General features: G+C 41.5%; 3 protein-coding genes and 1 non-coding gene across 5 annotated transcripts; 1 reads left to right on the plus strand and 3 right to left on the minus strand.

Moving 5' to 3' along the window:
- The first annotated feature begins 1,737 nt into the window (after positions 1-1,737).
- On the plus strand, positions 1,738-1,811 carry TRNAG-ACC. Its single transcript has one exon. It is a non-coding gene; the product is annotated as a tRNA-Gly (tRNA).
- A 19,690-nt stretch (positions 1,812-21,501) lies between these two features.
- On the minus strand, positions 21,502-46,704 carry GABRR2 (gamma-aminobutyric acid type A receptor subunit rho2). The gene is made up of 9 exons (XM_006178571.3): positions 46,577-46,704; positions 36,271-36,377; positions 31,492-31,559; positions 29,657-29,880; positions 28,618-28,700; positions 28,284-28,424; positions 27,035-27,187; positions 25,902-26,098; positions 21,502-22,124 (listed from the first exon to the last, which is right to left on the minus strand). Exons 1-9 carry the CDS (start codon positions 46,687-46,689, stop codon positions 21,813-21,815), a joined length of 1,398 nt encoding a protein of 465 aa, XP_006178633.2. The 5' UTR covers positions 46,690-46,704; the 3' UTR covers positions 21,502-21,812.
- A 4,106-nt stretch (positions 46,705-50,810) lies between these two features.
- Positions 50,811-72,737, minus strand: UBE2J1 (ubiquitin conjugating enzyme E2 J1). Its single transcript, XM_032484581.1, has 8 exons — positions 72,144-72,737; positions 67,238-67,311; positions 65,663-65,794; positions 63,363-63,447; positions 62,970-63,075; positions 60,725-60,854; positions 59,012-59,131; positions 50,811-53,659 (listed from the first exon to the last, which is right to left on the minus strand). Exons 1-8 carry the CDS (start codon positions 72,172-72,174, stop codon positions 53,381-53,383), a joined length of 957 nt encoding a protein of 318 aa, XP_032340472.1. The 5' UTR covers positions 72,175-72,737; the 3' UTR covers positions 50,811-53,380.
- A 12,085-nt stretch (positions 72,738-84,822) lies between these two features.
- Positions 84,823-120,578, minus strand: RRAGD (Ras related GTP binding D). Of its 2 annotated transcripts, XM_032484583.1 has the most exons (8): positions 120,070-120,197; positions 114,848-114,884; positions 105,427-105,722; positions 98,669-98,868; positions 97,749-97,863; positions 96,673-96,815; positions 93,085-93,233; positions 84,823-87,747 (listed from the first exon to the last, which is right to left on the minus strand). In XM_032484583.1, the coding sequence occupies exons 2-8, from the start codon at positions 114,849-114,851 to the stop codon at positions 87,596-87,598; spliced, it is 1,059 nt and encodes a 352-aa protein (XP_032340474.1). In that variant the 5' UTR covers positions 114,852-114,884; positions 120,070-120,197; the 3' UTR covers positions 84,823-87,595. The 2 variants fall into 2 exon arrangements, with proteins under 2 accessions (XP_032340474.1, XP_032340473.1); XM_032484582.1 differs by lacking the exon at positions 114,848-114,884 and having other exon boundaries at positions 120,070-120,578.
- Positions 120,579-120,832: the final 254 nt, after the last annotated feature.

The raw sequence follows: 120,832 nt of genomic DNA on the forward strand, positions 1-120,832 counted from the left end.
ACCACCGACCTACTTTTTTGCCAAAGAGCTCCTGCTCCCTCCTGCCTATAACAGTATTTTATTTTGTACAGCTCCTCGGAGCTGCTTTCCATCTGCTAGATTGAATGCTGCCTGATTCATGAATTATTGAATAAAGTCAATAAGATCTTCAAAATTTACTCTGTTGAATTTTGTGTTTTAACACGGTAGTTTTTCTTTTCCTTTGATGCTTGCTCAAAGACTCTGCTATAATCTTTAGGCCAGTGTTTGTGTCTTTCACAAAGAAGGACGGTCTCAGAGCCTCGTAGAAGAGGACAGGATGGGGTACTCCAAACTAATGACTCTTCAAAACTTGGTTGACATGGCTTGGACAACTTTCAGAGCATAGTGGTAGTCAGGATTTCTAGGATTCTTCAAAGTTGAAAAGTAGTTTCACAAAATTGCTAACCCAAGATCCAACAGAACAAGAATTAATTACACAGGCTGAAATAAATTGATGCAGGAAATTTTATTGAAGTTACTTGGAATATTGTTGATTTGTTTTAATGTTCTGTTTCCTGGATACATAAGGAAACCCTTTCTCTTTCTTCTTATGCTACCTGTAATTCGTAATAATTTTGTACTTTCTGCTGTTGTAAACTAAAATGAGACATTTAAAAATGACATGCTTCTCACTGACATAATTCCCCTCTTCCAAATTCAGAAACTCTTGCCCAGGCTCCTCACTTCCCATGGCAATATAATTGCATGCATGGGTTCATTAAGAATCTGATCTTTTTTGCCAGGATACATTTGGAAGAATCGGTTATGCAGTCAAGGTCATACCTGGAATGTCATCGTGAAGAATGATGCTCAGTTAACTAGGTGTGACAAGCCACTTTAAAGAACAAAAGTTGACTGTATTTATGAAGCCAATACCTATAAAGTCTTCCAAGGAAAACTGGCCTGGGACCAGTTTATAGGGTCCAGCCTCACAGGTAACAGGAAAAGTCACTTCCAGGCAGGCATTTGGGGTACTTTCTGAAACCTCAGGAAGAGAAGAATTTATCCAAATATATAGGTACTGCAGGTAAAATTTGATGGAGTTTCTTCGGCTTGGTTTCTTAGAGTTGGGATAGTAAAGGAAGGGGAAATTTTTCCTCCACCCTTCTTGGTTCTTCTGGCTGGTTAAGAATTAAATTTGCATGAGACAGATTAACAGGAGAGAATCAAAGTTTAGTAACATGTATACATGGGAGAGACCTGGAAAACTTGGTAATTCACCAAAATGGCTGAAGCCCTCTCCTTAAATACCATCTTCAACTAAAGATGAGAGCGGATGTTGGGGGGAGTGGCTTGGGACCTCAAAGGAGAGGAAGGCAATTCACATGGAGATGGAAAAGCAAAAGTTTGGTAAACAGAGGTTTGCTGGGTCAGGCAGAAACAATGGGACACAGAGAGGAATTGTAACAGACTTTACTAGGTTCCACCCTGTCTACACACCTAGTTCATACTAATAGTTATCTACAATGATAACTCCCTTCCTAGAACTGGTCCTCTAACTACATTCTTTTAGGCAGTTAGGGGAAAAGTTAAAGGTTCTTCCTGAGTCTTTTGGGCTTTCATTGTTTTCAGCTCAAAATCATCTGCATGCCAAAGAGACACATTTTGGGGTGGCAAATTTTGCTCCCCTATAATAGCAAATACAAATTGCTTTTAAAAGTCCAATCTAAGATTCCTTATAACTTCCAGACCAAAGTTAATTTGGAATCATTCAGGGGGAGGTTATAGCTCAGTGGCAGAGTGTGTGCCTACCATGCACAAGGTCCTGGGTTCAAACCCCAGTACTCCCATTATAAATAAATAAATAACCTAATTACCCCCCCCAAAATAAAACAATTAAATAAAATAAATAAAGTGTCTCTTTTAAAAAATTTTTGGAATCATTCAATACTCTATGATTCTAGGTTTAGCAAAGCAAGCTGAAGGAGGTCTCTGGCAAATTAACACTCTTGATGCACCTAGCAAGGTAATTAGCTAAATCTGATGAGAACAGCCTTTTCGATGATCAGGAATAATCTTCCTTTGAAATTATGTATGATCACAGGGAAAGGAAGACTGTCAGGAGAAAACTGTTAAATTTTGAAATGGGCAAAAGAGATTACCGGGTGTCCTTTCAAAAAAAGGCTCAGCCTTGTCAAGTGGACCCTCCAGGGCTTTTCTGATCCTCTAGGAATGCGGCTTTGATTGTTTTTGACTAGACTGTTTTAACAACTGTGGTAGATGTTCACATGTAGGAAACTTATAGTAATGCATATCTTTCCCTTCCATAGCTATGCAGTTATTCACTGTGTCCACTAGAAAATATATATCTCTGTAAATCAAGTCCTCATTTGAACCAGTTGTAACATCTTACTGGTCCCCTCACTAATTAATGAGTTAAATAAAATCTTTGACATGTTCATTTTATTGTTACATGAGAGTCATGTTTAGATCCTCTTCTATAAATTAGCCTAAAGCACTTTAAATAAATAGATGTGGAAAATAATTCAACATACAGAAGCAAAGGCAGAGTATGTGATGTCTTCATAGGTCAATATAAGCAAAGCATGATTAGATACTTAACTGGTAGTGACTTGTTGATTTGAAGAACCAAAGTAGCAAAAAGGAAAGATTCTGGGGCTGAGTACATAAAAAAATCTCCAGGCCAAGAAGGCATTGAGGGGGCCATTAAATGGCTTTTTGATGCTCAGATTAGAAAATGCCTTTCTTTCTGATTTGGAGGACCCCTAACTACCTCCAGGGACCAGAAGCCTAGACATGACCAATGAGAACAAATCCAGATGGCCTCAGACATGCATTTCGTACCTTTCCTCAGAGCTTAGGGGAGAGCTGGCTCAGCAGGTCTGAGTTAGATCAATAGCAGGACAGGCTGATACCAGGTAGTGAGCCTTCCCAGCAAGGCCACTTGTTCCTCCACCAGGAGGCTCCCATGGAAGAGCCAGAGGGCAGGGGCCTGATCTTGGAAACCTTTATGCATTTGGCCCAGGTCAGCCACACTCAGCTCGACTCAGGGGGATCATAAGGGCTCAGAAAGCCGTGTGCACTGGGCTACTTCCCTGCTTGTAAGCGCTCTTAATAAATGTTTTCTTCCCATTAACACCACATGACTCCTCTGCAGAGTATCTGCGCCCTCTCTGCAGCACATGGACATGGGAAGGAGTTGTCAAGTGGATGCGTGGCCTGAGAGAACCAGCATGGGCCAACTCCTGGTTTCAGGAAGGCAGAGGAGTTAGGAGACAGGATAAAGGCTTACTGGGGATCCAGGCTGACCTACCCAAGTATAGCACTTCCAGACCAATTTTTAAAACCACTGTTTTTACCAAACCCTCTTTTTCCTTTACTCAGTATAACTACATCCTGTCTTTCTTGCTTCCCTTTTTATTCACCAATCATCGTGTCCTTCCCTACATCAACATAAAGACGCCAGGGTACTAATTCCTTCTGTGGAGAAAGGACCAGGCAGAAGTTGGGGGCTAGCTTGCTTTCTCATTGCCTCTTCTAGGCTCTGCAGGTGTCCCCTTGCCTCCAGACTTCAGAACCAGCCAACACTCCATGCCCAAGGCACTCACTGACTGAGAGGGTCCACTTCAGATACCACACTCCCGACTGCTCCCAGACAGTGTTCCCAGCCCCTCATCAATCGTTTTCAAGTTATCTCCTCTAGACTCTTCTCTAGCTAAATGTACACCAATTTTTGCTCTGGCTCTGAGTTCAGGGCCTAAATGTGGTCTCCCAGCATCAGACTGGAACTTGCCAGGTAGGGAATTAGAAATAAGTGAAAGAACAAAGTAAAGGAATCTGTTGAAACGTTAATCAGAAGACTTCCTGGCGCAACTGCTTATTTACTGATGGTGTTGCCGGGTCTACAAATGAAGCTACTGCTGTAATCAAGACATTCAAATATCAGCAAATGAGATAGAATATTGTTTCTTTCTCTTGTGTCAGTTCAGAGGTGCACAGTCCTGGCGGATGGGGAGTCTGTTCCACATGATGTTTCTTCCGTCTCGTTGTACTTTCTCAGTGTGTGGTCCTCAGATGCGTGGTTAAAGTTGGGTTGCCACTATACTGTGGCCCAGGCACTCAGCAGAGGTAAAGAGAAGAAATGAAAGATGAGCAATTTCCTTTTAAGGCAGTGACACAGGAGCTGTACTCATCACTTCTATTCACATTTCATTGACAAGAACATGGCCATGTTAACTCCTAACTGTGAGGTGTCTGCGAAATGCAGTCTCTTGTTGAGTCACCTTATGCCTGGCTAAAACTCCATCACTGTGGGGGAAAAAAAGAATAAATTTGGAGGAACAATCAGCAGTCAGTGAAACTCTCCAATTTTGCTTTCCATCTTAGGAATCAGGTAGCAGTGACTTGAGTCACAACTTCTATTCCTATAAGCTCCTTTTGCTGGGATTTACTGGACCCCTTTCCTTTTTGGCCCACTTTTTATGTAGAGCTAAACATTCCAGGTCAGTCAGAGCACCCAGACTAAAGAGGGAGAGAACAAAATGTCAGTTAGACCATTAATACCAGGCATGTCGAGAAGGCTGTGGTATTTGTGGTAAGCATCCACAGAAACCACCCCCGTCCTGCATCGCTATTTTAATTCAGGTCAGAGTCCTTGATCCCTAGGTCTTTTAAAGCCCATCTGCGATGTGCGCTCTTTTGTCATTTCCCTGTTACCCCTTCCCTTTGAACCACCAATCTCACTAAAAGCACTTAGATTATTTAGTTCAAGTGATTTAATATGGCAATGACAATAGGCTATCTGGAGACTGCCCACCATCTACATTGAAATTGTCATGATTGATGGGAAATATGAATTAACAACAAAGCTTCCTGGAGTTAACTTTTTTACAACGTTAAGTCTTATCTTTTGCACACACTCAGTCAAGTGTTCCACAACTGCTCCAAAGTAGACCATCAAACTCTGACCATTCAAGAGCAGAACCTTAATTTTATCCATTGGCTTTTCATCACAAGCATCATCACAAACTTGGTGCCTAACACTTGGTAGAAATCAGTAAATATTTTCTGCATGAACAGAGGTCTATGTCTAGGTTCTTTTTTTTTGCATGGGGATGTCCAATTGTTCCAGCTCCACTTGTTGAAAAGAATATCTTTTCTCCATTGAATTGCTTTTGCTTCCCTGTCAAAGAATAGTTGACTGGGGAGCAGGCAGAGTCCACTGCCTGCTGCTGGCTTGTAATGCGGAGACAACTAAATTAAAGCGATTTTATAACAAAAAAAAAAAAAAAAAACAGTTGATGATATCTGTGTGGATCTATTTCTGGCCTCTCTGATACCATACTGCCTTGTTTACTATCACTTTATAGTAATAATCTTCTTCAACATTGTGTTGGCTATTCTGGGGTTTTTGTCTTTCCATATAAACTTTAAAATCAGTTTGTTGATCTCCATGTAATAACTTGCTAGGATTTTGATTAGATCTTGTATCTATAGATCATGTTGGAAAGAACTGACTTTTTAAAAAAATTTTTATTAGAGCAGTTTTATTTTTTTTTTAGAGCAATTTTATGTTTATGGCAGAATTGAGCAGAAAATGCAAAGATCCCATATCTCCCTCTCCACCCACACATATATACTCCCCTACCCTCAACATCCCTCATCAGTGTGGCATATTTGGTACAATTGATGAACCAACATGGACACATTATTATCAACCAAAGTCCATAGCTTAACATTAGGGTTCACTCTTGATGTTGTACATTCTATGGGCTTTGACAAATGCATAATGAAATGTGGTCACCACTACAGTGTCATACAGAATAATTTCATCACCCTAAAAATCTCTTGTGCTCCATCTATTCATCCCTCCCTCCCTCCTTCTCCCCAGACCCCTGGAAATCACGATATTTTTATTGTTTCTGTAGTGGTGCCTTTTCCAGAATGTCATTAGGTTGGAATCACACAGTTTGTAGCCTTTTCAGACTGGCTTCTTTCATTTAGTAATATGTCTTTAAAGTTTCTTCCATGTCTTTCATGGCTTGATAGATCTTTTCTTTCATCACTGCACGTATTTTTTTAATTTATATATATGTATTGTTCATTGTTTCTAAGAATGTTAATAGCTTTAGCTTTTTTAAATTACATAGTTATCAAAGGAATAAAGCCAACCACAAAATAAAAATTAATTCAAAAAGACACACACCCCACATTAACAGCAACATTATTTATAATTGCCAAGACATGGAAGCATCCTAAGTGTACATCAATAGTTGAATAGATAATGAAGATGCAGCATGCATATATGTAATGGAATACAACTCACCCGTAAGAAAGGATATTTTGCCATTTGTGGCCCTTCATTCACTTCTTTTTCATTTCAAAAACCAGAATTTTATAACCGTCATAAACATTTCCATTACATCAAAAACAACAAAATACCTAGTAATAAACTTAACCAAGGAAGTTACCTATACTCTAAAGCCAAAATGATACCAAGAAATGGAAAGATTTCTTGTGCTCTTGGATTGAAAGAATCACACTATCAAAATGGCCACACTACCCAAAGCAATCCACAGATCCAAGGCAAACTGAAGGGAGTTCATTAATCCATATAAGTACTGAGTCTGCAAAAAATAGAGGCTTGACCCAAGTAGGCTTAATAAACAGGAATGTATTATCTCACAAAACAAGACACCCAGGTGACAGGGTTGCTGGATTTAGTGATATCACCAAAAACACGGGTTCTTTCCTTCCCTCCTTCTTTCATGTGTCTTCTTTTTCTTCTGGCCATCTTCCTCATGGTTGCAACATGGCTGCCAATAGTAATAAGCTTCCTCATTCGTATCCAGTGGGAGAGAAAGAGGAAAAACCTATTCCCAGATCATGGGAGATAAGCCCTACCCTTCAGTCTGACTGGACCAGGATAGGTCCTAAGTCCACTCCTGGACCAGTTACCTTTACCAGGTTAAAACATGCTCTGATTGGCTTAGACTAACCAGGATCCTCTTCTGGACTGGGAATGGGGGAGATGCTTGAACAAAACCAAGGTTCTGATTCAGGAAAAAGGACAACAGGGTGAATGTGGCTCAGCCACCAACGGTACCTTTTACTCACTGTAAGTGTGAAGCATCCAGAGACTGAATGCATAATGTGTCTTTGCTGCTGTTTCCAAATGCCCTAGTGGCTCCTGTGATCAATAAAAATGCAAACCCATTTTGGAGGTGTTGAGGAAGTGCAACTGAATGCACAATGGCCTTTAGCCATGTCTTATTCTCCACACAGAAATATTACAATTATGATGGCATTCACCTAATTAGAAAGGAAAGAAGGAAGTCTCTCTGTGTTGTTAATCTTTGAATTACACTGCAGCTCCTGTGGGACAGTCAGTGCAACCCTGTCTCCCTCTACTGGAATCACAGTAAAATTGTTTAAGGCAACTTTTTATTCATTTCCAAGTCTGTTTTTAACCGAAACGCACAGGCTTCTAGGTTCAAGTATAATTTTGCAAAGGGTCACCTTGTTGATGGACTCTGATATGCTTGTCACAGCTCCAGGGAGTCATTGTGGAGAAAAGAGAAAATATCGCGAGATCAATCTAGGCTAAAGCCACAGTAACCCTGGGGAACCTCCCAGGGGATCTGCTGGGATGGAAGAGGTAGGGGGTGGATGTGAGGTCCCCTCAGCAGCTTATGTGGGTTAAGGGCTGAATGTAAAACACAAGGGCTTCTTTTGTTGTCCCCAAAGCAATCCAACTACTGAATAATTATAGTTTGCAACTGAATGGTCCTTTGGCATTTACAAAACATTTTTACCATCCATGATGCATTTGGCCCCAAGAATGAGCTCAGGAAGCAGGCATAAAGGTTACTGCCTCCACTACATCAGTGAGGAAACTGAGGCCCCCAAGACATAATTTTTCCCAGGACACGTAATTAATAATTGGGAAAATGTGTGCTTTCAATCCCATGGCCTGTGCTTTTCCATTGACTCTATATACTCCTTTCCCTTCCTGGCTAGTCTGTAAATTGATTTTATTATCTTGCTTAACATCCTGCCCAAGGCATTTGATGACAACTCAGTTCTTTTAGTTAGTTAATTCCAGATTATTCCCAGCTAATTAGAGGGACTGATTCATTTGAATGAAAAAGGCTTTTTTTTTTGGTGATGGTAAGAATGAATTCTTTCAACAAGATGCCACATTTGGAACTGTTCAACTCTCGAAGAAGAGAAAGAATGTAATTTAATTTTACAACAAAATAATAGTCTTAAACTGAGTAAATGGACAGCAGAAAAAGAAAGACATAGTTGTGCAATTTATTGTATGATTATTGTAAGGGCAGAAGAATTTTCCCTTTTCCCTTTTAGGTTGTTTGGCTGCTCTAATAATTAAATTGACATAGGACAGATTGACAGGAGAAAAAAATTTTAATTTTGAACATACAGGAGTCCCATAAAAAAATGAGGCCCAGGGTTAAGTGGGGCAATTGAGGCTTATGTGCGTGCCATCCTGGGCCAAGGAAAGGGCCAGGGGCCTGGGTCTACAAAGGGAAAGAGGGTAACTCACAGGAAGATAGGAACAGGTGTTTGGTAATTAGATGTTTGCCCTGCCATGCAGATAGGTCATTCAGATAAAACGTTATCTCTAGTAATAGCTCTCTTTCTGGGCCAGGCCCCTTGTCTAAATTCTTTCAGGCAGGAGAGGCAAAAGCTTTCCCTGAGTCAGCTGGGTCTCGATTGCCTTCAGCCCAAAACAATCCACATGCCAAAGTGACCTGTTTCTGGGTGGCCTGTTCTTGCTCCCCTTCACTGTTTAACTTTTTTCAGCATGTCACTGTCTTGGCTCACAGATTAACTTTTGTGGCATATAATTTCTTAATATAAGTTAACATAAATTCCATTTTTTCTTTGAAGCATTGGAAAATTTTTTTAAATAAATAGCAAGCCCCAGACTGTATTCATTTGTCTCTGTATTTTCAAATGACTTGGTTCCCTGCTTTAAGGAGAGAGAAACCACCGGAGATCTTCAAGAATCAGTGACGGAAGGATTTTTTGTAGATTTGTGTCCACCTTCTGCCCTCTGAGGGTTAGGGTTGGAATTTCTCTGGGGACTTCTGCAATTGCCCTGAATCCTGCCCCATGCCCTGCCGTCCCACCGGGAGAACCCCCAGGACAGCTCGGCTGTGAACACCACAGGTGTGTGGAGGATTGAAGCCCGTGAACACTGGTGGCCTGCGTGTACAGAATCGTGATTACTCCAGCTAGGAGAGGTGTTGGGGTTTCCCAGGTAAACCCACTTCATTTACCAACAGAACTCAGGTCCAGGTGGGTCATTTGGTTTTGGTTGCTTTTTCCAAGTGACTATCCATACAGTCATAGGAGGCCCTTGTTTTTATTGGCTCCATTTATGTACAACTGGTAATTTCCTGTTTTAGTCAGTGCTGGAGATGGAGCTGGCCAATCTCTGGTGCTGTGGTCTTTGGAGCCACAAGTCCTGCTTCTAATGGTTCTGTAGAAAATGCTAAAGAGAGCAGGGCAGGTGGTTTTCTCAGGAAGTTTTTCTTGAGTTGAATATTCAAATCATTTCAGGAGTTGCTGCGTTAAGTTTCACTTAACTTTAGCATTTCCACAGCTCACGCTCTGAAACCTCAGTGTTAGGGACATGTAATTTTTAGACATGATTCTTTTACTTAGAAACTATGTTTTCCTTTCAGGTCAATTTATAGGCATTAATTGGTGGTCCCTAGTAATTTTTAAATGGAAAAGAAAAAGAAATGCTGGGCTATCCATCCCCACCTGTCCCCACCCAGTCATGCAAGCTGCCTCTCCAACTCAGTTATCCACAGCCTCTAAGACAGGAGGGGGAGCCTGCAGTGCAGAGAAGTCTGTAGGAAGAAAGGCCAAACTGCCCAGGCACTGAGGACAGAGACGTTAAGTACATGACCAAGTGGCCTTGGGTATGGGAGGCTCTCTTCTTAGCATTCGATGCCATGGGCCATTTCCCACCTCAGTTGGACACCACCCTGGGTGCCCTGGGGAAGACAGCCGGATGTAGGAGTTCAAGGGATCTGTTCCAGCAGGTTGGGGTTTTGATTGTCTTTGCAAATACCAAGTTTACACTGACTCAGCCCTCTCACTGCAAACCTCTGGGAAGACCAAAATGAGAAATCATTAAGATTTTAGGCAAACTTTCAGCTTCCTTCAGTTACAGCTAGTAGATAACATGCCAAGAATTTGAATATAGCAACCCTCCCAGGAGGAAATAAAGGCTGTGGGTGAAGACAGTTACTGCAAAGTGGGCTGCTAGGAGGAGATAGAATGACATCTTCTTAGAAAGGCGCAGCAGGGGACGGGTATAGCTCACTGGTGGAGCGTGTGCTTAACATTCACAAGATCCTGGGTTCAATTCCCTGTGCCTCCATTAAAAAAAAAAAAAGGCAGGTGGCATAATAGTAACAGCTCAGACTTGCGCCTGTCCTACCTGGGTTCAAATCCCTGTGATGCCATTTAGTACTTACTTCTTGGGGAGTCAAAGAGTTCATAAACAAAAAGTGCATGACATGTGAAATGTTCTGCAGCAGTGTCTCAAGGGAAAACTGTGTGAATTTGTCATAGATACCACCACCCCCCTGCACTCTGAGCTTTAAGCTAAGTCTCTTATTTGCTTCTCACAATAACCCTGGGAAGTAGGCTAGCTAGGAATTTCGTGCCTCCATTTTACACATAAGGAAACTAACAGCCCGAGAATATTCTCTACTGGAAAATGGAATGATTAATAGCCCATCAGGAGTGGCTAAATGCATTTTCAAACCAAGCCGTTTTCTACATTTGATTGCAACTGGTAGATAACAATTTTTTAAAAAAAACTGCATGAATTGTTAACTTTTGCTTCATTCTACCAACTTCTACAAATTCTTCCCTCAGCCCTGAGTCCACCCAAAGCATTCGCATGTATGTTTGCTGCCTCTGAGCTTTAGTCCAGTACGTTTCTTTTTTCTTCATTGAAGTATAGTTGATTTACAACGTTTCAGGTATACAGCAAAGTGATTCAGATATATATATATATGTATATACTTTTTCAGATTCTTTTCCATTATCAGTTATTACAAGATATTGAGTATAGCTCCCTGTGCTATACAGGGGGTCTTTGTTGTTTATCTATTTTATATATAGTAGTTTATTCATCCCAAATTAATTTATCCCTCTCCCTCTTTCCCCTTTGGTAACCATAAGTTTGTTTTCTACATCTGTGAGTCTGTTTTGCTTTGTAAATAAGTTTACTTGTATCATTTTTTTTAGATTCCACATATAAGTAATATCATCTGGTATTTGCCTTTCTCTGTCTGACTTGCTTCACTTAGTATGATCATCTCTAGGTCCATCCATGTTGCTGCAAAATCCAGTACTTTTCTTGACAAGCATGTTTCCGTGCTCAGTTAGGCGCGCACACACACACACCTGCCAGTTTATTTATGAGTTCTGAAGTTATTATGTATTTATTTAACTTATAATAATTATCACAAGAAGCTTTATTTCTCCAAACTAGAAACAATCCAAAGGTCTATCACAGGAGAATGGATAAAGAAATCATGGTTTATTCATACAATGGGATACTTTCCAGCAGCAAATAAAAATTAACTACAGACATGGAACTCCATAAATTCATCTCAAAAATGTTACGTTGAGTGAAAAAAAAAGCCAGAGACAGGAGGGTATATACCTTATAATTCTACTTATATGAAGTTTTAGAAATGACAAAACAAATCTAATGGTGACAGAACTCAGAATGTTGGTTGCAAGGTCACAGGGAAGAGAACATAAGGATTGGCTGGAAATGGGTCACGAGGGGACTTTATGAGCTGTCACAAATGTTCTATCTTCTGATAAGAAGGTGGGTTCATGGGCGTATACGTTAAACACATTGAACTGTACACTTAAGGTCTGTGCATTTTACTGCATGTAAATCATAACTCAATAAAAGCTGTCAGCTGTAGGCAATTATACAGTTACATAATAATTGTTTATTGAGAGGGAGCTTTTCTAGAAATATAGCTATGACTAGACATGCCAACTATTTAGATTTCCATATTCATGTGGACTACTGACTAACAATCATTTGACAAGATCAGAATAATATGATAGGAAACAAAAGATGTCTTTGTTCTTGGACACTACGACTTTAAGATAAGCAGTAACTTGAATCAAATTGTCCAGATTACTAACCTATTTAGTAACACAATGTTTTTAAATGTAGTCTTTTTTATTCAGAAAGAAAATCCAGCTATTCAACTCACTCTGATACTGTCTTTATTTTCAATACACAGATATCTTATTTGCTTACCGACTCAGTTTCTTAAAGATATTCAAACTTAGAAGCTGTGGTGCCAGCTGCTGCCAGTTTCCTCCTAGCAGGAGAGAAGAGGTGCTTTCTGAGGGAAAAGGAAAAGTGGAGGGGAAGGGAGAAGTGGGTAAAGGCTGGAGGCCAGAAGGGGAGGGCAACCGGAGGACCAGGACCTGGGGCTGGAATCTTCCTCCAAGCAGTTTGGGAAAATCTGATGTCAGAGTTTCACGGGTGGTGGCGCCTGCCTGTCCCTCCCACCTCCGGCCTCCATTCCACCCGTGCCAGGAGGCCAGGTGCCTTCTGGATTGATCTGAGGAATGTTGACAGGAGAAAATGGTAACTTCCTTTAGGCCCTTTGTGTCTTGGACCCCACAGCTTTCTTGCAGGAAACCATGAAAAGTAAAGAGGCTTTGGACAACCACTCAAAACCTATGGGACACAGCAAAGGCAGTGCCAAGAGGGAAGTTTATAGCGATACAGGCCTTCCTCAAAAAAGAAGAACAATCTCAAATAAACAATTTAACCCACCACCTGAATGAATTAGAAAAAGAAGAACAAAAAGCCCCAAAAAGCAGCAGAAGGAAGGAAATAATAAAGATCAGAGAGGAATTAAATACAATAGAGATTAACAAGACCATAGAAAAAAATCAACCAAACCAAAAGCTGGTTTTTTGAAAAAGTAAATAAAATCGACAAACCTCTGGCCAAACTCACAAAGAAGAAAAAAGAGAGAGCACAAATTAGCAAAATAAGAAAGGAAAATGGAGAAATTACAACAAACAAAATAGAAATACAGAATATCATACGAGAATATTATGAAAAACTATATGGAACCAAACTGGATAACCTAGAGGAGATGGACAAGTTTCTGGAAACATACTGTCCACCAAAACTGAATCAAGAAGAATCTGAACACTTGAACAATCCAATCACTAGAAAGGAAATAGAAATAGCAATTAAAAACCTCCCTACAAATAAAAGTCCAGGACCGGACGGCTTCACCGGGGAATTCTACCAAACATACAAAGAAGAACTCATACCAGTCCTTCTCAAACTCTTCCAGTCGATTGAAAAGGAGGGATTACTCCCAAACTCATTCTATGAAGCCACCATCACCCTGATACCAAAACCAGGCAAAGACACTACAAAAAAAGAGAATTATAGGCCAATATCACTGATGAACATAGACACCAAAATCCTCACCAAAATTTTAGCAAATAGAGTCCAACAACACATAAAAAAGATTATACATCATGACCAAGTGGGGTTCATCCCAGGGACACTAGGCTGGTTCAACATACGCAAATCAATCAGTATAATACATCACATCAACAAGAGAAAGGACAAAAACCACATGATCATCTCAATCGATGCAGAAAAAGCATTTGATAAAATTCAACACCCATTTATGACAAAAACTCTCGCCAAAGTGGGTATAGAGGGAACATATCTCAACATAATAAAAGCTATATATGACAAACCTACAGCCAGCATAGTACTCAACGGTGAAAAACTCAAAAGCTTCCCACTAAAATCTGGGACAAGACAAGGATGCCCACTATCACCACTCCTATTCAACATAGTCCTGGAAGTCCTAGCCACAGCAGTCAGGCAAGAGAAAGAAATAAAAGGGATCCGAATTGGAAAAGAAGAGGTAAAAGTGTCATTATATGCTGATGACATGTTACTATATATAGAAAACCCGAAAAGGTCCACACAAAAGCTACTAGAGCTGATTGAAGAATTCAGCAAGGTAGCAGGTTACAAAATTAATGTTCAAAAATCAGTTGCATTTCTTTACACTAACGATAAATCAACAGAAGAAGAAAGTAAAGAAACAATCCCCTTTAAAATAGCACCCAAAGTAATAAAATATCTGGGAATAAATCTAACCAAGGAGGTGAAAGAATTATACACAGAAAACTATAAACCATTGATGAAAGAAACTAAAGAAGACTTTAAAAAATGGAAAGATATTCCATGCTCTTGGATTGGAAGAATCAATATTGTTAAAATGGTCACACTGCCCAAGGCAATCTACAGATTTAATGCAATCCCTATCCAATTACCCAGGACATATTTCACAGAACTAGAAAAAATCATAATAAAATTCATATGGAACCATCAAAGACCTAGAATTGCCAAAGCATTACTGAAGAGAAAGGAAGAGGCTGGAGGAATAACCTCCCAGTCTTCAGACAATACTATAGAGCTACAGTCATCAAGACAGCATGGTATTGGTACCAAAACAGACATATAGACCAATGGAACAGAATAGAGAGCTCAGAAATGAACCCACAAACTTTTGGTCAACTCATCTTTGACAAAGGAGGCAAGAATATACATTGGAATAAAGACAGTCTCTTCAGCAAATGGTGTTGGGAAAACTGGACAGCAGCACGTAAAACAATGAAGCTAGAACACTCCCTTACACCATATACAAAAATCAACTCAAAATGGATTAAAGACTTAAACATAAGACAAGGTACAATAAACCTCCTAGAGGGAAACATAGGCAAAACATTATCTGACATACATTTAAAAAATTTTCTCCTAGAAGAAATAAAAGCAAGAATAAACAAATGGGACCTAATGAAACTTACAAGCTTCTGCACAGCAAAGGAAACCAGAAGTAAAACAAGAAGAAAACCTACGGAATGGGAGAAAATTTTTGCAAGTGAAACCGACAAAGGCTTGATCTCCAGAATATATAAGCAGCTCATACAACTCAATAAGAAAAAAATAAACAACCCAATCCAAAAATGGGCAGAAGACCTAAACAAGCAATTCTCCAAGGAAGACATACGAATGATCAAAAAGCGCATGAAAAAATGCTCAATATCACTAATTATCAGAGAAATGCAAATCAAAACTACAATGAGGTATCACCTCACACCAGTCAGAATGGCCGTCATTCAAAAATCCACAAATGACAAATGCTGGAGAGGCTGTGGAGAAAGGGGAACCCTCCTACACTGCTGGTGGGAATGCAGTTTGGTGCAGCCACTATGGAAAACAGTGTGGAGATTCCTCAAAAGACGAGGAATAGACTTACCATATGACCCAGGAATCCCACTCCTGGGCTTGTATCCAGAAGGAAATCTACTTCAGGATGACACCTGCACCCCAATGTTCATAGCAGCACTATTTACAATAGCCAAAACATGGAAACAGCCTAAATGTCCATCAACAGATGACTGGATAAAGAAGCAGTGGTATATTTATACAATGGAATACTACTCAGCCATAAAAACCAACAACATAATGCCATTTGCAGCAACATGGATGCTCCTGGAGAATGTCATTCTAAGTGAAGTAAGCCAGAAAGAGAAAGAAAAATACCATATGAGATCGCTCATATGTGGAATCTAAAAACCAAAACCAAAAACAAAGCGTAAATAAAGGACAGAAATAGACTCACAGACAGAGAATACAGACTTGTGGTTACCAGGGGGGTGGAGGGTGGGAAGGGATAGACTGGGATTTCAAAATTGTAGAATAGACTACACTGTATAGCACAGGGAAATATACACAAAATGTTATGATAACTCACAGAGAAAAAAATGTGACAATGAGTGTGTATATGTCCATGAATAACTGAAAAACTGTGCTGAACACTGGAATTTGACACAACATTGTAAAATGATTATAAATCAATAAAAAATGTTAAAAAAAAAAAAAAAAAAGAGGCTTTGGGGCCAGAAGTCCCAGTTTCAGTCCTGACCTGTAACTTGCCATCTTTACCTCTTATTGCCTGTAAACCCTACTTCACTGCGCTCTTGGAAGGATTAAAGGACCGGGTTCCTGTAAAAGTATCTGCTCAGAGCAGCTGAAGTATCCACTGTTGGTTTGCCCAAGATCAGGATGAACAAATTGCTGGGAAAAGAGGAAGGGTTCTCTTCCTTCTCACTGTCCCCTCCTGGCTGGGTCCACTGCCTTGTCCCCCACGCTCCATTCATTCCTGTCCTCCCATCTCCCACCCCTGGAGCTGACCCTAAAGCACCCCCAGAGAACCCCTTGGGTCCCAGGGAACACGGTGTGAAAACCACACAATACTCTCCCAGAGAAATTTATTTCAGACGTTAGTACCAGCCTTTTAAAAATAGTTGTGTTAACAACAACAACGAGCTGGGACTACCATGAAATCAGGAATTCTGGGCGAGGGGCTCAGGCGCTGAGTTTTTTTTTTTCAAAAGCTCCCCAGGTGACTAAACCAGGGCTGGGAAGAGCAGATTAAGGAGAATAATCACAACATAAAGTGCTTTGGAAACACAGGTGAGTTAAACATGAATTATTCTTGGGAAGGGAGAGGATGTCAGAAAAAGCCACAGAGGGGAGGTGACATTTGAGCTCAACTTTAAATGCTAAGGGGTTGGCCTCTAGGGCTTTCCGATTTGAGGCCTGGTGAGCTGACCGACATCCCCTGGATGACTGTTAGAAATGCATACTCCCCCCCACCCCCCGTCCCCTCCCAAACCTACTGAATCAGAATCTGCATTTCAACAAGATCCCCGGGTTATTAATCGGTTCCTTAAAGTCTGAGATGCCTTGGGGCTCAACGGACCAGGTGAAGAGCTTTCATCGTCATAAACTTGGCCAGTTTAAACAATGGTTTTCTACACCTGAGGTTTGCTTTTCAATTTATCTTTTAAAATAAATCCCAAACCTAATGTTCTCAAAGGCTGACCCAGATGTCGTTTCATAATGACATGTGCAGGTCTGAAGGTGAGGACTGAGTGTCTTAGTCAATTTGCTAATGGCAGGTGTTTTTATACACAGTGTGCACATGCTCCGATTGGTCTGCAGGTTACACAGGCTGGGACACAGGGCTTTTCTGGCATAGCATTTAGATCTCAGTGCAAATAGGCCAGCGTGCTAGCCCTCAGACACATGTTGGGCACACCGTCTTCCTCGTGGGTACCATTCTAACTCATGTCACGTTTCTTCATGATTGGAGGGGGCTGGGGGTTGAGGGTGGGGAGAAGGCGGTCCCCAATGGCTGCTTGTCCCCAGGCCAGCTCCCAGCCTCAAGGAGCTAAACCCATATCCTAGTTTAACTCCGAGTTCCACCGGGTGTAGGGATAACTCCATGCCAACAAGTTTCATGCCAGACCAGCTTGGGTTTTCTTCTCAGCCTCCGTCCATCTAAGTAAGGGGAGAAATCACCCTTTTCCTGAAAATACTGTGAGAAATGAATTGTTCCATACAAAGCCTGCCTACCTAGACGTGTTGAACACAGCTATGGAAGGCAGCATGCTTCAGTGCGCCTGCAGTGAGGGAAATCCCTCCCACCTCGGCGGGGTTTACGTGAGAACTGAGTTAGGACCCGTACATCCCACTCTCACCGTGATGCCAAGCACAGAGAACCCACTCGATATTCAGCCCTTTACACAACGCAGTTGCTTTAATGTCTGTCCTCCCATCTTCTGTGATGGCTGAGGCAGTGGCCACTCTCTCCTGTGTCCACCCCGTGTGTGCAGACGGAGGATGGCGCCTGGGTCCTCATGACTGCTGCTTCCCAGGAACCTGGTAACCAAGTTATGAACACTGTTCTTGGACCACTCCCCCAGATTCCAATAGAAGAGTTTGGGGAACCAACCACTGAGACCACAACCCTCAGCCAGGCCAGGTGTGCCATAGTGTTATTTTTAAATCCTCCAAGAAAACAAGAGTCTAAAATAGTCTTTCCACAGTAAATAGCAGTAGTTCTCAGTAGTTTTTCCTTCTGCCTACGTAAACCCCTTGTGCTTGAGAGAATGATCCCTGTTCTTTGCAAGGAAAGCCGTCTACCTGAGTGATCTATCCCACCAAACCTCCGGCCTCCAGTTCACCACGTCGGTTCACAGCCTTCGCCCTTCTCAGTTTGGGGGCCTGTAATTTGCCCCCAGCCCTACCCTCCTCCACATGAGAGTCTCCCTTCTTTCTGTATCTATGACATAGTCTTCTGGTTCTCCTTCTATTTCCCTCCTCAGCCCTTCTCTTCCCACCTAAATAAATACTCCCAAGCTCTGGGCTGCAGACCCCTTCTCCTCGGCTTTTCTCCTTCAGGAGTTTTGTCCACTTTGATAGCTCCATTGAGCACATTTGGGAGGGTAGTCCCAAAACTTTACCTTCCTCCAGCCTCGGACCAGCGTTTATAACTTTTTATTCGCCATCTCTATGTGCTAACCAAACTCAAACTCCTCCCCTTCCGCGTGGAATAGCTCCTCCCCTGGTCTCCCGGCCTCTGTTCCTGTCAGCGCGCAGGCTGCAGCTCTCACACATCACCGAGCTTAACACGAACTTTCTCCATTATTACAATCATTGTTGTCCTGCCTCGTTTGTTCCCTGAAACTAAGCAGCTTTCCATTTTTTGAATTCATGGTCTCCCTTCTACAGAGATTGACAGAAAGATTGAACCAAGTCAAAGTGGTTTTGAAGAGATCTGACTTTCTACATTTACACACAGCCCAGAGCTCTTATCATCTTTGACATACATGGGCCCAGACCAGACCAGTCCAGTTTCTTCCCCAGATTTACTCTAAGTGGAATGAACCTAGGACCCTTGACACCAAGGTCATAGAACCAGGATGAGAACCCAAGACTTCTGTGCATTTGGTAGGTGCCTGCTCACTGTTCCCTGAACACGCTCAAGCTTTCCTTCTGACGTGTTAACATCCCCTACCCTCCTTTCTGCTAGTTGAAGTTATATCTAAACAGTGATCAAAAGTTACCATAAACAGAATTTACTCCTCAAATTCTGTGATCTCTCCCTCTTATGAACAATGCCTACTCCAGTGTGAGTTTCTTAATGAATGAAAGGTGTTTCCCATTCATTTCTTTAGCTGTCACCACCCCATCTCCAACCCAGGCACAAGGCCTGAAGACAAGTGCACAATAGATGTTGGCTCCTTGGTGTTAAAGAAATATGTCTGATCATCAGGTTTTGTATAATATCTATTTCTCTTATTCTAATATGTGCATTTTTCACAATTTAATATTGTCAGGATTCATCTTATCATCATTGGTGTGCTATAATTTAATTAGCAGCATTTTTTTTCTTAGATATGAGTACATAAGATACGGGTGCATCTTACATTTGATGGTGTCTTAGATTCAGTGAAATAAAGTATCATTCAAGCATCTCTGATAACAATTATGTTTACTCCTCTGTCCTCCTGTCTCTAAGGTGATTGTTCCATGTCTGCATTGCTCAAAAGTTCCTGTTTTCTACTCCTACTGCGTTGCCTCCTTACCTCATTTAATTTTCTATTTGTCTCGAGTAGAGTCAGATTATTACACTGCAGTAAGGCTGTGCTAAATCCTGGCGTCATTGCTTCATGGCCCCACATGATAAAATGCTGTTTACAATTCTGAATGTTTGCTATAGAGTGAACTCAAGCTCACTATACAAGCTAGTTAAATACATCTTTTTTTTTTTTTTAGTATAAGTACACCATAATTTATGAGTCTCAATTTATGAAGACAATGCAGTTCAGAAGCAGAGTAGTGTTGGAATTAAATAAGACAACCAAAGCAATGTGATGTATTTAACAACACTGTAATTATCATTTTTTGAGCATCACTGTGGCCTAAGAGAGTATCCAGACAGTTAAGGTTTCTAAACATGTCCAGATGCCTTGTGCCATCCCATTTCTTTGCTTACTTACTTTCATTCTTCATTTATTTATGAAGCTGGGAGATCCGCTGGTCTTGGGCCAGGCAACCCCATGGAAGGGAAGCTGTCCTCATTAGCACTGGCATGGAGGGGAGGGGACCTGCCGTGACCCCCAGTGTGGTAGAAATAGCTGGACTGTTACCTCCTGTTCCTGTAGCCCAGGACCCAGCCAAAACCGATGGCTTGTCCTTCGAACTCTATACTCCGCAATCCTGACAGTCCCTGCCTCTTTTATGCCTTTGCTCAGGCCAGTCCTTTCATCCAGAGCAGCAGTGTCTAATAGGACTCTCTGTGGTTGTGGAAATGTTCTATAGATCCATGCTATCCACACTTGAGCTGTGTGTGGCCAGTGCAATGTGGCAAGAATGGAGTTTTAAATTTAATTTACTTTAACTAACCTAAATTTAAGTAGATACATGACCAGTGGCTACCGTATTGGACAGCACAAATCTAGCATGTACTTTTCTACATGTGCACCCAACATGAACATTTCTCCTCCAAATCTGTAACCTTCAAGGGGCAGCTCAGAGGCTCCAGGGGATCCAGTCTTCCACTGAAAGTCATTCTTTCCTTCTTCAGAATTCCCTTTACACTTTGAACCATTTTTATTGCACTTAACGCCTTTCAATGTATAAATAATTGTATATCATATCCTCTACCAGTCCTTTCTCTGAGAGTTGTATAAGAATAAGACTATCTCCTTTTCTTAATTTGCACACCCCCATACCTAGTGCAGGGATGTTTTAAAATGTTTGTTGCATGAATCTTAACAGCAGCACAGTAATTAACATTAACAATGAGAAATTGACAAGGGTTGCTGGGCAGTAAAGGGTTAACTGTGCCAGAAGAAAGGTTTGGGCCTTCCTTGGCCACCAGCTCCTGGGAGGTAACTTCTAAACTCTTGGAATGCCCTATCTGATAGGAGGGTCTTTGTTTACCTGGGGGCTACAGCCGTGCCAGATGGTCTAGGCTAACGATTTATGATGATGGGGGCCTTGGGCTATGAGTTATCAGCTCAACCTCTGGAGGAGCTGGAGACTAAGGTCAGACATACTAGCAGTCAGCTGTGTCTAGATGACCAACCCCCAGTAAAAACTCTGTACACCTTGATGTATTTGGGTGATGTTTCCCTGGTTGGCAATACTCAGTGCACATTGTCACACATCATTGCTGAGAAAAATAAGCACTGGCACAGGGTGGGTGCTCAATATTTAATGAATGGTTGAATGGATGGACGAATGATGTCCTCTAATATTGCAAAATCATGGGAGTTGCCAGACTCAGGTCAGATCAGATCAGACCCAGGCCGAATCATTTCCTGTCTGGGATCCAAGATTTTTTTCTTTCCTAGGTAGGCACTTAGTCCAGGTGTAGGGTTTACAGGTACTTTAATTCCTATTTTGAACCTAACTTCCTGTCTCCCATCCAGAATGCCCTAAGCTTGCCGTTCATTTTCCCCTTCCCTTTACAACTGAATCTTAGGCTTCATACAGGTCTCAGAATGTTCGTCTGGGAGGTATTTGAGTCTTTTTTTTTTTTTTTTAATTGGAGAGGGGCTCTCGTGAAGCTATTCACACCCAGGAACAGAAGAAGACAGTCCCAGAGAGGCATGAAGTGGGACACAACACAGCATGAATGATCATCAAGCCCATGAGGTCTGGGGAAGGGCAGCTGGGGGGCTCCTGGGCTCCTCCAGGAGCGAGGATGCTGCTCCACTTGGTCCCGGAGCTGCTGCTCTGTCTGTGAGGGAACACAGTCAGCAGTTCCTTGTGTGGGCGGCTGGCCAGACCTCATCGATGTCTAGGCCCTTTCCCAGGCACAGCCTCAGAACCCCTAGGCAAACACTGACCAATAAATTAAGTTGAAAAATATGTAAGAGGCCGGGAATATCAACCGGGAGTATTTGTCAATGGCGTGGGTGTTCTGGAAGATGCGACGACCCATCTGGCCCTTCAGAAGCCCCTTCTTCCTGGAGGAGTTGGATTCATTGCTCAGGGCCAGGTGGACCACTATTTTGTCTTGCCTTTCTTCTTCTGTGAGAATGTGGCTTCGTGGGTACCCTGCCAGGCTGTTGGCCTCAGACTCACTGTAGCTTCCATCCAGCGTCATGGTTCTTGAGGGAAGCATTCCACACATGCAAGGGAACTGCAGGTGGCAAACACAAGCGGGCATGTCAGGTAGGTTCAGTCCTGTGAGGGGGCAGAGGAGGCAGCCTGGGCTGAGAGTAAAGCCCGTGGCTACTCAGAACCAGCCAAAGGCAGGACTAGAAGCATCTCCAAAGATCACTTTGTCCAACGAGTCTTCACCCTGGCTGCATAGTAAAAATCACTTGGGGGGCTCTTTAAATGGCCATGCCCAGGTGATTAATTTATTAATTAATCTAAGGCTCCCAGGTGATTCTACTACACAGCCAGGGTCCAGAACCACTGATTTAGTTCAAATGTCCTCAAATGCAGAGGCAAAGACTAAGACCAAGACAGAGGATATACAATCATCCTGAGAGCACACAGCTAGTGTCAGAGTCAGGACTTTAAACCCACGCATTCTGGAATCTAAAAAAAAAAGACAAATGAACTTATTTACAAAACAGAAACAGACTCACAGTCATAGAAAACAAACTTACGGTTACCGGCAGGGAAGGGGGTGGGAAGGAATAAATTAGGAGTTTAAGATTTGCAGATATTAAAATGCAAAAAATAGATAAACAACAAGTTCATGCTGTATAGCACAGGGAACTATATTCTATATCTTGAAGTAACTTAAGGTGAAAAAGAATATGAAAATGAATGTATGTATGTTCATGTATGACTGAAGCATTGTGCTGTACACCAGAAACTGACTATACCTCAATAAAAATACATTAAAAATAAATAAATAAAAATAAATAAATAAACCCACGCAGTCTGAGTCCAGTCACGGGCCCCCACTTCTGTGTGTATGAATCCAAAGCTGATTAGGGAAGAGCATGTCCTTACTCTAAAGAGTTACATTTAAGAATAAAGGGCATGGTGCCTGTCATGTATTTTTAAATGGTTCAACTGTGCCATCAAAAATATGTTTCTATGAGAAAAAGCTCACACAAAAATGGCAAAATGGTAACAATGTTGGATGGAGGGGCGAGGTGTATGAATATGCATTATTCTATTTTTTTCAACTGTTTCTGCAAGTCTGAAAATGTTTATAAGAAATTATAAGTTGGAGGGAAGGAAATGGTTTTGCTTAACTCCTCCTCACAATTTGAGTCAGCAAAGCTGGCGCCGGTTTACAGTTGGTTCATGAGCTCATATTTGTTGGATGAAGGCTTTGCTATATTTTGAACGACTCTATACAGGAAAGTCCAATGGATGATAAATCCAAAGTATTTAAAGATAATCCAAAGGCATTTGATCAACATAGCAGATTAGTGAAAACTTAAACAAGAATTCACAGGTTTGTGTTTGGTCGGTGTTGGCCAAAAGCGTGACGCCTGCCTGATCCAGCCAGCTGAACTTGGGTTTATTCTTCTCAACCTTTTGGCTTTAATATGTTCCTAACCTGGCTCTCAGCCCCGCAGTGCTTCTGTTTTTCCATCTGGGAAAGTGAAATAATGATATTTCACACCCTGTCTCTTTCACACCCTACTGTCATGGGTCTTGAAATACGCAGATGGATACCAGGAAACTTTAGAATGCAAAAACAGATGAATGATTTTACGTCAAATCAGAATTAATTGAAGTATTTTTACGTATGAAAGAATCTTCTGTGGCTTGGGGAGCTATTGTTTTTTAAATCAGGCATGATTGTTTCATTATTATTTCTATGTCTTGTCCCATCAGCCACAATAATTAAGTAGCACATTAATACATTCCTAGAATAATTAACTCATGGATTTTAAGGATAAAAGGTCAGTAAGAGGTCATCTATTCAAGTCTTTGCATCTAGATATAATCACACCCAAACTTTGATGAAATGGGAGAGATTGGTATATTATTCAGGAATTTTTTTTTTAAGACACTGGTCTCTACTTCTTTTCCTTGCTCTAAACTGAAATTTTTTCTGCTAAAATGAAAACAAATTTTTCTCTTAAGGTTTTGAGTTAGAATCAGGAAATGCCAAAAATTATGAAAAATCTCTAATTTTCACATCAACTTGTTTCTAAGAAAAGTTGAGTGGCTCCTGGCACACTGGACAGGTCTGGATAGACAGCCAGAGAATTCGAGCACATGCAGGCGAAGCAGACCCCGTGTTCCCAAACTCCCCCTGCAGCTTCAACCCAAAGCAGTGCGGGAACCACATCTGAGCCAGGATAAACGAGCAGGCTGTTCAGCAGAGCAGAAGTCCAACTTCAGTGAGCATCAGTATCGCCTGGGAGCTGGCCAGCAATGCCAGTGCCAGGGTACCATCTCCAGAGATTCTGAATTAGTAGGTCTGGGGTGCAGCCCCAGAATCTTCATCTTTAGTAGGCTGAGAAGGTGAAGCTAGGCCAGGAACCTCTGGTCTCCCACTTTAGGAACCTCAGCTCCACTGGGGGCTACAAAAATGGTCCTGAATAGTGGTTTCTCTGTGGGGCAATGCAAGAGAGATTTTGTGTCTTCCCACTAGTCCATCCTCCAGCCACCACACCTTCTCAGACTTAAATCGTCTGGTGACAGGTTAATGAACTGCCCAAGTACAAGTTATGCATGGTCAATGGTTCACGGGCCCGTATTTGCCAGATGAAGGCATTGCTATTTTTTGAACAGCTCTACATAGGAGAATCTAACAGATTATAAATCAAAAATGTTTAACTATAATCCAACGGCATTTGCTGATGGTCAACGTATAGATTATTGAAAATTTGAATGAATACTCAAATGCTGAAACAAAGAAGTTTTGAAGATAATTTAAAATATAAATTCTTAAAACAATCTAGTATACTTGAAGATAATGTGGAAATATTTAACAGGTACAATGTGGGCATTAAAAGACTATTTTGGGAGGTCGGTAGCTCAAGTGGTAGAGCGCATGCTTAGCATGCACGAGGTCCTGGGTTCAATCTCCAGCACCTCCATTAAAATAAATAAAGAGAAATCCTAATTACCCCCCCCCCAAAATTTAAAAGACTACCTTTGAAAAGGCAACATATCCTCTATTCCTAAAATTTAAAGCTCCCTTATGCTAAGCAGCTCTCAGCCACCTAGACGTGCATAAATATGGGGTTTTCATGTGCCCTGATCTCTACCCTTGTTAGAGCACTCATTTTGATTAGTGCAATGATTAGCAAGGATTTGGTAACAAGTTGGCATTTTATTTCTTAACTATATTAAAACGAGCCTGCATAGGAATAGAATAGACTTTCCCTCTCCACCCAGGCACACTGGCCTGAATTCCCCATTTGCTTTCTACGCCACAGTACAGTTCAGTACAGAGCAGTACGGTATAGATTGCATACTATTTCCAGTGAGTCTAAAGGCTAAAGTTGTGCGTGCCTAGATTTTTCACTGATAAACACAGGAACTTTTTATTCTGGAACTTTCCCCTCATCTGCTCATAAGACATGGAAGCAATTTCCCTAGACATATTCAGTAATAAGTGATACTTCATGTGTGCCTGGAACCACACAGTTTCAAAACAACTTCCATATACATTATCTCATCTGACCCTTACAATAACCCTGGGAGGGAGGGGGCGGGGGCCGGAGTCAGAGTTTGGTTATACTTTTTTTTTTTAACAGATGAGGAAACATCAGTGGCAGAGTTGGGTCTAAGAACCCAAGTCATCCTGCTGTTTGTCCCGAGACTTACTACTTTCTGGGATCCTTTGTGGTAGAAGCTGGAACCTACTCTAAAATCAGTCTCCTCCTTTTGCACAAATACCTCTTTTTCCTCCATGCAGCCCCCTCCCCGACTCTCATCCAACCAGCAGCACTGGCTCCGACAAGGATGTGAATGAAACTTCTCTCACCTTCTCCTGCAGCTTCCTCTCCTTCCTCTCCTGCACAGTGGTCAGGTAGTTGACGGCTGCGTACTCCAGCACCGAGAGGAACACGAACACGAAGCTGACCCAGAGGTAGATGTCCACCGCCTTGATGTAGGAGACGCGGGGCATGGAGGCGTTCACGCCGGTGATGATGGTGGACATGGTCAGCACCGTGGTGATCCCTGCAACATCCAGCTCTCGTTCAGCCACTGACAAGGATACACAGCTGCCCCACGTTTCACCAGGTCATCATTTTACATTCTCTCCCTCAAATCTAACAAGAAGTCCCCAAGGCACATTGCCACTTCGTAGAGGTGTGAGGATCTGGCGAGCGAGCCACCTGTCTCCTTTCACTCCAGCCCCATTGGGGGCCTGGGTGTCTGTGATGTGGCTGCCCAGATCAGGGGTGCTTCACAAAGGACCTGCTCAGACGTGGAATATAAAACTGCAACTAAAGGATACCTCAAAAGGAACCTGCTCAAACCTCAAGGAAAGAACACATACCCACCCCCCATCTAAGTCAGGGAAGACTGGAAATTCCATGGTGTCTTTCATGTTCCTTATTCTCCGTGCCTTGCTGGTTAAATCCTCATGTCTCAGGGCCCAGCCTGATTTTGTCCAAACTGACAATGATGTGTTGCAAACACTCACTCTGGAATTCAGGGTCTGCAAAGGACTAGACCACAGCTCCGGGGAGTGCAGCCCTCTCCTTCTCAGAAATTATGAAATATGAGCCCTGCTCCCAAACTCTGTGTCTAAATAAGGCCAACAAACAAAGTTTTTGTATTTACAGAGTAAGTTTGGGCACTTGTAGAATTGTCTTATTTATCAAAGCACTGAGCTCTGGTACTGCCGGTGGTGGGAGTAATGCCCCAAACAGACACTGTCTTTCTGAAATGGTTCCAGCAAAGTTGATGTAGTTGGAGCTCCCTGTGGCTTTCACAGTGAGTCTGGGAAACAGATGACAGCATGTGAATGGAAAGCAAGAGGCAGGAGGGAACTTAGCTCCTAGTGACTCTGACAGCCCTCAGTTGAGAACCCTGAATAATGATATCACTATTTCTTTTCAACTGAAAAGCTGAAAAACCACCCTGCCACACCTTATCCAATGCTTTTACCCAGTGAGACTCTGGCGGGCACGGCTCTGCGGTCGATCCAGAAGGACACCCAGGACAGCATGACCATCAGGGTGGCAGGGAAGTAGGTTTGGAGCAAGAAGAAGAAGATGTGGCGACGTAACGTGAAGTTAATGTACAGACGGTTGTACCAGCCTGGGGGGCACAGGAAGGAGAGAGAACACACATCATAGCCACTCAGCTCCTTCATAAAACACACTTTATTCAGGGAATCATAAATGCCTCAGGCATGCCCCTGGAACCTTACCATTCCTCTATTAAGTGGAAGTGAGAAAAACCATGGAAGAGAGTGATGCCGTGATAACCCACACTATGTGGATGCGTCCATCTCAAGACTCATCGGCCCCTGTCCTATACATAACGGGAGCCCCTTGAGAAGGCCGTTTAAGACTCTCGTTACTCAGACTGTGACACCGGGCCCAGAAGCATCGCCATGACTTGGTTGCTTGTTAGAAATGCAGACTCTTGGGCCCCACCCCAGATCTCCTGAATCAGAACTTCCATTTAACACTCCTCCCCACGTGGTTCATATACAGATTAAAGCTTGAGATGCATGGATTTAACAACTCCCTTTGGAGTTCTTTACGGGGGAGAGTGAGTGTGAAGTTAAAATACCAAGCTAAGCACAACACTGCATTTAGGAACAGAGGGAACCATCACAGGTTTATGATCAATGCTTTAGCTGCACCTTGGTGTTCTTTGTAAGGAAAAAGTATGCACGGAGGAGTTGAAAGGAAAGGGACAATGATGGAAGGAAAAGGAAAAGGCAGGATAAGCTTGCAACGACTAAGGCTGAAAGTAAAAGGTGGACTTGGCAACAGGAACTGGAACACTTGGCATGCAGGACAGTTACAGTGCGACAGTCATAACTGTTCCAGAAAGTGATTGCAGAGGAGCTGCAGACTGAATGTGTGTCCTCCCTAAATTTACATGTCAAAACCTCAGAATAGCATGTAAACTCTGACCCCACTTTTGTAAAATTACATAATTAAAGCAAAATGTCTGCAAGGCGTTTGCTGAATTGTTCAGAATGACTCCCTCTGGCCATGGGATTTCAGTGCTCAGCAACTTTTTAAAATCTCTGCTTTTAAGTGCTGTCTGTGTGTTGTTAGACTAGGCATTATCATAATGATAAAAAGTTATTTGGACTGAAAGAGGGAAAGCTTAAGGCTGAAGAATTCTAATGTGTTTTCTTCCACATTTGAATCAGACTGTGGCAAAAGTTAGGTACCAGTGCTGCTGTAGAAGGCCAGTCTGGACGTGGTGTGAAATTTCTGAATCAGAAACTGAGACAGGGAGATCTTCTCATCTGTTTTCAGGGATTCGTCCCCATTCTTCCAATACAGCATCAGATCTTCATCCGTGTATGCATCTTTGGGGGAGAGGAAAATAAGTTAATTTGACTCCTTTTCTTCTGAAGCAGGGTGGAGCCACAGGGCAATCCTGCACCAGCCTAGGAGTAAACAGGCCTTCACGCTGGCAGGCTGTGCCTGGTCTCATGGTTACTAAAATGGCACAAAGAGGAAATAAGGCAAAGATTTGCCGAAAGGAGTACGGATACTTACAGCTTTCCAGCTCCAAAGAACAGGTCTGGGAGTCCAGGGGAAAGTGGCTGAAGTCCATGTTGCACATGGCAGTGACCGTAATCCTAGAACCCACAAAACATGTCAGCTGGTGCAGTGAGTTATTGGCTCACATGCCTGCCTGGAGTAAGAACGCAGATACAACCAAGAGCAGCTGCCTCCTCACATCTGCTTCAGAAGTTTGGAAACCCAGATATCTATCTAAGTTGCGGAACCTTAACTTTTAGAGTTTCGTCTTCTGTAGATGAAGCTGTTTGCTCAGCCCAGATCCCAGCTACCGGGGCTGTCAGCTGTGGATGGCCCACACCTGCCCCCTTCCCTGGGCATTGCCCTCAGCCAACAAGCCGCCTTCCCCAGAGATGCCTGGAGGTTATGCCCCACCTCCCCAGCCCCCGCTCAAAGCAGTTAACATCTCATTCTGGCAGACTGCACAAACAGGCCTGGGGGCTGTGGCGTAAGACTGCGTCATCACGCACATGAGCTCGGAAGCCAGTCTGCACTGGCACTCAAGAAACAGTAGTTATTGTTATTGTCTTGATGTTTATTACCAGTAAGCTTGGGTCATAGTCTCTCAGGGGTGGAGGGTACAAAGAAGGTCATTGTCTCTCTCAATTCATTCGGGCTCAATTAGTCTCCCAACCCAAGCTTAAGATCCTCGATGACAGGGAAGTCATGACCACTACGGTGGCCGTTTCATCTTTAGAGAAATCTAATTATCATCAGAAGGTTCAGACCTTCCCAGGTAGCCCACAGACCCAACTCCAGTGACAGAGTCTTCAGGGCCAAAGGAACAGAGCATGCATAGACTTTTTTTTTTTTAATAGAGGGTTTTTTTTGTTGTGGTTTTTAAAACAAGACTTGACTAGCTAATTCATTCAGCAAATACTGTTTTCTCACCTCCTGAGAAAATCACAGTTCAGCTCTGACGATCCAGTGGTACATCATTAAAACCATGCCCGGCATAGTCCACACACATGAGAATGGCACTGGACACAGGGACAGTGGCCCCATGGACAGTTACCTCATGCTGTACAGCACCTGCCCATCCGGGAACACCCTCAGCATGATGTTGTCTGTGGTGGTGTCGTGGATGAATGACCTTTTGGAGTGAACAAAGAAGACATCGGGGACCCAGATCTTCTTCACCAGCCGGCCGTCGAAGGTCATGCTCTTGTTGCTGGTGCTGGGGAAGGCCAGCCGCTCATCCTTCCAGTAATGCCGCAGGTACAAGGTCATGGTGAAGTCCTGGGAGAACCAGGGTGAGACCGGACAGAATCAGCATACAGAGCTCTCTTCCTTACAGTAGACCCTCCATCCCCCACTGTGATGGACACTGCAGGCTCAGCCTCCAGAGTCAGAGGTGACAGTTTTGCAGCACTGCAGGACCACGGGCGAGGCACTGATGCTATTGCCCCAGGAAAGAGAATGGTGAGGGGAGGGTATAGGTCAGCGGTAGAGCGCATGCTTAGCATACACAAGGTCCTGGGTTCAATCCCCAGTACCTCCTCTAAAAATAAACAGACATAATGACCTTCACCCACCAAAAAAAAGAAGGAAAGAAAGAAAGAGAATGGCTCGTTTTCATGCCTCGTGAGGTTGGAGCCCGGGCTGTTGCGCAGCCCGTCCTTCAGGCTCTGCACATGAACCACTGCTGTGATGCCCACTGCCTGGCCAGGGGGTCAGCAGGGTAGGATTTCCCCAAAGCCCTTCTTTCTCTCATTTAGACCTTTGCACACATTTGGCTAACCATTCAATTCAACTTAGCAGATGCTTCTAGAAACCCAGATAATCAAGTGTCCCATGTAGGAGGGTTTCTACCATCAGACTTATAAGATCTTTGAAGGCAGAATTGTACCCTGTCCACCATCAAAGCTCCGGACCCTAGTTTAGTCTGGCAAGGCACAATAGTAGATGCTCGATAAATATTTGCAGGTTGGGAAAATGGGGGGAATGAACGATGAGATGACGGGCAGCTGCATACCTAGGATAATTTCAGCCTGAAGGCTTGTCCTGTTAAAAAGCGCCTTAACCCAAGAGTGTAGCCCTTATGCTGTAGCCAGGGCTAAGACACAAGTGCACATGAGTAAGTCCCTTCCCAAAGAGCTTCTGCTGGGAGCCGGTGAAGGAAGGATGGAAGGATGCAAGCGGTGGCAGGTTCAGAGCGTAGTGCCCACCTTGAGCCTACCAACCACACCCAGACACCCCTGTTGTCCTGCAGGGTCCGCCTGTGGAGGGGAGCACTGCCCCACCCGCCCACCTCTTCCAGCCCCCTTCCCTCCATTTTGGATGCTTCTCTTTCAGTTTGCAAACTCCCTGTTTCTTCTGCCTCAGAGACCCACATACACACTCTTGCTCGGCCCTCCCATGGCTGTCAAGTCTCAGCTGAAACGATGGTTCTTTGGAGAACCTTTCATCCACCTGAACTTGCTGGGCCTTGCCAGACAATGAGAAGGGAGCTTTGCTCCCAGCAGGCATTGGTGATCAGAGACCTGCAGAATTTCCAAGTGAACAGGTCCACCTTCTGTGCTCCTCCAAGTGGGGTTCATCCGACCCCTCACATCACTTGAGGAGTGTGTTGAAAATGGAAGGGACTAAGCCTCACTCCCAGAGACTGAATCAGGAAGCCTGGGATGCGGGTCTGCAGTTCACCAACCCCTCAGGTTACTTTTACCCACGAAGCTTGGGAATCCCTGTTCTAGATTTTACTGCACCTGGGCCAACCTCTAAGTCCCAGTTTTAGCCCCTCCAGTTCCTGGCTCCGCCCACCTGCCTTGCCCAACCTGACCGACCCAAGATATCACAGGACCTCAGCCACACAATCCCACGCTGGAGCTGCCCACCAAGGGCACCACGTACCATGTCCACCTCTGAGATGCTGTCCAGGCTCTCCACCTGCACATCCATGCCCACCGGGATAGCAGGGCCTGCAGAAGGGCGAAGACAGCTAGTTAAGGTGCATTCCTCTCTAGCACTGGGCTGGGAGACAGCCCCAGCCCCCTTCCCCAGGGAGCCTGAGTGGAGCAGGGCTGAGGCAGTGGCTTAGAATTCCATGAGGGTTTTCTTGCCACTTCCTGACATATTGGGTGTCTGAACTTTCTCCATGAGGGCAGGGACTGTGTCTACCTCAAGTGCATTTCCTAAGGCAATGTGGGTGGTTTTATCCATGCTTGTTGCACGAGTGGACGAGCTGGATTGCTACTTTCTATATTCCAGGGCTGTCTCCACAGGGCAGAGGAACATTAGTTGCTCTAGTGCTGGAGTGTAGGCCTTGGTCATTCGTTCTAGAAAGGACAGAAAGAGCCTCTGACGCAGGGTTGGTGCACCAGCACACCCAGGGTGGATTCATTCATCATTTGAACTATACCTAAGGTACCTAACAGACAGCTGGGGTACTGCCCTCTAGAAGACTTCAACCTGGTATAAGACAAGATCTTCTGTGTACACGCTTAGATCACAGAGAAAGCAACAGTGTATGAGATTCTGAAATCCTTTCAGGACGTGTCAGATGAGAAGTACCAGAATACATAGCACAGAAGCTTGGCACTCAATTTTATCTGACCCACAACAAGGTTTCTAATACTGTGTTTATCTGTGGGTCCTGTTTTACTTCTTGGGCTGGGTGACAACCATTGATAAATTCACTTTGTGATAACTTTGTGGGCTGAAAACTTATGCAGTTGACCCTTGAACATCACAAGTTTGAACTGCACAAGTCCAATTAGACATGGATTTTTTTCCAATAAATATGTTGGAAACATTTTTGGAGATTTACAACAATTTGAAAAAACTCATGGATGAACCACAGAGCCTAGAAATATTAAAAAAAATTTTAAGTTAGGTTCATCATAAATGCATAAAATATACATAGATACTAGTCGATCATCACATAGGCAGAAGGTGAGTGGTATTTCATACAAAAGTAATGATGTGTTAGTTTTCCTACTGGTTAATAACTTTGCATCCAAAGAATTACAATACCATAAAAGATGCCTGTCTCCTAACCGGAGTAACTATATATCAGATTATCATCGCAGGTAAGTGGCTTTTAAAAAATATAAGAACATTTCCAATGCTGTATTATGAAATGACTGTGATACAGTATGCACGATTTCTCCTCACAAACAGAGGGGAAACCTCAGGCCTCTAGATGCTCTCCTAACCGGGACACACCACCGAACCAGGCAGCTGGGAGCTTAGACAAGATATTTTTGTTTCAACTGATCCCTGGGATTATTAGGGAGCTGCTAAATTTTTAATCTTTTCTTTTTCCAGACTGAAAAGGTCATCCAAGGGGTATACCATCTTAGGCAAATTCCTCTCTATCGATTATTTTAACATGTGAGTTCACAGGGAAGCCCCTCTTTGAGAAACAAGTTAGGAAGAGAAGACAGAGATGGGAACACATACCCCACAAGTGTTGAGGGACAGCTCGTTCGCAAGGCCTGCTGAGTGTGCAGGGGTGGGAAGGAGGGGATGTAAGCCTGGGTCAGGGGCCTGGCATACAGCTGCCTCCTCCGAGGACAGCGGGCTCTGTTATTCACACAGGGTCACCTATGTGCTGTCTGCCAGCCTCCTTCCTCAGAGGCACATCCACCCCCTGGCCAGTGCCCCCTATCCAAGAATGAGGTGCTGGGCAGAGTGGAGACCATCCGGAGCACCTGCCAAGAAGACTTCTTGGCTTTAAACCATCTCCAGATGCTCCCAGGGGTGAGGGATTATACCAACCATTGGACCCCAGGTGGTGAGAAGCCTCCTCCTGTGATGGTCCCATCTGGCCTGCCAGGACTCTGGGATTTGCAAAGCTTCTTCCATGTATGTACCTCACCGTGTGCTCTCCTTGCCCTATTTCATCCAAGTGACTTCTAGACATCCAGGAAAGTCCTGCAAGGGCAAAAAGGTGCCCAGAGGACCAACCGCCTTAGGGGAGGAGGTTAGAAAGAAGGAAGAGCACCCCCACCCTTTGCTTTGGTGACTGAGATCTTGACAGCTGATGTGTAAGAGTCTCGGATCTTATTGTGCCTGCTGGAGGTGACACCTCCTTCGCCTGCAATCAGGGCTCTTCCCTGCCTCAGAAGCTTACTCAGGCAGAATCAGGGGACTGTCCTGATCTCCCACACTCTGGGGGACCTTGCTGATGGGCTCAGCAGCTGGAGAGATCAGGGTACAGGAAGTCTAGTTCGCTCCCCCTAGACCCCAGGCTCTTCTGTAAACTGAAGGTCCTGACCAGGTGATTGATTGCTCGGGCTCCTGCCAGCAACAGCAGACTCCGTTAGAAAGTTACAATGGGGCAGGGGGAGGGGGAGGGTACAGCTTAGTGGTAGAGTGTATGCTCAGCATGTGTGAGGCCCTGGGTTCAATCCCCAGTACCTCCATTAAAAATAATAATAATAAACTTAATTACCCACCCCTCAAAAAAGAAAATTACAATGCATTATTCAGAGGATCACCCAGATAAACACAGCTGCCCCACAAAACTGTTCATTGAGGCAGGGCGATGTTACTTTTGAGGGCCCTGGGTACTTTTGCCCTCCTGGGCCCTTCCACCATAAAAAATTATACACAGATGTAGAAAACAAACTTCTGGTGCCAGGGAGAAGAAGGGTGGGGAGGGATATATTGGGAGTTCGGGATTTGCAAATACTAACTACTATATATAAAATAGATAAACAACAAATCCTACTGTATAATGCAGGGAACTATATTCAATACCTTGTAGTAACATATAATGAAAAAAGATATGAAAAGGAATATGCGTATGTTCATGTGTGACTGAAACATTATGCTGTACACCAGAAACTGAGACAGCATTGTAAACCAACTGTATTTCAATCAAAAGGGGAAGAAATCATATTTTACAAGTGTGTTGGTCTAAAGATGAATATGTTAATATTATCTATTAACATTTCTTCTACCTAAAATTTTGGTTTTTTCTTCTGACTTTAAATTAGATTAAAATATTTTCAGCGTATTGGTTGTGAATCCTACTCTACCTAATGATTATGTGGGCCGTGCACTGGGGGATGTGTGGGTCAAGGGGGCAGAAGGGAAACCCAGCTAGGAGGCAGGGCCGACTCAGCAGCTGTGTGACCTAGGCCACTCACCTTACCTCTCTGTGCCTCAGTTTCCCCATCAGGGCCTCACGCTAGTATCTACTTCACGGAGTTGTTGTGAGGACTGAAGTGAGATTGTGTCTGTAAGGACCCCAATTAGAATGGTGCCTGGCACAGAAATCACTAGAAAAGTGTTCGTGGTCCTTGGTGCTATTGTTTGTCATCCTTGCTCTGGCCACCTCGCTGACTCTCTGCATCTTACCTGACCCTCTACAAGAAAAGCAAAGGGGGACTTCCTGCTTACAGGACGTTTGCTTGGACCTCCTGGAGCACGTAAAGCTATTTTAGAGCAGCTTATCCAGGCAAACATTATTGAATTTCAGAAAATTCCTCGGTGGCATTACCCAAAACGAGGCCTCCAGGACGCCAGAACTCCCAGGGAGATGGTGGCCTCCTGGCCTGAGCTCCTGGTGAGCAAGTCTCTGGGCAGGAAAAAGAGGTGGAGACTGTCATCTGTCACCTGCTTTCTCCTCCTCCTCAGCAGGTGTCAGAGCTCAGGGAACTGAGTGGGAGGTTTTGAGTCCTTTTAAAAAAGGGAAGGCCTCTGGGATAAATTAATGTCTTAATTCCCTCTCAGTCACACAAGAGGGAGGCCTGACAGCTGGATTTTTCTAAGGGACCGTGAACCCATATGTGCCAGGGGCTTTACATACATTATCTCGTCTAATCCGGACAGCCACCCCAGATGGATGGATTACTATCCTCATTTCACCAACCAGCAAGCAGAGGCTCAGAGAGGGTCAGTGACTAGCGCACAAGTCACCCCTACTCCTTCCTGCCGCCGCAGGCACCTCAGAGAAGTTCAAGAGCAGAGGTAAAGGGGACACGATAGCCTGCCTGGGTCTCTCTGGCCAGGGCCCATCGGCGGCCGCGCTCCCAGCTTCAGTGCCCCACATGCACAAGGGGGCCATCAGCCCCGTGCCTCATGCATTCTGCTCTTTTCTTCCCTCTCCCTGCCTGGTGGGAGCAGATGGCAGGCTCCTTTCCTGCCCCACTACCCCCACCCCATGGCATTTCTCCAGTTCCTGAAAGGGACATCCACTGGCATGCCACCCCTCCCTGACCCCCAAACACGGAGGCTCCTTTGGCAGCAAATCTGCAAGGGGGCTTTGTAATGGGTTAAACTGATGCTACGTTGGCAAGCAGGTGGCCCCCTCAGAACCCCCTAATTCCCAGCCAGGCAGAGGCCAGCAGAGCAGGGGAGCCGGCTTCTGTGGGAGACACCCCACCCCCCTAGCTTGCTCTTATTTTTTTAGGAAAGGACAGTTGGCAGCTGCAGGGCTGGTCCTTCCTGAGTGTAAACGCTGTCAGCTCCTTTTCAGCTCACAGCCCCTCCACTGACTGCCTTCCAGCTCTTTTCTCCTGGGGAGGATTAGTGACTCCGAGCAAACGGGGCTTCTCTGGGTGTGAGTGGGAAAATCAGGGCCCCCCAAGGAGGGCTGTGCCTGAGGGACCTGACGGAACAGCAGCAGCAGGCAGCTCCGGGGCCAGGTCCCAGAGGGCCGAGGGGAGGACACAGTCCTACCTCCAAAGGCGGGCCTCATAGTGAAGTCATGGTCATCCACTCTGAGAAGCGGCTGAGGTTTTCCATTTGGGATTTTGGTCATGTCGAAGTTCTTCTTATGTAGGTGACTGCAAAGGCAGCAAGAAACAGTTTTCATCAGCCCACCGCAGCCTTGTGCAAGACGATTTGGGGAGATTGCTCCCTGAAGGACCTACCCACTGGGCACCTTTTCCCCATCCTACCATCTCCTCCCCTGAAGGGAGGTCGAGATATAGGATTCCCTCTACTTGCCCTCACCACGCAGGCCTTTGCAAACAGGCTGACCTGAGGACCTGGCCCTTCCAGAAGTAGATCCCTCCCGTCAGGGCACCATTCTACCTTGGCAATAATTTTTTCTCTAATGGAGGTACTGAGGATTGAACCCAGGATCTCGTGCATGCTAAGCAGGCACTCTACCACTGAGCTATGCCCACCCCGCTACCTTGGCAAGTTTTTAATTGTCTTGCCAAAAGTTATGATTGGATGACCAAGGGTTGGGCTGAAGGGTGGAGAATTACAATGACTTTTTTTTCTTTCCTTTTTAAATATTTCTTTGATGTTGTTATAATATTGGGTTTGTGATAAATAAAATGTCTGAGACAAATGTAGTTAAAGTTTTAAAATGCTGGCTTTATCCTAGCTGGACCTGTGCTCCATCCAGTTGGCAGCAGTCTGCAGAGTCCACCTTGGTGGGGAAAGCCTCAACCCCTGGGAGAACAGGTCACAGCCAGTGGGTGTCAAGGCCACAGTGGGGCTCAGAGGTGCTCTGACATCCAGCCAGGTGGTAGCCCAGCCGGAGCCCAAGTCAGCAGACGTGGTTCCCTCTCCTTTAACCCAGAGGACACAGGAGTCATTTTCCCTTCCTTCTCGTTCACACTCGTCTTTCCAGATTGTTTTCTTTTTCCCCACCAAACCATACATCATCTTAAAGCAGTCAAATTCAAAGCATTCTAAAGCAATATTCTACTGACAGGATTATCACTAAACAAGAATAAGAAAGAGGGGAGGGTGAAAGAGAGGGAGAGGAAGGAAGGAAGAAGGCAGGCAGGCTTTTTGAACATTAGCGTCTGACAGGATGTGAGCTCTAATTCTTGACAGAAGAAAATAACCTTATAAGAAGTCAGTGTTACTATAGTATCTGTCACATGTAGGCTGTTGAAAGTTTTAGAAACAAATGAAGATTTGGTTTTTCAAGTGTTGTTTGGTTGTTTATATATACGCCTATTTACTCTCCGTATTCTTACCACACTTCATTTATTTTTTAGAAAAACAAGCATATTTCCTGTTTAAACTCTGAAAGAGGAAAGTGACGTATTTCCTGTCTTGAAGACCTGTTCTTTGAGACATCTTCCTCTGAAATCCTTCTTAACTTTCATTCTCTACCAGCTCTGCCCAGATGGTATCGTCTGATGGGAGCTCTAAAGCTGTGCTGATCAAGAAATTACTCACTAGGCACATGGGGCTGTTTCAATTTAAGATAATCAAGATTAAGTAAAATTAGTATTCAGTTCCTCAGTTACGCGAGCCATACTTATGTGCTCAAGGGCCATGTGTGGCTGGTGGTTACTACACTGGACAGTGCAGATATATGACATTTCTACAACTGTAAAAAGTTTTGTTATTAGGGCTGGTCTAAAGGTTAACCTGGGGGAAGGGTATAGCTCAGTGGCAGAGCTCGTGCTTAACTCTTAGAGCTCATGGTTCAATCCCCAGGACCTCCACTAAAAAAAAAGATAAAATAAATTTAAAAAAATTTTTTTAAATAAATAAATAAAGGTTGACCTGTCCCTTCAACCACCCTCCCTACCCAAGGAGCAGATTCCCCGGTGAGCTGGGCCTTCCCACCTTACAGTCTGACTCCTGGAGCCCCCTGGCCCAGCTCCTCACAGCTCCAGACCCTCCTGCTTCTGGGAGGCCTCTGGCATCACCTATCTTTCTCTCTGTTCAGTTCCTCCAGTCAGTCTTGGGGATGTCAGCATCCACACTATAGGGGAGCAGAACTAGCCACCCTAAAATGTGTCTCTTTGGCATGTGGATTATTTCCAGCTGAAATAACCAAGGTCCAAAAGACCCAGGAAGAAACTTTGACCTCCTTCCTAACCGCTTAAAAGAATTTCTGTAGCGGGCCTATTCTGGAATAGAGCCATCCCCAGAGTTATCTGCAAAGAGTAGGGGCCAGGTATGGTGGAGGAGACTCTCCACATGGCCTAGAGATCAGTACTCTACGTCCCACTGTTTCTGCTAGTGGGTAGGGGGAGAGGGGCAGCGGCAAACCACTGGTTTACCAAACATCTGCATGTGAATTGCCTTCCTCCCCTTTGAAGTCCTAAACCACTCCTCCCAACATCCTCTTTTGTCTCTAGTGGAAGATGGTATTTAAGGTGAGGGTTTCACCGTTTGGGTGAATTCCTCAGTTTTCCTAGGTCTCTCCCATGGATACAGGTTATTAAACTTTTGTTTGATTTTTCTCCTGTTAATCTGGCTCATGTCAATTTCATTCTTAGAGCAGCCAGAAGAACTTAGCAGGACAGAGGAAAATTTCTTCCACCCAGACAGTATGGGCAGCCATCCTGCACTCTGGTTGCACAAGTCTTCAATTCCTGGACTCAAATTTATTTGCTCAACACATCTCTACGGGGCACCTACTCTGACCAAACATGGCTCACTCAAGTCATGGGGAAACATATATTCACTGCCCCTATAGAGTTGATAACCTAGGGCGGGAGCTAGATGATAAACAAGTGCATAGGTAAATAATGTAATTTCAGAAAGTGCTAAGTGCCAATAAAAATATAACAAAGCAGAGTAAGGAATAAGAGAGAGATGAGTTGGTGTGGAAGGTGGTCAGGGAAGTCTTCTGAGCCCTGGAGAGGGTGTGGGAGCCATGAGAAGGTCTGAAGAAAGTGTTCTGAGAATGGAATAGCAAGTGCAAATGTCCTGAGGTGAGTCTGGCTTGCTTGAGGAACAGTAAGAAAACCAATGAGCGTAGAATAAGGAAAAGGAAAGCAGTAAGAAAGGAGGTGGGAGACAAGGCCAGGGACTAGATAATGAGACCCTCGGAGGAATTCTGAGCAGGGGAGTCACAAGGTCTGATTTGGGACCTGAGAAGTACTCTTGGCTCCTGTGTGGAGGAGACTGAGGAGGACAGAGCAGAAACAGGAAACCATTAGGAGACTTGGTGAGGCAGTGTGTGGGGGTGTGCATAGAGAAGTGATCAGATCTGAGGGAGGTGGAAAGGCCTTGCTGATGGGTCAGGTGAGGGGTATGAGGGGAACAGAGAGGCAAGATGGCCCAGGTTTATGACTTCAGCGCCTGGATGAATGGTGAGGACGTTCACTGAGATGGTAACGGGGGAGTGGCATGTTTGTGGGGAGGATGGTACCTCAGCTTCTGAAGAGCCATCTTGATTTCCCGATGCCTGAGAGACACCAGGCGAGACACCAGGTAGAAAGTGCAGACAGGGTGGGGGCAACTCAGAAGGCAGTAGCAGTAGCAGAATTTTCACTTCCCTCAGTCTTATAGGGGGTCACGGGGCTCTCAACAGAGGTGCCTGACCCTCCTCCTCCCTCTGACCTCTGCCCTCAAGCACCCTCGCCCGGCTTCCTCAGCCTCTCTGCTTCCCACCACTCACTCTCAGCGGCGTTCAAACTGGAGTCGAGGCCCCGTCACCTTGAACCAAAACTAAGCAGAAAATCTGTCTACACCTCACACCCCCCCTCACATAAAATTCAGTGGAAAGTGCTAGTGGGACCGTGCTGGTAGTTATACTCTTCTTTGACCTTTTCCTTTTTAATAAAACATCTCTCCTCCTTCCCCCATAAAGAAATAACTTTCCCAAAATGCTGCTGCCATGTCCTCACTCCCAAGTTCTCCCTGACCTACTTGTGCCTGAGCTGAGGCCCCACAGGTGCTCTTGCTGAGGGTCAGGGAGGACCAACTGTTAGAGCAGGCAGATAGCTAGATATGAACGGAGAAAGGGGACGCAGGCCAAACAGCAGGAACTGGGTAGAAAAGAGGGGCACGGGGCCAAATACAGGAAACCATACATCATGTAAGCACCAGGGGTCCCTGGGCAGAGAAAGTAAAGCAAGAACCTCTGGGCTGATAAGTGGTCACAACTTTTGGGGTGATGAGTGGCCCGGAGGTTGATAAAGAAGGGTGGGAAAAGGCAGGAACCTCCAGTGTCCGAATGTAGCCTTTTGCTCATTATGCTCTCTTTTCAATAAATCGCCCTTGCAGGTTAGAAGGACCCATCGTGCACCGACGCCATGACACTTCTGATCCAGACTAAATAAGGACAAAAATCCCTCCTCCCTTCAAGAAGGTGGAGTTGGGAAGAAAATCTGGGAATAGACCCCAAACTCTTCCCTCCCCAATGAATATTCTCCCCATTCATTTTTACACTCTATGTAACCAACTTGCTAAAAAAACTCAAGGCAGCCGCTCACCTGAGCCTGCCCGCTCTCCCCTTGAGAGTGTACTATCCGTCCCTTAATAAATCTCCACTTTACTTTCTTAACCTCTGTTTTGTCTCTGAATTGTTTCTGGGTTGGGGCAAGAACCTACATCTACCAGCAACACAGCCTCTGCTGGAAACTTCGTCTTCCAGGACAGGGCCCTGGTCCTCCCCAGCCTCCACTAAAGCCTCATCCTCCTTCTTAGCCTGACTCTTTTTTTTTTTTTAATTGAGGTATAGTCAAGTTTACAATGTTGTGTTAATTTCTGGTGTACATTTAGTACATATATTAATTTTCATATTACTTTTCACCATAAGCTACTACAAGCTATTGAATATATTTCCCTGTGCTACATAGTATAAACTTGTTTATCTATTTTATATATACCAGTAAGTATCTGCAAATCTCAAACTCCCAGTTTATCCCTTCCCACCCTGCTCCCCCGGGCAACCACAAGTCTGCATTCTATGTGAGTCTGTTCCTGTTTTATGTATAAGTTCATTTGCCTTTTTTTTTTTTTTTTTTTTTTTTTTAGATTCCACATATGAGTGATATATGGTATTTTTCTTTCTCTTTCTGGCTTACTTCACTTAGAATGACATTCTCCAGAGCCATCCATGTTGCTGCAAATGGCATTATTCTATCATTTTTTATGTCAGCCTGACTCTTAAATGCCAGTGTCCCCAGGACTCTGTCTCAGATGCCTTCTCTTCCCTCTCCATGCGTTCCTGGGCAGTGGCTCCAATTATCAGTCACTTGCTGACAGTTCCTGAATCTATGCCCCCTGCTCTAGACCTTTATATCCAATCGTCTAACTGAGTGTCCCCAGCTGGGGATCCTATAGGCATTTAAACGCCAGATGTCCATTGTTTGGGGACCCGCTGAGTGTGAGATGACCCAGCTGAAGGACGGGTGGGCGTTAGAGGAAACCGGAGGGAGGCAGGAGGGGTCCGGCGGAAACAGACAGACCGAGGCTACAGGGGCAAGCAGAGCCCGGACAGGCAGAGCCTTGAAGATCGTGTTAAAACTTTTATCCTTATCCAAAGGCAAAGGGAAAACACAGAGGGTGTGGGGCAATCGGAGGAAAAAGCCATGATGAGATTTGCTTTTGGACAACCCTGCTGCAGCCACACACTCCGAGGAGGAAAGGCCAATCCATGGCTTCTTCCCCTTCAGCTGGAAGGCGGGACCTAAGTCAGCTCCCTAGAAGCACGTGTGGTCATGGAGCGGCCCCTCAGAGGAGCTTCTGCCCTCTCCGGCCTCTTGCCCAAGAAGTGAAGGGTGGGCCGCCCGGCTTCCTGCACAGCGGCTGCTGATGGAGCGGTGTTCAGAAGCCCCAGCAGAGACACGCCGGGAACGCGGAGGCAGAGCTCAGCCTGAGGACTTGGCAGATCACAGACTTTAAGTAGTGAGTACAGCCGGCTCGTTCCCGGCCACCCCCACCGCCGCCACCACGCGCTGCCCAGGGAGCAAATCCCTCCGCGTCAGCAGTTTCTCCATTTAGAGGGGAGGATTGGGGAGCAGAAGTGCCAGAGTGCCAGGACCCTAGCAGGAGGGAGGGGACTGAGGTCCCAGTGCCAACACCAAGGCCCCCGAATTTTTCTTAAGAGCCCAGTTACTGGATAACTCAGGCCACTGAAATCCTGAGCTTGGGCTATTTGTGCGAACTGGATGCCCTTTGTCCATCCTTCACAGGAGATGCCGGGCGCTGTCCGCATGCCTCAGCCCTCGGACCGCAGATTCCGGGGGCCATATGTGGAGCCCAGCCCCACAGTGGGGCCACCAGAACCTCCACAGAACCTCAGACCCATCCTTGTCGAGGTGAGGGGTTTAGAGAGAAGGAAAATGTGTTCCCTGTGCCTTTGAGAAGCAGGGCTGGTGCCACCGTATTGAGGGTTACTTGGCCGCAGTAAGAACAGCAACTGTAATGACCTCGCCCCTGTAAATCGCTCCTCACTGCACAGGTCCCACGCTGCGGTCACCTCATCCTCCAGTGAGGACAGTCTCAACACCTCCCCTTCTCAATTGGAGAAATGAGATTCAGAAAGATCGGGAAACACAACCGCGCGGCCCGGGAGCATTAGAAGCAAGGTCTGAACCTGTTTCCCTGACTTTCCGACCCCTACTTCTTTTCCCAGACCCTCTGAAATGTGGGGGTCCCTGGGTCCCGCACAACTGGGGCCTTGATGCAGACAGAGGATGGCCAAGGCCAGGCAGAACCAAGGGGGCAGCAAATCAGAAGGGAAAGATGAAACGGGACCCCAGGCTCAGGACCAGCAGTGGAGAGACAGTGTTATCAGGGAAGAGCCCTGGCTCCCAGCGCCCAGAGCTTGGTGTATTTTCAGATCTCAAGGGAGAAGGGCCACTCTTGGCAGGAAAGCAATCACGTGGTCAGGAGGCTGACTTAGGCAGCAGTGCGGGGAGGAGTTGAAATAAAGCTGGGAGGCTAGGCTGAGAGGCAGGAAGAACAGAACAAAAGAGAGCCAAGAGCAAACAGGCTCACTTGGCAGCGATTCAATAAAGAGGGACACAAAGGATCAGAAAAGCGGAAGCAGTTTTGAAAAAGCAGCTGCTGGGCAGAATAACTGCTTTGTGAGGGTGTGCTGGCCAGCATGATGCAGACAGTTTACAGGTTAGAAGAGGTCCTATCAGTGTGTATGAGTATGTGTGTGACTGTGAGAAACCCTATGTGGTATATGGTGTGTGTGTGTATGACCGTCTGAGAAAAGAAGTTACTCTACAGAGAAGATAAGCTCTAAGACTGTAATGAGAAAAGGTCTGGACATTTTCTATCTATTTATTAGTATAGTTTAACTCTTGTGTCAATAATGAATGTACTTTTTAGTCAGATGCTTGGCTGAAATTTTTCACAGACAGATGCATGTAGCTCTATGATTGTCTGAGCATGTGCACTTTCTGGAACCATGTTCCCTGATGTGACATTTTCTCTATCCTTCCCCCAGCTTCTGTTCAATAATTATTTTATATTCTTTGAATGTGCATGTTTATCTTTCCATCCACTTTAACACCTCATGGGATAGACTTCAAGAAATTCTCCTCACCCCTAAGGGTAAAATTCAGTCTGTTCATAAACAGTGTGGAGTTTCCTCAAAGAACTAAAAATAGAACTATCATATGACCCAGCAATTCCACTCCTGGGTATATATCAGAAGAAAATGAAAACACTAATTAGAAACGATACATGCACCCCAAGGTTCATAGAAGCATTATTTACAATTGTAAAGATACAGAAACAAAGTGTCCATCAACAGATGAATGGATAAAGAAGATGTGGTCTATATATACAATGGAATACTACTCAGCCATAAAAAAGAATGAAATTTTGCCATTTGCAACAACATGCTAAGTGAAATAAATTGGACAGAGAAAGGCAAATAGATGATATTACTTCTATGTGGAATCTAAAGAATACAACAAACTAGTGACTATAACAAAAAAAAAAAAAAAAAGCAGACTCACAGATATAGAGAAGAAACTAGTGGTTACCAGTGGGGAGAAGGAAGGGTGGAGGGGGAAGGTAGGTAGGGGTAGGGAATTAAGAAATACAAACTACTATGTATAAAATAAATAAGCTCAAGGATGTATTGTACAGCACAGGGAATGTAGCCAATATTTCATAATAACTGTAAATGGAGTATAATCTATAAAAATTTGAATTGCTATGCTATACAGCTGAAACTAATATAACATTGTAAATCAACTATACTGCAATTAAAAATTTTTTTAAATAAATTCAATCTGTCCACCAGCTCACGCAGGTGTCTGGGAATGGGACTGTGGGTCTTCTGAGGAGTGACAGACATGCTATAACTGCCCAGGCTGCCGAGTGGAATCCCTGAGGGGCCCTGAGGGGCCCTTCCTGAAGTCCAGCACCACTGTTAGAGCATAGTCAAGTTCAGACAACTCTTTTCCTCCAGCCTGAGTAAATCAGGAGCCTACGTTCTGGTCCTGTCAAGCCACTAGAGAGCTGTGCAAATTCCTTGTGCCTTTGAGCCCACATTTTGGCATCTGTGAAATGAGTCAGTGTTTCCCCATGTGTGCTCTGTGGCATATGAATCCCACAAGGTAGTCCAAAAAAAGTTCTTTTTTTTCTTTCTTTATTATTATATTTTTTTTTTGGAGAAACACTGCATAATTTATCCCCCTCTTCAATTCAAGATTCACAATGTCTATTTGCTTAATAAAGTTCTATACATTCTGTTATAAAATCATCTATTTAGAATGGTCCAAAACAGGATTTCCTAAGCTTCTTTAACTCTGGAGCCCCCTTTTCACACACCAGCTACTCACAGTTCACAGTATTAGAACTCATGGGACTTGCTGATGATCTCTGAGGTTCAACAGCCTACGATTCTGATAGCATAACCAGGATGAGTCTTCAGAAAAGTGCCTCCTTCTGGTCATCCTGGACGATTTGTATCTGTTTGCTTTCTGACCGAGTAGAGTTAGACCCACCTGATATTCACATCTCTCAGAGCAGCAGTCTCCAAACTAGGGGCACTCCCCAGAGGGCTCAAGATGGTCTACTGGGGTGCAGGAAGTAGAGATAGTAACTCTTATCTATAGTTAGTTTATGTATAAAAATAAGGAAGCTATTAAGCTTTAATGTATTTATTTTTTTAATTTATTTTTTTCCTTTAATTAAAAAAATTTTTTTTACTTTATTACATTTTTGTTTGTTTTTGGAGGGTTTTGGGGGGGCAGTAATCAGGATTTTTTTTTTTTAATGGAGGTATTGGGGATTGAACCAAGGACCTTGCGCATGCTAAGCACACACTCTACCACTGCACTATCTATACCCTCCCCCAGGCTTTAATTTAATATACATATTTATAATAGTACATGGATGTAATTTGTGTGTGGGGGGTATATATATGTATATAGGAGGTACAGTTTCAAAAAATTGTCGCTGATAGTGGTGCTGATTAAAAAGGGAAACCAGTGACCTAGAAACTGTGCCTCAAGATGTTAGTTTATATTCCAAATCACTAGTTCATGCAATGCCTAGTAGAACGGAAAACAGACATCTCACTTAGAGTGTTGATATCTCAGCTGCTTGCTCTTTTCTTCATGCTGAACAGTCCTCATGTCTACATCAGGTCTAGAGTACCATGATTGGCACATTGGTTCAAAACAAACATGTTAAGGAACTTCAGTTTGTGATGTAAATGATACTGAGTGCAAATTCTGGGCCTAACCAGTATCTCATCATGATATGTCATTCACTGTTATCCACTGGTCTATTTCTGATAACCAAGCAAATTTCAAACACCTTTCCTAAGATTCAAAAAATGAAACCCGATACCATTATAAAAATTGTTCCCAATCAAACCATTTAAAGAAGACAACTCCCAGTTACGTTTTTTCTTAATAGTTCAAACAAAATTCCTATGTACAGTTCCCCTCCAAAAAAAAAAAAAGTCAGTGTAATTACTTAGCAGGCCATCTGTGGTCCCTACAGGACATAATCCTGAGAAACAATAGCACAATCTGAGAAGCACAGAGATGCTCTACCCACTGTCTTCAACTACCTGCCTTAAATGAAAATGCTTTGGCCGAATACAGACATCAGAATGAAAGGCTCAAACTAGTCGAGCTTTGCTTTCTCACTGCTGATGACACAACAGCCTATCTGTACCCAGAGAGAGGCTGTTTTCAGTGAAGTCAAGGTCCTGTCTACCTCCGGCTGGAAAGCAGATTCCGACAGGACGATCTAACCCCAGGTCTCCCGGGAGCTGTCCCACTGGGTGATGCTGCCGCTGCTGCCACGGTGAGTGACCTCTCTCCCCCCACCCCACCCACGACTTTACCTTGGCTTGGACGTTTCCAGCTGCCCTGTCCATCTCCTCTTCTTGGGCTTTCTGCTCTCCACGAGAACCATCAGGCAAAACAAGAACAAAATGAGTCTTGTAAAATAAGGCATTCTGTGAATGTCCGTGATGCCCCAAGCTGCTTTCCAGGAAGCTGCAGCAGGGCAGATCCCCTCCAGGCTTAACCATTGGTTCAGTATGCTGCCTCGGGCTGGGGCTGCAAGGGTGCAGCTGGCCAGGCTGAGGTTCCCAATTGAATATTTGATACTGTTGCTTGTCCCACCCCACTCCCCACCCCCAGGCCGTGACACAAACACCAAGGCTTTACCCTCCCCGCTACTTAGTGATTGGCTATTAGTCAATAAGTTTGTCCTGTGAAACTCAGCTTCCACTGAGTCCTAGAACAGCTTTGGCTAAAACTGTTATATATAAAAAAAAAAAAATTAAATCTCTTGGACATGCCAGCTTTTTGCTGAGATCGTTAATCCATCTCTCTGGCTGCATAAAGCCAGTCTGTCACACCCGCCAGGGAGCAGGTTGGATTCTGAGTGGATTTACAGGGAAGACTTGGTGGACATGGGGATGAGCCCATGGATGTGCTCAGGAAATGCTGAGTAAACACACAAATGGCCTCTTTCACAGCGCTGCTTCATTTCTTGCTCTGTGCTGTACCTGTGGCCAAGGGTACTTGCTTTTCCCCCAAATATGCATCTTTTTTTTCCCCAATGAAAACACACCTTAAAACACATTTTGATATTGAAGGAAAGCATAAACCAAAGGAGAATTCATGATTACACAAGCTCTTCTTCCTAGCACGAGCATGAGATTAATTTTCGTCTTTAATCCTAAAATATATAATGTCATCATAAATTAGGCTTGATTCCCTTCCTGGGCTGTGGAATTATGAACATTAGAAGTGAAAAGATACATGTGGTTATGTTCGACTCGACAGAAAAAAATGTTTAAAATGTTTTCTTCTAAGAGTTTTTGCTCTTACATTAAGGCCTTATTCATTTTGAGTTAATTTTGTCTGTGGTGTGAGGCAGTGATGTATTAACATTAACATTTGTTTATTTCTATTGATTTTTTTTCTTACACAAGAAGCTCTTCTGATCCCTTTAAGAAAAGCGGAATGACACTTTTTTAAAAGGACTTCCCAACTAGGATCAGTTGGGTCAGAGAAGTTATAATTATAGAAGAGGATAAGGTCTTGCCCTAGGGGAGGGAAAGAGAGGGAAGATGGAAGAATGAGAGAGTCAAGGTATCACTGAAGTAGAATCTCCATGGTGACTGAATAGAGTAGGAGGTAGGAGAAGTCAGTGATATCTCAGATTCTACTTTGAAGGTATCTCTGGTTGGTACCACCATTTTCTGACATCCCTTAGAGGTGGACAAGTTTGGTGGAGGGATGAGATAAATTTCAACTTGTGGAGTCTGAGGTGTCATGGGACATTCAGATGCCCAGCAGACAGCTGAAGTATGAGCCTGGAGCTCAGGAGAAAGGTGTGGATTGAAGAAATAGATCTGGAGTCATCATTGTAATGGTAGTGTTTTAACCACAGGAAAAGTGAGATCTTTCTGGGGAACAGAAGAGGTCAGAGTCTAAGCACAGAATCCTGGAGAATATATTCTCTTAAAAGATGGATGGGCAGTCAGAACACAGGCATAGGAGACCTAGCAGAGAGGTTGACTACAGACTTTTGGGAGGAGGGTAGTCAACAGTCAGTACTGGGAAGAAGTAAGGGCACAAAACAGGTTCCTGGACCTGGGGACCGGAACACTGCCCCTCACTTCAGTGAACTGTAGCCAGAGTTGCGAGATGTGGCAAGAAGCCAAATTACAGTGGGTTAAATAGGAATTTGGGAGTCTGAATAATTTAGTCTGGGGACTGATTCAGTGGTTACCAAATCTGGCCACTCCTCAGAATTATCCAGGTAATTTGTTTAGAAGTCCCACTCCTGCTGAGGACTGAGCAGGGAAGAGATGAGACCTGTTAAAGTTCTTTTCCATAAATTTTGTTCAAAAGATCTCTTTTCTTTTCTTCCATTTGGATTAGGCCCATCAAGGGCTGACTGACTGCAACCCTAGAATTGTGCACGGATGTTGCTGGTTTTTAAAAAAAAATACTTGTTTTGTTGCATTCTAGATGCAACTTAAGGTCCTACCAATTTTTTTTAATCTTATTTTTAGTAGTTCAATTATTGTGATTATAGTAGGGAGAAAAGCCAGTTGGAGATAAGTGTAACTTTTTTTAAAATAACAATTTTATTGAAATGTCATTCACATACCATAAATTTCCCCCTTTAAAATGAGGTTTTTAGTTTTTGTGCAATTATCACTACCACCTAATTTTAGAATGTTTTCATCTCCCTCAAAAGAAAATTCACCCAGTAGCAGTCACTCTCCATTCCCCATTCCCTTCAGCCCCTGGAAATCAGTCTACTTTCCATCTCTATGGATTTGCCTCTGCTGGATATTTCATATAAATGGAATCATGCAATATGTAGCCTTTTGTGTCTGGCTTCACTCAGTATGTTTTCAAGATTCATTCATGTTGAAGCATGTATTATAACTTCATTCTTTTTATTGCCAAGTAATATTCCACTCTATAGATATAACACATCATGTTTATCCACTTATCAGTTGATGGATATTTGCATTTCCAATTGGGGGCTCTTACAATAATGCTATGAATATTCATGTACAAGTTTGAGTGAACATGTTTTCATTTGTCTTGAATATATACCTAGGTGTGAAATTATTGGGTCATATGGTAACTCTATGTTTAACTTTTTGAAGGACTACTGAATGGTTTTTCTAAGTGGCTGCACCATTTTGTATTCCTATTAAAAATGTATGAGGGTTCCAATTTCTTCACTTCCTCTAGCCATCATAGTGGGTGTGAAATATCTCACTGTAGTTCTTTTTCTTTTTAGGATTTTTAAAAAATTTATTTTAATTGAAATAGTTGATTTACATTGACTATAGTTTTCATATGCATTTCCCTAATGACTAATGATCCATGTATCTTCTTTGTACCAATGTCTGTTCAAATCCTTTGCCACTGTCAACCAGGTCATTTGCCTTTATTATTGAGTTATAAGAGTTCTTTAGACATTCTCAATACAACTCTCATTCAGATATATGATCTGCAAATATTTTCTCCCATTGTTTTCATTTATTAATGCTGTTCTCTGAAACACAAAGGGTTTTTTTTATTTTGATGAAGTATAATTTATCTTTTTCTTTGGTTGCTTGTACTTTTGACCTTGTATCTAAGAAACCACTGCTTAACCCACAGTCACAAAGATTTACTATGTTTTCTTCTAAGAGTTTTTGCTCCTACATTAAGGTCTTAGATCCATTTTGAGTTAATTTTGTATGTGGTGTGAGGCAGTGGATTTATGTTAAAATTTATTTCTCAGGACAGAGGATGGGCCCCAGTGGCTCAAGCTGAGAGTTGTGAAAAGGCCCCAGTAAGCATTTGCTACCAGATTAGGCCACAGAGCTATGTGGGACTCTGGTTATACACAGCCATGTGTCTTACACTGAGGGTTTAGACCTATCTTAAGAGCAATGGGAGAGAAGGGATGAGATCTGTACTATGCACTGGAGAAGACTCTCGCAGCAGTGTGCAGAATGCGGCAAGAATGGAGACTTCTCTAACTCAGAGAAGATTGGTGGCTAATTAGGGTAGTGGCAGTGAGCATGAAGAGAAGTGGAAAAATGCAAGAGAATATTCAAGGAGGTAAAATGAACAGGAGATAAGACCAAATGACGTAAAGAATTCAAAACAAGGTACAAATAAAGTCATGGGTTTTATTGAGCAGCTCAAACTAGTTCTGAAGGCAACTGTTAAAAAGAGGCATTCCAAACAGCTTTTGAGTATTTACAGCCTCCCACAAAGGCTGTAATAGTACGCCTTAATGTACACATTATTCTTTGTTAAGAGTCAGGTTCACTAAATGCATTCACCTTTCATTACTTCTTTGCAAGTAATAAAACAATAGAGGCCTTTCAATACTTCAGCCTAGGTTTCTGCACAAGTCCAATTGTGTGAGGTTTGCTTGTTTACTGATTCTGCTCTATAAAAATGGGAGGTTGCAAGGTACCAGAAAGTTATTCATAGCCAAAAGTAACAAAAAGATTTCTTATTCTCCCAAAACAGGAAATTTTATGTTTTCATAATCAAAATAATAATTTTTAGAAGTTTTTTTAAAAAATTAGTTGAGAATTTTGCAGGAATTCATTTATTTCAGTAGAATAAAACAATAAGCAGCATGAAAATGTAAAGTGCTACATTAAAAGCCCCATGATACATAAAATTTGAAGTTCCATTTGCTTAGACAGTTACACGTGAAACAGACATTATGTGTTTTTCCAAGCATGCTATTTTAACTACCTTGATATGTCTTTATGTGCTATGTTGGTCAAAGAAGAAGCCATGAGTTACCTAAATGTGAGGATTGGGGGAAGGAGCTCTAAGCCTTTACCTGCCGGATCCCACATCTGGTGTCAGCCTCATGCTGTAAATAAGGGGTTAAAGTGGGGCTTGAAAAATAATAGTTTTCTGAAGAGACCCTTCAAGTGGGATGAGTAAAAATGCCAAAGACCACTTTTGCTCATTAACTCAACAATGGGGGGTCAGATAAACAACTTAAGGATTTTTAGGGAGCAACAGGAGCTGAAAAGGGAGGAACAAAAAAGATATGCCACTTTCAGATACATGTATCAGGTGCTCAACAAACAAGAAGATGGCCCAGCCGCTGATGGGTGAGGGAAGAGAGGCAACTCAGAGGAGGGTCTGTACAATGCAAAATCTTCTTGGCTTGATCAGTTTTAAAGTATAGGTGCATCCTATGGAAACAGGTAACAAGATCACATCAATCAAGAAGCTGGCTCAGCGTGACTGAGAGGAAAAGGAGGGAAGATTGTTCCAAGCACACGATTAATCTCAGCACAGAAGGGATTTCCTTTTTCTCAGGTAATAACATTACCTGGTCTCCCCAGGTGAGTTGGTGACCTTTTGCTAGGAGACCACCGACCACTGAACCAATATTTCTAAATATCTTACATTCCAAACCAAGACTTCAGAATGTATTTTCTCATGGCAATAAAGTTATAAAATGGTAACTTGTAATTTTCCTGACACATGAGGTCATCATAAAGTCCTTGAGCTTTTTAGACTTTACCAACTTCAGCTGTAGATATAACAGAAACAATCTGTAAACACTTTTAAAATGCTAATTTATTAAAATTTAATAAAACCAGGTATTATTTAATAGTATACAATATGTTCTTATTTTAGATGCAGACATAAACTGGCTATCAAATGAAAATAGAAATTGTGTCTGATAATTAACAGAACCAAAGTCCTATCATAGCAGGAGTAAAAATTAAATTTGCCTTTAAAATCATTTTACAAATTGCCTCTGTCTTGCCCATAATTTCAGTTAGTTAAAACCACATAAGGACTTTATAAATAATATCCCCCAAATTATTCAAGATACATCATGGACTAACTTTTGTGGCCTTGTCTAGAACCTAAAGACCATTTTACAACACTGGGTTGTAAAAAAAAATTAACTTACAAATGCACTTTTAGAGCATAACCTGTTTGAAAGCTGGGGATTGCCTGTATTTAAAAATGAAATTTTCATTAACAGTACTCTCAAGAGTGCCCTCAATGCTGCTACTGAACATGCTGAAGACAGTATTTCTCTGTGATTATATGTTCTCACCAGGCATTACTTATGATAATAAAATTATCTACTAGTCTGTGGAGCTAGCTAGCACTAAGTTATATATTGATTTTGCACTGAAAATTCCCTCTTGGGCTTTGATTAGGTGGACAATCCTAAGGGAGGCTTTTCTAATTTCTATTACTGTTCCTTGGGCCCTGAGTTTTCTATTAAAATGGTACATGAAATATTTCAATATTATGCACATTCCTGGAATAATTAAATTTATAATTATAAAGCAAGGCATATAATACATCTCAAAAGATATACAATTCAAAGCTGAGCAAACATTCAAATCTTAAGATCCTCCTATTTAACTCCTGGAAGAAAATCAAGTGACCTCCTGGCTCGGATGCTTCCTTCCTTAAAACACAGATCTATGGAGGACTGTTTTCCCTCTTTCTTTTTTAAATCTTGCGTGTGAACTGTAGAGAAGGGGATAACAGCATATCAAAGTGGTTACAAAGCATCATTCCCTTTTCAAGTAACATCCAATAATACAGATGTAATCTCATTTCCCTGGAAATGTTAGACCGAAATAGTTACTTTCACTGAAGAATGTTTAGGACACAAAGTCAGCCATAAATTGGGCAATCCCAGTATGTCTCATATGAATCCATTTTAAGCAACCTATTTGAGGGGTTTTATTTTCCCCTTTCAACTCTAATCCCTGTATCATTCTACATAAGTAGAAGCAGAGTACTCAATAAATGGCATTGAGTAACTAGTAATACTCAATGGAACTTAAAACACCATCTTTTCAAGGGCTATACAGAAAAGTATCATAAATTTACATAAAAAGAAGCTGAGGCATGAAAAACAATAAGTTATCTCCCTGTAAAGCAGGTCATGTAGAGACAAGGGACTTTTGACTTCCAGTCCCTAAAACTAAGCAAGACAGAGTCTGAATGTCTAGCTATATTTATACTGAATTTATAAGGATCAAAAAAGGAATGAAGGATAAATACAAAATAATCTTTTTTGTAAACAATTCTTAGATTATACCCAATGCAGAATGTTTAATGAAGCAGTTGAGTCACAGCTCTTAAGACACAAAACAGTATTACAACTCAAAGTCAAATATGTACTCATTGGCTAGATATATTCGTCGGAATATAAGAGCTGCCAATGCCAAAGTCAAGATGACAATCAATACAGCGGATCCACCATGATCAGTGTGGTTGTCTCTTGGCTGCTGGGCCTGGATTACATCTGGTGACACAGACGACCTTCTCTGACTCTGCTGCTGGGCCCGGCGCTGTCGAGGGCTCATGGAGGTATTCTTAGCTACAGGCTGGGCAGGTTGCTGAAGGGGTGCTGTTGTGGGGTTCTGAACTCCATACTATGAAATTTAAAGAAATTTTGTTTGAAATTGGCAAAGAAAACTTACATACATACAGGCTATCTATTCAATAGTACACAGAATCTCAGAGCACTAAATATGACTAAGGGCAGAACTACCGAGAATTCTCTGAATGCTGAGATGAATAACTCACCCTCCTGAATAAGCCAGCAGCACAACTTATCTAGTGCTCATCACATGGAGGAGGAACTTATCAGCAACAAATAAGAAGAGGACAGAGTTTATCCATATTCTCCAGAGATGGCTTTCTACTCTCCTCCAGCTGCAACTCCAACAGTATCTGTGAGGCATCTAGGTACCTCCCTTCTTTTGGGAGAGTCAATGTGGGAAGCAATTTGATTTCCACCTTCTACTTAACAGTCTGCCATTGTAAATGGCAAAAAAGGGGCAACTCTCAACAGTGTTCTTCCTCCAATATTATCTAACTACATCAACAATCACACAGGACAGGAAATAATTTCAAACCATGTTTTTCACAGTAATATTGTTATAAATATTAGATACAGTTTTCAAACGAGGCTTATCCTTTCTCACAACTCCTGTCAACTGAACTGAGCACAAGTCTAGAAGAACCCTTTACTGTGTTTTGGAACTGTGTTACTTTATGTATGTAAAGCATGACCTATTGTCAAGAGTTCCCTAGGTATGTGCTGAGAAGAAAGTGGAGGTGGTTATAGCAGATCCAATGTATCCTCTACTTTGGCACACCTGAAAAGCACTGGACGTCAACTGCTTCCTATCCTTTCAATGAACGCTTGGTCAAAGCATTACCACGATGTGGCACCAAGTGATTCAAAATCGTAAATGTGGTTTATAGACAAGAAAGCGCTACAAAATATGAATTTCACTTCATTTATATAGACACTTTAACTCTACCTGTAATAACCCAATAGCCTTTCTTGTATTGAACACAACTTCATACTGATTATAATAGTATCAGTATACATTCTTTCAAATTAAAAATAAGAATGCATGTTTTATTCGGAATAACTTTTTAAATAGAGTAAATACAAAAGATTTAAAATACTTTTCATTATAGAAGATTTCAATATTTAGAAGAAAAAAGAACATAATAATGTAATTCAACTACTTCTTACAAAGGTAAAAGAATGCGCTACATCCTGGCAACAATATAACATTAGGGGAAAAACTACTCATCTAAATTACCTGCAGAAGAAATTACATTTTAAATCTGACATCACCTCAACATTAAATGGTTTAAATAATCTGAGTTTCTTAAAACTATCCTTTAGAACACTCAAATGTAGTGACCCCTAATACAAAGGTAGAAAGTTAGAAGTAAAAGTTAGTGCTGATACTGAATTAGAGTAGCATGAACTTGGACTTCCAAACTCCAGGGCAGGAACAGTGTGCTCACTGAAGAGCAGATACACCAAGCAGATGCATTTTACGAGGTCTTAGGTGTCACAGGTGTCATACCCATGGAGTGGAACAGAATTACAGTAGCCAGTTCAGCAGCAACATTCCATTTGAAATCTCCCATTCTTCCAACTGTTCTGCCAGAGAAGATAGAAGTGTCTGACAGAGCAAAAGCACTCAAGACTTATAGGGAAATGCGTTTTTAAGGAAAATAAAAAACAAGATGGTATTATCAATCCAGAAATTAGCACAAGAGATTGACTTATCTTAAAGCTTTTATTTTATACATGTTGTTTTTTCCATGAGCTTGAGGGGAGAACACTGCCCTGCCCACATACCTGACTAAAACAGGGAGCCTTAGCCTCACTAGGATGGCTTCACCCCTTTGTAGATGTGTGACCCTAAGCAAGCTATTTAACCTAAGACTCAATTCCCTCACCTGTACAAGGATGTACTAATATTACTATCACTATATCCCTTTGAAGACCCTAGATTTAGGTCAAAAAAAGTCATGACTTTATTTAGGACTGCTTTTCAGACCTTCATTAGTATGGTTAGTATATTTAGAACAAAAATCCTTGAAAACATTGACTTTAGATGACATTTTAGTATGTGTACTTAATGGAAATATTTATATAGATATACTGCTTTAAATAGGATCCTATGTTTCAATGCCTTTTGGATGATATATCCCTGACTAAAATTTAGTGCTGTGATATTATAAAATTATAAAATGCTTCCTATTTAAAACAATTACATCAAGAGAAAACTGTATGACCCCAAGGTTATAGACCCAGAGGAACCAGGATTATCTGGAGGTGAAGGACTAGCTGGGCTAAATTTTGGCAGTTCATATTGAACTGCACATGGAGAATCGAGTTGGTGTCAGCATCTGCAAACCGCTGTAGGTTTGGTGGTAGGATGTTTACATCTTTGCTATTTGCCTAAACTTGTCCAACACACATACTGCAGAATGAAGACTTAAGTCGTAACAGTTTCCATTTCCTTCGTTAAGATCATGAAGATGATTTCCTTCATTAAGATCATTTCTGGGAATGTAAAAGTATGTAACATTTGTATTTAATTATGTATATAAGTATGTGTGTGTGTGTATATATATATAAATCACAGTCACAGATAATTCCCTTGTAATACATATAAATTTTTCTTTAATAACCTAGAATAACAAGCAACTCTGAGGGAGTTTTGTGTCTGTGTTTTAATACAAAATGGAATGGTTTATTCAGAACCTCAATCCCTGGGAAGAAGGAAAAATCTAATAGACTGGAAGAACATCAAACAACCATCAGTATTGTTCCAGTTTCTACACAGCTAAAAAATCTGCATCAAAAGCAACAGATGGCCTGATGTTATCTGCTATATTTAGACTTTGGGCAATCTCTCGCCCCCTCAAGGCTAAAAAAACATAGCTGATCTGGGATTTAACGTATAACATCTTAGTGAATTTACTACACTTGCACATAAAGCAGTTACCTCTAACCAAAACCAGGTTTTAGTTAATTCCATAGTGATCAAATTATATAATCATACTCAGATAATTTACATATAAATGTAATTAACAGCTTAACTTGCAATTCTATGCAACTTATTACTTGTCAGTATTTTAATCAGAATTGATATCAACTAATTACCTGTATCTACGGAAAAGAATTCTGTTTTATGTACTTTAAAATCAAAATGGGTGGTGATCATTCTCTAATGTATAGAAATATCGAATCACTATGTTTTGTACCAGAAACTAACATAATGTTATAGGTCAATTGTACTTCAAACAACAAACTCATAGAAAAAGAGACCAGATATGTGGTTACCAGAGGCAGTGCGGTGGAGGGAGGGGAACTGGATGAAGGTGGCCAAAAGGTACAAACCTCCAGTTATAAGGTAAATAAGTACTAGAGATGTAATGTACAATAAGCTTAATATAATTAACACCGTGTTTGTTATAAATGAAAGTTGTTAAGAGAGTAAATCCTAAGAGTTCTCATCACAAGGAAGAAATATTTTCCTTTTTTCTTTTATTTGTATCTATGAGATATTAGATGTTCACTAAACTTGTGGTAATTATTTTGTGGTTATGTAACCCAGATCATTATGCTCTACACCTTAAACTTACACAGTGCTGTATGTCAACTATATTGCAATAAAACTGGAAGAAAAAGTAAGAAAAAAATCAAAATGGAAAAGACTATTGTAATAACAAAACTACTGTTTGTGCAATGTAACTTACTAAACTCCTTGATTTCTTTGCTTGTATTCCTAGTATTTTTTAATAGTGCCAATCCTAAGATTCATTTATTCAACCAACAAATGTAAACTGACTATCTATTATAAACAAGGCACTATGTCAGGCACTGAGGAGACAGTGCAGGACAAAGAGCGCGCTGATCCTCATGGAACTTACATTCTGGGAAGTGAGACAGATAATAAATAACTAATTATAAGCTAAATTACAACTGGAGTAAGTTTAACTGGAATATGCAACAGAGAACTTGACATAGATTTAAAAGGGACTGAAGACAGATTTAAATACATCACAAATATTAGGAGACTATCCTTACAGGTGAAAGAAGATTACTACCCTCCTCTTTAACAGGATGGTTCTACTTTTTAAAAACTACTTATGATATAAAAACCAATTAGAATTCTAAAACAAAAAGAATTTGAAAAGTAATCTAAATATGCTTTTAATATTTCAAGCTAAAACATATACTGACTAAAATTAATTCAATATATCCCTCTATAATTCATAAAATTACATGGGGAACACATGAAAATCATTTAACTCTTAACATACACTTTTTTCTTATACCTCCCTCTCCAGTCCTCCAAGAACTTCCTTTAGAGCACCCCGTCCCCTGCTTTCTTCAACTTACTTCTTTCTGCCCATCTCACTCTCTGCATGAAAAAGGACTACTCAGTCCAACTTTTTAATGAGTTATTCGTGAGTAAAAAGCAAATCTGTATTTGCCCAGCCTCTATTTCCATTTTCCTGACCCTTTAAAATCTTCTACAAACTAGAAGGCCTCCCTGGGGTGTTGAGTGGGGGGAGGGAGATATAGCTACTCAACCAAACTATCTGTTATGAAAAAGACAGTTCGTGACTTATACATAGAAAGGAAAGTCAATGTTTTCCCTCATAATCATAATCCTAATGATTTAGCAACAATCCAGTCACATTTTCTTAATCAGTCTCTCCAACAACCAAGGCCCACCAACGTTTAAACAACAGGTCAGGGCACAACTAACAAGACCCACAGCACCCATGTAATCTTTCATTCAAAATTTATTAGACACAACGTACAATGGAGCATTGTCCAACAGAAGTTTTTGAGATGATGATAATGTCTGGTATCTATGCTGTCCAAAATGGTAGCCACTAGCCACATGTGGCTATTGATTACTTAAAATGTGGCCAGTATGACTAAGGAATTGAATGTTTAATTTAGTTTAATTATGAATAATTTCAATATAAATTTAGATAGCCACATGTGGCTTGTGCTACTGTATTGCACAGAGATGGTCTAAGGCAAATCTTTGATTCCAGGCCTTTTAGGTCAGTGCCTTAATGCAGCTTAACTAACCTGCCAAAGACAGAGTGCCTATTTAGAAAGTAGCTAATGTATGTATATTTTATATTATTCAGAGTCTAGCACTATATTGAAACTAACTTTTTTAGAAAAGTCATAGAATTCTGCAAGGACAACAGAACATAAAATTTATTTAGTCAGCCTCATTTAACAAAAAAGAAGGCTCAGAAAATATGAATACCTTGCTTAAGACACTATAATTCATTAGCGAGAGAGGTAGGCTAGAATCCAACTGTTAGGAGAACCAAGATACTTAGATATTTCATCACGAGATCTCCTCTTCTATTGCAAATAATGACAACGGCACAGATACAGATATAGATGTAAAAGACAAGACCCATACCGATGTACTTGCTGTAGCACCCTGGAATGTTGTAGGTATATCATCCTGTAAATCATTTAGGGAAAAAGAGTGGTTTATGTCCGACTCAGCGACAGTCTTTCCAGATGAACTGACTTCTGCCTATATAAAAAAGATACACCCAGGAGCAGTGTTACAAGAGGAGATGTACAGAATAACCCATAACCTACTAAGTCCTCTCTTGGATTTATTTTAATTGCTACTTTAATATCAACTATCAATCAGTTAAGTACTGATTACTCATGTGTCTAAAGCTGTGCTAGGTACTTTAGGGAGAGGAGTAGACAATACATATTCTCAGGGAGCTGGTACTTGGCGAGGGGACAAAACTAACACCCATGGTTCACAACCCACTCCAAAGAGCTCTAAAAACTTGTAATTTTCAGGCAAAGTCTGATATGTGAGGCTATTAATAGTCTTTATTGAACATTACTGTAAATATTCCCAGGTTTGTTGATGAAATAGTAACAGATTTGATTATGGGGTGCTGCTCCAGGTCCCACTACAGGGATTAGTATAGGGTCAATATTTTCTGATATCTGAAATTCTGATGTACAAAAGACATCTGACCCTACCTAAGATTTTCAGAGAAGTAATGTTAAGTACAATAGGAATCCTCAGAAGAAAATAACCAACATTTATTCAGCAGCTCCTCTTCCAGGAACCACAATAAAATAGAAGGAAAAATTTCTCCCAAGAACTGGAAATGGAAGGATATTCAGGATGTAGGGAGGTGGAGAAAAGGGAGGAGGCGGCATATCGTCTAATGCAAGTTGACACTTTTTTATGGAGCTAATTAAATTCCAGAAGTAATCATATGTTTGGGTAAAACATGCAGAACAAAAGGATATGAGAGATATATCAAAATATTAACAGCATAGGGGAGGGTGTAGCTCAGTGGTAGAGCACACGCTTTGCATGTACAAGGTTCTGGGTTCAATCCCCAGTACCTCCATTAAAACAACAACAACAAAATATTAACAGCAGCTATTTCTTGGGGATGGGATTATGTATGATTGTTGTTTTCTTCCTATTGCTTATCTATATTTTCTACAATAATAGTTAATTTTTTTTAATGGAAACAAGTCTTTATAAAGTCACTTTTAATATCAGAAAAATAAAACTCCTATAATTCTCTTTATAGCAAATATATAATATCAGTGCTTTGGCTATCTTAAGTTAAAGGCTCTTTATCCTAAAATATATGATCTTAAACTTTACTCAAATTGAATTTATAATCCCCATCACTTCCCTCCATATACATAACAAAAGAATGTAGTAAAATTAGCAAATAATTAAACTAATAGTTCAAATTTATTAAGCACCAGGGACAGTTCTAAATGCAATACATTTAAGTGAGTATTACTAACTCAATCCTCCTAAGAATCCTACAGGTTAAGTAGCATTATTATTTACAGATGAGGAAAAGGTACAGTGTAAGTAACGTCTGGTGTCCTACTACTAACAAGCAGCAAAGCTGAGCTCTGACCTGGCGTTGTACACCAGAGTCTGAGCTTCTAAACACTGCTAGGATATAGTGCTTCTTCTATGAATATATATTATTAGTTTGTAATAAAAAAAAATTATTTATAAAAACCTCAGTGCAACAGGACTACATTGCTTTACTTTCCATCCAGAAGTTGGCAATAAATAAAAGGTCTACATAATTAGAATTTATCTATAAATTTAGAGTACCTTAAAACTGATTTGTCTAGCCAGTTCCTTGGCTTCTTGGTCAGCCTGGCTTGAATCGCTTCCAGATTTTAAAGGCAACAGGACATCCTTCATGGCAAAGCCACATCCGTCACAACAGAAATCTTGTGATCTGGTTGGAAATAATTTTTTTTTCGATGGGTATAAACCAAATACTTGAAAGTTAATTCAAGACACTCAAATACTGAATGATTAAATTTAAAAGAAAAGAACACTGGACAACTATATATCATATTCATCTACACGTAAATTAGAACATTTTGGTAACAATTATAGTTCTGAGACAAATACACAAGTTAGGTTGGTTTAAAAAAAAATCCATGTCACTTATATCTCAATTTAAAAAATCTAAAATTAAAAAAAAAATCCAGAGCTTAGAATTCATTTTTTCCCCAATATACTATCTAAAGATAAATAAGCTTTAGATCTATGAAACAAAACATACAAACTGTCTAACTGCATTGTCCTTAAGATCACACAAAATAAGCCTACGTTAAGTCTGTGGAAAAAAAGTCCATTTCAAAGCTCAGGTCATCTTCAGCAGAAACATATAAAACAGAAAGAAAGAAGCCAATTTAAAATATAATTTACAGGTTATTTCCAGGGAAAAATCTCACAAACCCTACTCATCTAAACAGTAGTAGTTATCATCATCATTTATAATAAGTAGTAGTACAACTTGAAAGATAGAGAACGCGTGTGAAATCCAAAGACACTGCAATCTATCATTATCATTTATAGTAAGTAGAGGTTCAAGATTAGCCTGTTAGCTAGATTATTTCCTAAGACTGATTTGTTTTTCTGTTTTCATTTTCTCCTCTGTATGACTGGAAGTAAATATGTATAATGTGTAAAAATATATATTGTTATATTGCTGAACTTCTTAAAAACCTATTTATTTTGTCATACATCTAGTTCAACATAAAAAAAGACTGAGACCTTGAAGATCATATTATTTATAAATTCATGTAAACAAAATACATGTAAAGTTGTACTAATTTAGAATCAACTATACTTCAATAAAAAAGTTATATTAATTTAGTATTTATTGATGAATATTTTTTATCTCACCAGAAGTTGCACATTGCTGTCTATGTCCTTTTGAAAATCAGTTGTATCCAAATTATTTGCCTTAAAATATATTCACTTTTAACTGAGCAGCCAGATGAAACTCAGAGGAGAAAGTTTATTTTTAATATATTAGTTTATCCACAAGGATAGTATGCTACCATGGTTGAATGCAAAATCATGTTTTCAGAAAGCCTCTAGACTATGAATCTAGAATATACACAGTGAGAAGTCTAAACAAAAAAAGTTTTTGTTTTTTTTAACCTGTACATGAACTGGATAGAAAGTCAACATAGAAAATGAAATAAAAACAAATGCTATGTATTCAAAGTACATATTATAGTTTATGAAAAGTAGTTGAAAGTAACGTATATCCTGAATTTAGGAATAAGTAAAGTTGTTGATAAAACAAGGAGCCTATCAAATCTTCCAGACACTAAAACCTATCTGATTCGACAAAAATCTATGGAGGGCCAATTCTGGGCTGTGCTAGTGTAAGATAAACTATAATTTATTAATGTAATATGTCTGAAGGGTGGCAGGCAGCAGAGTCCAGAACAGGACAATGATCAAAATCAAGAACTAGTCTTAGCACTACTCAAAGGAGAGACTACTCTGAGTCTAATGGCAAGTCTGGGTTACACAGACAGAAGATAGGTACTTGAAAAAGTCAAAAAGGCAATACCACGGGAAACTATGATTTGATAAAGAAAATCTCCCTTGGTTTCTTCCAGATCATTTATTGAGCACTTGCTATGAAGCAGATGCTACAGACACAAAGGTGACAAAGTGGATTCCCTCCCTGCCTTCAAGGAGTTTTTAAAACTTCCATGGAAAGCTTCATCTGTATCATTGTTCTGGCTCTTTTCCATCTATAATACTGCCCAAGTGGAGATAAGTGACCAGTACTGTTTTCTAGAAGATACTTCCCACTGTAGGTTGATACCATCAACTACTTTTTAAAACTAGATAGCACAAAATCAATTCTTCATAGTCTGGTTGCCCTTGGAAAAATTGATCAACCGAATTTCTAAGACAGCAAAACTAAGACTAGATCTGTAGAGACAAGGTAAGTCACAAAGAGACAGAGCCCATCTCCTGATAGCCATTATCCAGAACAGTATTCAGATCTTAACAAATAATGAAATGCAAAACTTACTTTTTGGCAAGCGCTCTTCTTTCCTCAGGTGTGTAATCTAGAGAACCTATGGCTCCCTCTCCTTTTGTTGGCATAAACCCAATGATGGCTAATAATGCTGTTCTTACTGAAATAAAAAGTAAACATCAATCTAAGCTGCTTTGTAAAGAACTGGGTTTACTCTGGAAAGAGAAAGAAAAAAGACTCATAGGGTTTCACTGAAGAGGTACATGTAGGGGTATATGTATTAAAATGATGCAAAAATCTAGATAAGGAAAAGCATATTTATTATTTATTTATTCAGTGATATCAAATTACTTGTCCAAAACAGCTTCAATCTCAAGAGAGTCTTATACTTTATGACTATGAACTGACTAAAGTTACGTACGATTTATATTCACTTTAAATACTCACTACTCCATGAAGGCTGCCAAGTTTCAGGATGATGTCCTGAGATGCTCAAACAGATTTTCTTGCCTACTTCAAATCGTCCATTTGCCTTAGGAATAAATAAGGTATTTTAGAAATTTTATATGTGCGTGTTTACTGTTTTACACATTATAAATATAAATATATTTTATATATAAATAACTTTTAAAGATAGTTTTTAGTGAACTTTAAAAGAATGGAATCTCCAAGAGGACACAGATTTTTGTCCTCTTATAGATACTCTACAAATATATTTGTTGGATTCTGAATGAATATAAAAGCTGTTTTTAGAAGTTGTAGCACCTTTTAAAAACTGAGTTGCACAACTGAAATCTATTGATCTATAAAGATGTCCTGATATCTGCCTCTGTGCCTAGTACGGTCCTAGGCTCTGGGAAGGATCTAAAAGAGGAGACACGCAGAAACGTGGATAAAACCTAAGTACCTAGTGTCCCCAACTAGATTTGGAGAGGAAGGCTCTGAGATGAGAGTGATTCTCAGAAGGATGATGGAATTTCATATAGGAACACAGAAGTGAAAGATGAGAAAGAATGATTTCAATTTTGTCTTGGTAGAAGAGCTACTGATGATATCCAGTAGGCAGGTAGAAATTTAGACATGCTGATGTTAGAAGAAGATAATACATTTTTGGTACCTGACTTCACAAAGGTGATCGTTGAAACCATTTCATAGAAATAAGAGAGAACAGCTGTAATCTGAACTTATAGAATATATTCATACTTAGGGGAAAGGTAAGGAAGAAGAAGTAGGAAGTTAGAATATAAGCTCCACATGGGCTAAGAATTTGACTTCTCTGCCACACCCACAGGGTGTGTGATATGTGTTTAATATTTGCTGAATGAAGGTTTGAGAAGACTTTCAAAGGAGAGGAAGTGAACCAGAAAGAGCAAATACTAAAAATCAATGTATATGACCGCACCATTGGTGAACAGCTGTTGCCCCAACTTCCCCCACCAGTCTCCCCATGCGCCAGCCCCAGCTTCAGACCACTCAGCTCTCCCCATTATTTAACAACTAAAAGAAGAGATCCCTAACCCTGCAGGGCCTCTCCAGGGCCTCCAGCTCCAGACCCGCCGCCAGCATTCACAACTCTCAACAGCACCTAGTGTTTATTAAGCAGCTCTATGTACCAGGAACTGTATGGTGTAATTATGTTTACCACACCACACACATCCCTTTTGACAAATGAGAAAACTGAATTTCAAAGGGATTATGTAACCTGCCTGTGGTGTAATGGAAACAGCACTGGCCAGAATCAAGGTTTATTGGTTCCAAAACTAGTGCTCTTTCCACTGCACCAAACACTATATACAAAAGTAACCTTAACTTGGTAATGATGGATACCTTTATCTTCACCATTTGCTACCTCATGTGTCAGATGTTTAACTTAGGTGAATAGGATGAAGACTGAGAAGAGGGAGTGGGATTTCTCAAACTGGCTTCTGAGATTGGTGAAGTAAGCATGTTTCAGCAGGGTGCTATGTGTGGGAACCAGAATGCAAGAGGTTAAACCAGAATAAGGATGTCCTGAAGGTGACCAAAGAGAAAAATGGGACAGAAGCTCAAAGTGGTAGCAGAGCTACAGAAAGGTTTTTGTGTTTTGTTTTTTGCTTCTTGCAAGGTTACAGGATAATTATAAACACATAAATGAAAGGAAAGGAAAGCTTAACAAGTAGGAGAAGAATTTACTGATGGAATAATATCCCAGGAAAGATAAGAGAAAACTGGGTCAATAGTTTTCCTTCACATGGAGATAAAATATGTGAAGATGGAGAGAAATTCTGAAATATAAACAGTAATAACGCAGCTAACATTTATTAAGGACTCTGTGTCAGTTCTTATTCTAAGAGCTATAGGCAAAGATGAGGAAGTTGAAGAGCAGAGAGCATAAGAAAGGTGAGAAGCTGAAGAAGATGATGTGATTAAGAGGTACAATAACAGTAACTCCCCTTTACTGTGTACTCACCACATGCCAGGCACTGTGCCTAGCATATTGTGTGCATTAATTCATTGAATCCTAACAACCACACTATGGCAATTAGCATCACTAGTACTTCTCAGATGCTTCAACTTCCTAGAAATTTTTTTTTCCAGAAAAAAATATAGTCCAAGGTCTGGTCTCTAAAGACAAAATAATAATAATGGTCCACTTTATTTCTTTCTTTTTCACTTTATTTCTTAACGAAAATGAGTCTGCAGACTATACTTTACAGCCACCATGAAGAGTTAAACCAGAAGCATTCGAAAAAGCCAAGAATTCTTACCGTTAGGAGAATAATGCTTGGTGGTTTCATGGGATACTCTGGTGGTAGTACTATTCGTCCATGATACACTCCTCCATCAAAATCAGAATCTGGGGGCCCTCTAACTGTGAAGTGCCATTCAAAAAGGTTATCCTGAACAAAAATAATAACCAGCAAAAATCAGTAACATTAAAAATCTGGATCATTTTTATCAGTGAGTATTAGAAATATTCGGTGAGAAAAATTCACATTTTATATTATTGCTAGAACAGTTTCTAATGCACCAAATGCCTCACGTATAAAAGTTATAAATAAAAGCTATTTAGGGAGGAAGGTATAGCTCAAGTGGTAGGGCACATGCTTAGCATGAATAAGGTTCTGGGTTCAATCCCGGTACCTCCTCTAAAAATAAGTAAATAAATAGACCTAATTACCTCCCTCCACCCCCCAAAAAAACTATTTAATCTAGCTTTCATGTCCCATAAGGGCTAAAATCTTTTTTAAACAAATGTATTTTAAAATGTCTGAGGGTTGTTATATAGTAATAAATAAGATTATAGATTTATGTATTTCCTATTACATTAGTTCCATTTATTTTCTCTGAAAAATCTCTTTTGGAGCCCTGAAGTTTTAATCTAGACTAATTGCTTTCTTGACACATTCCAAAATTCTTGAGTGTCTTCTGGGTTTACTGGAATCTCAGTCTTCCTCTGTGTTTTTTGGTTTGTTTGGTTAGTTGGTTTTTGCATTATTTTGTTGTAGTTTATTGTCAACTATCTTCCTCTGAATGGGCTATAAGGAAGAAAATCTGTGTTCTTGCATGTCTGAAACTATTTATTTCGACGTCACACTTGATTGTTTTTTGATGGGGACAAAATAAATGAATAACATTATTGAAAGTCACTTAATCTTAGAACAGATTACAGATTTAATTAAACTGGAAACTAATCCTTGAATCTCAATTAGTGATAATTACTATTTATATAATCAAATAATTTACTATAAATTTGGATTATTTTAACAAACTTTTAAAACTATCCCTCCTAGATGCCTAAAAGCTTATTAGTAAGTGGTCAGTAATATTAACACATACACTGTTAACATCATCTTACAGTTCCCAGTAGTTCATCATTTACAATATTTGCACACAAATTACTATATTTTATTCTATTACCGAGAAAGCCAGACTGGGCACATTTAACTAACTTCCTTTCACAGATGAGAAGACTGAATGAAGAGAGGCAGAGATGTTTGTACCAAAAGCCCAGAGACGAGCTGTAGAGACCCCTCGAAGGGCTAAGTCTTCCAAACTGTAGTCTGGGGTTCCTTCCACTTTTCCTCACTCATACTTAAGACCTAAAACAAATTTAGTATCTGAGGCCCATTTTATAGAGATCAGAAATGTGTTTCTTCTAAACTATCTGATCTGAGTGCCTAATAGAATTATTCAGGAAATATAGGGAATAAAATACATCAATAAACCATATCAAACACATCTGTAATGACTCAAAGCAGTGCAAAAACAATTTTAAGGAACTTCTTTAAAATAGTTAAGAATTAAAATTCCATATGTAGAAGACAGAGATAGAGACTGACCTCTAAAGGCTGTGCATGGTAATGATCTGTTGGATCTTTCAATTCTGCTGCTTCTTTCATTAAACGTTTAACAGCTAAAATAAAATTCATAAGATAGATTCATTTAAAATATGCTTTTCCAAGTGATTTACAGCACAGATTTACAAACCTAATGAAAAAGTTTCTACTTCAACAAAACGTATAGAGGACTAGTTCAACAAAGCATATGATTTAATTATAGGATAATAGTAATAATGGAGGGGAGGAAATGGTAGCTAGGCATTAGAAGAGTTACATATTAAATTAAACATATAGGGAAGTCTCATAAAGACAGTGTTTTTATTTAGTAAGTACTTATATACATTTCCTATATGGTAGCACTCAAATTATTAGTTCATGTAATCCTCAAAGCAACTCTATGAGATAGGTGCTATTTTTACTCCCATTTTCCAGATGAAGAAACTGAGACATGGAGAGATTATATAGCATATCCAAGGTCACACAGCTGGTAAATGGCAGAGCTAGGATTCCAACACAGGCAGTCCAACTCGACCTTGATAAAATATCTATATTAACAAAAACGTGCCCTCTGGAATTTGTGCTCATGAACTCCTTATATCCTCAGTCTCTTGGGACTTTCTACTCACTATCTTGCGTTAACTTAATGGCACTGTCCCCTGAGGTCACTGAAATCTCCACAGTCCTAATCCTTTTTGAAATGATTCTTCGCTTAATTTAAACCTCCAATCCACTGACGCCATAACTTTCTTCACCCCACCTCTACCTATACCTATATTAACTTCCCTCTTTATCCACACTCTTGGCTCTTGGGAGTTCCTCTTTCACACTTCCCTAATAAAATTCAATTCTGGCTGACCCAACCCAATTATGTTCTTATTTGGAGTCTATATCCAAACAGCTGAGCATTACTCAAGGGGGTTTAAAAATCACAGCGACAGGCACACTGATGCTATAATAGAGTTATTATCTCAGCTTCCATTGGGACACAATGCCACCCAGGTCAGAAATGGACTGGGATATAAGGCCCTTTCAGTGATTCTCCCTGATTCAAAACCAGGCCTTGAGCATATGAAGTTGGCCACATGGCATAGCTCTCTGGTTCCCAGAAAGAAATATCACTGTTATGGAATAGTCAAGATTCAAAGTACTGCCTGGACCTAGGGCTAGAGCACAGTCTGCCCCTCCTGCTACTCCATTTCTTGCTACCACAGGGCTAGTGAGAAACTTTTTCCACTCCAGCTCTTCTCTTATCTCTGCAAGGTTACAATGGAACTCTCCAACCACGGTAAGATAAGTGTGCCAGGGAAGGGAAGGAGGGTGGGGAGCGCCTGCACTCCTACTCCCATTCTTCCTTTTCATGGAGGCCACATGATCACTCTGGATCCCAGCTCTAGGCTCCATGGGCCTCCACATTAGCATTCTTCACATGCTCAGGTAGCTCACTGGACTTTGGAGACAAAGCTCCAGCTAAAAGGATCTTTTACAGGTCACTGTCTCATGCATCTGTTTCTCTTGGAAAGCAAGTATCTTGATATTATCAATCTCCAAAGCATCAGTAAAATGCAGGAGACAGGTATATTGGAGGATGTGAATCCACTGTCATGCTCCCCAGCTGCCCCTTCCTACTCCCATAGTGAAGGCATTTAAGCAAATATTTAAAGACTAATGTTTCTGCCTAGGAAGACCCTGCAAAGGTATCCATTCAACAAATATTTAAAGAATATCTGAGCCATGGAGATAGAAGAATGACCAAGACCTGCTTCTAGCCTTCAAAAATCTTGCAGTGAGAAAGACATGAAAACAATTACAATATAAATAATGGCCAAGTATGTACAAATATAGGGACTATTAGTCTGCCTAGGGGAGCTGGACAAGGCAGAACCTTAAAGAAACTGGAAGGATTAATAGGAATTTCAGATGGGAAGGCATTCCAAGCAGAGGTTCCAACAGGGACCACGGCATAGAAGTGAGAACTGCTCCACCTGGAGATTAACTTGGGCAAAATGGATAGATGGTGAAAATGCAAAGGAGCGTAGGAGTGGTGGGAGATGAGGCCGGGGAGGAAGGCAAGGATCAAATCATGTGCTGCCCTGTAGACCAAGCTAAACAGCTTACTTTCAACTTTATCCATAGCTCCTGCAGTTTTTTCAGTTTGAAGAGTGACCTAATCAGCTTTTAATTTGTTTTATCTGATCTCGTGACAATAGTAACTGATTAGATATATGTATGACTGTGTGTAGTGGCGCCCACATACAAATGCACATGTGTGCGTGTGTGCTTCAGGGTAGAGGACGGAGTAAAGGAGTAGACCAAGAGACCAAAGATGACTCCCATGGGTTCCTGAGTGGCTATAAATTCCTGGGATAAGAAATATTAGTTTGAGGGAGGAGAGAAAACTGATTAGTTTGATTTGGTGTTTTCATATCTTGGAGAGATGTTTTCAGTCTGTGGGCAATTCGGGTAAACATATTAAATCACCAGTAAGTTCCAGGTATCTACAGCCTAGGAGAAGGGTCTGAATTAGACGTGAAAGCTTGAGAATGATCAGCATGAAGGGGCAGTGGACGCCTTGGGCATGGATAGGATAACTCCTAGGTTTCTGAAGGAGGCAGTGGGTGCCTTTGCACCCAGCCTTCATATGCCAATCACCTGCTGAACATGCCCAGAGGCCCTTCTGAAGAAATCTGCCACAGGAGGTCTCCCTACTTGTACTCTGAGACCTTACTACCTTGGCCGGAAGAGACTCAAAAGGAGATCAGAGAGCTTGATCCAAAGGCAACTACTGATGGACTAGTCAGAGGCTTAGGAGGTGCCCCCACATAGAGGTCTGCCCACAACCACAGGTCCATTCCAGAAAAATCATAAAGAAATGTTTTCCTATCTATAAAACGGACAAACTTACTAACCATTTGCTAACACACTGGCCCCTAACCAGTTATTTGTATTGTCTTAACTTAATTTTCCCATCCATACCTCTAAGACAACTCCACATCAGATAAGGAGAAAAAGGGTTCTATCTCTTACATTGCGCAGTGTTTTTAACCACCTCCTTTTACACAAGCATTACTCTAGAAATGCAAGACTGAGAATAAAACGAAGGAAACGTTTTCACTATGCCTCCTAGCACTCTGAAAAAGTCCCATATCTCATCTCATTCACCTTCTTCATGAACTCCAAATTATCTGCATAATAACCAAAAAAGGTTTTAAAAAATTCTTTTTCAGAATAGCAACACTCCCTTAGAGGAAATGAAACCAAAAGGAGGAAGCAATTTATTACATAGCTAGAAGCATGTCTACCAAAGCTTAGCCAGCTGTCAGCAGGTCATTGAGTCTAGAAACGTACAAAATTCTGCAGCATTTTTAAATACGTATCACAATCTCAGGTATGATAACTTATCAAAACTGAGCAATGTCCTCTGACAACAATCTCTTGGGACCTACCAATCCTCCATTCCAAACTGCACTGTTACTCAAATTTTCATTTATTCTCTGAATATTCCACTAAGGAACTTGGTATCATGTGACAAGCAGTCATTCTACATTTTTACCTACACAGATTTATTAAAATCTAGCACAATCTTAACAATTTAATCATCTGACCATCTAACCACCTTAAAATCAAGCTTTTCTTTTCCTCTCTTCCTTTGATCTCCCTTTTCACCCTCCAGGTGTTCTGTAGGAGATGAGCTGGGGGCAGGGGTCATAAATCCACTGAAACGGAATCATATAAATGTATTTCTTGGAGAGTCCACAGGCTTCATCACATTTTTAAAAGAGTCTGTGGCCTCTCAAATGTTATGACAGATTGTACAACACTTGGTTACCTAGAATGTTTCTTAGCCTGAGAGCACTCAAGTTAACACAGCTCTGTTCAATCAGTACCCTCAGGCTTTCCTGGAATCTTTGCATATTTTTAAGTTATTTAAAAATCAAGGATTCACAACATCAATTCTTTCCATGAGCATGCTAATCTTACTGATTCTTAATGAGAAGTTGCTTCTTTGGAAGAAAAAAAAAAAAAAAGCAGCAGCTGCAAGAGTTGGCCAAACCATTACTAACATCCTAGGACCACCTCTTAGAGCAGAAAGTGGGATTTCTCCCTCCTAACAAATTTATCAAGGTACAGATAAATACCATTTGTAGAACCCAATGATTTGTTTCAAGCTTGCCTTAATCTGAGAGAGCTGATTATTTCCTTGCACCCTTAAATACACCAGAAAAGAATTTGAGGCTAAGACTGTTCGGCTGCTTCTGTGCATGAAGCAGGGGCACTAAATATAGGAAAAGAAGTCTCTATGATTGATCACAGATAATACACCACATTAGTCAGTATAGCAAAACTCACGGTTAGCTCTAAAGTATACGGCTCAACTAGTTTTCTCAGCTTTTTGATTAAATGGCTTAGTCCGGAACATTTCCTTTGTGTTTGTAATTCCGTACGCCGCAAATGCTACAAACCGGACATTTACACAACTAAATCGTCAGATGCCAGTAGGTCAAACAGCTTCTAAAAGTCCGGTGGCGGCGACGGGGAAGGGCTAACGACCGTGTCCAGGGCGCAGGTAAGGCGAGGGGCTGTTAACTATTACCCACCGACATCACTACACCTGTTCTCGGGAGGCGTTGAAAACCCAGCTCTACGCGACGAAAAGGAGGAAAGGGCAGTCGGGGTGCGGCGGGACGACGGCCAGTTCCCAGCTTTGGCAGCCGGTGCCCGGCCCGCCGCCCTGCCCCGCGGCCTGCACCACCTCGGCAGGCGGCGGTCTCGCGTAGAGCGCGAAACCGGGAGCGCAGCCGCAAGTGGCGGCGGACGCGAGCGGACCGCGGCGCGGGCCCCGAGGTCCGAGCCACTCCTCCCTCCCTGTCCCGGTGCAGCGCCGCCCCCCGCTCGCAGCCCCGCTCACCCGGACTCTTCAGGTTGTAGCGGGTCTCCATGGCGGGTCGCTGGCCCGGCTCCGGCCTCCCGGCCCGCCGCCGCCTCCTTTCCGCGCCGCCGCCGCCCGGGTCTGAGCGCAGCTCGGGCCGACCGAGCCCGGCAGAGGAGCCTCCGCGGAAACCGCCCAGCCCTGGCTGGGATTGCGGGAGGGACGGGAGGCTGCGGGTGAGGCGCAGGCTTCGCGGTGGCGCCGCCTCCTCCGCTTCTCCCCCGCCTCCCTGAGGGCTGGGCAGGCGCCGGCGCCGGCCGGGGTGTCGCTGAAGCGGGGGCCCGGGCTGCAGGTCACCCTCCTCGTCTGGCCGCGAGCCCAAGCCCGCCGCGGCCGCCTGGCCTGCGTCACCCGCCCTCGCCTGGGTTTTGTGAAGTTGCCCTGACGTGGCAGTCGCTTCGTGGCCGGCGGTCGGCGCGCCCGCGGGTCAGTTCGCCGGGCCCGCGAAGCCCGCCCCAAGATCTGCAAGAGCGGGCGGCGTCCAGATCCTCTCGCTGCGGCTCCCCGGGGGCCGCCCTTCTGCCCGGCGCATCCGGGGACCCCTGGCGCTCGCGGGTCTCACCGCGGAGCCGCGGGGTCGGAAGCACCCGGCCCCACTCGCGGCGGGCGGAGTCCGGCGCGGGCCCTGGAGATCGGGTTGCCAGCGGCGTCTGCCAAGTGCTTTGTTTTCAGTAGCTGTTTGGGTGAAAGCAGTTCAGTCAGGAAGGGAGAATCTGGTGATAAGGAAAAGGGATTCTATAGCATTTTCCCCCCTGACACAAGTGCTTAGGTGAAAGCACTTAAGCGTTTGAGGGACTTTTAATGAAATAATTGAATTGGGGGAAGCATACAAATATGAAAGGTTTAAACTCAAAGAACACTCTTCATGCTTCATTGTCTAAAGAATGGGATAGAGAAAAAAGGACAGGACTGGATTCTGAAGTCTTAAAGGAAGAGCAAAGACTTGGGAAAACAGGGAGGGATTGGGGTGGTGCAGAGAATGAAAAGGAAGGAAAGAATTCTAGCCGGGATGACGAGGGTTAATCAGATTGGGCAAGTTTTATTTTGTTATGTAAAAACAGAAAATTTTATTTTTGAAAGGTAGCAGAATATACCACCCCAAAATATGCCTCTTTGGTATAAGGAGTATTTTAAACTGATTATTTTTGAGAAAGAGCAGGCTCAGAAGCTCTGAAAACGGAGTAGAGGTTACCCTTTTGTAAGGAAAATTTACATTTGTGTCTCCCTCTCTGTACCTGGAAGAGAAGGTTGATTAACTTGCAAGAGAATCTCAATGGAGAAGGCACTGACACCTGTGCAAAACCTCCATTTCCCCTTCAGCTTTCTTTTGTTTTTAGTTGAAGGTGGTATTTAAGGTGGTGGCTTTTGGAGTTACTCCATTTACTGAGGTATTCGTCTTAACGTGGCTTGTTTTTCTTTTGTTCATCTATTACAAGGGATTTCAGACAAGAACTAATAAGATAGAGGGGAAATTATTTTTCCTCCCCTACATTTTGTTGTTAAAACTAAGAATCTAAAGTAAATTGAGGTCTTAGTATCTGATTGTATCAGCCCTTTATGAAAAGTGAAATTTGGAGGGTATGGGGGGAGGAAGTGGAGGATATTGAAAATAAAACTAGATAGTATCTTTTAAACTGTTCTGTGATGCTGTTTTCTGAAAAGTACATTGATAACCTGATTGGCCCAGATATGCATCCAAAACCAAACCCTAGTGTTATGCTTCACTCACTCTGTGTTGAATCTTCAAATTGTCTAACACTTGACACGTTTACCATACCACAGCTCTGCAAAAGCTGGTGTTTGTGCGATAGTCCTCACAATAAAAAGGCTTCTGAAGCAGGTACTGTCATTCCCATCTTGTAGAACCCAAGTTTGTGTGCCTGGCGCACAGTGAACAAACTAAAATGGAGTTTGGAGCAGAGACAGGTTTATCACAGGGCCAAGCAAGGAGAACAGACCGCTCATGCTCAAAAGACTCAAAACACTCTGATGGCTTTCAGGGAGGAGTTTTTAAAGGCAACATTTGGGGTGAGGGCTGCTGGGTGTAGGGCTTTCTTCTGATTGGTTGGTGGTGACGTAACTGGGTGGTTGGTGTTCCAGGAATCTCAGTCTTCAACCTTCTGGTTCTGGCCAGTCTGGGCTCTCAGCAGCTAGTTACTAACTTCCACCTGGTTGGGAGCCTTAGTTCCCAGAGAACGGCTCAAAGATCTGTATCAGATTATTATGTATATCTTTTGAGGAGGAACTAGGACTCTGTTTTATTACTGCTTTTCCTTTGTTTCTGCATTCCCTCACTCCCCTAATTAGTAACTGAATCTACAGTTTGGAACTCAGAGAAGGTCTAGGAGGCTGAAGCCTCTTTCCTACAAACAAGATAACGGGAGACACAGCAAGGCTTTTGTACCCAGGAGGGCCCCACGGGAACTTGCTTAGTTTCAACCTGAGAACAGAGTTCTGGAAGCACTAGGAACCCCTTTGGTTACTCAGCCTCCAGGCTCATCAGTCAAGTTCTGGATACAACAGTCCTGTACAGCTCTCATTTCTCTCCTCTCCACAGATAGGGACATTTTGCTTTTCTTTCATTTTAAAAGTCGCCACCGGCTAGTCTGCTCCTTGGGGCCCTTCTCCCCCTAAGTCTGACTCAGTAGGGTTTGTTACTGAGACAGGAAAGAAGGGGACAGGGCACGGCCATTCAAAGAATGACACAGCAATTAACACCAAGATGGAGACAAATTCAACTCCCAGTAGGGCTTGAGGCCCAGGATGGAGGGAGATTTGACTTCTAGTAGACCTTGAGCGTCATTATACACTCTTTGTAATTTACTAACATGGTGAATGACACTCCCACAGGTGTCATGACAGTTCCGAGGCTGCCCGTAAAAGGTCCAAAAGTGGGCAGTGGCCCAATTCCTGGGAATTGCCACCCATTCCCCAAAGTAGTTGGAATAATCCTCCCACTTGTTAGTATATGAAGTTACCAGGCCCATGAAAACTAACAACCCCCACACCTCCTGGCCATCTCCCTTCTGAGTGAGACGGCCCGCACTCTGTCTATGGAGTAACTACTTTTACTTTAAACTAAGCACCCAACCCCTACACGTTGTGGCCTTTCTCTTGCCTTCTGTAACAGCCTGCACTCTGTGTAAGGAGTATGTATCTCTGAATAAATCTACCTTTACTCAGCTGTGGCTTGCTCTTGACTTCTTTCCTGCATGCAGTCAAGGACCCACACTTGGAGGGGCACATCCCAGGGACTCAACAGAGACCTGAGACACGACCATCCTCTCGCCCCACATTTTTCCTGTGTCATAATCTCTCCTTTCTTGGTTAAAAACAAACTAAAAATCTACTCTGACAATTTGGTTGTGGGCACATGTTAAACTTTATTACAATCTTGCTACAGGAGCTAAGACCTTAAGTAAGCCAATTCAGATCTCTCCCATCAGAGACATTTATAGAGGAAAAGAGTATTGAGGGGTGCAGAATTTGCCACTCTAGAATGTATTTCTTTGGAATATTAAGCTGGTTATTTTCTAAGAAACAGCAGACATGTGAAAAACTCTAAATCAAGTAGGAGTTACACTTTCTGTAAGGAATATTTACATTTATAAAGGAAATGTCCATTGGTGTCTCCCTGCAGTAAACCTTTCTTTGCTCCAAACCCCAACAGTTCGGTTTCTTTGGCCTCACTGCATCGGGTACACGATCTTGTGTTGGGCAACAACACCACAATCCTTGACCTATTTAGTTCCTGTTTTGTTTAGATAGTCACCAGAAGCCCTCTGAAGGATAGATCCCTCTCCATTATCATTTGCACCCTGGAGGGGACTATAGTTTTTGAGCATTTACTGTGTGTTGGCTCCTGTATTGGACACTTAACTTACATCAACTCTTCACAACAGCCCTGGCAATGCCATAGGTTATTTGTACCAATTTTATGGATAAAGAGAGCTGAGATCACAGAGAAATTGAGCCATTTCCTTAAACTCTCGGTTCTTTCAACTACATTACAAGTTCTTATCTGTGGACCCAAAAAATGTTGCCTACCGTTTCAGTAAACAAAGAATGTTGCAGCCATCAAGCCATCAGCCACTGCAGCTGCCCCCGAAGGTGAGCCCTGAGGGGATTCAGGATGAAGAAAAACAGGATCCTGGCCCTAGGTAGTTAAGAATCACATCAAAAGAGTAATTTCAATAAGCTCAGACTCTTGCATCTTCCTGTACATAGAAAAGCACTAAAATCATTGACTTGAGATGTCTGGTTTTTTGTGATTAGCAGTAATCTTTTATGTTTGACTACATGTTTTTTTACATTTTTTAAAACTCCTGTATACCTTGGCTCCTCCCTTACCTCTTTGGAACAGCCCTTCAGAGCTATCTGAGAGGCTGTCTCCAGGGCTATAGTTCTCAGTAAGGCCACCAAGTAAAACAATTCTCAACTTTTAGATTGTGTGTTTTTTTCAGTTGACATATCTTTTTGACATAGTCTTTTTTTTTATTATTATATTGATGAAAGGGAATCTTTCTACATTTTCATTAATTTCTTGATTTGAATACTTTGAAATCCAATTTAGAGGTTCTGAAAGTTTCATTGACTTATTCAAGGCTAGTTACCTAGAAAGGGGAAGAACTCTGATTCAGGTCCAGGTCTTTTGACTCTGAAACTGGGATTGTTTTCGCTACACTAAAAAGGAATCAGGCTGCCTTGTGTCCTACAAGGCCTTATTTCCCTACCGTTTGAAAGCAGGGACATGCTTCTTAGAACCTCAGTGTATTACTTTACTGTTGTCAAATACAAGTTCCAGTGCCTGACACACAGTGAGGCCAACAAACCAAAATGCCAGAGTTTAGACCAGAGAACAGTTTATTCCAAGCAAGGAGCGAGCTCTTGTTTTAAAAAAACCTGAATTCCCCTGCTGGTTTTTAGGGGAGAGTTTTAGGGCTGCAGACTGTATGACTTTCTTCTGATTGGTTGGTGGTGAGGTAACAGGGTGGTGTTCCAGGAATTTTGTGCTCAGCCTGAAGTTACCATCTTCCACCTGAATGGGGACTTTAGTTCCAAAAGAACTCAAAGATACTGTTCCTTCTGGAGGAACCAGGACCTTACCGCATAGTTGCACTGTTTTTTCTTGACTGCTCCTTCTTTGTTTCTGCATTCCCTCCCTTCCCTGATTAGCAACTGTTTGAATCTGCCCTTTTTGGAACTCAGGGAAAGTCTAGGAAGCTGAAGCCCCTTTTCTACAAACAAGAAACTGAGGACACAGAGAGGCTTTTGTACGCAGGAGGGCCCCACAGGGTCCTGCTCAGTTTTAAGACCATGTACTTTAAGATAATTTTTCTTCAGCATTAAAAACTTTTCTTATTTTTTAAAATGATTTTTTTCTTGATCATAGAAGTAATGCACGATTATTGTTCAACATTTTGAATATGAACAAAATGCAAACCTTCCATGGTTCTGCTCAGAAATGGCCATGATTAACATTTTAATGTATTTACCTTTGTTACTCCAAAAGGGAAAGGGAAAAGAGCCCAGTTCTTGTCATACCCAAAAGATAAGAATACAGACCAGAAATGATGCATTGTGTAGCAGAAGATTTTAAAGGATTTATTTAGAAAAGGAAAAGTATACCTCCAAGAATGGGAGGTGGGCTGATCCAAGGGAGGAAAAAAGCAGCGGTCTTTGCCCTTTTTTTTTTATACTCTCACTTAGAGGGGGTCTTTTGATTGATTGACAGCTTATGCCCCTGGAATGCTTAGTCACGTTTGTCCCCTTTGTGCATATCCTTACCCATGATGCACATAGAAAAACCCATGGTAGGGGGAGCTAAACTGCAATGTTAATTATATTGCAGTGAGCACTGGGTCACGTCCAATTGAGTCCTTGCTGCTGTGCAGTTGCGGCTGTTGGGTTCTAACCGGCTTCTTGCTGGCACTCATTTAGAAGAAGTAAAGTCCCTTTGTGCTGGAGGCTACATAATGCCATCTTCCAGACCATCCTCCCTCTCCTCCACCTACCTGCCGGGTGCCCCGACTTATCTGTCTGACACCTTGGGCCTTTGTTTCCAAAGCATAGGTATTTTAACAGGGTTGAAATTCTATTGTTTATACTTTTTTAGACTAAAAATATCTGCCATCAGCTAACTGGTTTACTTATTTTGCAACTAGCAGTGCTATTATGACTTGTATTGTTAAAAAAGAAATGACAGTCCCAAAATGGAGTCACTTCTACTAAGACACACGTCATTAAACCAAGACTTACTACCTAACCTAATTGCAGTTACAACCTCCTCTGGGAATGTATCCTTAAATGGCTAGTCTGGAATATTCCGGTCAGTGCCGATGAGGTATTCTGCCACATAGCTCCCTGCCACCCCAGGAGGTAGATTATCTAAAACTGAAACCATCCACTCTTTTCCCCTCTTCTGCCTCTAAATCCTTCCATTTTGTACAACTTCTTGCAACTCTTTTCTGTTTGCTAGGTGGGATCCATGAATCATTCAGTAAAGCCAATTAGATCCTTAAAATTAACTCCAGTGAATTTTGGTTTTTTTTTTTTTTTCAGTTTGAATTGACAAATTTTAGGTCGTCTTCCTAGAGTATAATTCAAAGTGAAAAACACCTTGGAAAGCCATATATGAACTTTATTGTAAACATTTTATGAATTACTTTGAGTATTTCATGAGTTTTTTATTTGTTATTAAAAAAAAATGCCACAGTTTTCCTGTTGTCCCCCCACCCCACCCCCGGATTTCCCCTTTGGGACCGTTAATAAGAAAGATGGTACTAATTTCCCCATGGGGATGCAGCTGGCTGGTATTAATGTTCAGAGATATTGGTGATTATTAGGGACACAAGTTTAAACTCTGGTTACCTAAACAGCAAAAGTCAGCCAGGAAGGAGCTCTTTGTAGTTTGTACGCCACACCTCACTGCATCGCAGGTCGAATAGCTCTGCTTTTGTCTACCATCTGCTGGCCAGCTGAGACATGCAGAGAGAAACTGCCTCTTCATTTTTTTCTTTTTCAGTTTCTGCTGTATTTAAGATAGTCTTTCCTGCTCATTCTGTTTGAACATTTTCCTAAGACTCTATTCCAGAAAAAAAATATCATGGAGAGATAGCAAGTGAGTTTATTTGAAACCCTGTGGAGTGCTTACAGTACTAGGGTAGTGGGGTTCTTCCACCAGATGACTTGTATGTACCTCATTTTAAAAGGTTTTTCCCTGTTAATAAGCAAAGGAGCATTTTCTAAATACAGTACTTAATAGTCGTTTGCAACATTATTAAAACCATTTTTACTGTGGTTTTTAAAAAAATCTTGTCTTTTCTTGGAGACCTAATTTGCTACCATAGCTTTGAATTATCTGTGACATCTCCCCCGAAATTACAGCCCGTTGGTATTAGGGATGAGGAAAAGGAAACCTGTGCTTTTGCTTTATTTGTATGGATTGCATTTCTGTTTTGTTTTTTTTTTCCATAATAAATGTGCTTTTAGAATTAGCAACAAAAATTACAATGCTCCTATTCCTTACTCCTTAGCTCTAGTGAACCTGAGTTTGACAAGGAAGCTTTCATTTGCTAAACTTAGCTCTGAAGGAAACACCTGCAACTAAGATAAAACTGTTGTTCATGGGTGAAAGAACAGGTATTTCATGATGCTCCAGCAGAGAGCCCTGCACAGCTGCGTCTTCTCCTTCCTGCCTTCTGAGTCCTCTCCTTATAGCTCTGCTGGGCACTGTCCCTCTGCCAGTCTGTCTATGCCTTTTTTCTTTCTTGTGTCCCTACATCCTGTCACCCCAACCTGTCATTCTCTGGACCCCTTCTAGCCACTTGCTGATGGAGGAAACTTAGCTACGAACCAGCCAGAATAGAACAGAAAAACTCTACCTTCCGAGCAGTTTCAGTTTCTGTTCATGGGGAAAATGCAAAATGACACAAAATTACTCTGAGTTCAGTACTTTTAAACAAGCTTGTATTTTATTTATCACTATAGCATCCACAAACTTCCAAAAAAAAAATAGTTCATAGACATGTGAAGCATTCTAGTCTACAGTCGATGCTCAGGGCACAGAGGAATAGAGTAATTGTGCAGCCACAGAGCATTTAGGTAATATTATTCACGTCTCTAGAACAAAAGTTACTTCCTGGTTACTATCTGGTTGATGAAGTTGGAGCACTCCGGGGTGAGCTATCCACAGGCCGGAGGCAGAGAGAACTGGTCAGCAGCCAAAGGGACTTGGGTAATAATAGAAGTGGGAAGCAAAGAGAAATAGCTTGTAGGAATGGAATTCTCCACAGTGGTGGAGGGGGTTAGCATGGAAAAGGCCAGGTCTTAATTGCTCTACTGTAGTTGTCCATTCAGGGGAAGGGCCTTAGTTTTTTGACTCTCAGTTTGGGGACTAGAAGGATCCCCGTTGCCCCAGCAGCTTAATAGTACAGATAGAGACATCAGGGTGGTCAAGGTCTCAGGCAGTTGGATGGTTGAAAGTCCCCTTTCATCCCCTCCTCCTCCACCCTGAGTGCAGTGGCTAGATCAGCTCCCTTTCACTGGCAAGGGCCTTGGCCACCTGGTTCTTGGGAGAGTCAAAATAGCACAAAGAGGGCCAAACTCATGGATTCTTGATTCTTGCATGAAACCAATGTCCTCTGAATCAAAAAAGGACCCCATAGAAGTTAAATGAGTCACTCACTTCCAAGTTAATTATTTATACTAGTCAAGGATAGCGTCTATAGTAAAAGATGATCCTCTAGAGACTGCAGCCCCCAGCACCCCGACTCCTAATACAACACAACGTACAAAAACATCCAAGGGATGCCAGTGAAAAGTGCTCTGGTAGACACAGCAGAAAGCCTGGGTCAAATGAGAGAAAAATTCAAGAACTTCCTCAGAATTTCCCCATGTTTTGTAAAATCTTAAAATTAACACAGAGTAAAGGAAAATCTTTTAGATTAAAAAGAAAATCCTCAGGTGTCTCTGATCTGGCCAGTGGGTTCCCTCTAGCAGTGCTTACAAATTGCAGGTCATAATCCATTAATGGATTGTGAGATCTTTTTAAAAGAGGAAAGGAAAGAGAAAAATACTAGTGTGCATTACATGTAGAAAGGATAGTACTTCATGAAATTTTTTTTAAAGTAATATTTTCAAGTACAAGTGTGTGACAGTTTGCAGTGTGAATTGTATTTATTGTGACTCACAACAAAAAGTTTAAAATGGATTTCATAAAGGGTTAACTCCTACAGTTCTGTCCTAGGGCAGTTTTAAGCATCCTGTTCAAACTTTGCTTTGGGTAGACGCTCACATCATCATTTTACTTTTTAAGATGGTTTATTTTTTCAAGATTGAATACTGAGGATCAGACCTAGCTCGGCTTTACCTGTAGATCATTTATTGAAACTAAAAATGTATTCTATAAAGAAAGACTAATGACTGTTATCTACTAGATTAGTCTTAAAGATCTTATTTTGGATTCTGTTTTTTATTTATTTACTTTTATTTAGTTTTTTTTAATAATTTTACTTATTTTATATATAATATAAATTTAAATTTATTTGTTTTCATGAAATTGAATTGTTCCTTGGAATTACATGATACCAGTTGAAGTATCTTTGAAATGATGACAGGGACCATTAAAACCCATATTTTCACTTTACCATGTCTATTATAAAAAAAAATTGCAAAGATACTAACAGGACAACTGAAATAAGATCACTGCCTGAACTTAACTTGCATTTTTGATATAAGTAGATAGTCTGGAGGACCTGCCAGGCCAAATTTGGCACTTCTTAAAGTATCATCGAACCTTCCAAAATCCTAAACGAGCTTTTAAAAAGCTCTGCATTAGCCCTATTTTCTGCCGTCAGATTCTGCCCACATCTTCCACTGCTCCTCATATCAGCATATCAAGAGGCCATGAACAATACCTACCTTGGGAGCACTCAGAGTTCCCTGGTACAAACAGATTGAAAAGAGGAGTAACATTAAAATAAGTTTTTGATTAAATCTATTTTGGGAAATGATATTGACTTCATACATGGATTAAGTTAGAAAAGTATGAACATCAACATTTAAAACATCTTTTTACACTTGATCTTAGCCAAAAGGCCGAGAAGCGATTAAAACATCTTTTTAAGATAATTCACTTCTTAATTATAAGGAAAGGCACTACTTCAATAAACATTTCTACTTTGATAGCCTACTTCTTATATTTACAGTGAATTAATAGTATAGTCAATATGGCTAGTGATTCGCTCTTGATGGAACAACTCAGCTTCTCAGATGCTGTTTATGGGTCCCATGGTTCCTGCTGGTGGGTTTAAGACCCTCTACGACTGTGGTTGTAAAAATTGACCTCTAGAGGGCCTATCCAACACTAGTTTATTTTCTATTATTTTTAGTATATGTGCTGCTAAAGTGAGCACTATTTTCTATTATTTTTAGATTTTAAAATCCTTCCATGTCTATTGTCTTTCAGCTATTTTACTAAGCATAAAGTCTGGCATATAAAAAATGTCTTATCAATAACTGTTGAATGAAAGAAAATTATGTTTTAACTCAGAAAATGACTGACAAAAGAATGGGCTACCATTCCAGCTCTGCTGAGAATGAATCAAGGCTGGAGACAAGGGTCAGGACTGGGAGGCAGAGTCTTGAAACTTTTTTGAGGAGTTGAACTGATATCTGTAGTGGAAACCTACTAAAGGTGTTAAGCAAGTAAGTGATGTGGTTAGAAAGTATGGTTTAGAAGGTCACTCTGGGTCTTGTGTGGAGGATGGAGCAGATGAATGGATGAGGCAGAGAGACACTGGTTAAGAGGTCACTGAGATCCAAATACGAGGAGACGGTGGTCTAAACTAGGAAAAATAGCAGGAGAGGAGAGAAGACATTCAGTGACCTTTGTAAGGCTGAGCTACGGTGATTGCTTGGAGCGGGTGAGCAGGAGGGAAGAGTCACAAATGAGGCCCAGGTTTCTGGCGGGGATGCTAGGGAGGATGGTCACACGATCACATGCAGAGAACTTAGCAAGAAGGGTGCCAGTTCCATCTTGGACATCTTAGATTTGAGCCTCCTCTTATTGAAGAGTCCAACAAAGGGGCAATTTTAAATATAGGTCTGAGGATTAAAATTGAAATGTGTGTTTTTGAATTTTAATCCAGATCTGTGTTTTGTTTTCTACAAGTTATTGTTACAGATACTAAAAAATCAAGGTAAAGGTTGAATACGCCTTAGATCAAAGGCTTGTTCTTTCTTGATTTTCTTAGAGTTTGATATACTGTTGCTTCATTTATAGCCAAATAGGTATAAGTTATTTAAATTTTCTCCTGATATTTAAACACTGTTAATATTATTTTGGGAACTAGAGTTATTTAATGTATTAGGAAGGAAAAAGGAATGATCTTTGTTGACTTTCTTCTCCAAGTGAAGCACATTAGAAGACTGCTCCTATTGATTCTTGTGTAAGAAAAGGTATTTTAAATACCCCAGCATTTCAGCCTTCTTAAGCCCATGCAGCAGAAACTCTGAACTTCAAGTCCCCCTCTTCCTATTCATGAAAGGAGGGCATTTGAAGGGATATTTGGTGAGGCTGCTTAGAGCAGAAGTTGATAGGGTAGACTACTGGGTCAGACTCCAGGCCCTGTGTCTTACTAGTAATATGACCTTTTTTGAGGGGGGGGATTTTTTTTACTAATTTATTGGAGATCTTATATACACTACAAATATTTCCATCCCTTAGGGTGTCTAGTAATACGATCTTGACCAAGTTATTTCATCTCTTTGGCCTCAGCTGCCTCATGTAAAACAGGCATGATTAACAGTACCTACCTCTTGGGTTTATGAGGGAGGATAAGTTATGTAAAAACACTTAGGAGCAGTGCGTGGCATACTGAGTGCACTCAACATCTATTAGTATTAAATGATGCTGTTAAAGACAGTGTTTTCTTTCTCCTAAACTCAACATCACTACAGATTAAAAATCTTGGAAATACATTATTTTAGATCAAGTTTTCCAGTCAGAAACAAGATTTCACATACAGGATATAACATCTAATGCTGGCCCTTCCTGAGAACTCCAGCAGGTTGTGTAAAAGTCATCATAGAGTGAAATCTTACTAAGCAAGTAAGGCTGCAAAAATGGACAGTTAGGAAAAGAATTTTCAGACGGCTAGGAATTAGGGCCAGAGCAGCAAGAATCAGTATCTTAAGTTTGCTGAAATAACAGTTTTATAGTCCAAATAGGCCCAAAATATGCAGGGATAACAGAGTTTTAAAAAATGAAAGTAAAAATGTAAATCCAACTCAGAGTGATTTATCCTCATTTCCATAAAATGAGAGCTGGTTAATCAGGACAAACACATTTTACCAAAAGAACCCAATAGGGCCAATGAAGCCACTGTACACGTGTATGGTAGACAACCTGGCACACAGGAAAGACCAGGCTTCCTTTTCACCAGAGAGACCATTCTGCTTCCAGAAAGATTAGTTATGAATATGCCTGAAATTAAATGAGAGCCCTACCAAATCACGAGCTTATGACGTAGGCTTTTAAATCGGCAGTTAACATTCTTGAACATGGTGGTTTAACAATGGTTATAAATGATGTACTGCTTAAAGGAAAACATAATACTGAATAAAATACTTGATGACAAATTACATCCAGTCTGTATAAGTTGAACGCATACCATACTTTAATCAAGACAGTTCAGCCGTTTTTCTCAAGTGTGTTTCAAACAGTTAGCATATAACCCGTATATAACAATATTGCTGTGTTTTAGGTCATTTTATATTGAAGGGTCCAAAATATATCATGTTCACAAAATATCACTGTCCATGAATGTCAACCAGTTTTTGATTTATAGTCCTTCAGAAACACGCTACCCTGGTCATACACACTAATCTAATCTACATCACTGAAAATAACCAAAGATGACAGTTCACAGAGTCTCACCCCCATATAGAAGTTCTAATTGCCCTAGAAACCTGCGGGTCAAGTTCTCAACCTTTGAAAATAAGCAGAAATGTTCCAGAGCAGTCACTGTAGCCATGTATTTGGGCTTTGTATTTATACAATATTTTGTATATTTATATATATTTATAGCATTAGATTTGAGACCTGAAGGTGGCCACACATATTGCAGGAAGCTAAGTTCCATGTCAAAAATAAAATGCAAAAGGAACTGAAGAGGTTTTGTAATTCCAATAGCACAGATTTCAGAAATTGAGCGCTTAGACATAACTCCTACATCTCTCTTTAACTGAGAGGTCATTGCCATGCTTACAGCTTTGAGGCAGTAGTCTATATATCAATGTGTGATTAATCAGAGTGCATTTACTACCATGAACTTGGGTCCTAGACCATAGCATGAACTTTGCCCTCCCCCCAAAGAATCATTTGCTCTTGAATTAATAGGCTTTTAAGGCACATTTGAACAAAAACCCATCATAGACCCAGCTTAAAAATGGAAGCTCCACCTGCTTACAATAATATATCTACCTAAGTAATGGGTGATGTACCAGACAGGCAAATGCCTCTATTTTGATGATAAACTCGTTTTAGAAAAGTGATTCTTTATTTGCTTATTCAGAAAGAAACATTGTGTAAAAAGTATCAAAAGAATTAGGTTTATAAGAATAACCTACAGTTACCATGTCGGCAAAGGTCCAACAGGTTATATAGGTCTGGAAATTAGGAAAAAGACTTCCCTGGAGCCCTGGGTTCCTACGCAGCCGTGTTTTTGAGTAGGAATCATGGGGAAGGGAGTCAGGGCACCTTCGTGATTTTTAGAAATTTCCTTCCAAAATGCATAGACCCTTGGGAGGGCTCATACGTTAAACCCCAGTTAGCTACCATCTTAAATTGCAGTTACCAGCCTCAAAAGGATAGGATTTGGGGAGGTGGAAAGAAGCCACAGAGAGCAGTGGGATCGTTTCAAGGACAAGTTGCTTTAGGAACTTGATACATTTTTGCTAGGATCAGCTTTGATACCCCTGTGAGGCTCTACTTAAAAAAAATTTTTTTTCCTAATACCTGCCAACATGCTTTAGGGCACTAACCTTTGGGATGGACCTAGAATTATCTGCTTGGAATGGTTTGGGATGAGGGTAGACATAAAATCTCTTAACTTGCTGTTGGTCAAAAGTAAACATAAATGGAGGAACTTCAGAGAAACAGACACAGAGCTAAGTGTAACGCCTCACCCAGCCATCCTTTCCCACTGACCTTTAGGGGTTTTCAGGATGGCTTTTTAGCCGTGCAGAGTATGCCGCTAACAAGATAAGCTCTAGTTCAATCACAAAGTGGGAAGAGGCAGAAGCCACAAGGCACACTGTCACTGACAGAGATTCAGAGGTGACAAATGCACCCACCAGGACTCAGCTCTATGGTGGTGGAGATATGAGATGCAGCCTGTAGTCGTGGGGCAATGAAAAAAACTGGTCCTAAACAAACATTCTAAATGTTGCACACGAAGAGGCCCATTATCAGAGGCCAAACACACATAATTGTAAGGGATATATTTTTAAACCTGCAGTTGCCAATCACCTACATTGGGGAGACCACGTGGCCTCTGGTGTGACATCAGCCTGGGCGGCAGGTACAGAAAAGCTTCCAGAAACCCTGCAATTTAGCGACACTCTGATTTCTCTCCAGTGATCGGCACCATTTTGGAAATCTGGTCCCAAAGGTTCTAAAGAACAGTAACGCAGTAAAAAGAAATAACCTCTTTGTATAAAATGATGAGACAGGTGTGTTGAGGTAAAGAGCTCTGTAAAAAATGTTGAGTAGGGAAGCACTGCCATGGCTGGAGAAATTTGGAGATAAGTTTGGTGCTAATACTATTCTACAAAATTTCTATTTATTCCAGTTATAAACAGGGGACAGTTCTTATTGCTCCTGGAGCTTTCCGCCCCAATCTGAAAAATGTTCCTCCATTGAAAAATGATTTTTCTCAACAATTGGTAGCAAAGATTCCCAAATTTATAGAAAGTCACTGCCAATGCATCACTTTCTGATGAATTTCCAACTGCCCTATAGCTATGGACTCAGTATGCATGTCCTAGACATCAAGTACAGAAAAAAGCTTAGAAAAGTTGTTTTTATCAAAGTGTAGTTCAATGAGGGAAAAAACCATGAAAAAGTGCAAAATATATACAGTTCCTGGCAGTTCTCACACAGGATTTTTCTGACTGCGGACCATAAAAGTTTACATTTGTGTAATGAAATTACAGTGGATTTCACTCCATTGTTAATATACAAGTTTTTGCTTCAAAGTGCTTACTTTATTTAAAAAAGAGAGGATCAAGAGGGTGGCAGGATTTTTTTTTTTTACAACAAATATATGTCATATGTCCCAATCTCCTTCTTTCTCTTCCTTTAGAGCAACACAGCGCAGCAGCCTCATTGAAACGTCTAATTTCAAAAGATGTTCCTGAAACCTCACCTACAGCAGCACCCTAGGCGTCCCATTGGGGGTGGCTCCTTTTTTCTTCTGTAGCCGATTCTGAACCTTTCGTGATTTCACCACTCTCATTCTCACCTCAAAAACTTCATGGATGGCTTTCCGGAAACAATGAAAATTATAATCAATAAGCCCTAGAGAAGAAAATAAAAATATTTAGAAATATCACCTAGATTTTTTTTTTTGGTCAGCCATAGCGAGGATACGCCAGTAGGGGGCAGTAGAGGAATGGGCGTAGCATAAGGTCCACAGATTTCCCTAGGTCTGCAGCTGGGCGTCAGGAACTGCAGTAAACCTCTAGCAATTACAGGCAAAGTTTCGTAAATATACATTTTTACCAAAGAAAGGTTCCAGAGTATATACATTTTCAAAGGTGTCTATGACCCAAAAGATATGAAGAACAAATTGAACTGCCCTTTTAAAATCATTTAGAATTAAAGATTTCTTACAATTAAGATATGTCTTCAGTGAAGTATTATTTTTCCCCAAAAGGCAGTATTAAGTTGACTCTGAATGGAGGCAGATCCTGACTTGGAGTGTAGCTGAGATCTCAAAGTCATGGACTCAATCAATCAATCTTTACTGAATAGATATTCAGGAAATATTTAAGCCACTGTCTTATGGAAAAAACAAAGTCCTCGATTTTAGAGTGCTTATTGTCACCTCAGGTCAACTCTGAGGTCAGGAATCCAACAACCAATGACACTCTCAGTTTGTTAACATTAAGTAAATTTTAATGGAGAATTAGTAGGGGAGAATCTTGTGTTTTCAGAAATTAAACAGTGGTACAAAAATAGAATAAACGATAATCCAAGCCTTGAGTGCCTTTCTCATCATCACCACTAGTTTGTAAAGGTGTTGAGAGCAGCTTTAAGTTTATATCAGTTAGATAAGGTGACGGTCCATTCGTTATCTTTAAACTTATAAAAATAATTACCCAAAAAGTTATTTCCCTCCACTCAGGTGATTCCAGAGTCCCAGTTAAAAAAAAAAAAAAAAAAAAAAAAGAATTGGGAATCCAGCCAAGAAGAGAAATTCTTCAAAGCAGTCATAAAACTAACTGCAAGTGCAGTGGAGGGAACACCAGCGCAGCTTCCAGGAGCAGGAAACAGTCTGAATGGCGCCCTCTGCTGCTTCTGCAGTGATAGTGACCACAGTCAACAGGGAGAAGGGAATAAGAAATAAGCCAGCCCAGGTATGAGCATCTCTTCTCTGCCTGAGGCTTTCTTTGGCACCAGAGGGCTTCCTCCACCACACAGACAGGTACCAGGCTATGGGCATAAAAGTTTCTGACAGCACTCCTCACACAGTGGGGCGTGGGAGTCGGTGGACAAATGCAGTCTTGCAAGCTCAACTAGGGTGATGCTGAGTTTCTTGCGTGCAGCTTCTCAGAGACTCCCCCAGCAGGATGGCTTTTCTACCTTCCTTGCTGATTTCCCCAATTCTTCACTTTTATTTCTTGGAACCATCTTCCATATAAAGCATGCAATTAAAAAAAAAAAAACAAGGAGCAAAGAAATGATTTTATGTAGTGGGAGTTTGGATAAGAGATTCAAGAACAACCTCAAATTTTTCTGCTTATGTGTGCAATCAAGTACCTTATGAATAAAGCTTAGCTAAATAGGCCTTTGGCTCAATGAGGACTCAACTTGGGAAATTTCAGAGACAGCCTACTGATGACTCCTAAAAAATCTTAACTTACTCGTCTTTGCACATTTAAAATGTAAGAGTAATCTTGTTTCCTTTGGAGTTTTGAAAGTGAAAATTCACAACTGAGGTGTTTAAAGGATGTAAGCGTGCCTACAAAGAGTTTGCTGTTTATTCCAACTTTCATAAAAGGCAGTTGAAAATACAAGAACAGAGACATGACTAGAATAAGCATGACCTTCAGCATCACACACAGTCCTTCTCTTGCTCAGTGGTTCTCAATCGTAGCTGCACAATAAAAGCATCCAGGGAACTTTTTAAAAATTAACAAGCCCCAAGCCCCTCTCCCAAGAACCTATTCTAATTGGTGGCGGGCTCAGATGTCCCTGTTTTTTAGCCACCTCCCTCCCCAAGGTGCCTGTGATGTGCAGTGAAGGCCAAGAATCCCACCTCTGCTTTTACTCCTTTATGCCAAAGCAGTCTCAGAAATCACCCACAAAAACGCAGGAGACCAACAGGAGGATAAGCTAACCAGTAAGTGTTGATATCAGCACCAACAGCCCTCAACACTTGAGATTAAAGCAACAAAACAGATCGAACTACTCCCTGTGTATGCAAAGCATTTAAGTTCTTTTTAAAGCTCGGGTGGCCAACTCACCCCATTTGCCTGGGAGTTCCCCAGTTTGGGCACTGGAGGTCCCCTCTGTCCCAGGCAAATGGAGACAGTTGGTCACCCTAAAAAGCAAACAAGTTTAACATGATGGGGTTAAACCTTGTCTGCCTAGTTGTTTATATCTCTTAGTTATAACATTAAAATGAATACCCAGGTTCCTAGTTAGTTTATAAATTCTACAAAATCTGCCCATCCTCAGAGATGATCCTACCAAGGTGATTTAGCAATAATTTAACAGAGACCCACATGATAAATTTCCTGCTTGAATTTACTCCTGCAACCGTAGATGGATGTGAAAATTAGTGGGCAAAAGTGTGAAGAGAAAGAAGATTTACATAGTTTGAAAGTATCTATTCACTACGAAGGGAAAGATCGGAACTTTGCAGGGGAAAGACCTGGTAGACAGTACCTTAACTAAATCAGTGTCAGCATCATTGTAATAAGACCTCATGGACCTCTTGATACAACACACTGAGAAGGACAGATCATCATTCTGGGGTGGCATTCTTGCCAAATTGCATGATCTGATTCCAACTGTGTGGAAACATCAGGCAAACTCAATTTGGGGGACACTGTCCAAAATAACTGATGAACACACTTCAAAACTGTCAAGGTGATGAAAGACTGTCCCCGATTAGAGAAGACTAGGAGAAATAACAACTAAACCAATTTGGGATCCTGGAACAGAAAAAAAAAAGGTATTTTTGGAAAAACTGGTGAAATTAGAATATGGTCTGTAAGCTTCATTAATAAGTGTTCTACCAATGTTAGCCCCTAGTTTTGGTAACTGTACTACAGTATGTAAGATGTTACCAGTTGGGGAAACTAGATGAGGAGTATATATAAACTCTATACTATTTTGGCAACTTTTCTGTTAAGTCTAAAATTAATTCAAAATAAACAAGCTGTCAAGGCTGATTCTAATGTACCCTAAATTTTAGGATCTGTTACCACCCTCGAAGGTTTGGGGATTATAGTTGTACTATATGCATTACTTTTATTTTCCTTAGGTCTAAAATCAACATGAAATATTAATCCCCAAATATAAATTCTGCAAATATTTTTAACCAAGGGAGTATATGTATAATGATTTACAACACAGTCCACACAACTGATTCTATATAGGGAGAAGCCTAGAAATCTTTAGCCCCGACTGTCAGACACTGGTGGTGTGACCTTGGGAGAAAGTCATTTCTATTTCCTGGGTCCAGGTAAAGTCATCTGTAATTGAGAGGGTGAAACAAGGGATGGTCCTGTCCAGCTTCAAAATTCCATGAACTTATTAATATCTGTCCTGACTTTCAGCAAGATGAAAATAAGAAGTAAAAGGTTAACACCACTTAATTAAAAGTTTTGAGGGCCAAGGACACAAAAGACAATTTGGTTGGTCAGAGTCAGTAAATACAGAAAAAATACACAACTTCATTAAAAAGCAGAAAAAAGGTAAATTTGTTTTCAATTATCATTTTAATGCTAATGTCCAATATTAATAAGAATATAGCAAAATGGACACATGCATATTCTCAGTAGCATAAAACCATAAAATCGTTCTGAACGACATTTTGGTAATATGCATCAGAAGCCACCAAAATGCATTGAACTAAGTCATTCCATTTGTTGAAGTTTTTCCTGAGGAAATAACCAAAGATGTACACAAATATTTAGTGCAAAGAAGGTCATTATAGATTATTAACAGCATCAAAATCTAGAAACAACACACATTTCTAACAATAAAAGAAACTAATTAAAATGATGTGGTTAAAAAAAATTAGTGAATTGGAAAAACGTCTATAATAATTTAAGTGAAAGTCATAAAGTAGTATTTATCATATAATCTCATATAGAAAGAGATCTAGAGATCCATGAAAAAGACTAAGAGATATGTGAGTGAGACGCTTATCAATAATTATGTCTTGTTGCTTATTATTTTTAAACTTTGTAAATAAAAGCTATTACTTTTGTAACAAAAAGAAATAGTAAAAAATCTAAATTATGCTTTCATGCTCAATGAATTAAGAAAGTGTTCACAATATAAATAAGTGAAAACAGTAGGATAAAAAACTACATAGCAGGGTAGGTACAGCTCAGTGGTAGAGTTGATGCTTTCCATGCACGAGGTCTTGGGTTCAATCCCCAGTACCTTCTCTAAAAAAAATAAATAAATAAACCTAGTTACCTCCCCTCCCTGCCAAAATAAAAATAAATAATACAATTTTTAAAAACTGTATAGACAATATAGCACCACTTTTGTTGGAAGGAAGAAGAGGAGGGATGAAGGAAGGGAGGAGGAGGGGAAGGGGGAGGGAGGGAGAAAAGGAAGGAGATAAAAAATCCCAGAAAGTTAACATGGGGCTTGCTCTAGATGGTAGAACTGAGCGATTTTATTTTGTTCTTTATACTTTCCTAAGTTTTCAAAGTATTTTTATAGGGAACTTGTATTGCTTATAAGGAAAAAAAAGCTATTCCAGAAAAATGTTACTACTGCCACTTTATTGGGAATTCAGGGTAAATCATCCCCTAATTACTAGCAAAAATCCCTAGCTACATCATTAAGCTGGTATTTCCCAGTTTAGATAGTAAGGGGAATATGAGTATCTTTATGAGGTTAATTGCTTTTGTTTTAAAATAAAACTAAATTTGGCAATGTTATTAAGTATATTCATGTCTTCCCTTTTTGGGAATCACGATGCCATCTCTGTGGGTTTAGGACTAAAGAATGTACAAGGGCTGAACAGAAGTGAAATACTGTCTAGCTTTAAGGGTGTATGAGCTTCCTCCTTTCTACGGGAGGACAAGTGGTCACAAGGTCCCTAAGACCTTCTACAGGTGTGGACCGAGAGGGAGGGCTTGGCCCCAGGGGAAGACACATTACAGCCTGGCAACAGCGCCCCAGCTAGCTTTGCTCCCAGAGAAGCAAGGGCCTCTGGGAGGATGGTCTGGCTCCATTTTCACCTCATGGCCACTGTATCACTAGAGGGCAGGCTGGCTCACGGATCCCAAAATCCCGAGTGATGTGGGCAGGAGCCAAGGGGGCCCGTGACTAAAGTCTGGAAGCCTCCAGAGGCACGTTGTCCACCCACACTCAACAAACAGGAAAGGCAGTATTCATCTGAATTACAATGCTTCATTGAAATCACACAAAAAAAATTACCTTTTCTTTCAAAGCTTTCCTCTCTGACAAAGCAAACAAGAGCCAGGAACTTTGTCACCTCTTTTAAATAAAGAACGGTTGTATTATTCAGCTTTATAATGGCTGTTGATTCCTTGTCATAGGGGGTTCCTGCTCCATCTTCTTTGAGACTAAATGGGGACAGAAACCAAAACATATTTGAACCATTAAGAACTGCAATTTGTAACCCAGCGACGGAGACTGGCTTTCACATGGAGAATGATAATCACAGTGATAAATAGTTCATACTGTTAGTACCTTTCGGCTAAAGCGCTCAGACACCCAATCACAAGAATATACACAGTATACGACAGTCACCTCCTATGGACACAGCTGGGCCACTCTCCAGGCACCTGAGGAACACAGGTGAGGGATGGAGGTTCAGTCTTCTTCCCTCCATGGCCCACAAAGGCTTCCTGCTTCCTTGGGACAGAATAACCAGGCTGTCAAAAGCACAGCCCCATAAAAGACCAAGAAGGGGTGAAGAACTGAGCCAAAATAAAGCAGCCTGAAGAGACATGGCAGCCAAATGCTGGGCTAGATCCTGGGTCACGGGAAAAACTACTATTGAAGAGAATTAGGACCACTGGTAAAATTTGAAAAGGGACTCTATATGAAATACTAGAGTAATGTAGCCCTGTGAAATACGCTTACTTTGAAAATTACTCTGTGGTCCTATAAGAAAATGTCCTTGTTATTGAGAGACAGATGCTCAAGTAGCTAGGATCAAAGAATCATGATTCTGGCAACTTACTCCCAAATGATCCACCAGAAGCAAACACCTAACAGTCCTCCCTCAGTATGGGGGGCTGGGGGGGGGGCGGTTCCAGGACCCTGCCAGCAGATACCAAAATTCTCAGATGCTCAAAATGTCATGGTATTTGCATATAACCTATGGACATCCTCTCATGTACTTTTTTTTTAATTGAAGTACAGTCAGTTCATAATGTGTTAGTTTCTGGTGTACAGCATAGTGATTTCGTTATACATGTATATACTTTTTCATTATAAGCTTTTACCAAGATACTGAATGTAGTTCCCTATGCTGTACAGTAGGACCTTGTTCTTTTCCTCCCATATACTTTTAATCATCTTTTAATTACTTATAATGCCTAATACAATGCAAATGCTATGTAAGTAGTTGCCAGAGTGCAACCAATTCAAATTCGCTTTTTGGAACTTTTTGGAATTTTTCTTCTGAATATTTTAAATCTGCTGGTTGGTTGAATCTGCAGGTGTGGAACCCACACGGAGGGCCGACTGTATTAGAAAAAGAAAGAGCAAATATGGCAAATTAATAAAAATGGGTGAATCCCAATGAAGGGTATATAGGAGTTCACTGTACTATTCTTGCACATTTTCTACAGATTTGAAATTTTTCCAAAAAAAATGTTTAAATATATTGGTCTATTTAAGAAAAGGTGTGGCCTACAAACTCAGATGACTTGGGTTTGAATCCCAGCTCTCTTATTTCCTGTATAAGCTTGGGCAAATTGAGTAACTTCTTAAAGCCTCAGTTTCCTCATCTGTATAATAACCATAATTACCTCAAAGTTTCCTAACCCAATGAAATTATACATTTATAGCACTAAGCACAGTGCTGAGCACATATAGAATGTTAACTGCTATTCTCATTATTAATATGGCCTAATGGTCAAAACTGGGTGCTCGGAAGACACTGATGTAATCAGAGTTCTGTATCCTATCCTCATAAGCAAAGGAGTACGCCCTGTACCTTCTCCTTTATCTGAAACGGTGTATACGGTTTCAGAATCTCAGCTGTGATTCCTGAGCAGCCTGAGGAGGCACCAGGTCACCTGCTTCTAGGGGTTGCTGGCCTCCTCAGAGCAGCTTGGAACCAGTAGCAAGACCTCCCAGGACAGGGCCACCTGCCCGCTTCCTGGCCAGCCCACCCTCTGCCGGTGACATGAGCTGGCTCATTGCCACTCCTGCAAACAGTCTCAAGAAACCCCAGAACCCACGCCCCATTTGTGACCCAGACTGGTTCTTACTGAACTGGGCGGGTTCCCAGGAACGCTGTACTCCACCGTGGAAAAACAATCTGATCGCCAGGCCCTGCTCCCTCCTCCTCCCGGCCTTTCCCTCCCCATGCTTGTTTTAGCTGGATAAAAGTAACTCTGATTAACATCATTTATACCAACAACTTACCACTTATATCTAATTACCATGTGGCAAAACAATGATCATGCATATCATTGAATATGTGCCAGATTAATTGTGTTGTTCATCATATTTGAGTACGACAGCCATCCAGACTGTAATCAGGGTACTTTCAGCTTCCAAGACTATTTCAAGGTCATCCACTTACAGTTTAAAAACAAGAGAATACTGCAGGGCAGCAGTCTTGGGAAATAAGGTCTCTTTCTAAAGCTGTATGGCAGTGTTTAATAGTAGTAGTAGTAATAGTAGTAATAGTCGTAGTCATAGTCATAGTCATAATAATAATAATAATAATAATAATAATAATAATAATAATGTCATAATAATAATAAGTCATAATAATAATAATAAATAATGGCAGCTACTTTTATCCAGGGTCCACAGGGGAAGCCTAATGATATTTCATCCTCACTACAGGTAGTGAGGTAAGAATCACTTTCCCTATTTCACAATGGAAGGGACTGTGTGAGTGCATGTGTGTAACAGTTGGAAGAAGTCTGAACTCTGAGAAATGGTAAGACAGACTCTGACAGAAGCCAGACACAATGAGTAAAGAGGAAGGTGAAGAAAAGCTTTACCTCATGAACAACTGTATGAGATATGAAATCCAATATAAACAGCAGCAACAACCTGATGTCTTATTAAGACAGACATACTAGTTCACATTCACTCTGTAGACACCCATTCAAGAAGATTCACAATTATGTGAAATACTTTCTGTGTCTGGTAACAAATTCAATTTTCCTCATTCCTTGTTTGTTTTATTTTAAATGCATAAGAAGTTCTGTTTTCTAAGAATGTAAGACCATAATAATAAGCAGGTAATGTTGTCTGCTTAATTTTATGGTTTTCTGCTGCCCACAATAGAAGACAATCAAAAGTATATTGGAAAAAAAACTTGGCAGTTACTTTCTGTCACAAAGAAGATAGTAGAACTGTAGTTAACATGAGATACTTACGCAGAATTCAAGGATTCTAGTAGTCTCCCTCAACTATATGTGACATTATGATATGAGGACAGATTTTTTAATAGAGGAACCAGAACTCAGACTTGAATTCAAATCCTAGTTCCATTCCTTATTGGTAGTGTGAGCAGGGATTCAAAACTTAACCACTCTGAACCGGTTTCCCCACCCGTAAAAAGGGGATAGTAATTCTTACCTCGTGGAATAGTGGAGAATTCAATGCTATAATGTAGACAGTGAAATTATTAACGTAATACCAGGTATTTACTTAATAATTTTTGTTATATTATTGCATACTAAATGGTATATTTGTTTATAGAGCTCAGAACCAAAGTATTAAGGTCAAATAAGTAAATGTAAAATGTCTCAAACATTATGAAAGAGAAGTATGGCTCGACATAGCCTTTCAGCATGTTTTACTCACCCATAAATACAAGAAATGTCAATGACCACATCGATCATATCACAGCAGAGTTCATAGGTTTGCATATCTACTGGGGTACTATCAGTTGCAATATAAATTTTACTGACCACATCAAAGAGAAACGCCTTTTCAATTCCAGAATTCTGAAACAAAAAGAAGATGCCATAAAGTGACAGCTGCTTTCAGAGCATGTCATGGTTACATAAAATTATATGCCATCCTCAGTGTAAAAGATAAATAAGCCAAAGTTTAGGTGGTTCCATTTTATTGCAGTCTAAACCCCATGGTCATAAACTTCTTTTTTTTATTTTTTTGGGGAGGGAGGTAATTAGGTTTATTTATTTATTTTTGATGGAGGTACCGGGGATTGAACCCAGGACCTCATGCATGCTAGGCATGCACTCTACCACTGAGCTATTCCCTCTCCCCATTAATTTCTTTATAACAGACTTGCACATGAAATGAAAACTGGAATTGTCACAAATTATTTATTTTTGGTAAACAAATTAGGCAGTGTTTCCTGACTCCTAGAGATGTTAACTGCAGTGAGGAAAAAGGAAAAGTAAAAATACAAATTTTACTAATTTTAAGTGAAAAAATAGATATTTAAAAAATCTAAACAAACTCAAAATTGTGCAGCGAAAATCAGTGTGAATACAACCAAAGGTCTGCCTTAATTCTACTCTCTGGAGCCTGCCTTGAGCTGCTGGTTTCTAGGACTCACTCAGCCAGCACATTATTCATAGTGTTAAACTTATTTTTAAAAATTCAACAGTATATATTTTATTAGCCAAAACCAACTTTTATGCTCTCTACCTCTGGTAGGACTCTATTAAAATTGAATGACTGCCTACCACTTGAATAAACATTCCGATTATACCAGTGAAATACAGGAATTGTTTTGGGAGTAAAATTTTAAAGGACCTAAAAGCAATATGTAGGCCCAGTCTTCGAAAGTAGTATTTCAGTGACCTTGAAATGTTGTGAGAACAAGTAGCAATAAGATTGTTTTCACTCTTGCAATGTTATTCTTAAATTCTGCAAATGACTCTAACAGGAGGATATTATTTACTTACTGAGATAAAGATGTTTAGCAAATTCTCCAGGGTGGGGAGTTGTGGAATCAGTTTCTGAACCACTTTGCTAAAAGCTTCAAATATTGAGTGATCATATATGCTTGTCAGATAAAAGCTGAAAGACAAAACAATATTTCGTCATGTTTTACCTTTGAGGAATAGACTGTTTAGACTGCCATAACCCTAGTACCATCCCTCCTGAATTTACTACAGTTCTCATGCACACATGCTAGCCCCCTTCAGAATTCCAAACAACCTTGGTTAAAAAAAGGGAACATTTAATAAGCCATTCCTCCCCAACTACCCAAAAGCAAGAACTGTGCCCATTCTCATCTGCTGACTGGCTGGACCAACAGACTTAAAAATGCAGGAGTATGTACTCATATCAGTTGATTCTGCAAGAGAATCCACACCAGATCATCTTTACACATCTCAGGTTAGTAACAGTTATCTTATTGATATGGAAGCACCTAATCTTCCAATTTGCAAAATGAATGATGCATGTACATACTATCCCACAAAAAATAATAGAGAAGTGGTTTTCCTTTGTGATTATTTCTAATTGAATTATTTTCAGAGTAGTCCTTTACTTATGATTAGATACTATCACATTTATCAAGAACTGTAATTTACCAAGAACTTCAGCATCAATTAACTTCCAGGATTAAGTACATAAGTTTTATGTTATATGTTTTTCATAAGGGGAAAGAATCTTAGTTTTGATCTTTGGTCAGAAAAAAATTTTTTAAACCCCACCACTTTCCCCAAGGAGTAGAGTTGGCATGTACAAAAGTTGCTTTTGCCAAATACTATCCCAAGTCCTCAGCACAAAGCAGGGTACACAGGTAAGGTACTGCCCATACTAAAGCACTGTGGGTGACTTTGGACTCCTGTGATCCCTGAGGGGTTTCTGTTCTCACCTGAGGTGAATTTTTTCTAATCCAGCATCTGCAAGGTCATCATTTGCCCTCTGGTGAATATCTCTTTGGGTTTCAATTTTGTGGTCATCGGAAAGACCATCCACTTTATGAATAAACACCTCGAAGTTGATGTCGGTGTTCACTTTGTAGGCCCTGGTCACCGTGAGGTGGAGCCTGGCCAGGGCTTCCATGTAATCATCCTAGGAACAGAGAACACTCCTGTCAGGGAGGCTGTTCTGCTTCCTGAACCATTCCAAGCTGCCTTCCACAGTCTTTGTCTCCCAGATTTACTGAGGTACAATTGACAAAGAACCATTGCATGTAATAAGGTGTGCAAGGCAATGTTTTGATATACATACCTGCTGTGAAATGATCTTCCCAGTCAAGCTACTTAACCAACCCATCACCTCACCTCACAGGTACTTTTTTTTCCTCTTCCACATAAATTTTTTTTTTTTTTTTTTTGGTGAATTTGCTATACTTTTTTCATGTATTTTTTTAAGTTGAAGTTTACAATGTTGTATCAATTTCTGGTGTACAGCATAATGCTTCAGTCATACATGAACATACATCCACATTCACTCTTAATCTGGAAACCATATGGGTACAACCCCTCCCAAATATTTTACAAAAGCCCAAATGAAAGCTCGTTCATAGCATTCAAGATTGAAAACTTAAGTTTTGTTAACCAAAAAAAGGAAAAAGAAAGGCCAGAAAAATACAGTTACTATTTAGCCTGATGACAGTCATAAAGCTCAGAGTTGTAGTTTTATGAATTGAAAATGATCCCAGCACCACCCAGGACCTTCCCTGGGATACTGTTCCTCCAAGATTGAGTCTCTTGGTGAACTGTAGTGAACAATTAGAGATAAAGCAGGATACAAGTCACTGGGAGGGTGGGGAAGGAGGCAGGAAGAGAACTTTAGAACCACTAGTCTAGAGCAGAGATCAGCAAACCGCAGCCTTCGGGCCAAACTGGGCCCACATACTGTTTGTAAGTAAAGTTTTACTGGAACAGAGTCACACTCATTTGTTTACATATAGTCACAAAGCCTAAAATAATGACCATCTGGCCCTTTACAGAAAAAGTTTGCTGACCCCTGGTCTAGAGTAATTGCCCCAAATAACACAACAGTCTTTTCTCCTCCTTCCTATAGATGATACCTATGTAATAATATAATGAAGGCCTGTGTATGCATCTCTCTAAGAAATCAAACTTAAGACACTGAAGTCTTCTGTGTTTTTCCCCATCTTCCCAGCCCGCCCCATCACTCTACCCCCACACCCTTTGGAGGTAACCACTATCCTGGCTTCAGTGTTTATCATCACACATCTCTCTATACATTACATACATACATATCCCAAAGCAACATATAGAGTCCATTTACATTATTTGGAAATTTACAGAAACACAACTTCCACCTGTATCACAGTTTGCCTTCTTCACTCACATTATGTCAGTGAGACTCCCCTAGGTTGAAGCATGAAACTCTAGTGCATAATTCTGATTAATGGTGCTGTAAAATTGCATAGTGTGGATGGTGTATAATGTATCATGTATTGCCCGCTTACAGATATTCAGAATGTGCTAGTTCAGACAGTGATAATGTGGACAGTCTCATGTACATATCTTTGTGTCTATTTGTGAGCTTCTTAGGGCTTCCCCTGAAGGCAAGCTTGTCAGATCACAGGAAGGGGCAGCTTAAACTTAATGAAATAATGTCTAAGAGCCCCTAAACACCTCCAGACTCTCACCAACACATGTTCTCAGATCTCATTATTGTCAATTTGAAGGGTGTGAATAGGCCTTGTTTTTATAGCAAGAAAAGGAAAGGGCTCTTCAGGACAGAATTTAAAGGACTTTTCACCTCCCCATTCTGACTCTACACCTGGACAAATACAGAAAGCCAATCAAACAGGGGATTTTTTTTTTGGCATCCTTGTGTTCCCCAAACTAAATTAATAAAAATGTATCCTTCATCTTTAAAGTATTAAGTTAAAGTATTAAAGATACTAATAGGAAACCATGAAGAGAGAAAAACAGCAAGCACAGTCTTTCTCACCCTTTATACTCCAAGGAGTTACTTTAAATGAAAAACAAAGGTTGGACACTGAGCTAGCAGATTAAGAATTTTGGAAAAATTCTAGATTAATAATTTGTGACACTTTTTAAATAACTTAAAATATCTCAAATAAAAACTAAAGTCATTACTGTACAGAAATTCTAGAAAAGGCAAATTACTCTTTAGTGACGGAAAACATATCAGCAGTTGCCTAGGGCTGGGGTTTGGGGGCCAGCTGAGAAAGAACACAAAGGAAGCTTTCAGAGTGGGGGAAATATTCTCTATCTTGATTGTGAGGTGGTGAGAAGGTGTGTTTGTCAAATTCGTTGACTGGTAGGGATACTTAAAATGAGTGCATTTTATTGTATGTAAATTACACTTCAAAGGGTGTTACTGCTTATGTCTTTAACTGAAGAGAGGGGTTAAGGGGACATGTCTATGAGCAAAACTAGCCAAAGTTGGGGGAAAGGGATAAATTAGGAGTTTGAGATTAACATATACACACTACTATATATAAAACAGATAAACAACAAGGACCTCCTGTATAGCACAGGGAACTATATTCAGTATCTTGTAATAACCCTACAATGGAAAAGAATCTGAAAAAGAACATATATATATGTATATATACATGAATATATATATATACACACACACACACATGAATATATACATGAATATATATACACACACACATATATATACATATATATATATATCTCTCTGAATCACTTTGCTGTACACCTGGAACTAAGACAACATTGTAAATCAACTATACTTCAATAAAAACAAATTTTAAAAAACTAGTCAAGGTCAAGAGAGTATCACAATCTCAAAAGATCAGAAATCGCTCCTTTAACCTCCCTGCCAAGCATATAAAATGGTCTGATTACCAACAAACTGATGAAGTCGTACAGATCTACAAGGGCTAAAAATGTAGAAATGACACTGAAAAGGAGAAAATGAAGGGGAGGGGAGGGTATAGCTCAGTGGTAGAGCATGTGCTTAGCATGCATGAGGCCCTGGGTTCAATCCTCAGTACCTCCATTAAAATAAATCAATAAATAAATCTAAAAATGAATAAGTAAATCTAATTACCTCCCCCCAAAACAAAACAAAACAAAAGGAAGAAGATGCTTGATTTATTAGAGCAGAGGGATTGTAAATGATTTTTTTTTCCTACTGTGTTCATTATTATCTTCTACAATACACTGCCTGGTTTCTATTCCAAAACCAGATCTAGGAATTACAAGCCAGTCACAATCACCAATGAGGGTCAAGCTGACAGTCTCATTTGGGATCCCAAGCACCTGTGAAATGGCTTCCCGGGGACAGAGGGTGGCCCTGGAGATGTGATACATTCTGTGGGCTGTGCTGGGGGACTGGCGGTGTCACACATGGACCTCATGGAAAACCAGTCCTGATGCTTTCCTTCTCTTTTAGTTTACCACATTCTGTGAGGACACATTTTCTCCTTGGTGATATATTTATCTGGCACTCCTGTGATTGTGAGGAATTCACAAGCAAAAAATAAAAATACGAGGTGTCAGACAAACAGAGCACTGCTTAGAAATAAAGGCAGGGACATTCAAGTGCTCCTGAGACACCTCCTTCAAGTGTGGTTTTCTGTTGAGTGCCTGCAAGCACATCAAGTAAAGATTCCACAAACATGATTTTCAGTCCGCTGCTGAAGGAAAAGTACATTAGACAGACTCTGAAACTGCTTATTTAACTATTAAAAATAGGGAGCTATTTTTAGTAAATGACATTTCTCAACAATGTTTTTTCCTACCTTTTTTAAAGTGTAACTTAAACAAATGTTCTTCTCAAACATTCTTCTACCTTTCTCTGCCCTACAGCGAAAACAAAACTCAACAAACCAAGAAACAAAACAAAGAACACATTTACCCATTCAAATTAAAGTTCCACTTTTCATGTTCAGGTAAAATTTAAACCAAATTATAGCTGCAATTTAAAAACAGGCAAGTGAAGACATAGAAACAACTTAAATGTTCATTAACAGATGACTGGATAAGGAAGCTGTGGTAATATTTACACAATAGAATACTACTCAGCCATAAAAAATAATAAAATAATGCCATTTGTAGCAACATGGAATGGCCTAGAGATTATCATACTAAATGAAGTAAGTCAGGCAAAGACAAATATCATATGATATAACATATGTGGAATCTAAAAAATGACACAAATGAACTTGTTTATAAAACAGAAAGAGACTCACAGACACAGAAAACAAACTTATGGTTACCAAAGGGGAAGAGGGGTGGGGAAGGGATAAATTAGGACTTCAGGATTAGCAGATACAAAGTACTATCCCTAAAATAGATAAAAAACAAGGTCCTACTGTATAGCACAGGGAACTATATTTAATATCTGTAATAACCTATAATGAAAAAGAATATGAAAAAGAATATATATTTGTATGACTGAATCACTATGCTGTACACCAGAAAGTAACACAACATTGTAAACTGACTATACTTCAATTAAAAAAAAATAGGGCAGTGTACCTATTTTAGCCACATTAAAGCCATATCACAAACACTTGAGATAGTTGTGTTGGCAATTCAAATTTCATAAATGTAAATTGTACTGTGAGCACAATATGGTACTGAAGTAAGTACTTACCAAGCCACTGTCCTGAAATGATGAGTCAGGCCTGAAATCTACTTAGCCACGGGTAGGGCTACTACTGCTGCTACTTAGTTCAACTACAGAAACAGCGGCCTCGTGACTCAGGGAGGAAAGGAAGCTTAGAGGAGACAGACAGGCGTGACATCCCTGGAGTCTCCCCTCCTAGCGGCTTGTTCACACCCTGGCCGCTCCTTTGGGGCTCCAAGCTCCCTGATTTATGGTGCTGGCAGACCTGAAGCAGGAAGGCAGGGGACACTGCCAAAGCCACAGATGGGCCAGGACATAGGTCAGTACAAGAGGGACAGCCAGGGAAGTGCAACTCACAGCAGGTCCCAGACCTGATGCAGGTGCCACAAGTGTGCATTTCTGGATGGGCCCATGGGAAGACCGCACTGCTGTTCACGGATCAGACACTGGCATATAATGCCTCCCCTCTCCCCACTCCACCAGAAAAGGAAGAAAGAACTCCCTCTAACCATATGGCCACGCCCCTGCAGCTACACAAACAGTTCCCAGTGCAGTCACTCGGAACTAAAAGGCTTAGTTGAAAATTTCATTATTATATTAAACAGGCATCTCATTCCATGAATGAATTTATGATGCTCTCAGGCCTGAGTAGTCTTCTCCAAGAATTGTTCTCTAAGCATGGGCTTGGAACCATTATTACTAATAGTCTTCACAGCCCTTCCTCCCTGACACCACCGGGGCTCCTGAGGGGCTGGGGGGTGCTCCACCCGATTTGTCTGATCGTAGGCCCAGAGTTTCAGAGAAACATTGAAACTTGAGGTTAGAGTTGATTTAGTGCATTCCGATAAGACTTGTTACCTTTCATTCCCCAAAAGCTGCAGAAGAGAGCCCCTGGGAGGGCCTTCAGGCTGGGCTACCCATCAAGGACACTTTCTAAGAGTACCTGGATGTGGGGAGTTTGAAGAGCATAAATGTCCCCATCCTGCTCCCTGGGTTCTTTCCCAAGACTAACCTGCCTGAGATGCACCTGTGTTTCTGCTGTCTCCCTTCCCTCAACCCCTTAAACCACTAGCCCTGCTCCCACTTCACAGGAGGAAGGCGCAGGGCATTAAAAACCCAGGGTACCAAAGAGACCATTCAGAAGGTGGGTCTGAATACTGAATTAAGTGAGTGACTCTCTAAAGCCTAGGGAATAAGGCTCTTTGCCAGCAAAGGGGCTCTCAATTCTTTGCTTTTAGCGAAGTTAAGGAAGGACACAATCAGGTACTGATAAACCACTAAAAATAAATTTTGTGTGATAAGAGAATTGGGTAATTCAGGGCCTGTAACTTGGAAGGAGTTTAAATAATCGAGTGAATGCTTTAACAAAACTCGCCCCATATCCACCTAAATACTTATGTGAACAAGCTTCCTTCTTGTTTCTATACAAACCTACGGTTATACAAACAAGCAAAAAAATAGAATTGATGCCAGAGCCTGTCTTATTCAAGCATAGATACATGAATTAAGTGGGAAATAATATATATGTCAAATTTTACTTTTTGTATTTAGTTACGTATAAAATACACACTCATTATGTTGTCTTAATCAATGGTGCACTAGCAATAATTACAATAATTTGATTCAGAAGAAAAATGTTCACACTAAGAACTTCACAGGAAATAGTAAACATTTTAAAATGTAGATACACACATAGTTTTTGTTGTAGAGGACCTGTGATCTTCTATAGATGTCTGCCAAGCATACCAGAAAGCGGGCACACAGTTGCTGTCATTGGTCTGAACGGTGGTCTATTCCATCTGTGGGGTTTCCTCTATGGTTTGCTGAGACCTAGGCAGCCCCCTACCATCCCTGGATGGTCAGGCTGTGTGAAAGGAGCCTTTTCCCCTTTGCAAAGCCTGAGAGCCCCAACGGAGAAGCGCTAGTCTGATAGAAAGGCCTATTTCTGACTCTAAACCCCAAACCAAAACGACCGCAAAGTAATGTGTCTGAACGTGGGGGAGGAGGGGCTGCCTTTGCGGGGGGGGGGGGGGGGGAGGTGTATTGCCACCAGACCCCAAGACTGAGCTTTACCTGGGAGTCTATGACAAATATCAGCGCTCCTGTTCCCCGGAAGATCATCTCATAGTCAAAGGTAGGGTCAAAAAAGTCAATCTGTCCTGGGAAGTCCCAGATCTGAAAATTAACAAAGGAGCTGTTGGAAACGTCTTCCCGGCAGATCTTGTTCGTACTCTCCAAGAACAGGGTTTCGTTGGGAGACATCTTATGAAAGACAACTTTCTGAATGGATGACTTGCCGCTTCTCCTCAGGCCCATGAGCAGGATCCTGGGCTTCACCTCAGTGCTGAAGGGGTCGCTGAAGTCCAGAACTGGAGAAACCACAAAACGAGAACGAGGGTGAGACACTGTCACAGCGGTTAACGAGGCCGGTTTCACTTCCGCCTCGGACGTGATTTATGCTCCACAGGCAACAGAGCGCTAATTGCATCACCCCGTTAGTTGAAGGGCCAGGTTTTAGTAAGTGCAAAAGCCTGGGTAAAAAATGCTGCTTTACCACCTCTCACACAATCCTGGAGGGCCACAAAACCTGGACAATTCCCCATCACGAGTAGGGATGCTGGAGTGTGAAGAGGAGAGATTTCCTGGAGCAGAATATCAAGGGAAAGAGTCTAGTCCTAACATTCCAGAGCAAGGTCCTTCATTGCCTAGATCTTCAGTCTCTGCACCAAAGGGATGCTTGTTTATCTGAGTTATGCCTCAGAGAAACAATTTTGGACTCCATTAAAATTTAAAACTTCGGTGCTTCAAAGGACACTATCAAGAAAGTAAAGCTGGTGGGGGGAGGGGAAGAGGAGGGGAGCAGGGGGAAAAGGAGTCAATAGCCATCCATGAAATAAATCAAGTTCCAGCACGTTAAAAAAGAAAGAAAGAAAAGAAAGTGAAGACAAACCACAGAATGGGAGAAAACATCTGCAAATCGTGTATGTGATAAGGATCTAGTATCCAGAATATATAAAGAACTCTCACAATTCAACAATAAAAAGACAACCCAATAAGAAAATGGCAAAGAATGTAAGTAGACATCTCTCCTTCTCCTGGCCAATGCTCTCACATACCACAAACGTCTGGCAAATAGGCTTGTACTCAGACTGTGTCAGGAGCAGACACACTTCGTGAGAGGCACACCTCTCCCAGGCCCAAACTGGCTCTAGGCCTGCACTGTCCAGTAATGTAGCCACTAGCCCTGTGTGACTATGTAAATTTTTGGGGTTTTTTTACATTTTTATACTAATTAAAAAAATTTTTAGGAGGAGAAGGTAATCAGGTTTATTTATTTTTTATGTTTTAATGGCAGTACTGGGGATTGAACCCAGGACCTCGTGCATACTAGGTATACACTCTACCACTGAGCTGTACCCTCCCTCCCCCCTTTTTAAAAAAAAATTTTATACTATAAATTTAAATTAATTAAAATAAAAAATTCAGTTCCTCCTTATGAGAAGTTTCTAGAATAGTCAAATTCATAGCCACAGAGGGTAGACTGATGGTTTCCAGGGACTGAGGGGAATGAGAGTGAGTATAGAGCTTCAACTGGGGAACATGAATGGGTTCTGAGGATAGATGGTGGTGACAGTTGCACAACAATGTGAATGAATTTAATGTCACTGAACTGTATACTTAAGAAGGTTAAAGTGGTAAATTTTATGTTATATATGTTTCACCACTATCAAAAAAAAAAAAAATTCAGTCCTTCAGTTGCACTAGCCATACTCCAAGTGTTCAAAAGCCACACCTGGTAAGTGGCTAATGTACTGGACATTGCTGACATAGTACATCGTCATTATCACAGAAAATTCTAAAGGTCAGTGTTACTCTAGTCCCTGGTAACAAGAATTCAATCCTAAAATCCTTTGCCCAGGGTCCTAGAGGGATTAGGCGTCACTTGATAAAAGTAGGAATTGGTATAAAATCTCAAAACCCTGTAGGGCTCTCTTTTCTTTGTCATAGTTCCACAATGTTCTTTAGACAACCACTTAATTTCTGAGCAATGTTCCTAGTTGACCAGGAGTGTGAATATGTCACAGATTCAAAGGTAGTGTCACCTAGTGGCTAAGTGTTAGGGCTCTGAAGTCAACAAGCCCTGGGGTATGAGCTATGAGGCTTTGGACAAGACATTTAGCTTTTGAGACTGAGTTTCAAAACCTGTAAGATGGAGTTGATAATGACAATAAAAGTCTCATAGGGCTGTTATGATAATTAAATGAGATCAAGGGCCTAAAGTAATTATTAAAAAATAAGACCCATTCAGCAACTGGTACTGGGACAAACTGCATATCTACAAGCAAAAGAATGAATTTGAACCCTTATTCCTCACCACATACAAAAATTAACTCAAAATGGATGAAACACCTAAATTTAAGAGCTAAAATTATAAAACTCTTTTTGTTATATAATCTCTTTGAAAGAATTTCTCAAGGATGTACTCCTGAAAGAAAATACACTCAAATATAGTGTAATACAATAAACAGTGGAAGACAAATTTTATTGAAACCTCTTAGTTTAAAATAAGTATTGATTTTAAATTTTTGAATAAAAATTAGAAACTAGAATTCCAGACAATGTAGACAAGGGAGATTGGTGAGGGAGAAGTAGGCAAAAGGTAAGTAGAAGAATTTTATGGTTCTTGTTAGAAAGGCAGTTATGTATCAATTTTTTTAAATATAAGAATAAGCATCTCAAACCAGTAGAAAATATAAAATATGTGCAAAAATGCATTAGATAAGGTTCTAGGAGGATGCAAGACAAACAGCAAAAAGTATGCGGGGTAAGAATTTAGGGGACTCATTAAAAGAATTTGGATTTTAATTTTACAAAGGAAACACATTCACATACAATATGATTAAAATTAGTTTTGAAAAAGAACAAGAACAAATGTTTAATGTATAGGGAGTCATGAAGGACACAGACCTGGGAGGATTAAGAGACAACAACTGACACACTGTTTTATGTTTTAATTTACAAAGCTCAGACTTTTAAGTTAAATTTCAAAGATACACAAGCTCACTGAAAACTTGTTATTTTTTGCCTTTATATGTCAAACACAAACATTTCAAAATATTAAATAGTCCTTAAATTGTGATTTCAACTCTACATATTCTTTTTAAATGGTTGTCTTAAGGCTTCTTTTTTCCCCCAATACAATAAATATATTGGTTAATGTACCCAAAGTAGCTGATCGGTAAATGCTGGTTGGACAAAAAGATATGTAAACATGTTGCCTATCTTGGAGAAACGTAAAATCCAGTCTAGAGGGGTATACATAGAATAGATAAACAAGTTTATGCTGTGTAGCACAGGGAAATATATTCAAGATCTTGCAGTAGCTCACAGGGAAAAAGAATATGAAAATGAATATACATATATATTCATGTATGACTGAAAAATTGTGCTGTACGCCAGAAATTGACACAGCATCGTACACTGACTATAACTCAATTATAAATAAATTAATTAAATAAAATCCAGTCTAGACAATGTGGTTTTGGAACAAAGACAGATCACTGGAACAGAATAGGGAGTCCAGAAATAACCCCACACACACACACCCCAGACAATTGATTTTTGACAAAGATGCAAAGCCAACTCCATTGAGAAAGGACAGGCATTTTCACCAAATGGTGCTAGAACAACTGGATAGCCATATGCACCCCCAAGCAAAAAAGAATTTTAATCCAGTTTTCACACCATACAAAAAATGAATTCAAAATAGACCATAGGCCTAATTGTAAAGTCTGAAACTCTGTAACTTCTAGGAGAAAATATTCATGATGCTAGGTCATGCAAAGATTTCTCAGATATGATGCCCTCTCCTCTAAATTGACCAGCTGGATTTCATTAAAATAAAAACTTCTTCTCTTCAAATGGCACTGTTAAAATAATAATAATAAAAAATAGGCAAGCCACAGTCTGGGAGAAAGTATTTGCAAATCATATATCTGATTTGTAGCTAGAATATATACAGAACTCTAAAAACTCATTAAGAAGAAAACAAAACCCAATGTTTTTTAAAAAGAGGGAGCAAAGATTTGAACTATTTATAAAAAATTTACAGAAGGTAAGTAGGGACATGAATAAATGCTAAACACATCATAGTCATCAGGAAAATGTAAATCAAAACCACAATAAAAGAATATTGCATACCTACTAAGATGGCTAAAATTAAGAAGACAGTAACAAGTGTTGATGAGGATGTGGCAGTAGTAGAACTCTCATACACAGCTTGTAGAAAGGTGATTTATTTGTAATAGTCAAAAATTGGAAACAACCCAAATGGCCATCAATGGTGAATGGATAAACAAACTGTGGTGCATCTCAGCAATGAAAAGAAATGAACTACTGATACATATAATGTGGATAAATCTCAAAATATTATACTGAGTGAAGGAAGCCCGTTGAAAAAGGACATACCATGTAATTCCACTTACAGAAAGCTCTAAAAACTAAACCAATCTACAGTGACAAATAGCAGATCAGTGGCTGCCTGGGAAATGGAAGAGGTAGTAAGGAGGGGTCGGGGGAGGAACTACAAAGGGGTACAGGAAAACTTTTGGAGCTCATGAATATGTTCATATTGACTGTGGTGATGGCTTCACAGCTGTACAAATATGTAGGTGTAATTTATATGATGTCCATTATACCTACGTACAGTTGTTTTTAAAACGTAATCTCAAGGACAAGAATGGAAACCTAAAGAACTATAGCTGCTCATGTATCACCTGCCAAACAGCATGTGCTAGATCAATGCAAAGAAGGGGGGAAATGCCCATGGGCTGGTGGGGAAGGAGCCCAGTGGATTACAAGGGCTTTGAATATAGATTTAAAGCAGTGTAGGATTTGGATGGGGTTGAGGTGGGTGGAGGGGGAGGCGAAGAGAAGGAAGCCCAAATGTAAGCAAAAGCATAATGCCTTGCATGGAACAGGAAAATATGCATGCACTAAAAACTCAAAATAACCATGTATGAAGATGCCCTTTACAGGCCAATTCCTGCGGTAGGCTCCGCACACTTCATCCCATTCACACTCCTTCAGGAGTAGATATTATTATCCCCATTTCACAGGTGAAGAATCTCAGGCTCGGGAAGGTCAAGTAACATTCAAACTGAGGGCTGGCCCATCCAAAGCCTGCCTTTTCTCTTTCTGCTGTGCAACACTGCTTCCAGTCATTGAAGGCAAAACTCCACATTAAATTATGTACAACCACAAAAGTACTTCAGTGCTTATCAATGTCTTTATCTCTTCCCAATGTATGCTGCTGGAGGTGGGTGCAGAGTTTAACTTATCCTCAGCAGGGTCTGCAAGTCTCTATATGGCATTATCATCCACACTGGTGCCCAGGACTGAGAAAAGGGACAAGAGTGTGTACGCACGTTTACATACATAGTGTGGCTGGGAAGTTAAATATGCATACAGCCATGAAATTCACAAACAGTTGGAAGTATTTCCTTTTCTCTGCCAAATTCAAGACTGGGCCATCAACTATAAGCAGCTGGGAAATGGTGGGCCCGATCAGCATGAGTACCATCAACTGCAGAGAATGCTTACACCCATGCAGGTGCCTTTTATCATATTTAGCTGGTACGTACAGAAATACACTGTGTGCCAGGGATCTCGCTAGCCATTTCTACAAACTTTCCCCACCCAATGAGAAGGTAAAAGTCTGTTTTACACCTGAGGAATCTAGGGGGAGGAACCTGCCCAAGGTCACAGGACTGGTATGTTGCTGGAGCTCTCACCCCAGCTGACATTAAGCTAAAACTGCAACCAAGACAAAAGAGACTAGGAAACATCAGTGTGCATTGTGCATAGAAGTAAATACTACTAATGAAACTCTTTTAAATTTACTTATACATAGGTGGGTGCTGGTTCACAATATAAATGTATTTTTTATTGTGGACCCACAGTCAAAAATTTTGTAAGCCAGTGCTGTTGATCTGGGAAGGTTTCTTATATCAGAAAAGCCTGCTGACAAAAATCTCCCTTCTAATCCTCTCCTCCTCTCTCAAATATACCTGCTTCTGAAACCCTCTGGGGTTTCTCAGAGGATCTCATTCCACTCTGGGAGTGGTAATAGGGAGTTTCCATCAGGAAAGGAAACACCTTGGCCTCCTGCAGAGGGCTGCCCCCCCCATTACACTTCCCTGAGCATCACATTTACTCAAGTTTGATAAGAACCACCTGAGAACAGTGACAGCATTAAAGAGAATGAAGGATGAAAGCACCTTTGAAAGGGGCAATAAAAGGGCTAGCACTTTATTATTTTTTTAAAAGGGAAATCAGAAAGGAACTACAGGAGAATTTGTGACTAGAAATGGAAACCCAGAGAGGGCTCTTTAAAAGTGTCGGTGGGGTTTGGAGGAAGTTGCCAGAGTGAGGTGAAATTTACAAGAGGGCAGTTTGTTCCCGTTTCAGAAAGGTTCCCTGACTGTCTGCCAAGTGTTCTGTTCGACAGGGCTGAGCCAGGGGCTGCAGACACAAAGAAAAGATTCATTCCTTAGCGATTAGAGGGGAAAAGAGACAAGAAAAGCTGACAACTACAATGCACTGCTATCTAGGTGTTATGGGGTCAGCGAGAAGGCTCCCTGGAGAAATAACATCTGAGTCTTAAAGAAAAGGAGGCATAAAAGAGATGAATGCGGGAAAGGTTAAGCCAGGAAGAGATTCGGCTTTTCTGAAGCTTAGGGAATGTAGTTTAAAGAAAAGCCTGTGCACTGTCCAGTGGCTTCCCACGACATTTAGAATAAAATCCAAATGCCTTCTTCCCCCAAAAGGTCCTAAGCGGGCTGCATTCTCATGCCATGCCTGGTTCATCTTCCCCACCAGTTCCCTGCCCTGCAGCCACCCTGGCCTTCTGCTTCTTCATCTTAGGATCTGGACTCACTCCTCCCTTTGCCTGGCAGGCTTTCCCCAGGTCTCCCCTAGCTCCTCCTCCCACTCAGCCCTGTGGCAACTTTACTTCCTCTCACCTCAAAAGGGTCCCATCACTTCCTAATATCCCTGTCTTCTTCATAGTGCTTATCACTATACAAAATTATCTTTTTACTTTATATGTTCATCTTCTTATCTGTTTGTTTATTGTCTGTCTCACATATACACAAGCTAAATACACTGCAGCATGTGGTGTGAGCCCAATAAATATCTTTGACTAAATTAGTTGACAGAGATGTAACGGGCTAGTTTATGAATGAGATGCTGGCAAGTTTGGATTTTACTCTGAAAGCCACGAGGAGATCACTAAGGATTTTAAGGGGAAACTACCATGATCAGATTTACACTTCAGGAAGCTCACTCCAGAAACAGAATCCCTAGAGGGGGTCAGTGTGGGGACAGTGCAGGGGTCTAGAATAAGCTGCTGTGGCATAAAAATTATTTTGAGCTGAGGGCACTGGAGTTCCTGAAATCCCTTAAGCGCCTGAAGCAGAGCCTCCCAAAAGAACTCAGTTGTCAAAAATCTCCCCAGGAGCAACTCTAATCTCTTCTTGGAGACTAGGACAGAGCAGTCAGCACTACAACCCAGACAGACATTGTCACAAAACTATCATATCTCCCCTCTACTCTTATGTACCCATATATCTTTCCAGTGACTTGTTTTTCCATAAGTGCCCCTTCTCCTATCCCCTTCAAAGTCATTTTTTTCTCCCAGAAGTGCTTCTCAGTCCCCATTTCTAACCACCTCCTTGAGTCCAATGTTTTTTGTGAACTCTCAGGCATTAGCACTTAATTAGACCTATTTTTCACTTGTTAATGTCATTTGTCAGTTAATTTGCAGGACTCCAACTCTGAACCTAAGAGTTTTTTCCTCCCTGACAATAATTAGGAGGAACACAAATGAGAAGCCTGTGGAAATGGGCGAAAGGAATGGATTCATGAGAAGCTCAAATCAACTCAATAGTACTTGATGATCTTCTGAATGTAGGGGACAAGGGAGAAGGAAGCCCCAAGTTCCTGACCTGGAAGACCAAGTGAAAAGGGGCCCAAGGTCATAAAGGGGAAGAGGGTGAACAGGTATTTGAAGTGGCTGGGTCTGGGGTTACTGTCAGGCATGGGCTGCCTCAGCAACCTGTACTGACACCTCAAACCCATGCCCATGCCTTGTCAGTCCTTTTTCCTTCATCTTGTTGGCTGAGGGTGAGGGCACACTGAGAAACAGCTCAAACCAACCTGCTCCAATCTTCTTACGACCAGCAGTTACCATTTACTGACCACCTGCATAACGTGCAGTGTCATCGCTAATCCCCCAAACCTCATACCATTTATCCTTCACAGATGTGACAACTGAGGCCTCAGAGCTCAATAAACACTCAATAGACGTTTGCTGGTTGGGATGCTTAAATGAAAGTGATTGAGCAGAATTTGAAGCTAAATTATCCGAATCTTTAGAAAGGAACTCCACATCTGTTGTTGGTCCAGACCAGCACTTAAGTATCAAGAGGATGAGCTTTATGCCCAGGTAAAGTTCATCCATTGTGGTCAGGAGAACTGAGCACACCTATCTTCCACTGGGTCCTGTCAGTACCAAGACTTCCCAAATAGTGCAGCTTTGTATCTAGACTGCTGGAGATCCCAGGGAAACTCAGTTAGCCAAGGAGCAGCAGCATGGGAAGGGTGCTCCAACTGGGCCGTTATCAGCCTTTAACACCTGCAAGCTCATGACTTAATCCAGAATTGGCAGAGCCCTGTCAAAAACTACCAGGTCTGGAAAACACAGAAGGAAGGGAGAAAGAGGACAGGACTGCATGGGGGCCATGCCTGACTGATCTGTGGGTGGGCATGTTCACCACAAAGAAGGAATCAGAAATAAGGAAAATGGGAATTGAAGGCCAGTGTGCACCTCCTGACAGTTCGGATGCAGCTGGCCCTGGCTTCCCAGGGAGAATGAGACATCGTATGAAACACCCTTCATCAGTTCTGATGTATCAGACAATTGAGAGCTGTTATAATTAAGGAAAGTTCCCCAAGAGATGACACCTTTGATCAGACCCCAAAATGGGTTATAAAACAAAGACTTAATGAGAGTTAGGAGAACGTGGTGGCAAATGGAATGGTTGAAAAAGTACTGAGTTAGTGCCAGACTGGGGTTCAAATCCCAGCTCAGCCACTTACCCACATTTGTCCCAGAGCCCACAGGCCTTTATGTCATCTGTCAGCCTGTCATCATGTATACACGAACACACACACACACACACATCTTCCTTTCCCCCCAAAACCCCAGCCCAAGCCTAGGTAATAAGAGGGCCTTTTGTGGAATGTGACCACAGTGATAGGCTCGCTCAGCCCTAAGGGAAAGTTAGAATTTCTTTGCTATTATTAGTATTCTCTGGGGGTCCACAAGTGCTTAAGGTTCTATATACTCACAGTTTTAGGAAGAAGACTGATTTGTTTCTATTTGCAACATTATCTCTAGTTCTTAACAATTTTGATCAATGGAACTACTTACACATTCAAGACCCGGGAGTCCAGTTAGAAATTCCAACCTAAGTGGAAATTAAATATATGAATAATAACAGTACCATTAATAAGAGAATATGCAAAAATCATGAAGATTCACTGTTTGATTAACTACTTGGTAAGGAAAATTGAATGTAATCAGAACATGTATTTTCAAAGGCATAAAGGTATTTGAAGGTGATTTTTATTTAATTGTGAAAATCAAATCTTTTTCTATGAAATCCTCCCACATCACACTGGCAGATAATTAAAAAGCATGATTCTATATGCAAATATTTCCCTTACATGTGTGTTCAACAACATTTCTTATGTGTTCTGATTTATCAATGCTCCTGAAGAAGAGAAAAGTGCTCTTGTGAGTTTTTTTTAAACAATCACTCAGAGTGATCAAGGTTGGTTTTACACACTGAGAAATGCAGCTTGAGTCTTCCCCAGAGGTGCTCAAGAGGAGAAGGTCGACCAGCTCCCTGGGTGCTTTAGGCCAGGAGTGAAAAACCTGTTTTGTGTGTCACAGCCGAACCAGGGAAAGCCACTGTCACAAGAGAGCTTTGAAGCCCTGTTTAAGAGAGAATTTAAGAGTTGCCTTTCTCTTTTTTTTAAAGTAAGGAATAAGAATAAAGGAGGTAGAGCAGACATGAGACACATGAGCAGAAGTGACTGTGGCAGGAAGTGAAATAGTGTCACCAGCAGCTATGGGCGTTGAAGGGACTGAACAAAGCAGAGTGAACTGAGACACGGCACCCAGAACTGAAAAAGATAATCCTTCAAACTTAGAGCCACACCTTATCTAGAACTCCAGAACTTGCTGTTCCTGCCTCCTTTTCCCATTAAACTACCCCATGTCTGCTCTAACACTAAAATGGGAGAGGGGGGAGGATATAGCTCAAGTGGTAGAGTGCACGCTTAATATGCACAAGGTCCTGTGTTCAATCCCTAGTACCTCCTCTAAAAATAAATTAATAAATAAACCTAATTACCAACTCCCCCCCAAAGAAAAGGGGGTAAAAAGTTTTTAAAAAATGGGAGAGACTTCTGATAAAAGTAGAGAATCAAGATTCCGTGATACCCGGAATCACCAAAACATGTTTACAAACATCTGATATAAAAATATGCTAACTATATATACTTGAATAAGCTCTGTGCCTAAGGTGTGACCTTGGTCACATCATTTTTAACTATTCTGTTTCCATCTATTCCAACATTTATCTATCACTGTATTTCCAGGGCCAGATGGAAACCCAAGAGATTAGCTATAGCCAGGGCTATAGTCAACCCAACTCTTTTTGGACAAGGCAGAGTGACAAGAGAAAGGACTTACATTTACCTGAACTTGACCCTCTCCTAAACCTTGCGCAGTTCTAACTCATGTTGTGGCTGCAGAAAAGTCCCCTGGCACCTCTGGGCCACAGTTTCAGTATCAGGAAAACAATTTTCTCTACTTACTCTTAAGAAACAATGAGAAGATAAATTCACTAATAATTTTTTAAAGTATTTTAAGAAAAAAAAGCTGACACTTATGATTAATAGAAGTGAACTGCCAGACTCATCGCATTTACACCCATCAGGGAAGTGTATCACCTGCTGACCCTGGATTTTTCATGTCTCCAGTAACCACCTAAATTGTCACTTCCTCAGATCCTAAGAGAGTGCACAGGCTGCTATGGAAATAAGACCACACTTAGCTGGACTGTGTGTGAGCAGCTGCCTTAGCCAAATTTCCCCTAAAAATTGGGAGGGACTTTGGGAAAAAATAATTTCATTTTCTGATTAAATATGATCTTTGGTTTTCCTTGTTATCACAGTTTTTAAAGCACTGTAATTTATTAAAGACTTTAAGTCCATGTGTCTAAAAACAATCATTTTTTTTTGGTGCAATTGAGTTTTTTAAATTATCTTTCTTTTTTTTTTTTTTTTTACAGTTTTGTTTTTGTGGGGGTTTTTTTTTGGTGGGGGAGGTAAAGAGGCTTATTTATTTATATTTTTAAATGAAGGGGATTGGACCCAGGACCTTGTACATGCTAAGCAAGCACTCTGTCACTGAACTATATCCTCCCTGCTTTGGTGCAACTGTTTTTAATGGCTTAATTATTGCCTCTGTCTCTGGAGTTTTATCTGGAGCAGTGGGGTTGAAGGGGAGATTCATCTTCTTTTTTTTTTTTGATAGTTTGTAATTATTTATTAGGATTGAAAGTTGTTTGCTCTTCTATCCCAGGAGCATCCATTCAGCTGCCTCTCAAGTGGTAAGCTGCATTTGACTGCTGCTGTCATAAATGCCCTTAAATTTTAGGATAACAGAAGGTCTGCCTTTGCTTAAAACTTCTTCCATGCCTTGCAGCAACCCATCTCTTCACACCTTTATACAAAAGGTCGGGGAGATTCATCTTATCTCTGATTAACTATCCTGAAAGCGGGGTTGAGTGGTGTCCAAATCTTTCCTTACCAGAACTAAAGGGAACACTCTTGCTGTTCAGGAATCAAATATGCATTGTAAGCCAGAGAAGTGCAATTTCAGTCTCACCTTAGCTGCACTAAATTTTCAAACTTAGCACAATGTGGTAAAACTTACAAGGCACTCAGTTTTAAAATAAGATCAGAGGTTCCCTGGAAGACTACGGGAAATAAAAATCACACTGTTCACCTTCAGTCACATTCTTTTGCACAGCAATACTGGTCAGGTCTGCATCCCACTTGCCAGGGTAGATTTCTGAACCTCATGGAAAAAACCCCAGGTCTCCACGAAGCTCAGGCACTTAACCAAGTCCATTAGGAAGGTGAAGGGGGAGGAATTCATTAGGGAAATACTGCTCACAGTTCAAAGTGCACCCTCTTCATCTTTTCTCAGAGTAAATAAGTCCTCTTCCCCACCCCCCACTTTCCATTTCTTGAGTTTGAGAGTAGATAAGTGTAAATTTTATCAGAAATAACACAGGGTTATAATGCAACATGTGCCCAGGGCCCTTTAGAAACTGGGATGACCATTTGGTGGCACCATGAGGTCTCAGGAACAGAAGGCCACAGGAACTGAAGTACCAATTCACAGCCTCCACCCCATCTCGACTCCCCAGGACCACATCAGCTGGCATGACAATTGTCAGGGCCCATCCTTGCTAGAACTGTTGACTGAGGGGCTATCTGCTACTTCAGAAAGCGAATGTTCTGATAGATTCTGCATTCAGGCCTAAACCCCCAAAATCAAAGCCAGTGATACGTGGAAAGAACAGGAGCCCGCGAGAGTGGAGGAAATTTTCTGAGAACAGACCACCAATCCACAGCAGGCCAGGCTTCACTGATGTTGGCTCCTCTCACCACACAAGTGTACTTAGTGCTTCAAGATTCTAGTTTGATCCCAGGAACTCAAGAGAGAGGATTTTATTACTGAAGTAATCAAAAGCATCAGTTACAGGCAAGTGTGCCTTTGGTTAGGGGCAGTGGGGAGCATCCAATACCAGCTTTGGGGAAGCCCTATGTTCAGGAAATCCCGGCCTTTCAGGCAAAGCATTAATTTCAAGTCCCCAAATCAAAATTTTAAAGTGCCCCCTTAAAGAACTGCCAAATAAACACACAGGTGCAGTGCTTTCCCTGGAACCCAGCCTCTGGCCCCCAGGACAATATAAAATTACAGGATTTTTCTTCCCAGATATAGCCTCTTTTATTTCTTTTCTTGTTTTAAAAAAAAAGAGGATCACACATGCCCCCAGTTGTCTACATTTCAAATACCTTGCAAATCCATCCCCATTCTGAATTTCTCTGGAGCCTCCTAAGAATCTAGGAGGAGCTAACAAATGCAATTTGAATAATAATGAGGCGACTGAACAATTTAATTACCAAAGGTAGCCCCAGAGACTCCAACAAAAGGGTTGAAAGCCTTTATCTACAAAAATGTGGCCACGTGCTCAACTGTGGGACCAATTACCGGGAGTGCAGGAGAGAGAGGCGCGCACAGGTGCAACACGAGTTTAAGCAAATGGGGATTTAGCACAAATCCTCCCTGGGGACCGGACACTATGAAAAAGGGTGACTAGGAAAGCTCCTTTCTCATCTATCAGGCTCAAGATTTAGTTAACGTTCTTCCTTTTCTGATTAATTGAAAGTAGCACCTACAGTACGCAAAATAATGAAAACTGCCCACCCCATCCCCCTACCGCGGGCTTTGTTTGTATGAAGAATTTGAAATAAGTTCAATGAATTTCCAATGAAAGTTCTTGAAAATCAAGTTACTAAGGTACTTTTTAGCCCTCGTACAATTTCTTCAAAGTGAACATTTTAAAAGTTAGTTCCTTCTCTAGGATGCAGACAGCTTCACCTAGATGTTATGGTTACCAGGCTCATTCTACTGACCTTTCCAAATGACCTTACAATAAAGAAAATTTTCCTTGCTTTGGAGGGAAACAAAAAAGATGAACCCTTCTGGAATCCTAAAAAGTTCTCGACTTCCTTAGGCCTTAACAATTAAATGCAGGAATCCCCAACAAGGCTGAACAATTACTAAATCCCGCTTCTTGAACAGGAAACAGAGTTTGCTTCTGAGTGGCCATGTATTCCCCCACCCTGTGATCACTCTAAGGCAGGCGCTGTATGCCCAGGTGGTGACACTGAGCAGAAAGATAGATGTCCTAACAACCGTATTTGCCTGTATCTCCGGAAATCTGCGGCCACTCAACGACTTCTTTATCACCTGGGCGCATCCCCCGCCGCTCCACCGGCGCCCCTACTCCGCGGACTTGGGCGGCCCCAGGACCCCTCCCGCGGCGACACAGGGCAAGACTGACACCCGCAGCTGGCGACGACCCTTGCCAGTCATGCTGCCGCCGGCTGCCTTTTTTAGCCACGACATCTGACCCCGGCTTTGATAGAAGCATTCAGGGAGAGGTCCCGGGGAGCGCCTGGAGGTCCCCTCCCCGTGCCCTGCGGAGAGCTCAGGATGAGGGGTGGGGGAGGCACTGGTCCTAGAACTGCCAGAGAGCGCGCGTTCCTACAGCCCAGTCGCTTCTCTGCGCTGCAAACCCATCCCGGTCGCCCCAACGCTGCCTGCCTCCGGGCTCCCCCATTTTGCAGTTCGTGGTGGCTCCTCTGGCGCCCCTCCCCACCCCCACCCTGCAACTCCGCTCTCCTGGACCCACTCCAAGTCGGCGGCCCGCGCGCCTGGCCAGGCAGGGGTGCGAGCTGATGGAAGCTCGAGGCAGGGGGCCAGGCAGGGGACCCGGCGCTCACCTCCCTCTTCTGCCCCGCTGTCCGGCTCGGCGTCCGAGGAGTCGGGCCCGTCCCCGTAGTCCGCTAGCCCCACCAGCTCATCCTCCTCGTCGTCGTCCTCGTCCTCCGGCTGCGGCTTCCCCAGCACCTGGCTCATCGCGCCCACGGCCAGCCGTCCCGGGGGTGGAGGGGGTCCCTGATGGTGGTGGGGGGGCGAACCTCCTGGCCTGATGCCCGCAACCTATTTCTGAATTGGGGTTTGTCCGGAGGTTCGCGGGAGCCGGCGGGGGCGGCGCTTCCCCCGCGGCGGTCGGCGTCCGGGTCTGGGTCCCGCGGTTCCCTGCGCGCCCGGAGCCCCCTGCCCCGCCCCGCCCCGCCCGGCCGCCTGCCGGCGGAGGAGTCAGCCGGAGCGCGGCAGTTCCTCCCTCGAGGAGGGAGAGAGAGATTGCGTGACCCAAGTCACCTGACACACACTGTCACACACTCACACACACACACACACACACCCCGCACGGGCGCGCGCGCGCGCTTTCCCGGGCGCAAGCACAGCTTGTTGGGGCGCTGAGCCGAGGCCGCTCACACACACTCAAGGGTCAGCAGGGCGGCGAGGGGCCCTCCACCCACCCAGAAGCGCACACAGACACACGCCGGCACCTAGGGCCCCGGGACGCTGCGCAGTCACCCACCGCGGCTGCGCGCGCCGGGGCCCCCACGCGCCCCTCCTGCACGTGGTCCCTGCACAGGCTGCAAGCTGGGGGCTGTACACCCTGAGAACCTCCCCCAC

Source organism: Camelus ferus, chromosome 8, assembly GCF_009834535.1.
Source record: "Camelus ferus isolate YT-003-E chromosome 8, BCGSAC_Cfer_1.0, whole genome shotgun sequence".
Taxonomy (NCBI): Eukaryota; Metazoa; Chordata; class Mammalia; order Artiodactyla; family Camelidae; genus Camelus; species Camelus ferus.

Excerpts from the sequence above, each read along its gene's own strand:
- GABRR2 (XM_006178571.3), bottom strand. The coding sequence starts at position 46,689 with ATGCCTTATTTTACAAGACTCATTTTGTTCTTGTTTTGCCTGATGGTT. Across the intron at positions 28,425-28,617 it reads TTCTTTGGAGCTGGAAAGCT|ATGCATACACGGATGAAGAT; the intron begins GTAAGTATCCGT and ends TCTCCCCCAAAG. Across the intron at positions 27,188-28,283 it reads GGCCTTCTACAGCAGCACTG|GCTGGTACAACCGTCTGTAC; the intron begins GTACCTAACTTT and ends TGTGCCCCCCAG.
- UBE2J1 (XM_032484581.1), bottom strand. The coding sequence starts at position 72,174 with ATGGAGACCCGCTACAACCTGAAGAGTCCGG. Across the intron at positions 67,312-72,143 it reads CTACAACCTGAAGAGTCCGG|CTGTTAAACGTTTAATGAAA; the intron begins GTGAGCGGGGCT and ends ATTTTATTTTAG. Across the intron at positions 63,076-63,362 it reads TTGGCAGCCTTCATGGAGTA|TAAGAACAGCATTATTAGCC; the intron begins GTGAGTATTTAA and ends TTTTTATTTCAG.
- RRAGD (XM_032484582.1), bottom strand. The coding sequence starts at position 120,205 with ATGAGCCAGGTGCTGGGGAAGCCGCAGCCGGAGGACGAGGACGACGAC. Across the intron at positions 98,869-105,426 it reads TATTTGTCATAGACTCCCAG|GATGATTACATGGAAGCCCT; the intron begins GTAAAGCTCAGT and ends CTCTGTTCCTAG. Across the intron at positions 97,864-98,668 it reads TTAGAAAAAATTCACCTCAG|CTTTTATCTGACAAGCATAT; the intron begins GTGAGAACAGAA and ends TTTGTCTTTCAG.